This window comes from Theropithecus gelada, chromosome 9 (genome assembly GCF_003255815.1).
Source record: "Theropithecus gelada isolate Dixy chromosome 9, Tgel_1.0, whole genome shotgun sequence".
Lineage (NCBI taxonomy): Eukaryota > Metazoa > Chordata > Mammalia > Primates > Cercopithecidae > Theropithecus > Theropithecus gelada.
In genome coordinates this window covers 63,406,480-63,529,963 of record NC_037677.1, presented here as the reverse complement: position 1 = coordinate 63,529,963, position 123,484 = coordinate 63,406,480, and the positions used below count along the sequence as shown (strand labels likewise).

General features: G+C 52.1%; 2 protein-coding genes and 1 pseudogene across 2 annotated transcripts; 2 read left to right on the top strand and 1 right to left on the bottom strand.

The window, feature by feature from the left end:
* The first annotated feature begins 25,088 nt into the window (after positions 1-25,088).
* Positions 25,089-115,912, top strand: PALD1 (phosphatase domain containing, paladin 1). The gene is made up of 20 exons (XM_025396952.1): positions 25,089-25,402; positions 73,254-73,467; positions 76,059-76,161; positions 76,723-76,902; positions 78,114-78,278; positions 79,447-79,607; positions 79,835-79,910; positions 80,654-80,805; positions 81,159-81,258; positions 81,470-81,574; positions 84,677-84,772; positions 85,148-85,276; positions 85,745-85,861; positions 85,945-86,100; positions 86,391-86,573; positions 88,058-88,198; positions 88,434-88,505; positions 94,342-94,482; positions 111,866-112,021; positions 114,025-115,912. Exons 2-20 carry the CDS (start codon positions 73,283-73,285, stop codon positions 114,175-114,177), a joined length of 2,571 nt encoding a protein of 856 aa, XP_025252737.1. The 5' UTR covers positions 25,089-25,402; positions 73,254-73,282; the 3' UTR covers positions 114,178-115,912.
* Positions 32,121-61,179, bottom strand: LOC112631051 (annotated as a pseudogene).
* LOC112631587 lies at positions 114,619-115,912 on the top strand. Its single transcript, XM_025396953.1, has one exon. It carries the CDS (start codon positions 114,758-114,760, stop codon positions 115,304-115,306), a length of 549 nt encoding a protein of 182 aa, XP_025252738.1. The 5' UTR covers positions 114,619-114,757; the 3' UTR covers positions 115,307-115,912.
* Positions 115,913-123,484: the final 7,572 nt, after the last annotated feature.

Here is a 123,484-nt window from a genome sequence, read left to right as displayed (position 1 = left end):
AAAAAAAGTGAATGAGTAAACAAATTGTGGTATATCCATATATTGAAATACTATCTGACAATAAAACAGAATGCACTATTGATACACATGAAGGGGATGAATCTCAAAACAATGATACGACAATGATGTGGAGTGAAAGAAGCCCAACAAAAAGTAGTATGCACTGGATGATTCCATTTCTATAAAATTCTAGAAAATGCAGACTAATGTATAGTGACAGAAAGCAGATCAATGGGTTGCCTAGGGATGGGGAAGAGGGAGGGATAACAAAGGGCAGAAGGAAAGTTTGGGGAGTGATAAATATGTTCATTTTCTTTTTTTTTTGAGACAGAGTCTCACTCTGTCACCCAGGCTGGAGTGCAGTGGTGCAATCTCTGCTCAATGCAACCTCTACCTCTGGGGTTCAAGTGATTCTCGTGCCTTAGCCTCTGGAGTAGCTGAGGTCACAGGCGCGCGCCACCGTGACTGGGTAATTTTTGCATTTTTAGTAGAGACGGGGTTTCACCATGTTGGTCAGGCTGGTCTCAAACTCCTGACCTCAGGTGATCTGCCTGTCTTGGCCTCCCAAAGTGCTGGGATTATAGGCGTGAGCCACTGTGCCTGGCCTATTAATTTTCTTAATCGTGGTGATGGTTGTATATATATATGAAAGCTTATCAAAATGCATACTTTAAATATTTGCAGTTGTAGCCTGGTCAACATGGTGAAACCCCGTCTCTGCAAAAAATATAAAAATTAATCGGGTGTGGTGGTGCATACCTGTAGTCCCAGCAACTCCAGGGGCTGAGGCAGGAGGATCGCTTGAGCCTAGGAGGTAGAGGTTGCAGTGAGCTGAGATCATGTCACTGCACTCCAGCCTGGGTGACAGAGTGAGACCCTGCCTCAAAAAAAAAAAAAAAAAAAAGAAAAAGAAAAAGAAAATATTCACAGTTGTGTGTTGATTATACCTTACTAAAGCTGTAAAAATGAAATTCAATGTAATAAACTTTAGAACTATAAAACTTGGCTAGGGCCGGGCGCGGTGGCTCAAGCCTGTAATCCCAGCACTTTGGGAGGCCGAGACGGGCGGATCACGAGGTCAGGAGATCAAGACCATCCTGGCTAACACGGTGAAACCCCGTCTCTACTAAAAATACAAAAAACTAGCCGGGCGAGGTGGCGGGCGCTTGTAGTCCCAGCTACTCGGGAGGCTGAGGCAGGAGAATGGCGTAAACCCAGGAGGCGGAGCTTGCAGTGAGCTGAGATCTGGCCACTGCACTCCAGCCTGGGCGACAGAGCGAGACTCCGCCTCAAAAAAAAAAAAAAAAAAAAAAAAAAAAAAAAAAAAAAAACTTGGCTAGGCACAGTGGCTCATGCCTGTAATCCCAGCACTTTGGGAGGGTGAGGCAGGAGAATTGCTTGAGGCCAGGACTTCCAGACGAGCCTGGGCAACATGATGACACTGCATCTCCACAAAAACTACAAAAAGTAGCCAAGTGTGGAGGCAAGCACCTGTAATTTCAGCTACTCAGGAGGCTGAAGTGGGAGGATAACTTGGTCTCAAGAGATTAAGGCTACAATGAGTTGTGATTGCACTCCAGCCTGGGTGACAGAGTGAGACCCTGTCTCAAAAAAATTACAGATATCTCTATATGTATCTTATTTGAAACTCATAAAACTAATATGTGTAAAAAATTTAAATAAACTTTGATGTTCTTTGTAAGTTTGTAGCATTTATACTTCTGAAACAATATACTTAATAGAATATACTTCTATTAGAGCTTAAAAGTGCTCTAAAACTTTTAAGGATATCAGTCTTGTAGGTCTATTGCCTCGGGAGCCCTGGAGTGGGACCCAGGAATCCTTGCTCTTTCAAAGAGTCTTAGGTAAGATGGGAAACAGAACATAAACTCTTCTCTCTCTCTCTCTGTCTCTCTCTCCCTCTCTTTCGCTCTCTGGCTTTTCACAAACACATAAGATAGGTATTTCTAAAGATGAGTGATCTGAGGCTCAGAGAGGCTCGGTGACTTGCCCCAGGTCACACAGCTCATTAACAGCGGTGCTGGGATTGGAACCCAGGCAGTCTGACTCCAAAGTCCACACAGGCAGGGGTTGGGGGCACTTACATCATCTCAAACTCCCCCGTCCCTATTCCTTGTTGGCCACTGACCCCAGAGCTCTCAAGAGCCCCAGGCTGGTGCATCCCCCACTAACATCAAAGGGCCCCAGGCTTCAAAGGCAGGTGAGGAAGATGCACATACCCCATACCTGGCTGAGTATGCAGGGAAGCCTGGGAGAGCTAATATGATTAAGCAGAGACCCAGTGGGGCCGGAAGTAGCTTCCCTGAGTAGATCATTCGCTGGAGGTGACTTGCATACATTCTCACCCACTAACCACCCTCAGAGTCTTTCATTCTAGGTCTACTAACAAAACCTCTGGACACTTGGGAATCAGGACAGCAGTGGGGGCTGTGCCAAGTATGTGTCCATCCCATAGATGGACAAATTTGTTTGAAACCAGTTGCTACCAAATTTGTGCCAGGCATGGTGCTGAGTGCTTCGGACATGTCTCATTTTTATCCTGAAATTAGGTACAGGGTAACCATTAAATGTATGACTCCAAGGAGCTCCTTTGACGTTGCATTCTCTAGGTATAATTATTCCCATTTTACTGATGAGAAAACGAAGGCGTGGAATACCTGCCCAAGGTCAAGTTGGTACTAAGTGGCTAGAATTGGAGCCCAGGACTATTTTGATTCTAACCTCCATTCCCTGCCTTGGCTGTCAGGAGGGAACAAACAGCTAAGACTCCAGCATGTTCTCCTAGCCCTTTCCCTTCACTCTGGGTGTCAGGAGTGGCAGGGGTTAACTCTGTGTCTGTTTGCCCAAATTACCCCACATATCTTTAGGGAATGGGAAATAGACAATCTAAAGCTGAGATCACCTCCTCATGATTCGAGACGTTACAAAACCACAAGGCCTCCCCGACCTTCTTCCATTGCTCCCATGTTCATGCCACCATCCCCCAATCATTCTCCCACCAACCTGCACTGCAAGCACTCCCTGACAAAGGCTGCTGTTTCAGAGCCAGAAAGCGCTGGGGTTATGAGGAGTGAGGGAGGCTCCAAGCGCAGGGCCACTTCCCCCCAGCTCCTGTCTTGGCCACACCAGCCTCTTTCCCAGGGGAGCTTCCAGTCCAACCTTCCCAGCCTATTCTTGCCTACTCCTGCCCTCCTACCCTACCCCTCAGCTCTGTTTTTCTGTCCTCTCTGTCCCTGTCTGTCTTTCCTTCCCCACTGGAAGATCTAAGGTCACATACCCTTTCTCTGCCTGTACCTGCCTCAGGTCCTAAGCTGCCCCAGCAGGGATGGTGGGGTCAGCAACAAAAATTTGGAGGGACCCGCCCTGCTGGGAAAATCGTCCTTGCTGGGAAAGTGCAGCCAAGGAAACTCCCTGAGGGCAGAGGTGGGGGAGTGGGAGGGTTGTTTAAATTAGTACCAGTTAGGCTGGGGTATGGAGGGCAGGACACCTAGATCCTGCTCCCAGCTCAACCCAGACCAGCACATGACCTTGTTGAGCCTCCGTTTCCACATCTCGGATGATTCCTAGCCCTGTCTCCACACTCGACTGTCTTGTGCTTGGTGGAACTCTGAGGCCAGCGGGTGGAAGTGTCTCCTAACATTCAAGGCCTGCACAGCTTCTTCTCCCTCTCCTCTACCCACTCTGATGAAGTGCAGCCGATTCCCACACACACCACCCCCTGCTCTCCCTCCCCTGCCTGCTTAGTTCTTATTTATTGTGCTATTGTGCTTTTTTTGTTTTGTTTTGTTTTGAGATGAAGTTTCACTCTTGTTGCCCAGGCTGGAGGGCAATGACGCGGTCTCGGCCCACTGCAAACTCCACTTCCTGAGTTCAACCAATTCTCCTGCCTCAGCCTCCCAAGTGGCTGGGATTACAGGCACCTGCCACCACACCCAGCTAATTTTTGTATTTTTAGTAGAGACAGGGTTTCTCCATGTTGGCCAGGCTGGTCTCGAACTCCTGACCTCAGGTGATCCACCTGCCTCGACCTCCCAAACTGCTGGGATTACAGATGTGAGCCAGGGCACCCGGCCATACTGTGCCTTGTTTTTTTTTTTGGTTTGTTTGTTTGTTTGTTTTTGAGATGGAGTCTTCCTCTGCACCCAGCCTGGAGGTGCAATGGAGCAATCTCGGCTCACTGCAAGCTCTGCCTCCCAGGCTCACGCCATTCTCCTGCCTCAGCCTCCGGACCACAGGCACCCACACCACGCCCGGCTAATTTTTTGTATTGTTTTTAGTAGAGACGGGGTTTCACCCTGTTAGCCAGGATGGTCTCGATCTCCTGACCTTGTGATCCGCCCGCCTCGGCCTCCCAAAGTGCTGGGATTACAGGCATAAGCCACCGCACCCAGCCTTTTTTTTTTTTTTTTTTGAGATAGAGTTTCGCTCTGGTTGCTCAGGCTGGAGGACAATGGCATGATCTCGGCTCACTGCAACCTCTGCCTCCCAGGTTCAAGTGATTCTCCTGCCTCACCTAGTGGCTGGGATTACAGGCGCCCGCTACCAAGCCCGTCTAATTTTTGTATTTTTAGTAGAGATGGGGTTTCACCATGTTGGTCAGCAGGGTCTCGAACTCCTGATCTCAGGTGATCCACCCACCTTGGCCTCCCAAAGTGCTGGGGTTACAGGCATGAGCCACCGTGCCCGTCCTGTATTGTGCTTTTTAAACACAAAATGCATGCCTATTCGCTGTAGAAAAAGTGCAGACTATATAATGATATATACAGGAAGAGAAAAATCCCTTGTAACCCCGTGATCTAGATATAACCATGGTTAATCTTTTGGGGGTACATTCTTCCTGCCCCCTGCACTTAGGTATTGATGTGCACATGCATTTATGTGCACTTAGAAGAATCACACCATGTGAACTGTTCTGTAAACTACTTCTTTTATGAAACCTGAACATCTTTCCAGGCCATAAAGCATCCTCTCCACTACCATTTAAAAATAAACGTTGGCTGGGTGTGGTGGCTCATGACTGTAATCCCAGCCCTTTGGGAGGCTGAGGCAGGCAGATTGTTTGAGCCCGGGAGTTCGAGACCAGCCTGGCCAACATGGTGAAACCTAGTCTCTACTAAAAATACAATAATTAGCTGAGCGTGGTGGCCGACGTCTGTAATCCTAGCTACCAAGAAGACTGAGGCAGAAGAATCGCTTGAACCCGGGAGGCAGAGGTTGCAGTGAGCCCAGATCTCACCCCTGCTCTCCAGCCTGGGCTACAGAGGGAGACTCCGTCTCAAAAAAAAAAAAAAAAAAAAAAAAAAAAAAAAAAAAAAAAAAATCTTAATTCTTTAGGCCTCCTCCTCCAGGAAGCCAGCCTGGAGGATTTCTCTAGCCCAGTCAGCCTCTCTCAAGGTCCTTACACCAAGTTCCGTGTTATCCACCTTCTCTTGGACTGTGAGCTTTCAGGGGACAGAAGGCCCCTCCGGACCCTTTCACTCAGTGCCCGGTGTACGTAATAGGTGCTTAATAAATGAGGCTGGAAAGGGTACTTTTCTTGATTGCTGTCAGCAGGAGGAGGCCGAGGCAGAGGAAAAGAGCACTGGACTTGGAGTCGGCGTGCCTCCCTGTCTCTAGCTTCGCGTTCTTGTTTGCAGCGAGGAGGCATAGTGGTCTGTGCGACGCAGGGCCCAGCCCCGCTTGCCCCGCCCGCCCCGCCGCGCCTGGCCGGGCGCCTGGCACAGCCAAGGCGCCCAGCGGAAGCCCCAGCCATGGCAGAACCGACGGAGCCCGGTGAGGTGAGCGCGCCTGGCAGGCCCGCGGGGCTGGAGGCGGAGGCCCAGGCGCCCGCCCCCGTGGGAAAGCGCGCGGAGGGCGACCCGGGTGAGTCAGCCTGCTAGCAGACGGGCTGCGGAGCTAGAGGACCGAGGCCCGAGGCGGCGGTGAGTGTTCCCGCCGGGCGGGGAGCGTAGTCGCCGCCAAGGGGGACCCGCCCCTCTCCCTTGTTCCCCGCACTGCGGGTCCCGCCGCCGGGGCCGGTACACGAGCCTAGCGAGACAGAGACGCTCCGGCGCGAGCTCCCGCCCCGGCCCTGTGGTCGGGCGGGGTGGGGGTTACCCAGGGCTCTGCCCTCAGCAGGGTGTGTCCCCTCCCATCTGTCCCGTCCCCTCGCTGGGTTTCTGTCCTGTGGCCTCATTCTCTTGCTGCTGGTGGGAAGGGTGGGATGTGCCTGGTTGGTAAATTGTGGGGCGCCACCAAACGCGGGTAGCCCCCATTTGGTGCCAGGCTGGGCCTAGTGCGTGGGCAGGAGAGGCAGGATGGGCTCCGCACACCATCACCGCCTTACCATGGTGCTGCACTGCTAAACAAGGGGTTACTGCTGCTCCTGGGCTCAGGAAGAGAGCGGCTCCCCCACCTTTATCCCCCGCCATCCGCCCACCCACTGCTTCACCCTTCCCCCACCCCGCCCCACTCCAAGTCCCAAGGAGCCCAGTTTAAAAGAGCCACTGCCACCGTTTGTCCAGCGCTCACTGGGACGCTGCCTTGTTATAAACATTTTGCACAGTTACCTCAGTTAGCCCTCCCGCTGGCACTATACTGACGGCTGCCTTTTCAGATGAGGAACCGGGGCTCGGAGAGGTGAAGTCACTTGTTCAAGGTCACTGCAGTCAGAGGCGGAGTTACCCTGAGGCTAATTGAAGCCTAAGTTTCAGACCCTTGCAAGGCGGGGGCCTAATTTTTGCATTTCTATTTTTGTGTTCTTTTCCTTTAGAAGCCCCCTCCCCCAACAGTAGGAGGGTCAAGCCCCTTCAAAATGGATCTCTCTGGCCGTGCCTGGTCTGTCTGCTGTCCTCTGTGGCACTGTCCCGGATGGGTGGGGTTGGGGGATTGCTGGGGCTGGGCAGTGCCAACCTGGCAGGGAGGGAAGGACGTCCAGATTTGGTCAAGGGGCCCACATGCCCTCTGCATGAGTCTTGGCAGACTCCAAACAGCCTGCTGTGTGCGGAGCCAGCTTAGGCAGAGCCCTCCTTGTGACGTTGGGATCTTCTCTGGGACTCAGCTGTCCTCATCTGAGTTAGGGGTGGTTATTATGGGGTAACTGCAGACACGAGGTGAAAGTGGAAGGAACAGAGGCTGGAAAGCTCGAAGCCCTGCCTGTCCTGCGTTCCCCCTCCCACTCCCCCCCAGCCACCCCACAGGTGCCCGCCACTCTGCCCTGTGCCCTCGTCTTCACAGCCAGCCCTCTCCTCTACAGCTGCCGCATCTTCTCCACAGCCAAGTTGTCCGTGGTGCCGTCTCCCTACACTCCCCGCTTCACGGTCTCCCTTCACCCCGTTCCATTGTTTGCCTCCTGCCTCCACCCGCCATGGCGTCTGCCCTGGCTTGGGTTGTGTAAGAGAGATTCCGTGTTACCAAATTGGCTCCAGCCCTGCCTGGCCGCACAGCAGCCTTTGACACGGTTGAAATGCTCCCCACCTCTTAGCTTTTGTGCAGCTAAGCTTCCCTTCCGCCGTCTGGGCCCCTCCTCAGTTCTCTTTGTCTTCTGAGCCTCTTCCCCCTGCCCCAGGCCTCCCCTCCCCTGGGCCCGCCCTCCAACGCTGTGCTTGGACTTCTCCTCCCCCTGCCACTACCTGTCTCTCCTAGAGACCCTCACCCATCCTGGGGCTTAAAACCAATACCCATGGTGCCCGGCCTTTGTCTACCTCAGACCAGCCCTCACAGCTCTGGACCCCTGCACCCACCAGCCCACCCGTGCGTCTCCCGTGGGGTCCCTCATAGTCATCTCTGGCTCCACTCATCAAGACTGAACTCCTCTGTGCCTTCTCCAGCGTTCTCTCTGCAGCCAAGCCCCTGGTTGCTGATTCCTTCCTCCCCCAACACCACAACATCCAACCCCAAACCAGCCCTGTGGATCCCGCTTCCAAAATGGCTCTGTAGAATCCACCTGCTCCTCCCCATCTCCTCTGTCACCACCTGGTCCCAGCCACCATCATCTCTCTCCTGGACAACTGCAGGGGCATCTCTCTCCTGGACAATTCCCTGCAGTTGTCCAGGAGGGGCCTCCCTGCCTCCACCCTGGCCCTCCAGAATCCACTCCTCTCAGGAGCTACTGCGCTAGATGGGATGGCATCACTCCCCTCACTGACACCTTCAGTGCCTCCCATTGCTTGTAGGATAAAATACAAGCTCCAGGCCGGGCCAGGTGGCGCACGCCTGTAATCCCAGCACTTTGGGAGGCCAAGGTGGGCAGATCACCTGAGGTCGGAAGTTCAAGACGAGCCTGACCAACATGGAGAAACCCAGTCTCTACTATAAATACAAAATTAGCTGGGCATGGTGGTGCATGCCTGCTACTCGGGAGTAGTAATCCCAGGCTGAGGCAGGAGAATTGCTTGAACCCAGGAGGCAGAGGTTGCAGTGAGCTGAGATTGTGCCACTGCACTCCAGCCTGGGCAACAAGAGCGAAACTCCATCTCAAAAAAAAAGAAAAGAAAATGCAAGCTCCAGAACCCCGGCCGGCGGGCCTCAGCCCTCTGGGCTCATTGCTGTGCAGCTGCAACAGCCTTCTTTCTGCTTCTGGAGTGTGATGTGGGTGTTGCCATTGTAGGGCCTTTGCCCCTGCTGTCCCCTCTGGCTAGAATGCCCTTTCTCCCACTCTTTGCCTGGCACACATCTAATTAGCCTTCAAGTCTTAGCTTAAGGATGACCTCCTTGGAGAGGCCTTCCCCATGACCCCCTGTCACACTCCCTAAGAGCACCCCGAGTACTTACTGTCAGCTGGAATTATGCCTTTATTTCTAGGGCTATGGGTTAATGTCTGCCACCCTCGCCAGACTGCAAGCTCCACAGGGCTGTCTGGTTTACTGTCTGTGTTGCTCTGCCTCTCCCGTGCCTAGCATGGTGCCAGGCACACAGTGGGCACCCAGGAAACACCTATGAAGGAGAGGCGTGGAGACCCAGCTGCCAAGGTTGTCCTGCTGCCATCTGTCCAGCAGGTGGCCTCCCAAACCAGAGCTTCACCTCTGGAGATGGGTACCCAGGGCAGTACTCAGATTTTGGAACAGCTCCTATGCAAATCCTGGGGCCCCCCACTTGAGATCCACATGGCAGATATGTCTTCAGTCCCAGAGATCCCTTGGCACTTGCTTTTTTGAGATTTACGACTTGGCATTGTGATTTTTTCTGTTTTTTGTTTTTGTTTTTATTTTTGAGGCAGGGTCTTGCTCTGTCACCCAGGCTGGAGTGCAATGGCACAATCATGACTAATTGCAGCCTCAACCTCCCTAGCTCAAGCCGTCCTCCCACCTCAGCCTCCTGAGTAGCTGGGACTACAGGCATGTGCCATCATGCCCGGCATATTTTCGTATTATTTGTAGAGATGGAGTTTCACCATGTTGCCCAGGCTGGGCTCGAACTCCTGACCTTAAGCGATCTTCCCACCTCAGCCTCCCATACTGCTGGGACTACAGGTGTGAGCCCCACCCTCAGCTTGGCATCACGATTGTCTACCTGCATGTCCTGCAAGGGGACTAGGGGCAACTCAGGCCAGAGACCTGATCTAACCTGTGGAGAGACTGCTCCTGGAAGTTAACATTAAGGCTTTGGAGCCCCATGCCTGGGTTCTAATCTTGGCTCTGGGGCTTCCTCGTTGTGAGGCTTAGGCAAATTGCTTAACTAACCTATGCCTCCCCTGTAAAGTGGTAATACTACCTGCCTCATAGGATTGTTGTGAGACTTGAATGAGGAAATACATGAAGAGTACTTTTTCTGGTGCCTGGCATGTAATCAATGCTCAGTAAATGGGAGCTTTTATCACTGAACAATTCTTTACCCCTACTGGAAGCCCAGTCTCAGCTGGGGAGAGGCTGCCCACTGTTGCACTGGGCACAATTGCACATGCTTGTGCAGGGCATGCACACACATATGCAGGAACAACACACAACTCTCCCAGCTGTGGCGTGAGCTGGCCAAGGTGCCTCCCTTGCCAGAACAAGGGAGCCTGGCAGATGCCTTGTGCCCCCTGGCACTGTGCCTCCTGTGCCCAGTGCCATTGGCTTGGCAAGACAAGTTGCCATGGCAGCAGGTGATTGGGCCTGCAGGCGGGGACAGTGGCTGGCCTTGGCTGAGCTCTCGCTTTTTAGAAGGGGATGGCTTGCTGCCAAGGCACAGGCTTTCCTGTTACTTGGCTGCATCCATGGCCACACCCAGGAGCCCTTGTGGGCTCCCAGCCCTGGGAACTGGGAGACTGAGCCAGCCACTCACTCTGGGCATTCCCCCAGGCCTGGACACATGCCCCATTGTCCATCACTCACACTCCACTAGAAAGATCTGGCGTGGGTCTTTTTCCTCTACCCCATGGGGAACTCCTGGAGAGTTCAGGTTGCACCCAACACATTGGAGGTCTCTCTGGAATGTTTGTGGGGTGAATCAAAAAACAAAAAATGAACAGGTAGAGCAGGTAGAATTATGACTTTACTCTCTACTCACCACCTGGAGGAGAAGAGGTGGTGAGAGGAGTGTAAATTCTCCAGACATAATTCTACCTGCTCTAGACATTAATATCTAGTTAATAATATTAATTTAGTACCCACTGTGTGCCAGACATTGCTCTAGGTGAAGCCAAGATTTAAACCCAGATGGATACATTCCTGCTGTCATGGAGCTAATATCCTAGTGGAGGGAGACAGACAATAAACAAACAGGCAAACAAAACCAGGAAAACATCAGATAAGGACTACAGGTGCTGTCTGAGAATTACAATAGGGGGATGCAGTAGGGAGGAACTGAGTGGCCGCTTCAGATGTGGGGACAGGGGAGGTCTCTCCAAGGAGGCGACATTTAAGCAAACACCTAACTGGAAGAAAGGAAGATCTGGATGGGGAGCCTTCTAGGAAGACGTATGAACTAGTGCAAAGGCCCTGAGGACAGACCACACTTGACCGGTGTGGAAAGAAGTGAGATTGAACTTAGTAGGTGAAGGGGATGATGAAGATACACATACAGTAAAATGTACTAATCCTAAAGTTACAACTTGATGAGTTTTCACACATGCATTTGTCCGCATAACCCCTATCCAGATCAAGCTATAGCACCCCAGCAGTTTCCCTCAGGTCCCTCCCAGTCAGTGTCGCCACTCACCTATGGGCTGCTCTTCTGGCCTTGATGATTGTCATAGGCTAATTTTGCCTGTCCCTGGACTTCATATAAGTGATGAGATCTTATGCTGTGTTCTTGTTTGTATCTGGCTTTTTCCTTTTTTTTTTTTTTTCTTTTTTCTGAGACAGTGTTTCACTCTTGTTGCCTAGGCTGGAGTGCAGTGGCATGATCTCGGCTCACTGCAACCTCTACCTCCCGGGTTCAAGCAATTCTTCCACCTCAGCCCCCTCAGTAGCTGGGATTACAGGCATGTGCCACCACACCCAGCTAATTTTTTTGTATTTTTAGTTGAGATGGGGTTTTATCATGTTGGCCAGGCTGATCTTGAACTCCTGACCTCAGGTGATCCGTCCGCCTCGGCCTCCCAAAGTACTGGTATTACAGGCATGAGCCACTGTGCCTGGCCTGGCTTCTTTCATTCATCATTAGCTTTGTGATGTTCATCCATAATGTTGCTTTGTGATGTTCATCCATAATGTTGCTTTGTATCAGCAATTCACTCATTTCAGTTGCTGGGGTATTCCAGGCTAAAACTGTACCTCCTTTTTTTTTTTTTTTTTTTTTTTTAAGATGGGATTTTGCTCTGTCGCCCAGGCTGGAGTGCAGTGGTGCAGTCTCGGCTCATTACAGCCTCCACCTCCCAGATTCAAGCTATTCTCCTGCCTCAGCCTCCCAAGCAGCTGGGATTACAGGCACATACCACCATGCCTGGCTAATTTTTTGTACTTTTAGTGGAGGTGGGGTTTCACCATGTTGGCCAGGCTGGTCTCCAACTCCTGGCCTCAGGAGATCCACCCATCTTGGCCTTCCAAAGTGCTGGGATTACAGGAGTGAGCCACCATGCCCAGCCTCTACATACACTTTTAAGCAGCTTACATATGCTGGTGAAAGTTCCCCTGGTTCTCTTCCATTTTACAGGTGGGGAAACTGAGGCTCAGAGAAGGGAATAGACTTATCCCTGGTTACTCAGGCAGTTAGCGGCTGACACTGGTGCTGCTGACTCTGCAGAAGGCAGAGGCTCTGGGTTCCAGGGAGGGAGGAGGAGAGAATGAATATTTACTGAGCACCTACTATATATCAGGTCCTCCATAGGTATTATGTCATTTGCCGTCATCCTCAAAATAACCCCGCCAATTAGGCGTGATTATGTTAGTTTTACAGGTGAGGGGCCTGAGTCTAAGAAACATATTTACAGAGTGGAGTCAGGACTCAGGCGGGCCAGTCTGACTCCAAAGCCTGGCACCCTCCAAGACATCACGCTGCCACTCAGGGAGGGGTAAAGCCTCCATGTGCCAAGGCTGCACAGGCAGAATGCCGAACTCACAGGTGAATGAAGAGCTTGAGGGGGCTCATTGGATTAGGCTGGTCCCTCCTCAGGATGGAGGACAGCAGGGAGAAAGGTCCTGGTCTTCTGTTTTGAACCCCTGCCAGGGTCCCACAGACATTTACCCTCTGAGGCCCCAGTTTCATGGCTAACTTGCTGTTAACTTTGGGCCAGGTACTCCCTCTCTGGCTCCTTTTAGCTCTGCTCTTCTGAGTGGGGTTTGGACTGGGAGTCTCTTGCCCTTTACTGTTCTGATCCTGCCCCATGCCCCAGGGCTGTTACTAGGGAGGCTGGAGGGGAGAGGGGCTTTGAGACCTCCAGGGTCTCCACTTCCTCCACATGCTGGTCTTCCTGATTCAGAACTGGACCTCAGGCACCCTTGGGACTTTGTGGGGAGGTCTTTTGTTGGAGGAGGACAATTATTTTCTTGCATTTGGTGGGTTATCTTTAAAAAAAATTGTGGTAATATATATAACATAAAGTTTGCCATTTTAACCTTTTGTTTTTTCTTTTGCTTTCTGAGGCAGAGTCTCACTGTGTCGCTCAGGCTGGAGTGTAGTGGCACTATCTTGGCTCACTGCAACCTCTGTCTCCTGGGTTCAAGCGATTCTCCTTTCTCAGCCTCTGAGTACTTGAGATTATAGGCGCCCGCCACCATGCCTGGCTAATTTTTGTATTTTTAGTAGAGACGGGGTTTCACCATGTTGGCCAGGCTGGTCTCTAACTCCTGACCTGGTGATCTGCCCACTTCGGCTTCCCAAAGTGTCAGGATTACAGGTGTGAGCCACCGTGCCCGGCCATTTTAACGATTTTTAATTAAACATTACAGTGGCATTAAGTACATTCTTGTAACTGTGCAACCATCAGCACCATCCATCTCCAGAACCTTTACATCTTCTCAGGCTGGAACTCCTTACCCATTAAACAATCACCGAGGCTTTTAAAATAGTGGTTTTGGAGATGACAGATGCCCTCCTTGAGAAGCGTGGGGGAAGTTGTAAGAGAACGTGAGAGAATGTGGAACACTCTGAGGAGAAGGGGCAGGAATTTGAGGGGAGAAAGCAAGGGCCCCGGGGCAGGCAGACTTAGCAAGTCCACCTCCAGGATGCTGCCAGGGCTCCAAGAGTCCCCTGCATGGGCCTTTTCCTTCCTTCCACAGCCACCCCAGCCCACCATCCCGGACTCGCCCTCTCTCCCTGTAAGGAAACAGTGGGCATTTTAACGATTTCGCTTCCTCCTGCCAGCAGCAGCCCACTCCTGCATCCTCTTCAGAGACTTGAAGTTGGGGACAACTTCTGACGGGCGGGCCTAGTGGGTGCAGAAAGGGACTTGTCCACAGGTCTCTAAGTGTCAAACGTCAGGTAGGTGTGAAGTCAGAGCCAGGAGACCAGCTTCTGGGGGGTATGGGAGGTGTTGAGTGTTGAGAGAAAGCAGGGTTTCATTCTCTTTTTGACCCCCTTGGGAAAGAGGTCCCCTGGGGAGCTGGAGGTAGAATCACAATTAAGGCCTATTCTGGTCCTAGAGGTTCCCACCAGCCTTTGAAAGTCCTCGGATGTTTAGCTGGAGAAGCCTGGGGGTTGGGGTATGAGATGGTGTTTCTCAAATATTTGAGAGGCAGCCCCCTGGGAGGAGGTATCTATGCTCTGGTGGTCCCAGTGGCAGAGGTGGGGGGTGGGAGGCAAGGGGAAGTAAAAGACTAGCTGGAGAGTGAGGGGAGCCACTGAGAAGTGGATGTCGGGCTCACGTGTGGAGAAAGGTGAAGGACATCCTAACACCCGGCACACATCTCAGAAGCGGATGGCCTCTGAAGGAGTGAGATCTCTGTCACTGAGAGGATTCAAGTCAGGCAGCAGTTTAGTAGCCGAACACAAGAGCTCTGGAGTCAGAGAGGGCTGGGGGACATTGAGCAAGTTCCTCAATTGCTGTGTGCCTCAATTTCTTCATTTATAAAATGAGGATAGCAATGGAATTTGCTCTAGGGGTTTTGTGAGGAGTGAGATCATGATTCTGACACAGTAGCCAGCACTCAGAACACACCCAGGACGGGACAGGAGTGCATGGAGGGGATTCTTGGATGAGGTGGGCAGTTAGATTAACTCCTCACTATGAGCTCCTCGCCCTGATTTTCATGGAAGGAGTGCCCTGGGGCTCATTGTGACAATGTCCCTGAGTTATCGGAAGTTCGCCACCTGCCACCAAATGGGCAGTTTACCCGCTCCCCCCACCGCCCCCGCCGCCTCCCACTGATGGGGTCTGAGGACAGTACCTTGTGATAACGCACAAGGCAGGGGTTATTTATCCCATTTTACAGATGAGGAGACTGAGGCTGAGAGGCTCCTTGGCTTTCCCAGTGTAAACATGGGGAGGCAGGAATGAGACGAGGATTCTGGTTTCCAGAAGCCTGGTCAGGGGCCTTGACCTGTCGTGATGGCCCTTATGGAGCCTGGCCCCTGGGCTTCCCTCTGTCAGGGTAGTTGCCTCTCTTACTAGGAAGAAGGCAGGTGCAGTCCACCAAGCAAGGTTTTTTTTTTGAGATGTAGTTTCGCTCTTGTCGTCCAGGCTGGAGTACAATGGCGAGATCTCGGCTCACTGCAACCTCCACCTCCCGGATTCAAGTGATTCTCCTGCCTCAGTCAGCTTCCTGGGTATCTGAGATTACAGGCGCCCACGACCACACCCAGCTAATTTTTGTATTTTTAATAGAGACGAGGTTTCACCACATTGGCCAGGATGGGCTCGAACTCCTGACCTCAGGTGATCCATCCAGCTCGGCCTCCCAAAGTGCTGGGATTACAGGCTTGAGCCACCGCACCTGGTCACCAGGCAAAGTTTTTAAGGAAACTTTCTTTCCCTAGAACCCAAGTGTGGAGCCCCCATTCCCTGCCTTTGCCCCACAAGGAGCCCCTGCCCAGGACTTCTTATGGACGGGGTGTAGTGGGCAGAGCACAGCAGCCTCACCCTAGCCCATGAGGCAGGACTCTGTGTGTGTGTGTGTATGTGTATGTGTGTGTGTGTATTTTTTTTTGAGATAGAGTCTCACTCTGTCGCCCAGGCTGGAGTGCAGTGCTGTGATCTTGGCTCATTGCAACCTCTGCCTCCCAGGTTCAAGCGATTCTCCTGAGGCAGGACTCTTATTATGGCCTATATAGATGAAGAGACTGAGACTCGGGGCACACAGCTGGTAAGGGACAGAGCTGGGATTTAAATCGGGCAGCCTGGCTTTAAAACTTGCCTTTATCTACCCACAGTGGAGGGGGCACAGTACCATCTCTGAATCCATTACCTCTAGCCGCGGAAGGCACCTTGGATTTAGGGCTGCATGTGTTCCTTCTGAGCCTTGGCCAGCACACCCTTAAGAGGAGCTGGCATTGCTGCGCCCCCTGCCAGCTGGAGTTGGGAACATCTCACCCCAGGCTGGCAGGCGGCTAAGGGTCAGATTGGCCTATCAGCCAGAGGAAAACCTCGGAGTCCCTTGGAACATGGATTCTCAAATGTGAAACACTCTACCATGGCCTTAAACCCTCCTAGCGGGCTTTCCCAGGCTCAGCTCTGGAGATTCTGGCTGAGGAGGGCTGGGCGGAGCCTGGGAGTCTGTCGTGTAACCCCTCTGCCAGTGATTCAAATGCATACACAGGCAGGCTGGGGAACAACTGTTTACTCCGAACTGCCGAACTGCCGGACCATGAATGCCTGTCTCGGATTGTCTGGGGGTGTCTGGAGGGGCCTTCCAAGCCAGTGGAGCTCCCGCGTCTGCTAGTTGAAGTGAATGTGCATTGCATACATTATGCTTCTGAGTTTGCTGTAGAGGTGAGCGGGCCGATAAGCTGGGCTGGGTTCCCCTGGGCCACCCCTGCCTGCTGCTGGGTGCCTGCAAGATGCAAAGGGTGGGTGGACTGGCTGGTGTCTGTGCCTTCTAAGAAGCCTAGATCTCAGTCAGCACCACAAGGAAGGAGACTGAGTCAGGTTGTGACTCCTCATTGCTGGGAATAGTCAAGCAGAGGCAAGGGGGCTTAGTACAGGGCTGCTCCAGGTCTGGCAGGGTGCACTGACTTGCCTCTCAGACTGTTTCTTTTTTCTTTTTCTTTTCTTTTTTTTTTTTTTTGAGACAGAGTCTCGCTCTGTCGCCCAGGCTGGAGTGCAGTGGCGTAATCTTGACTCACTGCAACCTCTGGCCCCCAGGTTCAAGCGATTCTCCTGCCTCAGCCTCCCGAGTAGCTAGGACTACAGGTGCCTGCCGCCACACCTGGTTAATTTTTGTATTTTTAGTAGGAACATGGTTTCACCATGTTGGCCAGGCTGGTCTCAAACTGCTGACCTCACGTGATCTGCCCGCCTCGGCATCCCAAAGTACTGGGATTACAAGCATGAACCACCATGCCCGGCCCTGACTCTGTTTCTTTAAATTGCATTTGTTATGTCTGTTGTATTCTGATGGAGGGAGGAGTGAATGGTGTGATATTTGGGGGCTGCTTTAAAACACTCCAACAAGGAAATGGAAAACAGTAGATGAAGCAAGTGTGGCAAAATCTTGATAACTGTCATATCTGGACAATGGGTATATAGAATCGATTATACTACTCTCTACATTTGTACATATGTAAGAACGTTCCAAATTAAAATGACAAATGACTTAATTATTAGAATGTCAGAAATGCATGATGTAAAAAACTCAACTATACAGTAGGATAGTGGGACGTCAGTCTGCTCCCCTCTCCCAGGCCCCAGTCCCTTTTAGGACTAAGTCCTCTTTCCAGCCTCTTCTACAGCCTTCCAGAGGTTGACCGTGTGTATACAAGCCTATGAGTGTAAGTGTGGTTTATTATTTTATTTTATTTTTTGACACAGGATCTTACTCTGTCACCCAGGCTGGAGTGCAGTGGCGTGATCTCAGCTAACTGCAACTCTGCCTCCTGGGTTCAAGCGATTCTCCTGCCTCAGCCTCCCAAGTAGCTGGAACTACAGGCATGCACCACGACGCCCAGGGAATTTTTGTATTTTTAGTAGAGACGGGGTTTCTCCATGTTAGCCAGGCTGGTCTTGAACTCCTGACCTCAGGTTATCCATTGGCCTTGGCCTCCCAAAGTGCTGGGATTATAGGCATGACCACCTCGTCCAGCCTCAATAGTATTATACATTTATTACTCTTATCCCTGGATACTGGGTTTCCAAGTTCACTGCATATTTCTGTGTATGCACCTGGGTGGGTGTAACTGTTGGACAGGATTCTGTGGTTGGAATCCATGTGACTTATTCATCACCCTAGAGACAGATACCGAGGCTGCCTCCAGCACCCACTGTCATGGTCAACACCACTGTGGCCATCCTTGTCCATGTCCACCTCTGAACCTTGCCCCTTACTGTAGCAAGCATTTTTTCTCAGCTTACATACATCTGCCTTGGGTTTTAAAATAGCTGCATGGTGTTCCTCATTTTGGATGTTCCATAGTTTAGCTAATCACCTCTCTATTGACAGACTTTTCAATCTTCTCTTTCATCATCTCACTCAAACTATGAATAGCCTTGTTCAGTTGTCAGTTTGCACACATGCAAGCACATTTTTAGGCGGAAGTCCTAGGGATGGAATTGCTGAGGCAGAGGGCCTATGTCCTTGTCATTTGCATGGATACTGACAGAAAAGTGTGAGAATGTCTCTTTCCCACCCATCAGCAAAGCTGTCTTCTAGCACTCAGGTTCTTTGAGACTCAGAGTGGTGACCTGGCTGGGATAACACAGCCAGTGAGGGTTGGCACTGAGCCTGGCATGTAGGAAACTGAACCCTGGCCTTTCCAAGGCACCGCTTCAGCTTCTTCGTGCCCAAAACTTCACAGAGTCTGGGACCTTCCTAGCAAGTCTATGGGCTTCAGCCTTTGGAATGTGCCCGGTAAGCAACCCCTCCAAGTGTCCGCTAGCCTACAGCAGTGTCAGCCTTGGAGCTCGTCACGTGAAAGCCCCTGGGAGGTTGTGTCAGGCCCAGCCTCCGTAGATCCATGACCCTTTCCCCACCCCCACCTCCCCTGCAGCGTCTTCATAAATGGCTCTGTCGGAGTTAGACATCCCTGGGAGCCTGGAGTGGTGTTGCCTGGAGACAACTGGGCAACAGATCTGAGTTATTTATTTATTTATTTATTTATTGAGACGGAGTTTCGCTCTTGTCGCCTAGGCTGGAGTGCAATGACGCGATCTCGGCTCACTGCAACCTCCACCTCCCGGGTTCAAGTGATTCTCCTGCCTCAGCCTCCCCAGTAGCTGGGACTACAGGTGCCTGCCACCATGCCTGGCTAATTTTTGTATTTTTAGAAGAGATGGGATTTCACCACATTGGCCAGGCTGGTCTCAAACTCCTGACCTCAGGTGATCCGCCCGCTTCAGCCTCCCAAAGTTCTGGGATTACAGGCGCCAGCCACTGTGCCTGGCCAGATCTGAGTTATTTAAAGGAGGGAGAGGGTGGGAGGGAAGGGGTGACAGCCTGTTTATTCAGGGATGGATGGTCCCGCTGCTGCAGGGTTTGGCAGCCTCTCCCACCTCTCGTCTTTCCCAGTGTCCAGAGCCGGGGACTCTGTAGCGAGACCCAGTAGAAGGCCACTTGGAGCACCTTTCTGATGGCAGTAGGGGTTGGAGAGTCTCTGCATGCCCCAGGGGGCTCTGTACAAGTGCTGGCTCAGAGAGCGAGGAGGTGTGGGCAGAAGGACCAAGCCTTGGAGAGAAATCTTCTGATGTTGATAACCACAACTCCTATTATGAGCTTCCTCTCAGACAGCTATTCGGTAAGAATTTTAAATTTATTAGTTCATTTGATCTCAAAACTCATCAAGGTAGGTATGACTATCCCCATTTTATAGATGTGGAAACTGAGACTCAGAGACATTAAGTGACTTGCCTGAGGTCACACAGCTAAGTGGCAGAAACCAAATGAAAACTCACGTCTGTCTGATGCAGAAGCCAGAACAAACCTCCGTATGTTGCTAGAGATGGCAGGGCCCTTGAATGCACCACGTCTCCCCACCCCGAGCTGCCCTGGAAGGTCCTGCATCCTGTCCTGCTGTGTGCCACCAATCGTGCTTCTCCAGCACCCTGGTCCCACCCCGACCCTACAGGAAACACAGGGCTCTGAAATGATCCGAGACTTGTCTGCCTTTCCCACAGGTCTGTGAGCACCTCGAGGGCACGGCAGGGTTTTACTCATCTCTGTGTCCTGAGCCCAGGGTCAGGCACATAGTGGGTACTTAAAGAGCATTTCCACATGGAGCTTGGGTGTTTGAGCACTCTCCCTCAGACAGGGGCCAGCTGTCTATCTATGGGCCCTCACTCTCTCCCCGACAGCCCTGCAGGGGCCAGAAGAAATGATCCTTCTTTTTTTGTTGTGTACTTGTTTACTGTCCTCCCAGCCCACTAAAATGTCAGTTCCATGAAGGCAGGAACTTGTCTGCCTCATTCACCTCAGGGGATAGAACAGTCTTGGAATATAGAAGGGGCTCCATAAATGTTTGTTGACAGACTGACTAATTTTTTTTTTTTTAATTGAGACAGAGTCTTATTCTGTTGCCCCGGCTGGAGTGCAGTGGCATGATCTCAGCTCACTGCAACCTCTGCCTCCCAGTTTCAAGCAATTCTCGTGCCTCAGCCTGCCACGTAGCTGGGATTACAGGGGCGTGCCACTATGCCTGGCTAATTTTTTTGTATTTTTAGTAGAGATGGGGTTTCACCATGTTGGCCAGGCTGGTCTCGAACTCCTGACCTCAGGTGATCCACCCGCCTCAGCCTCCCAAAGTGCTGGGATTACAGGTGTGAGAAACAGTACCCTGCCTGACTGACTAAATAAATGATTGAAATATATTTGTGGAATGAATGAGCCAGGATTCCTCCCTCCTTTTCTCTCTTGATCTGATGGAGCATCTCCCTGTAGAACCTGAAGAACGTTCTGGAGCTAGAATCACCCTCCTGCCACATGTCCTGGGTGCTCTTCAGTCAGGCCTTTAAGTAGTCCCGTGGGGAGGGAGGGGAGCAAGATCTGGTGCCTGCTCTTAGGAATCTCATTGTTCTGTGCAGCATGTTCAAACTGCAGGTCATGGGCAAAATCAGTGTAGTGCCCTGCAGTCAGCAATAACAAAACGAAATAGAATAAGATAGATTAGAGGGCTGTGCGTGGTGGCTCACACCTGTAATCCCAACACTTTGGGCGGCCGAGGCAGGTGGATCACCTGAGGTCAGGAGTTCAAGACCAGCCTGGCCAACACGGTGAAACCCTGTCTCTACTAAAAATACAAAAATTAGCTGGCCATGGTGGCGGGAACCTGTAATTCTAGCTACTCCGGAGGCTGAGGCAGGAGAATTGCTTGAACCCAGGAGGTGGAGGCAGCAGTGAGCTGAGATTGTGCCACCGCCACCGCACTCCAGCCTGAGGCTCTGTCGAAGGGAGGGAGGGAGGGAGGGAGGGAGGGAAGGAAGGAAGCAGGATGCATCCAATGCAGTAAGGCTAAGCGTTTTTTGTGAATAACACACATTCACATATCTGTGTAGCCGGCCCCGGTGTAAAATGTATTTCTTACTTTGGGTCTTGGTAAAAAAAAGGTTTGAATCTTGTGTGTGAATTTGGGAGTTGGGGGATGTAATCCTTAGGCTTAGACCCAAAGAAGGGTATAACCAATTAAATGAATAATCCTGCCCATAGTATGATGCCGATAACCGAACATGTATCCTGTGCCAGGCGGGGGTGCTCGGGTCCCAGTGCCTGGCAGGGAAGGGAGGGGAAGGAGTCCTGAGTGGACAGAGATCCCATGGGCAGAAAGGGGAGGAGTCCAAGGCAAATTGCCTGGAGGAGGAACCTGAACTCAGGCTCCAAACACCCCTCTGCCCTGGCAGGTTCAGGGCTAGGTCATAGTTTGAGCTTGGGTGGCAACAGTAATGACAGGAACAGCTGTCATCAGTAAGTACTGGCTGAGTGCCAAGCACCTTTTATCCTCCAGACTTTCCCAGGAAGCAAGAACTGCTCTTCGCATCATTTTACAAATGAGGAGCCTTGGAGCAATGTGGTAACTTGTAGCATGGGGTCACATGGTGGTAAAGTTGCTGTGGCTAGATCCAAGCCCAGGTCTGCCCTGCTTAAAGCCCTTGTCTTTAGGATTGCACATAGAAGGGGGCCGAAAAAATGGGAGTGCTGGATGCTGGAGATGGGGCAGTGGGCCTGGAAGGGCAGATGGCAGACAGGGGATCTGTCTGTGTGGGGACTCAGGCATCAGGGATGAGTTTGCCTGAAGCTCAGAGACCACTGGGCTCAGGGGGAAATCGCAGGCCCCAAAACTCCCACCCTGGAGGGTGCACATGATTCCTGTTCTTGGCGGTAATGCAGTTACAAGGAGCAAGGCCAGGCCAGCCCGTGTTCTGATGTTGTCCACTCCTCAGGCCCAGTGTTCCCCAGCTGTGGCAGATGTCAGGGGAGTGGGGAGTAGAGAAGAGCAGCTAGGGCCTGTTTCCTGTCTTTGATCAGGATTCATCTTTGCTGGTTTGAATCCAGCTCCTCTGCTTTCCAGCGAGTCATTTGTGCCTGTCAGGAAATAATTTTTGGTTTAAGCGTTCTCTCGAGGGAATCTGGGGTTCCCACAGCTCATGTTTCTGCCCAGGGACTGAACTTGGGAGCTCTCTCCTGAGAGCACCAGCACCTTGCTTGGGCTGACGGGGCAGTGGACGGCCACAGGCGAGTCTGTCGGGGTGTGAGTAACAGGTTACTTACATTCTTTGCAGCAGCAGCTCGTCTGGTTTTGGACTGTGGCAGGTGCTTCGTGTGTGTGCTACATGTAAACACACACACACCCATGCTCACTCATAAAGCCACACTCACTCCCACTAGACACTTGCACAAACATGGATCCCTGCAAATATGAGTTCACACACGAACAACACAAGCATGATAACATGGTGTCTTGGGCGCTTGTGTGTGTGGGAGGTGGGTGCTGGCAGTGCTGGTGGAGTGCTGGGTGAGTGAGGGTCAGTCCCGACTTCTCTCCTTCCTGAGATCCTGGTCTGGGACCCATGAATCTTTTCTCAGGGGATTTTGGGCTTCTCCTCTGAGCTTCCAGATTTCTCAGGAATCTTCTGCTGCAGTTTGAGCTGCTCAAATTGGCTCAAGTGAGAGCTGGCTTGACTGATTCTTTCTTCCTGCCTGGGGCTGGGGAGACAGCAGAGTACCTTCTCTTGGGTGTACCCAGGGCTGCTCTGTGGCCTTCAACATTCAGTCGTTGTTCCCCTCCCAGGCCCAGGGCGGGGCAGATCTGACTGCGAATCTTTCTTGGGGTTGCAGGAACTCTCCTAGCCCCATGGCCAGCAGATGGCCAGGGCTGCAGGACTTGCTATTCTGAGTAGGAACTTGGCAGGCCCTCTGGAGGGGCTGGTGGTGGGCTGGTGAGGCTGGGCACTGTGGTTTGGATGCAGTCTGTGGCCTGACCCCGAGGAACCTCCAAGCCCTCAGCCCCCTACCTACCAGCTGAACCCTGAGGCTGTTAGAGCCAGAAGGGTTGTGACTGCAGGCTTTCCTGAGAACATCTTTGTCCTGGGCTTTTCTGCTTGGTTCAACAGGAACACCTACTGTGTGTGTGGTGAGTACAAATGAACGTATGAAGACGTGCCAGGCACTGTGCTGTGGACCAAAAGACAGGTCAGGCACAGGTAGGACATAGCTTTTGTTCTCTGGGAGCTAGAGAGGCACACAGTCATGGATCCCAGCATCTGCCAGGCAGGGGGTGAGGTGAGGGGAAGCAAAGTGTGTATATTTGTATGTGTGTATGTGCATATGTGTATGTGCTATGTTTGTGTATGTGTGTATATGTGCATGCATACCTATATGCCTGTTTATATATGTATATATGTGCGTTGGCATACATATATGTGCATGTATGTGTATACATGTGTGCATATGCATGCACATGTATGTAAATGTGTATTTTGCATCTGCTCACACACATGCCTGCCCCTGCCTTAGTTCTGACCTAGAGGAGGGCATTATCCTGGAATGCATCCTCAGGATGGCAGGCTTCAGCTGGGGAGTCTGGCAGGGGGCAGGATGGGATACGGGGCTGTGGCAAGAAGAAGAAGGAAGGAAACTGTGGCCCAGGATGGAGTCCTACAGTGTGCCACACATGATGCCTGGACATTACTTGCCCAGCTCACTGGCTTCTCAAACACCTCTTTGAAGGAGGATGAAGCCATCTTATGGATGCAGAAGTTGGGAATCTGAGAACTTACATCACTTTTCTCAGACCACACAGCCAGTAAATTGTGAGCCACTTTGAGCCTAGCTCTGCTGAACTCTGAAGGTCAGGTCTGTTTCCCAAGGCCACTATGGGATTTTCTCTGCTGCTGTCGTTTTTCACACACCTTGGGTGGCGCAGGAGGAGGTATGGAGCTGCGGGCAAGTTTCCCTGGGCCTGTTTCCTCATTTATTAAAATAGGGATCAGAAAAGTATTAACCTTACATCGCGAAGCACTTAAGAGCTAGGTGCTGGGGACATGGTGAGACCACCACAATGAGTCATTTCTCTTGTCTTCAGTTATTCTTAGGGGTCATGGGGAATGTGTTCCCCTCTCCCAGCCCAGCACTCTCCAGCCTGACAGAGGTGGTGCCTACACTGCCTTCATTCTGGGGCAACCCCAGCTCGCCCAAATCCCGCTCCGTCCCGAATAGGGGTGAGGCACGTGGTAACAGGTGAGAAAGAAGGATTTCCCGAGTGTGGAGTGGCGAGAGGGAGGAAGTGACTCACCAACCACAACAAAGCCCATCTATCCGCGAGGAAGCACCAGCCAGCGAGGAGTGAACGCACGCACGTGGGTGCATTCGCCCACGTGCTCGCGGGGGCGTGTGGGGCCGTCGGGGCTGGCTGCCACCTAGCGCTAGTCCGCGCGGGTGGGGTGAGGAGTGATGGGGTCAGGCCTATGGTGCGGGTCACTGCCTGAAACCGCATGATGGGGTGGGGGCAGAGGGACCCCTCTCCATCCAAAACTCTGCTCTGCCGTTCCCCTTTCGCCTCTGGGGGCCGAGGGGCGCGTTTTCTTAGGACCCCGGGGCGTGGGAGGAGCCCCTGCTTGGGAGGACGGACAGTCTGCTGTTTAGGGGCTCCCCTTCGACACGTGGGAGGCAAAAGTCCAGGGCGCACTATCTTCTAGCTCCCGTCGCACAGCACAGCGAGGCCAGCCTGGAGCCCACGTGCCGGGCTCGGTCCCGCCGAGGCTCGGCCTGCCTGTAAAGCAGAAAGGGGCGAGGGAAGCCAGGCCAGCGGGTCTCGCGGGTAGCCGGCGTCCGGGAAGGGGTTTGGCGCCCAGAGCGCTGCTGCCTCTCGCAGCCAGGAGGCTGGATGTAGGGTTTGGGTGTCTTCCAGAAGGAGCCGCACTAGTGACGAGGGAAGAGGAACTGGCTTCCCGGGCAGTCTCCACCGCCCCAAACTTTTCCTCCTCGCGGAGGGAGGAAGCGCGGCCGGGGAAGGTGGGGCCCGCGTTCCGCCCGCCCGGGGGTCGCGGCTGGGGTGAGTGTGTCTTTAAATCCGAGCCCCCCGCCCCTCGCGGTGGGGCCGGGGCTCGCGGTCCGGGGGCGGGGGCGGACGCGGTGATTGGCGGCCTGGCCGGATCCGCCCCTCGGCGCTGGGGACGCGGGGCGCGGGGCGCGGGGCAGCAGCTCGGCGCGCAAGGGCCGGGGCGCTCAGCTACCGTTGCCGGTGAGTGCGGGCTCCCTCTCGCGTGGCCTCTCCGGGTCCGCCTGGCCTGCCCACCTCCGGAGCCGCCTCTGCCCCCGCATGGGCTGGGGAAGTTGGGAGGAGCGAGCCGGAGCCAGAGCCCGCGCCGGGCGCGCCCCGCCGCTGCCTGACTGGGCGCCCGCAGTCCGGGCGCAGCCCGCCTGCCGTAGGAGCTCGGATGCCCCCCGGAGCTGCGGGCTGGCAGGTACAGACGTGTCCCGGCCTGGGGCTGGCGAGGGGCGGGCAAATCCAGAATCCCCCGGCACCCCCCATTCCGAGGCTGCTCCAGACACCAACTCCCCATCCTCTGGGGAGGTGAGGTCCTGGGCCTTCACCCAACACCAGCTCAGTATTGATCGCTGGGAGGCAAGAGGGACTCACAGGGAGCAATTGCTGTGTGGTTCTGTGTGTTGGACCTTGGGCTACCCCCTCTCCCGAATTCCCTGGGTTTGGCGTAGGCATGGGCTGGCGACAGTTCCACTTTTCATTGCCAGACCTGGGAGCACGGCCAGGAGCTAGGGTTCCCCGCGAAGTTTGGGGGAGATTGGGGAGAGGGAAGCCGATTCATGACCGAGATGGGGTGCTGGGACTCATCGCTAGGGGGCGTGAGGCCCGCAGATCCAGGATGAGTCCAGAAGTCTCAGCGGGCACACGCTTTGATTCTTGGCCCAGTCTGGCCGTCTTCCTCTGTAGGCCTGGGTCTCCGAGAGAGTACATTTTTCAGTTTCAGAGGGTTTTCCTGAAGGGGCAGTGACCTGTCAGAGAGAGAGTGGCCTATGGGAGACCGGCAGCACCGGGCTCCTGAAGGTGGCCGGAATGGTTGGAGCTCTTTCATGTCTCTTGGGTTGTCAGAGGTGGGAGTAAAGCTTAATGGCCTCGGGAATATTCTGGGCATCGCTGCTCTCCCAGCCAGAGGCCCAGGCACCAGCTCCTTAGCTTCTGGGTAGAACAACCTGAACCCAGTGGCTGAGCACCTCTTAAATGCCAGGCAGGGCACTGGGCCATGCCCCTGGAGTGTGCGGGTGGGGGAGATTTGGAGGATTCTGTCCTCAGGAGGCTCAGCCTCTGGGGGGAAGACAGGACATAAACACACAAAGTTCACTGATACAGGGTTTCGATACCAGTCCTGGACTGGTGATAGTGGAAAGCCAAGAGGCTACACACCATTAATTGCTTCATGAGTAATACAGGTTGCGAGACTGCCAGGGCAGCAGAGATCCAGTTCCATGCAAGCAAGCAAATGTGCTGAAATGTTCCAGCTCCATGCCCACCCTTATTACCCTTCTCCAAGGGCAGGGAGCAGCAGGGGCGCTGAGGAGGTTCTCTTGCACCCATCCCCACCCACTCCCAGGTTTGTTTGTTTCCTGCTGGTGGATTTCTGAAGTAACCCATTTGGTTTCTTGGCTTGGACTGAGCATGGGACTCTCCTAGTTGCCCTGTGGCTCCTGGGGTTTGGGGTCTAGAGCCAGCCTTGTAGGAGGTTCAGAGGCAAACAGGAGGAAGTCCTCACTTCCTTTCTGAAGAGCTTCCATCTCTGGGGGTTGGGGGTAGGTTGGGAGGCTGGCAGGCACTGGGTCAGTTTCCTGTGAGTGCAGACAGACCCCAGGTGGTGCATGCACCCCCCCACTTCCCTGGCCAGTGTTGTGAGTGGGCACAGTAGGGCCCAGGTGACTTGAGGTGGGTGGTTCCTGGCACAGCTCTGACCTCACTTCTGTGAGGCTCTGCTGTATCTGGGGCCCTGCCCCATCCCTCACTGTCCCTGGCAGGTTTCTGTTTTTCTGGGACACTTTGTGGAGGTGGCAGTGTGCTCATGCTCGTGGCCTTGGGTGCAGTTCTGGGAGTGGGAGTTGCTGAGCTCACCCGAAACTCTTGGCTGGCACTGTGAGAACTTGTGTGAACACACTTGCCTGCCTCAAAACAGGTGGTGCACAGACGTGGGTTACCCAGGCACCTGTGGGGGATACCCATGGGGGCAGAGACGTGAGTGCACATGTGTGCTCAGGTTTACAGCTGCGTGGGCAGAGACATAGAGGAACTGGATGCATATGTACATGAGGACAGACACAGGAGGATGATGGGGGTGAGCAAACTACCCGGGGACACAGACATGTGCGGGGACAGACATACATGAACGCATCAGCGTGGGCCACGTATGGGCTGCAGACATGTACATAGAAATACACCATCGCTGGGATCTGAATCTCCCCACGTGGGAGGCAGACATGTAAGTGGACAGACGTATAGGTAGACCCACCAGAGCACAGACGGGGATGGGAACCGACATTCCCAGACAAGACTTGGAGCCACAGGGAAGCCGCTCAAGTACCTGGGCAGAATGGAGTTGGCTGTGAGCTCCTGGGGGGCACAGACACATATGCTTGCCAGAGCCAGCTGACAGCAGAGGCCCGGAACCAGACACAGGTGGGTTCTGAGAGGTGGGCCGAGGCGCGCGTTACCTGGGTATCACCCTTTCCCTGCGTGACACAGTGCCCGGGAGTGGTCCTGTTTGGGGTGGTGATGGTACCGGTGCTCTGTGGTGGAGTTTATTTCTAGACTCTCACTTTGGGGTTTGAGGACCCCCAAAAGCTCAGTCTCCTGTGTTTTCCTCTGAGAGTCATTTGGCCTCTCCACCTCTGCATTACAAGGCTGGGCTGTGCCTTAAACGCCAGCAGGTGCTCTTTGAATTTTGATTCTCATCTTTTCTGGGTCTCCAGAGGCTTCCTGAAGTGAGGCTGTGTGGCCTGGGTGGAGTGCTCCAGCTATTCTTTGCCTACCAGAATAGAGGAGGAACTGCCTGGGGATTCTCCTGAACGCAAGCCTGCGGGTCTTTGACAGGGATGGGAGATTCCCCCAGGGGAGAGAGAGAGCACATGCGGCTGCATCTGTGATGAGAGCCACTGCCCTCTGGGGCGGGCTCCTTCTCCGCTAAGCCCCGGGCTTGCACAGGGAAGGGGTCCACCACCTTGCTATGCTCAGGTCTACCTCTGCCCAACCTGGCACCTGAGAGCCAGCCCAGATTCTAGATATGGTTTGATACTAATGCACCATGTAACCTCCAGCAAGTCAATTAATGTCTTGGTTTCCTCATCTTTAGAGTGGGGCCACTAACCTCTACCTCCTTGTGGGTTCAGTGGGAGAAAATCAGTGCAAAGCATGTGGCCCAGTGCACGGCATGGAGTGAGTGCTCAGTTGATGTCGGGGTGGGGGCCTTTGATTATGAGCCGTCCCCTGTGGCCAGGACTCTGCAGGGCTTCCTCGGCAGCTGGGTGCATGGCCCTGGGCCTCTGGGTGAGTCCTGGAGCAGGCTGGGTGGGCCAGGCATCTCTCATGTGAAAGCTGGAGGGGTTTGTCCTCAGTCTGTGCCCACTAGTCCCTCCTTAGCCCTGTGGGACCTCCATACACGGGGTCAGGAAATGGCAGGCTGGGCAGGCGTATGGAAGCTTGGGCCTGCTGCCTGCTGGGCCTCTGGGAGGGGAGCCAGTGGTTTGCTAAGAATAGTCCTGAATCATGGCTCTTGCCTCCCAGAGGGCAGCCCAGCCATGTGCCACCCCTGTCTCGGGCCAAGGCACTTGCAGATGGGCTTTTTATGTTTCCTGTAACTGGTGCTCAGCACAGGATTCTGCCTGGGAGCAGCAAGCTTAGTCTGGGAGGAGACTCTGTTTGCCCTTCCGAGGCTTTTGACTGGGACCTGGGGAAAGAGAAGGTCTGGAAGCACTGGCTTTTATAATCCCTGAGTTCCTCTTCCACTTAGGGCTTCTCCTGACACATCTGCCTTGACCATCTTCCTACCTGCAAATAGACCTGTTGTGATTAAGAACACCGGCTCGGAAAGAAACCACCCCGGTCTGAATTTCTGCTCCCTCCCTCATTAGCCGTGTGGCCCAGGGCAAGAAACTTAACCTCTCTGTGCCTCAAGTCCCTTGTGTCCCAGGGTTAAGGATAACAACTCCCTTATGAGAATGTCACAAGGATGAAAGGAGGTAATCTCAGAGAGCCCCCAAGGCACTGGCTCCTAGGAAGTACTCCATAAACATTAGGTGCTTCTGTTGTTACCATGATATTAGTCTCTCAGCAGAGGCTAGGGTACTCAGCACAGGACCAGATGGTGGGAAGGGACCAGAGTGGCATCTTGATGTGGGTTCCTGAGCTTTTTGGCCCTGGGTTCAGTATGAGGTGCAGGGGCTTCAAAGGTAGATTAAACTCAGTCCCCACCAGGAGGTGAGCGAGGTACATGCAGACGCCATGTCTGGTTCTGTAACGGGGTCTGTGCTAGTTATAGTTTGAGCCGGAGGGAGGGAATGGCTGGCATGGGGTGTCTGTGATACTTCACGTGGGCTTTGAGGGGTGGCCAGGAGTTTGCAAAGGGGGAGGGCAAGGCTTCTGCAGCAGAAAGAGCAGCGTGGCAGAGGTGTGACAGCCTTGGGAAGCGTTTTGTATATTTCCCATAACTGGCATGTGGGCTGGCTTTGGCCACAGGGTGCGCCTGCTTGGACTGAAGCTGAGCACTGATGAGAGAGGCAGGTGGGGTGTCTAGCTCATCTGCACACCCGTGGAAGGCAGTAGGGAACATCTTTGAGAACTGGGTGTGTCACTGCCAATGCTTTGGGCTCCTAGGGAGTTGGGGCTTTCAGAAATTCCATGAGGAGGGAGGATGTGGTGCTGCGAGGGCTGTGGGTACCCTGGGAAATGGCCAACAGGCTGGGTGTGGCCCATGGGTGGGGAGAGGGGTGGGTGCCCTGAGATGACCTGGGACCCTGCCAGCTTCTGCGTCCTGCTGAGCCCCAGGCCCTTCCTCTCTGCGGGCTGTGCCGGCCTCTGTCTGGCCTTCCCAGAGTGGAGGCCTGGGACGCTGGGACATTTTTTGAAGATTCTATTTAGAAAGCATAGAGGGGACTTCTCCTCCCCTTTTCCTTTTCCTGGAATGGAGAATCTCCTGAAGGAGTTAACCCCTTTCCTGCTGGTCACAGAGTGGCCCGTGGATGTGTCCCTCACTTTTTTTAGGATCACTATTTTATCGTTGCCCTTTCTGTTATGCGGGATGTGTACATCAGGTGCTGAAAGGTACAACACATTCTGCAACTGAGCGCCACCTTCCGAGACTGAACCGGCAAAGAAAGTACACTGAACATCAGCATCTGGCAATATATTTTTTATTTGTTTGTTTGTTTTTTTGAGATGGAGTCTTATTCTGTTGCTCAGGCTGGTGTGCAATGGCACGTTCCCAGCTCACTGCAACCTCTGTGTCCCAGGTTCAAGTAATTCTCGTGCCTCAGCCTCCTGAGTAGCTGAAATTACAGGTGCCCACTACCACGCCCAGCTAATTTTTGTATTTTTTTTTTTTTTTGAGACAGAGTCTCGCTCTATCGCCCAGGCTGGAGTGCAGTGGTGTGATCTCAGCTCACTGCAAGCTCCGCCTCCCGGGTTCACACCATTCTCCTGCCTCAGCCTCCCGAGTAGCTGGGACTACAGGCACCTGCCACCACACCCGGCTAATTTTTTGTATTTTTAGTAGAGACAGGGTTTCACCGTGGTAGTCAGGATGGTCTCGATCTCCTGACCTTGTGATCTGCCCGCCTTGGCCTCCCAAAGTGCTGGCATTACAGGCGTGAGCCACTGTGTCTGGCCTGTAATTTTTGTATTTTTAATGGAGATGGGGTTTCACCACATTGGCCAGGCTGGTCTCAAACTCCTGACCTCAGGTGATCTGCCCATCGTGACCTCCCAAAGTGTTGGGATTACAGGCGTGAGCCACCATGCTCGGCCCCAATATTTTTCTACAAAAAGACTAAAATGGATTTAAATTGATTAGCACTGTTAAATCACATCTAATATTTGATACTACATGATTTAATATAGCTGAATGATGCAATGATGGAAAATGTGTTTACATCAAAGAATACAACCAAAATGAAGATAGCAAAGAAAACCCATATACTTTTTTTAAACAGGAAAATACTTTTGAAGTATACATGTAACCGCCCATTCTTTTCTTTTCTTTTCTTTTCTTTTCTTTTCTTTTCTTTTCTTTTCTTTTCTTTTCTTTTCTTTCTTTCTTTCTTTCTTTCTTTCTGTCTGTCTTTCTTTCTGTCTTTCTTTCTGTCTTTCTTTCTGTCTTTCTTTCTGTCTTTCTTTCTGTCTTTCTTTCTTTCTTAGATGGAGTCTCACTCTGTCACCCAGGCTGGAGTGTAGTGGCGCGATCTTGGCTCACTGTAAGCTCTGCCTCCCGGGTTCAAGAGATTCTCCTGCCTCAGCCTCCCAAGTAGCTGGGACTACAGGTGCGTGCCACCACACCTGGCTAATTTTTGTGTTTTTAGTATAGACAGGGTTTTGCCATTTTGACCAGGTTGGTCTCCAACTCCTGACCTCAGGTGATCTGCCTGCCTTGGACTCCCAAAGTGCTGGGATTACAGGCATGAGCCACTGTGCCTGGCCGAAACTGCCCATTGTTTTAAAGAAAATTTACTGCAAGCAAAGTTATCAACCTTTAGAAAATACACACATGGCATTGCTAAGCATCCCCCATTCCAATATGCATACTTGGAAAATACAAAGTTAAATTGTAAACAATAGATGAGCTTCATATTTGTAAGAATATGGAAAGAAATCCCATTTTTAGCAGTGTCGTATAAAGAACTGTCTTTTCATGTGAAATTCATGAATTATCCTTCTGTTGGGATCGTACTTCACAAACCACCATGTTTTTGAGATGAGATTACAGTGCGAGATAGAACATCTTAGCAATGTTATCTTATTGTTAAAGTTAAATTTTTTAAAACTATTTTTCAGAACACCTCCCTTAAGTATGTAGGATTCATTTTTAAAATTCTTCCTAGAAAAAATATACAAAGGAGAGGTATGTTTATTCCCTGTTATACTTCTGGAAGGCACTTCCATGGTGGAGAAAGGGCTTCTTTCTCTTCTGTTCACTGATTGTTTTTGTCCTTGGTGTGTGTTAAGTTGTAAGATTTCAGGTTAGTTGTCTGAGCAAACTTTCTTTTTTTGTTTTTGGGACAGAGTTTTGTGCTTGTTGCCCATGCTGGAGTGCAATGGTGTGATCTCAGCTTACTGCAACCTCTACCTCCTGGGTTCAAACGATTCTCCTGCCTCAGCCTCCCAAGCAGCTGGGACTACAGGTGTGTGCCACCACACCCGGCTAATTTTTGTATTTTTAGTAGAGACAGGGTTTCCATGTTGGCCACGCTGATCTTGAACTCCTGACCTCAAGTGATCCACTTGCCTCGGCCTCCCAAAGTGCTGGGATTAAAGGCGTGAGCCACCATGCCCAGCCACAAACTTCTTATTACAACCACGGAAGGGGCACACATGGGTCCTGTCTCTGGTATGGATTCACACACATGTGCGCAAATTGAAGTCCAATAAAAAGTGTTTCCCGCAGACCCACCGTGTGCCATGAAAGAGCTTCTCTCCAGCACGGACTGGTTGGTGTCGTTCTGGTTTTGAGCTCTCAACAAGAGCTTTGCCATGTTCTTCACAGATGAGGACTCTGGGACTGTGGCTGTGCAGATGTTTTCTCATGGCAGAGTTATCCAAGAACATCTTTGTGCTCCCTTTATGAGGGCAAGCTGTTGTTCTTGGAGCATCATTTTATTTAATTTTTCTTGGCTTCATTCTAGCGAGTTATGCCCATTGTTTAGGATTTGAGAGGTTACTGCCAGGTATTCCTCCAGGAGGAAGTTTCAGGAGGCAGATTATCTTCATTGGTCAGTCGTTCAATCATTGTTGACATATCAAGGTCAATATCTTTTTTTTTTTTTTTTTTTTCCTCGTTGGACCACATGGTGACCAAGAACTTGCCCTCCAGGTTCTTGATCTGCACCTGCTTCTGCTCCCGCTTCTTGTTGCCTAGGTTGGCGCCATCACCACCCACCGCATTTCCGCTTTGACGTCTGCCCTGTAGTGACTGAGCCCTTCATCCTGGGACCATTGAGGTTGGTGCCAACCCCTGCACTTCCCAGGGACAGCCCTCTCTTAGGGCCCCGGGACCCTGGTTGGCAGGGCCTAGAAGGCTTCATCAGCCAGTCAGGCACTGTGGCTCACACCTGTAATCCCAGCACTTTGGGAAGCCAGGGCAGGTGGATCACTCAAGGTCAGGAGTTCGAGACCAGCCTGGCCAACATGGCGAAACCCCATCTCTACTAATAATACAAAAATTAGCCAGGTGTAGTGGTGGGTACCTGTAGTCCCAGCTACTAGGGAGGCTGAGACTGGAGAATAGCTTGAACCTAGGAGGCGGAGGTTGCAGTGAGCTGAGGTCGTGCCACTGCACCCCGGTCTGGGCAATAGAGTGAGATTCTGTCTCTCAAAAAAAAAAAAAAAAAAAAACCCAAAAAACTCATCAGCCTGATCCGAGTGGTGGTTTAGCTTTGCCTTTACCATCATCTTCAGGCGTGCTCCCTCCTTTCCTCCCGAAGCAGCCCTATCTGCTGGAGCACAAGGACTTCTGGAGTTTCCTGCAGGTGTTACCCTGCTGGCTCACCCCAAGGCCTGGTGGGAAGCTGATTTCTGAATGCCTCAGAGAGAAGGGCCCGCCATAGAGACGAGCCCCAGAGTTGCAGAGCCCTTTGGGGAGGTGTGGAGTAGTCTCTGCTCCAGGGGGCTCTGAACTGGGCCCTAAGGCATCAGGTAAATAAGCCCTGGGCTGGCATTTGACTGTCCCTCTGAGCCTAGTTTTCTCACCTGCATAATGGGTGTGAAAATTTTCCCCTGCCTATCTTTAATTGTTTTTTGTTTTTTTTTTTGGAGACGGAGTCTCACTCTGTTGCCCAGGCTGGAGTGCAGTGGCGTGATCGCCGCTCACTGCAAGCTCTGTCTCCTTGGTTCACGCCATTCACCTGCCTCAGCCTCCCGAGTAGCTGGGACTATAGACGCCCGCCACTACACCTGGCCAATTTTTTGTATTTTTAGTAGCGATGGGGTTTCACCATGTTAACCAGGATGGTCTCAATCTCCCGACCTCGTGATCCTCCCGACTTGGCCTCCCAAAGTGCTGGGATTACAAGCATGAGCCACTGAGCCCGGCCTAATTTTTTGTTTTAACTGAGGTGAAATCCATTTAAGTAAAATAAACCATTTTAAAGCCCACAATTCAGAGGCATTTAATATAGTCACAATGTTGTACAACCACCGCTTCTATCACATTCTAAAACATTTTATCACCCCGAAGGAAAACCCTGTACCTATTAAGCCGTTACTCACCATTCCCTTCTCTACCACCGTACTTTTTTTTTCTTTTTTTTAAAAAAAAAACAGTTTTGTTGAGATATGTACACCATAAAATTTACCTGCGTGAAGTGTGTACTTTGGTGAGTATTGGTAAAAGTCATGGGCATGCAGCCACATCCTAGACAAGTCTGGCAACATTTTCCATCACCTAGAAGGGCCCTGTGTTCCCTTGTAGCCGGTCACCACTCCCACCTTGGGCCCAGGCCCACTCATCTACTTTCTGTCACTATGATTTTGTTTTTTCTGGATTTTTCACATACATGGACTCATATAACAGGTAGCTTTTAGTGACTGGCCTCTTTACTCAACATGATGTTTTCTGAGATTCATCTCTGTTATTGGATGATTTAATCAGTTCCATTTCTTTTTTATTGGTGAGTAGTATTCCAATGTGTGAGATATGTTAAAAATAGTGTAAAATTTCTCTTTGTTTTTTTCTTAGAAGGGCCTCATTCCTATTGCCCAGGCTGCAGTGAAGTGGCGCAGTGTTACCTCACTGCAGCCTTAACTTCCTGGCCTCAAATGATCTTCCCACCTCAGCCTTCTGAGTAGCTGGGACTACAGCTGTGCACCACCATGCCCGGCTAATTTTCGTATTTTTAGTAGACACGGGGTTTTGCCCTGTTGCCCAGACTGGTCTTGAACTCCTGGACTCAAGTGATCTGCCTGCCTTGGCCTCCCAAAGTGCTGGGATTACAAGCGTGAGCCACCATGCCTGGCCTAAAATAATCTTCACAAAAGATTCAAGTAGTAGCTTCATAGAAAGTAAAATGTCAAAGTCCCCTTTCCCCTCCTTCCCCTCTCTCTGGTCCCCGGAAGTGACACTATCAGCAGTGTGCCGAGTGTCCTTTGGTCTTTTTTCTGTACCTCTACATGAATTTGTGTGGTTTTTGATTTTTGGGGTGAGCCCAAACTCAGTCTCTGGCTGTAGGGCCTGCTTTCATCTGGCCATGTATCATGCAGAGGGACCCCAGCACTGCCATGGGAGTTCTGAGCACATGCCCTGAGCTGGAGCCCGGTGAGGCTTTGGGAGAGATGGGAAGAAGCCTTCCTGGAGGTGGTTAATGTAGAGCAGGTCCTGGAGAAGGGTGGCATTGGATCAAACAGCATCAGTGTCCAAAACAGCCTCTCTGGTGACCCGTCCTGGTGGTCTGGGTGGATGTGTCCTCCTGCTGCTTCACCACTGACCCCAACTTGGCTGCCACCGGTGGGGGCTTCTTCCCGTCTCTCTGAAGTGTCACTGGAAGGAATAGGTCCAGGACAGGGCAGTTTGTTGGGTTGTCAGAGGAGGGACCCTTGGGAAATTGCCCCTTGCCAAAGTCTCTTCAGGCAGCTTGTAGGGGCCTCCCAGTAGCCATCTTGCCTGGCCTGCATGGGTGGAGGATGGGATGCCTGTGGCCTCTGAGGAAGGGGCTGCCTGGGCTCAGATTTTCACCCTCCTGGCTCCACCCCCATCCCAGCCAGTGAGACCCCAGCCAGTGGGGTCCCAGGGGCTCCAAGTCTTATGTCATGCTACTTTCCTTTATGCTGCCGTCGATGTGTAAATGAACCCCATCCCCTGCATCCTAAAGTTGGTTGTTTTCATTGTTTTTAAGTCTTTCCTAACTTAACAGTTCAAAGTAGTGCCTTAATTGTAAGACCTGGGTTCCAGGAGATAGGAATCCTGTGTGGTGGTTCCAGGGCAGCCACCTGCTCACCCAGGATGGGGTTGTCTTGTGACCTGGGGTCCCATCCTGGGCTCAGGAGTCCTGTAGGGGGAGGGGGAGGACCTGGCAGGGAGCTCTGCATGGGTGGGTTTGTGGATGTCTCCTTTTTCCAGCTCAGTGCTGCTCCAATGTGGGTAATACATGGACTCCCAATTCACAGCCCTATTGAGATCTAATTCACATGCTGTACAATTCACCCATTTAGTAGGCTTTTTTTTTTTTTTTGAGACGGAGTCTCGCTCTGTGGCCCAGGCTGGAGTGCAGTGGCACGTTCTGGGCTCACTGCAAGCTCCACCTCCTGGGTTCACGCCATTCTCCTGCCTCAGCCTCCCCAGCAGCTGGGACTACAGGTGCCCGCCACCTCGCCCGGCTAATTTTTTGTATTTTTTAGTAGAGACGGGGTTTCACCATGTTAGACAGCATCGTCTGGATCTCCTGACCTCGTGATCCACCCGCCTCGGCCTCCCAAAGTGTTGGGATTACAGGCGTGAGCCACCGCGCCCAACCATTTAGTAGCTTTTAATACATTCAAAGAGTTGTCGTCTCACCACAGTTTAATTTTACGACATTTTCATCAACCTCAGAAGATACCCCGAACCCATTAGTAGTCACTCCCTACCCCCAGCCCACTAGCATGCTCTCTATTGCTATAGATTTGCCGATTCTAGACATTTCATATAAATGAAGTCATACAACATATGGGTTTTTTGTAGACTCCCTCCCTCTCTCTCTCTCTTTTTTTTTGAGACAGAGTCTCGCTCTGTTGCCCAGTCTGGAGTATAGTGGTGGGATCTCAGCTCATGGCAACCTCTGCCTCCCAGCTTCAAGTGATTCTCCTGCCTCAGCCTCCTGAGTAGCTGGGATCACAGGTACTTGCCACCATGCCCAGCTAATTTTTGTGTTTTTAGTAGAGATGGGGTTTCACCATGTTGGCCAGGCTGGTCTTGAACTGCTGACCTCAGGTGATCCATCTGCCTCGGCCTCCCATAATGGTGGGATTACAGGCATGAGCTACTGCGCCCGGCCCTCTCTCTCTCTCTCTTTTTAAAGGTCTCACTCTGTTGCTCAGGCTGGGGTGCAGTGGTACAGTCATGGCTCACTGCAGCCTCAACCTTCTGGGCTCAGGTGATCCTTCCTTCTCAGTCTCCTATCTAGGACCACAGGCGTGTGTTTAAAATTTTTTTTTTAATAGAAACGAGGTCTTGTGTTGCCCAGGACTTGAACTCCTGAGCTCAAAACTGCCTTTTGAACAACAACAACAAACCCCTCACTTGCTGATTGACATTATTCTTACTGTACTATAACTGAAATGTGTATAAGACCAGGCATAAACACCTTAGACTTAAAGTTTTTACAAAACTATTTTAAAAACCAGGAAATAGTAGTAAAACCAGAAAGCCAACTCATTTCCAGCGAACAATGTGACTTTAATTGGAAGGATGTTAACTGCACCTACACTGCCAACCTTGGGTTGATGGAGAGAACTGTGCCCTTGGACCTCTCCTGTGTCTCCTGCCTCTGTTTCTTGGGCCTGCTGTACAGGAAAGTACTAATAATGTTGGGCTGATGGGATGGTTTGGGGTAATCAGACCTCACATTTAAGCCTAGACTGCACGTGAGCAATCCCTGAATGTCTGTTTTAATAGGGCATCGCCTGATACCTGGAAAGCTGGCTTGTTTGATTGAAGATAAGCATGGAATAGTGGCATTATTGAAATCTGCTTGTAGTGGCTCTTAAACCCAGTTCTTGTAGGAACCAGGAATTTGGCACAGAGATAGGCTTTGCTCAGTTCATGTAGATGCTCTCAACATGCACATGGTCCTGACTGCTAAGAAGCTGGGCCTTTGAATGGGTACTTCCAGGCTGCCATGGGCTATGGGATGGCTCTGTTCTTCCTCCCCACCCCCTTTTTTTCCTATTGGAATCACAACCTTTCTTTGTGCTGCATGAGATGATACCATTTGGCCTTCATGGAGAAGGAACTGGATTGTAAACACAGGAGCAAACTTGAGGCTCAAATTGTAGGGCACTGCTTGCTTATGAGATGATTATTCAGAGGACCAGGGGATGCTCTCATTACTTTTTGAAATTAACATTAAAAATAATCCTTTTGCCGGGCGCGGTGGCTCAAGCCTGTAATCCCAGCACTTTGGGAGGCCGAGACGGGCGGATCACGAGGTCAGGAGATTGAGACCATCCTGGTTAACATGGTGAAACCCCGTCTCTACTAAAAAATACAAAAAACTAGCCGGGCGAGGTGGCGGACGCCTGTAGTCCCAGCTACTCGGGAGGCTGAGGCAGGAGAATGGCCTAAACCCAGGAGGCGGAGCTTGCAGTGAGCTGAGATCTGGCCACTGCACTCCAGCCTGGGTGACAGAGTGAGACTCCATCTCAAAAAAAAAAAATAAAAAAAAAAATAATAATAATAATCCTTTTAAAGTGTACAATTCAGTGGCATTTAGTACATTTGCAATGTTGTGCAACCATCACCGCAAACATTTCCAGTTCCAAAACATGTTCATCACCCCAAAAGGAAAACTCCATCTATCCATTAAGTAATCCCTCCCAGTTTCCCCTCCCCCAGCCTTTGGCAACCATGGATCTGCATTCTGTCTCTGGATTTACCTATTTTGGATAGTTTGTGTAAGGGGAATCATGTCATATGTGACCTTCTGTGTCTGGCTTTTTTCACTTAGCACAGTGTTCAGGGCTCATGTGTGTTGTAGCAAGTATCAGTCGTCCATTCCCTTTTATGGCTGAATAACTTTCCATTGTATGGATAGGCCACACTTTGTTTATTCATTTATTGTTCGATGGACATTTGGGTTGTTTCCACCTTTCAGCTATTGTGAATAGCTGTTTGGCTGCTATGAATGTTCATGTACAAGCATTTGTTTGGATACTTGTTTTTGATTCTCTTGGGTATATACTCAGCAGTAGAATTGCTTGGTCATATGGTAAGTCTTTAACTTTTTGAGTTTGATGTTCTGGAATTAGACAGTGGCGATGGTTGTACAACTTTGTGAATATACTAAAAAATATTAAGTCATATACAGACGGTCTCTGACTTACGATGGTTCCACTTATGCTTTTTCAACTTAACGATGGATATACCTGGATATAACTCCGTGGTAAGTCAAGGACCTCCTTACATCCTGCGATTTGTATCACTCTACCATTGTAAAGTTGAAAAAGTATAAGTGGAACCATCGTAAGTCAAGGACTGTCTGCTGTGTTACCAGAATTAAATATGTGTTTGACTTTTTTTTTTTTTTTTTTTGAGACAGAGTATTGCTCTGTCACCCAGGCTGGAGTGCAGTGGCGCGATCTTGGCTCACTGCAACCTCTGCCTCCTGGGTTCAAACGATTCTCCTGCCTCAGCTTCCTGAGTAGCTGGGATTACAGGTACCCACCACCGCGCCTGGCTAATTTTTGTGTATTTAGTAGAGATGGGGTTTCACCATGTTGGCCAGGCTGGTGTAGAACTCCTGACCTCAGGTGATCCACCCGCCTCAGCCTCCCAAACTGCTGGGATTATGGGCATGAGCCCCCGCACCCGGCCTTGACTTATGTATAATTTATGATGGGTTTGTCAGAATGAAACCCCATGGTTACATCAAGGAGCATCTGTACTTTAAAGCGTGAATTTTATGGTATGTGAATTATATCTCAATTTAAAAATTTCACAGATCCCCAAGCAGGCATTCATGGAGTCTGGATTGAGTCGTATTCTCAGTTTTGGCAACCCAGGGTCCTGCATCACCTCTTGGGAATCCTGGGGTCTCCCTTGGTGGGCGAGGACACTGCGTCTCACTCCATAGTCCCATTTTTGGGGGTAGTCGGTGTGAGCTGTAGGAAGCAAATGGGCTCACTGGCTGCCTGCCCCCCTACCTTGGCTCATTCTGGCCCTTTCCAGCTGCTGCTGCTGCTTCCTTGTTTTGAGTCAGGGCCTTGCTCTGTTGCCCAGGTTGGAGTGCAGTGGCATGATTGCAGTTCACTGCAACCTTGAGCTCCTGGGCTCAAGTGATCCTCCCACCTCAGCCTCTCAAAATGTTGGAATTACAGGCATGAATTACCACTTGTAGCCCGTTTCTGGCGCCAAAACAAGAGGTGCTTACTGTAGAACTGTTTCCTTAGTTTCCCCTCCCGTGAAGTGGGTCTGTGAGCAGCCCAGCCATGGCCACAGCCTGGGCTCTGCAGACAGTGATGTCTGTTGCGGGTTAGACATGCCACGCTGACTTCCTCTCCGGATCCCCTTTTCCTCTGTGTTTTGTGTTGCTTTCCACAATGGCCTGTGTGAGCCTCAGGACCAGTTCCTCTTTTGCGATGCTGCTTCCTTCTAAGATTGCCGCTGAGGGTGGCGGTGGCCCCCTTCCCTTGTCTGTCTGTTCAGTCCTCACTGCACACTCACTTCCCCCCAGTCTGGCCTGTCTCAGTTGGCAGCAACCCCATGCTTCTAGGTGTCCAGGCTAAACACTGCAAAACTGTCCGTGGTTTCTCTCTTTCTCTTACACTTCAGAAAAGATGTGCCAGGAGGTTCACTGGCCTCACCTTCAGCATGGATGCAGGATGAGCCATGTCTTCACCTGTCCTCCGCCGCTGGCCCCACCTCCAGCATCATCTGCACTGTTGCAGTGCCACCTGATGTTTCTGCTGGTTTCTGCCCTTGTCCCCAACCAACTCTTCTAACACAGCAGCTAGCAGACCTTGTCAGAACTTAAAACTCAGGTCAGAGCACTTCTGTGTTCCAACCTCCCTAGGGGCTCCCTGTATCCTTACAGTGAAAACCAGTGTCCTTACTGTGGCTTCCAGGACGCCACCATCCAATACCCAGCCTCATGCTCACCTTGTCGCAGCCCCTCTGGCTGGCTCATGACTCTTTCAGTACCCTAGGATCACCCCACCACAGGACATTTGCATAGGCTAGCCCTGTCACCTGGGGTGCTTTTTCTCCAGAGAGGCACAGGGCTGCCACACCACTTCCTTCAGGTCTTTACTCTCATGTGAGGCCTCCCCTGCATACCTTGTCTAAACTTTCACTTCTTGCCTGCATCTCCTTGTGTACTATTTTACTAATTTATATAGTTTATTTCTGTGTCTCTTGCTAGGGTGCATGAGGCAGGGATTTTTGCTCTGTATTTCTGGCTCTTAGAACAGTGCCTCACACATAGGTGGTGTCCCAGAAATGTTTGTAGGATGGCTACAGGAAGAGAGAATGCATGAGCCCATTTTACAGATGAGAAAATGATCCTCAGAAAGGTGGAGTGGAACCTGGTCTCTTGACTCCCTGCCCAGGGCTCTCTGGCTGAACCACAGTTGCCACCTCTTCTTCCCCATATCCCTGACTCCAGAACAGCCATGTGAACCTTGTGGGTTTGAGTGTTCAGAGCTCCCTTAGAAGTTCCGCTTGTCAGCGGGGTAATTATGGAACTGGCAGCTACCTCCGGGCATTTGCATGGAAAGGATGGTAAGAGCCTGCTCCTGTGGACAGGGGCTTGCTCTGTGTGAGGCACTGGGCTTGGCAGGTTACAGGGATTTCTCAGTTAAGCCTCACAGCATCCTGTGGAAGGGGACTGGTCATGTCTCCCATTCTGCAGACAATGAAATAGGGAGCTTTTTTGTGGGCAGAAATGAAAAAGATCGGTAACATGTTGAACTAGGCAGGATGTGGGGAAGCTGGCTTTCTTAAGCATGAAGCAGCGTTGGTTGCTGTATAAAATGCAGCAACCTTTTGGAAAAGTAATTTGGCAGTATCTCTGAAAGTTGTTTAAGGGCACATCTTTATCTCAGCCTCCCGAATTCTGGTAACCTGTCCTAAAGAAGTAAACTATCAGGATGCAAGGCTGTGTGCACAAGGATTTCGCAGCAGTAAACCGGAGACTTGCTGTCTCCTTTCAGTTCTGTGTTTTTCCCACCGCAGGGCATCTGCACGGGCCGTTCCCTCTGCTGCTGGGCATGCTTCTTCACATGGCCGGGGCCTTCCTGTCTTCATACGTCGGCATAGGCCTTCCATGACTGTCTTATCTAGAATATGTCCTTTCCCTATCTTCCCCATCTTCTAGCTCAGCCTCAGCCCCTGGTAGCCCACATCACAATATATACAGTGTATCATAATCGTGTCCCCAGGTGGACTCCCTCCCTCCCTGCCTCCCTCTCTTTCTCTTGTTGGAAGATCTGTTCCATGAGGGTCCGGGTCTGTGCCTGTCTGGTTGACAGGGTCAGTACTTCGCAGCTGTTTGTTGAATGAGTGGTGATGCAATGAAATGGCTTGCCACCATTAAGCAGACAGGGTTGGAATTACCTGTATAGGCTGGGAGGGGTGTTTGTATTAAAACACTGGTTTTAATACAATGGTGTTGGAATTACCTGTATTGGCTGGGAGGGGTGTTTGTGTTGTCCTGTTAAGGACAAAAGCTTGTTGCACAAGGAAGCTTAAGAGGTGGGCTTGGATGGGGATGGGAAGGGCATAAGCATTTTCTGTATAGACCTTTGACTTGTGACAGTAAGTACAAGTTACTTTTGTAATAAAAAATCTCGTAGGCTGGGTGTGGTGGCTCATACCTGTAATCCCAGCACTGTGGGAGGCTGAGGCAGGAAGATCACTGATGCCCAGGAGTTTGAGTGGAGCCTGGGCAGCACAGTGAGATCCTTGTCTCTACAAAAATAAAAAAAATTAGACAGCTGTGGTAGTGTGTACCTATAGTTCCCCAGATACTTGGGAGGTTGAGGTGGGAGGATTGCTTGAGTCTGGGAGGTCGAGGCTGCAGTGAGTCATGATCGCACCACTGCATTCCAGCCTGGGCAACAGAGGGAGACTCTCTCTCAAACAACAACAACAAAAACAACAGCAACAACAGCAACAACACCTGGTTAACCAACAACAAAATAAAAAAAAAAGGGAGAAAAAGTATCCCATTAGGGAGTATCAGGACTTGAACTCTGGTCTTTCGGACTCCCAGCCCATGTTCTTACCCATAACCCAACCCTTGCCATATTTCCACACACAACCTCTTAGTGTAGCCTCACTGCAGTCCTCAGGGGAAAGCAGAGTATGAGTTATTAGCTATTTCTATTTTATTTTGTCAATTGATATCTAATTTCCAGATAGTGAATCAAGGCATAGCTTCATGAGTTGCTGTGGTTATATCACTTGTGTCTCCCTACCCAGATCAAGGTGTAGATTTCCAGTGCCCCAGAGGTTCCCTGGTGCCCCTTCCCAGTCCTTTCCCCCACCCCCTCCCACCCCTGCAGGTGGTCACTCTCCTGACCGCCTTCCCGAGGATCAGTCCTGCCTATTCTTGAACTTTGTATAAGTGGACTAATATGGTATGAGCTGCTTTTATCTGGTATCTTTCATTCCACATCAGCCCCGAGGGAGTCACCTGTGTCGCTGCAGGTATCAGTGGTTTGTTCCTTTCCTTGCTGAGTAGGGTTCCTTGGTAGGGACAATTTGCTGATTCTTGTTCTTATTGTTGGGCCTTTGCCATGTTTCCATTTTTGGTGCTTATGGATAAAGCTACTGTGAACATTTTTGTGTCTCTTGATGAACATGAACACCCGCTTCTCTAGGACGTAGAGCCAGGTGAACTGCTGGGTGCTGGGGTAGAATCCTCCTTTCACCAAGAGGGAGATGGAGGAGGTTCCAGAGGGTCTGAGAGAGGAAGAGCCTTGCCCAGGGTCACATGGTAACTCGATTAGCTTGTCTAACCCTCTTCCTCCCTTCACCTTCCAGTCTTACCAACCTCCCACCCCCAGCTGCAGCCTCGTGGGAGAGTGGTCAGGCTGGAGTTGGGGGTGAGGAGCTTCTGGAGGGCCATGTTTCCAAGTCTCGTTTCACTGGGTGTACCCACGAAGCAGCAGTCTTCTCTGCCTTCCTCGCCCGCCTCCTTCCCCATCCCTGGCTCCAGTGAGAGTGGCTAGACTGCAGTTTGCCCTGTGTGGTGGTTGGTGCTGGGAGAGATGAGGAGGGCTTGCTGTTTGTTGGATGTTGGTGCTATGGGCTGGCCAGGCACAGACCCCAATCAGCACATAGGGGCTGTACTGGCATTTTGAGCCTGGGATGGCGCACATTCATGAATGAAGATCTGAGCAGGGCCCCGCACACACCTTCCATTCACGCGTGCTCCTGGCGGGTGCAGGTGTGCACAGATGCCTCGCTCAGACCCAGCCCGTCTGGGGCCAGTGCACGCCTAGCCACGAGGCCGCCAACTCCCTGACCCGAGGTAGCGTTTGGGTCTTTCCTCAGCGCCTGTTGCACAGCTCTCCTGACTGTGCCAATTCTCTGGGTGGTGATGCCTTTAGCTCTTTCCATATCTGCTCCATCTCTCCATCCTGAGCTGTGCAGGGGTGGAGACGGAAATGAACAGAGGCATTAAAAACTTTTTTTTTTTTTTTGAGACAAAGTCTTGCTCTGTCACCCAGGCTGGAGTGCAGTAGTAGCACGATCTCAGCCCACTGTAACCTCCGCCTCCTGGGTTCAAGCGATTCTCTTGCCTCAGCCTCCTGAGTAGCTGGGACTATAGGCGTGTGCCACCGTGCCTGGCTGATTTTTTTTTGTGTGTGTATTTTTAGTAGAAACAGGGTTTCACCGTGTTACCCAGGATGGTCTTAATCTCCTGACCTCATGATCTGTCCGCCTCAGCCTCCCAGAGTGCTGGGATTACAAGCGTGAGCCATGTGCCTGGCCTATTAAAAACATTTTTTAATGAGGCCTTAATTTTCTTTTACCATGGTAAAATATACATAACATAAAATTTACCATTTTGGCCGTTTAAAATTGTATAATTTAATGTCATTAAGAACATTCACATTGTTGTGCACCCATCACCACCATCCAGCCCCAGAGCTTTTCCTTCTTTCCAAACTGAAACTCTGTACCATTAAACACTAACTCCCCATTCCCTGTCCTCCAGGCCCTGGCACCCACAGTTCTGCTTCCTGTCTCTGAATGTGACCAAGGTATCTCATATTAGTGGAATCGTACAATATTTCTTCTTTTGTGTCTGGCTTATTTAAACATGTAACATAATGTCCTCAAGGTTCATCCATATTATAGCATGTGTCAGAATTCATTTCTTTTAAAAAATGTTAACATTTATTTTTCTTTAGAGATGGGGTTTTGCTCTATCACCAAAGCCAGAGCAAGCACAGTGGCATGGTCCTAGCTCACTGCAACCTCAAGTTCCTGGGCTCAAGCAATCCTCCTATTTCAGCCTCCTGAGTAGCTGGGACCACAGGAGCGTGCTGCCATACCTGGCTAATCTTTAAAATTATTTTTTATAGAGATGAGATCTTGTGTTGCCCAGGCTGGTATCAAACTCCTGGCTTCAAGCAGTCATCTTGCCTTAGCTTCCCAAAGTGTTGAGATAACAAGCATGAGCCACTCTGCCTGTCCTGTTTTGTTTTTTTTGAGGCTGTAGTTGTTCTTTTGAGCATATTTGAAAGGTATTGCACAGACCAGGCGCGGTGGCTCACTCCTGTAATCCCAGCACTTTGGGAGGCCGAGGTGGTAGATCACCTGAGGTCAGGAGTTTGAGGCCAGCCTGGCTAACATGGTAAAACCCTGTTTCTACTAAAAATACAAAAAATTAGCCAGGCGTGGTAGTGCATGCCTGTAATCCCAGCTACTTGGGAGGCTGAGGCTGGAGAATTGCTTGAGCCTAGGAGGCAGAGGTTACAGTGAGCCGAGATTGCCCCATTGTACTCCAGATTGGGCAACAAGAGCAAAACTTTGTCTCAAAAAAAAAAGGAGAAAAAAAGGTATCATACGTCTTTGGGATTGAGTGAGGGGATCAGCTTGATGGTGACAGTGGCAATAAATAGCGTTTATTATGTTTACCAGGTGCTAGCACTTTCCTTACATTGTCTCATGTAATCCTTACCACATCCTTATGAAGTAGGTATTAACATTATCCTTATTTTACAGATAAGGGAACTAGGCTCAGAGAAGTTCAGTAACTTAGCCAAGGGCACACAGCAAGTTGTGGGCCAGCTAGGTTTGAATGCCAGTTCTACCTGGATCTATAGCCAGTGCTGTGTGTTCCTGACCCCAGCTCTGGCTCTGGCCCTTCCTTCAATACCAGGCTTAGAGTTATTTCTTCAAATCCTTCTTGTCACCTCTCTGGCCTGAGTGTGGAGCTGATTGGTGCCATGATATGGGCCCCTCCTCCCAGCTCCAGGTCCCCTTCCTGCGCCCCAGTTTCTTCTGAAAGCCTCTTTATGCAGCCTCTGGGCCAGGCGGGAGTGTCTGCAGGGAGGTGGGCCTCAGAGCTTGTAGTGTGAGGCTGGCAGGGGAGGCCTGGCCTGGGGCGGCCACATGGCAGGATGTCCCTCTTGGCAGGACTTTCCGTGCAAAAAACAGCTACCAGGACTTCAGGATGGAAGGGACAGATAAACAGGAAGAGGGAGAAACTTAAAAATATTTTTCTTCCTCTCCTGTGGCCTGGCATTTTCTCCCTGCCCCTCCCTCTGCCACTGGAGGTTTGAGGTGGTAGAGCACTGCCCGAAGCTGCCCGGGGGCCTGGAGAGCCACAGCTGGCAGGTGCAGGTTTCAGTCTTGTGGGTTTTGTTTTGCCTGATGGGCTGGTGTGAGCCTAGGCATTGGGGGCCAGATGGCCTGAGTTGGAATCTTTGCTCCACTGTTTCTTTGCCGTGGGTTCTAGGCCAAGTCACTCAACCTCCTGGTGCATCAGAATGGCCACAATCTGTAGCCGCAGGGCTATTTGGAGAAATGATATGGTAGTGACTCTTTGTCACGCCCCAGCTGTGGCACTCAGGTGGATCTGTACAGAGGATTTATCAGTTAGTCCTCATGGCCTCAGAGGTGGGCATGGGCTTGGGCTTCACTGACAGATGTTGAAGCATAGAGAGGTGGAGCTTCAGTCGGGGGCGTCAGGCTGCTCATGGTGGAGCTGAGGCTCGAGCCCAGGCAGTCTGCACTCAACACCCTGCTTGCTCGTTGGTCTGGCATGTGGTACAGACCTTGGCATATGGTACTGTTGGTACTGTGAACTTCTTTCTTAGTTTGATTGGGGTTGGTGGGGTGGTGGGGTGAGCTTTGCGCCCCAGATGTTGCAGAGCAATACCCACCCCCTTGTTCAGGTGCCTCCACATGTTGCCTCCTCCCTGCAGCCCCACTAGGTGGACACAGGCCGTGGTTGTGCTTCTATCCCATTGCCACAGCTGGGCAGCACATCACACCCCGCAGAGCAACACCTACGATCCTGGCACGGTCCCCAGGGACTGGGGTTCGGCCTACCCTACCTCATCCTATATTCTGGCCTCACAAGCTCCTTAATTCTTCCCACAATACTGTGCAGGAAGCACCTCTGTCTCCATGCTGCTCCCTCTGCGCAGAGTGCGCTTCCTTCCCCTTCCTGTCTGTCAAATGTGGCTCATCCTTTAGGGCCCAGCTCAGCTGCATCCTCTTTCAGGAAGCCTTCCCCAAGTTCCCGACCATCAGTTAACATCTTCCACTGTGTGGCTCAGTATGATGGGACAGGTGCTGGAGTCCCTGCGCTTCTGTCAGCCTCTCCGAGCCTCAGTTTCCTTATCTGTGAATTGGGGATTGTAGGGGTGGGGGAGAGGAGAAAACTTGAACTCTTTTGCTCTGGTCCATGTGGAGTTGGCTGGAGCTGGTGCAATATGGCCCTCTTAGGGTTAAGTTCCTCCCATGCCAGGGGTGGAAGTGAAGAGGACAATGTGTGAAATGAAGTCACTTCCCTGCCGGGGGTCTGCCGTGTGCCTGGCCTTCCGCAGTAAATCCTGCTTCCTCCTTGGTCTCTGTATGCCCACCCATTCCTGGCTCCCATGACCCCACAGGCCACCAGCAGGTGGGGGCTCCTGATGGAATGTCTTTCATCCGGCGAGGTCACTTCCTGTCTGGATAAGCCGTCCCACTATTCCTGCCACTGAGGGAGGCTACATGAGGTCAAGTGCAATGCCCAGCCTGCTCCTTTTACTCCTGGATATGCTGAGGCCCAGGGAGGGGAGAGGATTTCCTGGGGTCAGGCCTCCGGACCACACTCCAATTGTGGGGAGGACCTTGTGGGCCAGGGTGCCTCCTGTGGTTGTTTCTGGGGAAAACCAGGCCTCACAGGCCCGCTGCATGAGGTGAGGAAGTTTCTCGGCCTCCGTGGGCCTCCTTGGAACCTGGGGGAGCCTGGGTGTAAGAGCTACCCTGAGAACTAACCTGGTCTGGCCAGGACATCGTGGCCTTATTTAACCTTCACTGCCCTGCAGGAGAGCAAGGCTTAGAGAGGCCAAGCCATGGGCCTCTGGTGAGGGACAGTGCTGGGGTCTGCGAAGCTCCTTCTGACCCCACTGGCCAGTTTTCCCACGGGAAGGTGTTGAGCGTTCCAGCACTGGCACCTTGGGAGCGTCCTCCCCCCGTGGGGTCAGGGTGTCTTGGGCTGTAAAGTTGATGCAGAACCATGGTTGCTGGTGTCAGTGGCCACTGTGTAGTTTTTTTTTCTTTTTTTTGGTCTTTCTTTTTTCTCTAAATAGTGTATTTTTACTGTAGGGAAATGAGAGAAAATAAAGATATCCAGGAAGTTGAGAAAAATCATCTGAGATCCCATTTTCCAGAGATAACCACGGTTCATCATTGATGTTTTGAGATTCATCCTTCCAGACATTTTTCCTCTGTGGGTGTGTGTGTGTGTGTGTGTGTGTGTGTGTGCATGCATATCTATGTTCATGCACATTTGTATACAAGAGGCCTCCCCCTTTTTAATGGAACAAAACTCTAAAATACTGTGGTGTCTTTTTTTTTTTAAACTAGACGTATAGTAGATATTTTTCTACACCAGTAAATAAGCTGCTACTTCATTCGAAGTTTAACATCCATAAAAGAGCCAAGGACAGTGGCTCATGCCTGTAATCCCAATGCCCTGGGAGACTGAGGCAGGAGGATTAGTTAAGGCCAGGAATTCGAGACCAACCTGGGCAACATAGTGAGACAAGACCCCCATCTCTACAAAAAACACAGACTTCTGTATCCCAGCACCACACCCTCTTCCTGCTTTCAACAGGACTTCTTGCCTGACTTTCAACATCATAGACTAGTTTTGCCTGTTTCTGAGTTTTAGATAAATGGAATCATGTAGTATTTGCTTATGTTGGCTTTTTTCGCTCCATGTCCTCTTAAGGATGTTCATCTGCTGCTCCATCCATTTTCATGACCTTAATGATGTCCATGATACATTCAACTTCAAGCACTGTTGGTGTGAAAGACATTTCTAATCTTTCACTAATGTGAACAAAACGGTACTGGATACCTTTGTGGCCCTGTCTTTCCCTGTTTCCTTTGGATACATTGATAGAAGGATTGCAGGGTCAAAGGGTCTGCAGGACAGTTTTGTTGATATTAGTGAAAAACTAGAAATATCTTTCACATTCACAGTGGTTGAAGTCGAATATATCATGGACGTCATTGTGTAGTCATGAAAATGGATGGAGTGGTGGATGAATATCCCTAACAGGATATGGGGTGAAAGAAGCCAACATAAGCAAATACTACCTGGTTCCATTAATCTAAAAAGGCCATTTTAAAGATATTTTAGAATTATTACCGGTTTACATCCTGCCAGGTGCTCAGGAGAGAGCCCGTCCCCAGTGCCCATGCCCACATGGGTGTTTCCACCCTGGTTCACTTCCAATGTGATGATGGACACTGCATAATTCTCATTGTTTCTGGGTCTGGTCTTTTCTCTCCCCTCCCCTCTCCTCCCCTCTCCTTCCCTCCTCTCCCCTCCCCTCGCCTCTCCTCTCCTCTCCTCCCCTCCACTCTCCTCTTTTCTTTCAGAGTTTTGCTCTTGTTGCCCAGGCTGGAGTGCAGTGGCATGATCTCGGCTCACTGCAACCTTCACATCCTGGGTTCAGATTCTCCTGCCTCAGCCTCCTGAGTAGCTGGGATTGCAGGCGTGCACCACCATGCCCAGCTAATTTTGTATTTTTAGTAGAGACAGGGTTTCTCCATGTTGGTCAGGCTGGTCTCAAACTCCTGACCTCAGGTGATCTGCCTGCCATGGCCTCCCAAAGTGCTGGGATTACAGGAGTCAGCCACCGCGCCCGGCCAATTTCTAGGTTTTCTATTACAAGTTAGGTTGGACATTGTGTCTCATGTTCATTGACCATTTGTATTTCTTCTCTTTCTATTTTGCTTGTTATGTTTGGTCTGCTTTACTTTGAAGATGTACTTGTTTTCCCATTTGTTTGAAAAATAATCCGTATGTTGAATGACAGATAATAGGCTGGGCACAGTGGCTTATGCCTGTAATCCCAGCACTTAGGGAGGCCAAGGTGGGTGGATCACCTTAGGTCAGGAGTTCGAGAACAGCCTGGCCAACATGGCGAAACCCTGTCTCTACTAAAAATAAAAAAATTAGCCAGGCATGGTGGCGTATGCCTGTAGTCCCAGCTACTCAGCAGGCTGAGACATGAATCGCTTGAACCTGGGAGGTGGAGGCTGTGGTGAACCTGTATCACCCCATTGCATTCCAGCCTGAGTGACAGAGCGAGACTCTGTCTCAGAAGAAAAAAAGAGAATGAGAAATAATAAAAATACGTTGAAAATATTTTTATCCAGTTTGTCATTTGCCTTATAACTTCGTGTTTTGTTTTTTTCTGATTGGTCAAAAGCTGATTATTTTTTATGCAGTCTGATCTGTCCATCTTTAACTTTTATGTGTTCTGCCTCCAGAATTTTGTGTAGAAATTCTTTTCTGCCCCAAGATTATACAAATATTTACTTACGTTCTCTTCTTTCATGTCTGTGGCTTCCCTTGTATCACGTCTTCTTTTATCCTTCTGCACTTCCTTTGGGAGAGTAATGTAAGATGAGGGGCAGCTATAAAGAGCATGCCTGGGAAGCCGGGCTGCCTGACTTTGAGCCGTGCTCAGCCACCTGCGCACCCTTGGGGCAAGTTAACCCGGGCTGTCTGGGCCTCAGTGTCTGCACCTGCAAAAATGGGAGTAAGGTAAGGGTTATGAAGGTGAAATCAAACTGTTTGTAAATGTATTCTCAGGGCTCCTTTACACTTAAAAATTGACGACTCTAAGAGCTTCTGTGTGGCTTATATATATATATATCAATAGCTACCACACTGGAAATTGAAACAGTATATTTAAAACACATATTTCGGCTGGACACGGTGGCTCATGCCTGTAATCCCAGCACTTTGGGAGGCCGAGGTGGGCGGATCACCCGAGGTCAGGAGTTCAAGATCAGCCTGGCCAACATGGTGAAACCCTGTCTCTATGAAAAATACAAAAATTAGGCATGGTAGCACATGCCTGTGATCTCAGCTACTCGGGAGGCTGAGGCAGGAGAATTGCTTGAACCTGGGAGGTGGAGGTTGCAGTGAGCCGAGATCGCACCACTGCACTCCGGCCTGGGTGACAGATCAAGACTCCGTCTCAGAAAACTAACAAACAAAAACACATATTTATAAATTCATTTATAACAAACCTATTATATGGCAACATAAATAAAATCTATTATTTTTCCTGGAAAATATATGTTCCAAAACAAAAAATTGAATGGGAAGAGCGGCATTACCTTACAGATTTGCAAGCCTCTTTCGTGTCTGGCTTAACAGAAGACAGCTGGATTCTCACATCTGCCTCCGCACTCAATCTGTTGTGATACATTGTTTTGACTGAAGTATGGTGAAGAAAATCGGCTTCACCACAGATACGTATTGTGAAAAGGGAGGAATATTTTATTAGCTTCTAGATATTTTCCTTTGATCCTACATAAAAATTTGACAGGTGGTTGATTCTTAAAGCTAGTTGAAATGTGGAGTCTGAAAGCACATTAATGAACATTTTGTACCTCGTCACGTTAAGATCCTCTGGACTGTGTTGCAGTGTGAATGGCTCTGTTACGGGATTTTGTAATATCAGGCATCTGTCTTTGGGGAAATATTGGCCCTGTGTGTTACACAGATCTTCCAAATGTGGATACATTTCCTGTCAACATTTTTAAAAAGTCACATCTGTTACTATCAACACACCTATTATCAGAAAAATCTTTCTGTTTTCAGCAGCATTTGAACTCACAGTGGGTGACACACGCTTTCCAAATTATAATTGTCCCTTGAAAGCTCCCAGCTCCAGCTTTATTATTGGCAACAAATTCAGTCAGTTGTTTTCTTTGAAGGGACAGGTTCACTTTACTCATTTTTGTGAAAATATCTGCCATGGTCGGGCGCGGTGGCTCACACCTACAAATCCCAGCACTTTGGGAGGCCGAGGCAGGCGGATCACCTGAGGTCGGGAGTTCGAGACTAGCCTGACCAACATGGAGAAACCCCATCTCTACTAAAAAAAAATACAAAATTAGCCGGGTGTGGTGGCGCATGCCTGTAATTTCAACTACTCGAGAGACTGAGGCAGGAGAATCGCTTCAACCTGGGAGGCGGAGGTTGTGGTGAGCTGAGATCGCGCCACTGTACTCCAGCCTGGGCAACAAGAGAGAAACTGTCTCAAAAAAAAGGAAAAGAAAAGAAAAAAAAAGTCTGCCAAATACTCATATCTGAAAACCCACTGTTTGTCTTTTGGTCATTCTGTCAAGTAAAAATGGTGTTCCCGGCCAGGTGTAGTGGCTCATGTCTGTAGGCCCAGCATTTTGGAAGGCTGAGGCTGGCGGATCACTTTAGCCCAGGAGTTGGAGACCATCCTGGACAACATGGCCAAACCCTATATCTACCCAAAATACAAAAGTTAGCCGGGCATGATGGCACACACCTGTAGTCCCAGCTATTTGGGAGGCTGAAGTGGTGGGAGGATGGCTTGAGCCCAGGTTGAGGATGTGGTGAACCGTGATTGTGCCACTGCACTCCAGCCTGGGTGACAAAGTAAGACCCCCATCTCAAAAATAAAATAAAATAAAATAAAAATAATGTTCTTTGGACCAGAGGCTGGGTCAGCTCCAACTGTGACGAACTCTGTGTGATTTCTAGACCCCTGTCATTCTTGGGCCTTACATGCACTTCCCATTTTATCACACAGAATGTCAAGTGGGCATATACCCAAAGGCTAAGATTCAGTGAAACTAATCATGTTTACTGCCTCATCATGGACCCTTATGTGACATTGGTGAATTTTGTCACTGCGAGTGCATGTCTCTGGGAACACAGTGAGACCGGCCCATTTTGGGGCTGCTGCCTTGTTTCTCCTGAGCCTCTAGCAGTTTCACCCCCCATGGCTTTTGAGCCACCAAATGTCATTCCAGTGAAAGGCAGTGATGCGTTAGTGCTGCCATGAGAATCCTGTTGACCCCTGAACCCCTGGAAGGAAGGCGCTGGGCCCTGGAGTCTGTGGAGCCTGCTTTCAGAACTGTAGGATTAGATGACAGATGCGCTGCTGAGCCCAGTGCCTGGTACGCTCTTGGAGTTCAGCACATGTTACCTGCTGCCATTATTGTCCTTTCCCCCAACGAACCTGAAAGACACAGCCTGGGGGAGTGGAGGTGGAAGCCATCGGGTTAAGAATTCGGTGTTTGTGATTTCAAATCCTGCTCAAGGTGGTAACACGTTTGGTCCTCAGGAGTGAGTGAGGGGCCCAGGGGACTCGATAGGTGCCCCATTTTTCTTGCCCCTCTGAGTGGCGGGGAGGGCACGACTCATCGAGAGACCCAGGGGTCTCAGCCAGGCAACTCCCTCATGGGTGGGATCTGCCTCTCAGAGAGGAGCCCCTTAGAGTCACTCTGTCTTCCTTCTGACCTGAAAGGGCTTCCCTGACCTCTGACCTCCATGTGTCCTCCTCCTTAGCCTTCTCACCTGGGGGTGGGGGCTGTCAGAGGTCAGCGCCTTCCGCCCAGCGTTTTCTTTTAGGCAGTCAACACATGGTGGCCACTTATGGGCTGTATGTTGTATTCTGGGACCTGGGCTAAAACCCCATCTGTGCTGTCTGGTTTATTTTCACAACACAGACACCTGCAAAGTTGATCCTTTAAAAAAATTATCTTTTTATTAAAAAAACTTTTTTACGCCAGGCATGGTGGCTCATGCCTGTAATCCCAGCACTTTGGAAGGTCAAGGTGGATGGATCACCTGAGGTCAGGAGTTCAAGACCAGCCTGGCCAACATGGTGAAACTCCATCTCTACTAAAAAAAAAAAAAAAAAAAAAAAATTAGCTGGACATCGTGGCGGGTGCCTGTAATCCCAGCTACTTGGAGGCTGAGGCAGGAGAATCGCTTGAACCCAGGAGGTGGAGGTTGCAGTGAGCCGAGATTGCACCATTGCACTCCAGCCTGGGCGACAAGAGTGAAACTCTGTCTCAAAAAAAAAAGAAAAAATTTTTTTTAGAGACAGGATCTTACTCTTGTCGCCCAGGCAGGAGTGCAATGGTGTGATCACAACTCACTGTAGCCTTGACCTGGGCTCAAGTGATCCTCCCACCTTAGCCTCCCAAGTAGCTGGGACCGAAGGTGTGCGCCACCACACCTGGCTAATTTTTGTACTTTTAGTAGAGATGGGGTTTCGCCATGGTACCCAGGCTGGTCTTGAACTCTTGGCCTCAAGCTATCTGCCAGCCTTGGCCTCCCAAAGTGCTGGGACCACAGGTGCATACCACCACGCTGGCTAATTGTTACATTTGTATATTTGTGTGTGTGTGTGTGTGTGGTGTATGTATGTGTTAGTAGAGATGAGGTCTCACCATCTTGCCCAGGCTAGCTTTTTATTGTTTTTTAAAAATTTTCCCAGTTTTGTTTATCTAGGTGGCTCCTTTGTACCAAGCACAGGCCAGGCCCAGAGGATGCCATTGAAGGCCAGCCCCAGCTCCTGCCTGGTGGGCTCCCAGGGAGACCCCTGTGGTGGGAAGGCATGGAGGGGAGGGTAAGAAAGCCTCCTGAGGCAGGGAGTGGGCTGGACAAGAAGGCTGAGCCAGTCAGGAAGATGTGGAATGAGTGAGTTAGGGGCTGGTGTGTGGCCCTCAAACTTCCACTGCTCCACAGAAGAAACAGCAGCATCTGTTCTGTCGCTGCAGGAAAACTGGCTGGACCAGACCATTTGAGAGACGGCCCAGCCTTGTTGTTTATGGAACATGTCAAGGATCTTCAAAGGCAACATTTCTGCCGTAAACACACTGCAGAACACCCCGCTCCCACGCCCTGGTCCAGTAAGATGCTCCTCGGCTTTCATATTATTTTTGTTATTGATGTTGATTATTTGCCAAGGCCTATTGATGGTGCCCATTCTGGGGACTGTGAGGAGATGTACTGGCTGGAGTTTAGGGCATGGGAGTTGGGGAGCAGCAGGTTGGAGAAGGGCTGGGCCAGCCCAGTGTGCTCCTGGACTGCCACGTGCTGTGTCCTGAGTCCAACTGATATGCTTAAAGTGGAATCTGCCTCCTTGGGATCAGGGTCGTCCCTGGCCTGGCTGGACGTGCCCAGTGATGTGCATGAGCGGGGGGTGCCATAGAGAGTGAGGAGCAGGAGACCCCTGTCCCAACACCACCACCCACTGTTCTTGTGACTGTGGGCAGGTCTCCGGCCACCCGTGGACTGTTTCCTCCTTTGTAAAATGAAAGGGTCAGACTTGGGTCTCAAAAGTACTTCTGGCTCTCAACTCTAAGACACACATGGGTGCCCAAGGTGAGTTTCGACTCTGTACGGCGTGTGTGTGTGTGTGTGTGTGTGTGTGTGCAGGCCTCTGGTAGCTGTGGGACCAGGCCCAGGGCAGGTGAGGGGCTGGTCTGAGCTGCTGCCCTTGGTACAGACCTGGACATTTCATGTGCCCTGCACCCACAGTAGGGGAACCCTGCAGCAGGGCAGCTTCCTCTGGGTTTGTTCTCTGAGGCAGATGTTTCCTCCAGCTGGCCACCCGGCCCCCTGCCATCCCCCAGAGTCGGGCCCTATTTTTAGCTCCATTGTTACTTACTCTGGGCATCTGGCTGCCAGGGGCATGTGAGAGGCCATGGCTCTGGAAGGGGTACTCTCCCCCTGGGTCTCATGTGTTCTTTGCCTTCTGCCGGTCCCTGCTCTAAGCTTCCCAGTGTCCTTTGGGAAAGCTGGGGTGGCTTCTGCAGAGGAATGAGGGAGTGGTAGGTGGAGTGCAGGAAGAGCCAGCTGAGGAAACGGAGGCTGGGCTCTGTCTTGTCTTGTGGAGAACTCTCTGGCCTGTTTTTTTCACCTGCTTCATGGGCCACTTGCCCTGTGCTTCTCCCTTCCTCATAAGGTTGTCCTGAAGTTCCAGTGAGATAGCCAGTGCGAAATGCACTTGATAAAGTGATATTTGGAATCTACAACTATTATAGTGTGAACGCTGTTAGTGGGGCTCATGTTCCACAGAGGGAACATGAGACCTGGAGTGGGGAGGTGAGGCATGTACTTAGGAAACACCAGGCCACTGGGGTCAGGGCCAGGCTGGTTGGAGCACGGGCTGAGTGCTGCTCGGCTTGCAGCAGGAGGCCCATTCATTTCCACTGGATGTTGATGGATGTACTGAAGGGGGTGAGGGTGGGCTGGCATGCCTGGTTGTGGGACCCACAAGGGTGAGGGCAAGGAAGGGCCTTATGTCCTGGGAGGGCCTTGAGGGCCTTGAGCAGCTCTGTGGGGCAGCTCTGGAACTTCTTCTCTCTAGGAGGGCACAGGGTGGGTCTCAGGGCAGGAAGTGCTGCAGCTTCTTCTGAGTGTGCAGCCAGTACACCAGCGCTGCTCCTGGCTGTTTGACACACAGGGATTTCAGGAAACATTGATTTTGCACAAAGAATTCAGCCGCTGAAATGTTTGAAAACCACCCGTCTATCTCGTCCAGATGGAAATAAGCGTGGGCTGTGCTGAACTCTTGGCAAGTCAGGGCTGGAGGAAAACTTCTAGTCGGGCTTTTTTTTTCCGTTCAACACTCAGGGCAGCTGGGATCTGGATTTGCCTAAAATATTGGGGATGTGTGGGGCAAATTCATGGTGTTGAGATAAGAGTGGGTAAGGGGGTACTTGAGTACTGGGCAAAGGAGTTTAGACTGGAGGCCACAGGGGTGGGTGGGATGGAGACAGATGCCCAGAATCCAGGTCATGGTTCTCCCCAGCTCCTTGAAATGATTCTTTAAGTCCCTGCGAGATTGCTGGAGGTTGGAAGTAGGGCTGAAGCGTGCTTTCCCACTGGCACTCTGGGCCTACTCCCTGGTGGCAGCCAGGAGAGTGACAGCAGGGCAGAGCCCTGGGTGAGGTCTCAGGTCCCTCTGAGTTCCTGCTGACCTTGAAATGTCCAAGTGCCCGACTTCCTGGAACTGAGCACATGAGCATTCCAGATACTCTTAACCCTATTCTCCCTGGGCCCCCGCCCCAAAGGCATTTGCCCCCAACACCTGGCTGCATGGAACCTGGAGATGGACAGGAGCTCAGGCTCTTTCAGGAGAAGAAGGCATTGCCTTTCCCTGAGTTGACCAGCTCCTTCCTAATTGTTACACACTGCTCCCTCTGCTCCTTCCTGAAAGAACCAACAGGGCAGCGTCCCTCCCATCCAGATAACACCTTCTTGCTTCCCAGGGACATCCTTGGCTCAGAAGGCTCCCTAGAGGGCAAAAGAGAGACTCTGCCCTCCAGATGGAGAGAGGCTTATGGTCTTTCTCTGCCACTTTGAAGCAGTAGAGGCCACGTCTCTATCTATAGAGTGGAACAAACATTTAGCAGCTTGGGACTTTCGAAATCGCCGCTGACTGAGGGAAAGCTGCTTCACCATGCTGTCTCGCAGTTAGTTGATGGTGTCCTAACAGTACACATTTCATGTGTGCATATCCTCCGCTATCTTGCAGGCCCTGGTGGGCAGGGATTATGTCTTCTGTGTTCTGTACACTGTGCACTTGGATCCTGTGCTCTCAGGATCTTGGAGTCACTCTGCCCAAACATGGAGCTGCCAGCCCACAGTGTAGCCTGGCTTTCACCGGTGGGGAAACTTGACATTCTCCTGCAAGAGGAGAAAGAAAGAAATTCTCTCCTGTTCCCATGTGGCCTGTGATCACTGAGGGCCAAACCTAAAAATAACAGAGTGCATTAATCAGGATTAGATTTGGCTGCAAGTAATAGGAAAAGCCAGATAACAGTGGTTTATACAAGTTGGAAGTTTATTTCTTCGTCCTGTCTAAGCCCAGAGTTTTGCAGACCAGGTCTGGTATAGTAGCTCTACCCTAGTTTCCTTGGGGAACTTGATGTCCACTGCACCGTTCCCAGGTCGTGGCTTCGAGGGCTCATGGTTCAAGATGGCTGTGAAACTTTAGTTATCACATCTGTGTCCAGGCAGCAGGATCGAGACAGGGAGGAAAGAGGTCTTGTAAGGAAGGATTCCAGAACTTGGCATCTTATACTGACCCTTATGTCCCTGTCTTAGTCCATTTTCTGCTGCTATCACAGAATGCCATGGACTGGGTAATTTATAATGAACAGAAATTTATTTGACTTACAATTCTAGAGGCTGGGAAGTCTAAGAGCACAGCACTGATATCTGCTTGGCATCTGGCACGGGACTTCTTGCTGTGTCCTCTTATGGCAGAAGGCAGAAGGGCAGATGAGCATGTGAAACAGATAAAACTCACTCCCCAAATCCCTCTTTTAAAAGGCATTGAGCGCTCGGCATGGTGGCTCATGTCTGTAATCCCAGCACTGTGGGAGGCCGAGACAGATGGATCATGAGGTTAGGAGTTCGAGACCAGCCTAGTGAAACCCCATCTCGACTAAAAATACAAAAATTAGCCGGGTGTGGTGGCAGGTGCCTGTAGTCCCAGCTACTCAGGAGACTGAGGCAGGAGAATGGCGTGAACCCTTGAGGCGGAGCTTGCGGTGAGCCGAGATCATGCCACTGCACTCCAGCCTGGGCAACAGAGCGAGACTCCCTCTCAAAAAAAGGCATGGAATCCACCATAAGGACAGAGCCCTCAAGGCCTAATCACACCTCTTAAAGGCTGCTTAATAGCCCCAGGTCGCTGCTAGGGAGGTGGGGAATGCAGTCTTGGCTCTGGGCAGCTGTGTTCTCCACCGACTGTCCCTGCTTCTGGGGGATGAAGGCATTGTGAGCTTTTTGATTAAATCTAGGCCATTCCCAGGCTGAAAAGCTGGACCAGAGCTTCAGGGCTTGAGTCTCTCACAGAGAGATTTCCCAATGGGGATATCAGTCCTGCCTTGGGACCAGAAAACCCATGCTGTAGGCCAAGAAGCGGGAAGCAGGGGCCGAGCCCGAGGGAGAAAAGCTTTAGAGGTGTTAGCAGACAGCTCAGTGGCAGCGGTTAGAATTAGGGAGGCAGTGACCTCTTCTTAGTGTGGTCAGAGCGTGCCAAGAAAGTGTGGTCTGTGTCTGGGCTGCTGAGGCCTGAGGGCAAGGGCCAAGCTCATTCATAGGACAGTGGCCAAGAGGCCAGGGATGGAAAGGCTTGGGAAAAGCGAGGAAGCCCTGCAGGTTCTGGGACACAAGTGAACACAGTACAGCAGTGGAAGGCCCACCCCAGGACAGGGTTAGACTGGGAGCACAGTCCCCTTCTAGCCCACAGGAGGCCAGGGCAGGGCCCAAGTGCAGTGTGGAGGCCCAGCCTGGTAGACTGCCAGGATCCCTACCTGAGTCCAGCCCCCGCTCACCTCCTCCAGTGGCACCTTGTTGTTGTACATTTTTTAATTCACCAAGAGAAGCCAGAGATCTAGAGTCTGTGTGTGTGTGTGTGTGTGTGTGTGTGTGTTTAGTAGAGACAGGGTTTCACCATGTTAGCCAGGATGGTCTCAATCTCCTGACCTCGTGATCCACCCGCCTCGGCCTCCAAAAGTATTGGGATTACAGGCGTGAGCCACCGCACCCGGCCGAGATCTAGATTTTTATTTGAAATTCATTGATTTCAAAGTACAGGTGGCTAATTAGAGTGGGAAATACGAAACTATGAGGATCATACAGATTGCTCCTGAGAGCGACCCCTTTTGGCCTGTGGGCCACAAGCTGTCTCCCTCCAGTTAGCGTGCGTCCTCTGGGTCCTCGGGCAGAACCAGGAGGAATCCATGGAGCACTTCTCATAAGACCCCTTAACACTTCTCAGTTTTATTTTTGAAATTTTTTAACCCCCATTTTTTTATTTGGAAAAATTTTAAACCTACAGACAAATTGAAAGAGTTCGCCGGACGCGGTGGCTTATGCCTCACCACTTTGGGAGGCTGAGGTGGGTGCATCATTTGAGGTTAGGAGTTCGAGACCAGTCTGGCCAACATGGTGAAACCCCAGCTCTGCAAAAAATAAAAAAATAAAAAAATTAGCCAGGAGTGGTGGCACTTGCCTGTAGTCCCGGCCACTCGGGAGGCTGAGTCATTAATTGCTTGAACCTGGGAGGCGGAGGTTGCAGTGAGCCGAGATCGTGTCACTGCTCTCCAGCCTGGTGACAGAGTGAGACTCCGTCTCAAAAAATAAAAAATAGGAAGAGTGCAGTAAGTAAACTGTCTCCTGTCTGCCAACACCAGGTAAGATTTGTTCCATTTACTTCTCTCTCTAAATCATATGAATGTCAGACATCAAGAGGCCTTACCCCCGAACGCTTCAGCCTGTATTTCCTAAGAACAAGGGCATTCTCCTTTTAGGCACAATCCGAGGACGTTAACTTATTTATCCAGCATATACTCCATCCTCAGATTTTCCCAGTTGTCCTCAGAATGCTTATTATAGCCTTTCCCAGCTCCCCAATCTGAGATCCCATAGACAGAACAGCAGAGCAGACCCACTTAGAGGAAGGCAACTGGGGGTGCTGGAAAAGGTCCTGAATTCCAGGAACCTGCAGACCGTGATGGCTGGCCTGCACCTGGTGACCGGGGACTGCTGCTGGCTGTGGGGCAGGCTTTGTCATCCTGAGAGCCCGCCTGCCATGTGAGCTGAGAGGGAAGCTTGCCCCTGCTCTCTGAGGGCAGGCAGGGACTTGCCCATCCCTCCACAGCTTCTCCCAGCTCAGTGGGCCGACCTGATTTGCATCCCCACACTCTGCTGGCCCTGGGTACTGGCCTCCATGTGCCACAGTGCCTCTGCGGGCCGTCTGGTCATTCTGTCCACCTTTGCCCACTTCCTGCTCCATGCCCACCTTGACTTGTCATCTCAGTGTGTGACAGCCATGAGGCCTCCTTCCTGCCAGGACTCAGCGCTGGCTTCAAAGGCTCCCCAGGGACTGCAGGCTGAAGCCTGGAACTCAGGACTGCGCCCCTGCAGTGGTAGCCCCGCCTGCAGAGCAAAGGGCTGCGTTTCCACACGTCCTCTAATTTCTGTTTTTAACTTTTAAACTTTTTTTTTCTAGTTTAGAAAAATATAAAAACACTTGAGAAAGAGATAATTTAGCAGGTGAAGGGTTCCTGTGATCCCAGCCCCCAGACAGCTTTATTTTAGCTTTTATTGGACTCTTCCTAGTTTTAAAGAGAAAGAGGCTGAGGGGCAGAGGCCATGAAGGACGGGTCTGTGGGACCCCCAAGAGATGAAGGAGTCGGGGCCAAGAGCCTCTGCCTCCATGAAGCCTGTCACCTGGGAGGTTCAGGTCTTTGACTTAGCTCAGCTGTCGCCTATTCTGTAAAATGGGGATCCTAATTCTCAGCTCCCTTGAGCGTTGTAGCAAAGACACAAAAATCCTACCAGGCTGTATGAGTGGAATTATTATCAGGGGAACATGTGCTGCAGTGGGCAGAGTGCATCTGGCAGAGGGCCAGGGTTAAGGACACGGGGCTGGAGGAGCATGGGGTGCTTTGGGGTGGGCGGGGTGAGGGTTCTCTGGGTGAAGAGTTGTGACCTTTGTCCAACTTGGAAACTTATACAAATAACTTCACTTAAAAAGAAAATGTTCCTGACCGGGCGCGGTGGCTCACGCTTGTAATCCTAGCACTCTGGGAGGCCGAGGCTGGTGGATCACGAGGTCAGGAGGTCGAGACCATCCTGGCTAACACGGTGAAACCCCATCTCTACTAAAAATACAAAAAAAAAAATTAGCCGGGCATGGTGGCAGGCGCCTGTAGTCCCAGCTACTCAGGAGGCTGAGGCAGGAGAATGGCTTGAACCCAGGAGGTAGAGCTTGCAGTGAACCGAGATCGTGCCACTGCACTCCAGCCTGGGTGACAGAGAGGAACTCTGTCTCAAAAAAAAAAAAAAAAAAAGTTCCTAGGGTAGTCATGTTCATTGTAAGATATTTAGAAGTGATGGATGAGCAAAACAGAAGAAAATTAATACCACCCTACAGCTCACTACTCAGGAATAACTTCCATTGCTGTTGAAGTAGATGGCCCCGTCTTTGGTGCCTACTTGTTGAGAACCAGCCTTGGCCCATCATCAGTAACCAGAGAGGGTGGAGAGGTAAAGTAATGACGAGACTCTGCCCTGCCCTCTTGGATCAGATTCGAAAGGGAAGGAGATAGGCCAGTCAGGTACTAGTGGCCCAAACCTGGTGGGGGCAGAGGGTTGGAGAGAACTGGGCTGACTCGGGCTGTGCACCTGTTCTTCCAGGGGTGGAGGACTTGCCCCAGGGCCCAGAGCAGAGCTGGGGCCTCCTGGTTCTTGAGGAAGGCCAGGAGCAGATGGAAATCTCCCCTGAATGGCTTCCCGGACAAAGCAGAATGAGGAGAGTGATGTGATGATCGTGGTTGTTAAGGGAGGGTGGCTGCTGTGGCCCAGCCCAGTCCAACTCTGCCCTGCTGGCTGCCTAGGTTGAGAGCCAGGGACTGCTGGCCATTCATAGATGGCACCTGGGCGAGGCCCCTAGTTCTAGTCTTGGTCCTGAAGGTTTACGTTGGTGGCAGCTGGCGGTTGCTGGGAGTTCATTGCAGGGTCAGCCGTGGTGTAGGGGGATGAGATGAGGGCAGCTGCGGAGTTGGAGTCCTTGCTGTGCTGTGCGTCGAGCCATCCAGGTGTTGCTCTGCACACATTCACTGATTTCATCTTCATATGGTCCAGCAGGGGAGGTACCAGTGGTCCCCGATTTACAGTTGGGGAGACAGTTTAGGGAAATTAAGTCATGAACCCAAGATAATGTGACTAATGCATGATAGAAGTGGGGTTCAGCTGGTGTCCTGCCCAGAGCCCGTGATTCACAGAGCCTAAGCCCTATGTCCCCAGCCAGGGGTCAGGATGTGAAGAGTTGCCACTCCTGCAAGCCCTCACTTTTCTTTTTGTTCAATGGGAATGAAAACACCAACTTTCTGGGGCTTTTGCATGCCTTTAACAGATATTTATTAAACTCTTACCTGCAACAGGCACTGGGCTCAGTCCTGAGTACCCTGAGCTGAGCAAGAGGTGTCCTCAGGGTCACAGAGGACTTAAGACTCAGAGCAGTGCCACCCAGTAGAAATCTCACAGGAGCCATGTGTAGCACTTTATTTTTATTTTTTTGAGACAGAGTCTTGTTCTGTTGCCCAGGCTGGAGTGTCGTGGTGCAATCTCAGCTCATTGCAACCTCTGCCTTCTGGGTTCAAGCGATCCTCCTGCCTCAGCCTCCCGAGTAGGTGGGACTATAGGCATGCGCCACTATGCCTGGCTAATTTTTGTATTTTTACAAAAAGGCACAGTTTTTTCATGTTGATCAGGCTGGTCTTGAGTTCCTGCCCTCAAGTGATCCACTCACCTCAGCCTCTTACAGGTGTGAGCTAGCACGCCTAGCCTTGTGTGGCACTTCAAATAGCTGCCCTCAAATACAGACGAATGAGTGAACTTTGTTGTAATAACATATATTATTTAACGCAGTATATCAAAAGATTATCATTTTGACATGTAATCAGCATAAACTTTGTTTTGGTTCTTGGTTTTTTACTTTTTGAGACAGAGTCTCACTCTTGCCCAGGCTGGAGTGCAGTAGTGTGATCACGGCTCACTGCAGCCTTGACCTCTTTGGCTCAAACGATCCTCCTGTCTCAGTCTTCTGAGTTGCTGGTACTACAGGAATGCACCACCACACCTGGCCCATTTTTTTTTCTTTCTATTTTTGTTAGAGACAGTGTTTCTCTGTTGCCCAAGCTGGTCTCGAATTCCTGGGCTCAAGCAATCCTCCTGACTCGATCTCTCAATGTGCTATTATAAACACGAGCCACTGTGCCTGGCCCTAATATACATTGTTAATGAGATATTTTACTGTTTTTTTTTTTTTTTTTTCTGTAGCTAGTCTTCAGAATCCGGTATGTATGTTCCACTTGCAGCATGTCCTAGTGTGGACCAGCCACATTTCCAGGCCTCAGTGATCACTCACAAGGCACAGCCCACCCAGCTTCAGAGGCCAATGGGCCAGTGTCCCCCAAACGCCTAGTATCACCTTACCTTTATTGGCCAGGCCCTTTTCTGAGGTCTTTACCCACAAGATATTATTTAACCTTTGCAACTACCCCATGAGGGAGGTGCTACTGTTGTTCCCATTTCACAGAAGTGGCAGCAGAGGCCCAGAGAGGTTATGGAGCCGAGGTTGCACAGCCGATGAATTACGGAGCTGAGTGGGAAGGTGTCATGAGAGGAGAACATTGTGGGACAAAGGGACGGGGGCACGTCATGTTTTTAATAGATTTATTGAGGTAGAGTTCATACAATGAAATTCTCCCTTTTTAAGTGTTGTTTTTGTTTTTTTTTTTTTTGGAGACAGAATCTTGCTCTGTTACCCAGACTGGAGTACATTGGTGCAATCTCAGCTCACTGCAACCTCCATCTCCTGGGTTCAAGCGATCGTCCTGCCTCAGCCTCTTGAGTAGCTGGGACTACAGGCATGTGCCACTACACCTGGCAAATTTTTGTATATTTAGTGGAGATGGGGTTTTACCATGTTGACCAGGCTGGTCTCGAACTCCTGACCACAGGTGATCTGCTTGCCTTGGCTTTCCAAAGTGCTGGGGTGACAGGCGTGAGCCACCACACCCGGCCTAAGTGTTCAGTTTGATCAGCATTGGCAAATGTACGCTGTTGTGTGGCCACCACATTCATTATCCCCAGCAGTTCCATCCCCCAAAACGTACCCTTGTGCAGTTGAGTCCCTCCTCCACCGACCTGCTCTCTGCTCCTGCAGTTTTCATGGGGTTATACAGTGTAAGTGTCTGGGGCTTGGCTTGTTTCTCTTGGTGACAGTTTTGAGATTCACGCATATTGTTATGTCTATTTGTAGTTTGCTCCTTTTTGTTGTGTGTTTTTTTTTTTTTTTTTGAGACGGAGTTTCACTCTTGTTGCCCAGGCTGAAGTGCAATGGCGCAATTTGGGCTCACCGCAACCTCTGCCTCCTGGGTTCAAGCAATTCTCCTGCCTCAGCCTCCCGAGTAACTGGGATTACAGGCATGCATCACCACGCCTGGCTAATTTTGTATTTTTAGTAGAGACAGGGTTTCTCCATGTTGGTCGGGCTGCTCTCGAACTTCCAACCTCAGGTGATCTGCCCACCTCGGCCTCCAAAGTGCTGGGATTACAGGCGAGAGCCACTACACCCAGCCACTGTGTGGTATTTTATGGTGTGGATCTACCACATTGTGTTCGTCTGTTCATCAGTTGATGGACATTGAGTTGGGCTCAATGTTTGCTGTTACGAATATGCTGCTGTGCACAAGTCTTCTTCTGCACATATTTGTATTTCTCCTAGATAGGTACCTAAGAGTTGAATTGCTGGGTCATATGAGAAGGGTATGTCTCCATTTGTAAGAAACTACAAAACTGTCTTCCAGAGTGGCTGTACGCTCTCACTGCTCACCAGCAGTGTATGTGCGTTCCAGTTACTCATATCCTCCCCAGAGGTTGGTATCGTCAGTCTTTTAAATTTGTCATTCTAATGCATAACCCTGATGACAAATGATCCTGAACATCTTTTTAATGTGCTTATTTGGCATCTGTATGTATATTCAGATCTTTTGCACATCTTCACATTTTTAAAAAACTGACTTGATATTGAGTTGTTAAGAGTTGGCACCTCTTTTTTGGGTCGGGATTAAATGAGATAATATACATCAAACACGTTGCAGTCAGAGATTCACCCATTGGCCCTCCTGGTGTCCCCCTCTCTGCATTCAGGGTCTCTGGCTGTCTCAGGCAGCTGTTCAAACCCCATCTCACCCCCAGTGAGTTCCCCACCCCTGCCCCCTGGCAGGCATGTGAGTCACATGCTCTCAACCAACACACAGTGACTGACTAGCGTAATTCCGTACTGGCACATCTCTGTGTGTTCACAACACAGTCTTCCCCTTTGCCTCAGGCCAGAGGCAGTGCAGCCCAGCCAGGGAGCCTTGGGTCTGGAGAAAGGAGCCCTGAGTCCCAATTCTGTCCTTGTGGCCACTTGCCATGTGAATGGGGGCATATCACTCTCTTGTGCCTCAGTTGCCTCATCTGAGGAAAGAGAGCATTTTACTATTTTTTTTATTTTTTATTTTTTGTAAATGAGATGGGGTCTTGCTATGTTGCCCAGGCTGGTCTTGAACTCCTGGGCTCAAGCAGTCTGCCCACCTCAGCCTCCCAAAGTGCTGGGATTACAGGTGTGAGCCACTGCGCCTGGCCCCTAATATTTTAGTGTGTTCAGGCTGCTATGCCAAAACACCATGAACTGGGTAGCTTAAAAACAACGGAATTTATGTTTCGTGGTTCTAGAGGCTGAGAAGTGCAGGACTAAGGCATTGATTCAGTATCTGATGAGGGCCCACTTTTTCATTGATCTTGCCTTCTTGCCGTATCCCTCAGAAGGTGTGACAAGGCAGCTCTCTGGGGTCCCTATTATAAGGGCACTGATCCCATTCCTGAGGGTTCTGCCCTCAGGAACTAATTACGCCTCCCCACCTAAAGCCCCCACCTCCTAATACCATGACCTTGGGGACTAGGATTTCTTTTTTGTGTGTGAAACAGAGTCTGGCTCTGTCGCCCAGGCTGGAGTGCAGTGACGTGATCTCAGCTCACTGCAACCTCTGCCTCCCAGATTCAAGCAATTCTCCTGCCTCAGCCTCCCGAGTAGCTGGGATTACAGGTGTGTGCCACCACGTCAGGCTAATTTTTGTATTTTTAGTAGAGACGGGATTTCGCCATGTTGGCCAGGCTGCTCTCGAACTTCTGACCTCAGGTGATCTGCCCGCCTCAGCCTCCCAAAGTGCTGGGATTATAGGTGTGAGCCACTGTGCCCAGCCTGGGGTTAGGATTTTAACATATGAATTTCTAAGGGCAAAACATTCAGACCACAGCAGCTAGATGACCTTCAGGGATGTGGCCAGCTCTGAATCTGCTTTTTGGGGGATACAGGGCAGGGGCTGTTGAGTGGTTAGGCCTCAGCAGCGATAGGGTCCTGCAGTGACAGCTGTTTGTGGAGATTGCTGTGGTCTCAGCATCTCTAAGGTGGGTCTTGGGATCGTGCCAGAGGGTCTGGGATTCCGGCGGGCAGGGAGGGCAGGAAAAAGGGACGGGGCTGGCGTGGTGGCTGGGGTCAATGTCAGATAGCCACCTTTCTGCTACAGTCTGAGAAGCCAGACTGTACTTTGGAAAAGCTACCAGTCATCTTTTTCAAGCCCACTGGGCTTGACATGCTGGGAGGTTGTGGCTGCTGCACCCTGGCAAGGACAAAGAAAGTAGGGGTTTGTGAGCTTTGGATTCGAGGTGGGGAAACCAAGATTGGAATGGTGGTGGTTCATTTCCACCAGAACCGTACACAAAGCAATGGACTTCTACTCCCAAGATATTTAGGAATCGGCTCTTAAACCTCTAGCCTATTGTCCCTACACTAGGACCCAGAATGGGCATCTCTAGCTTCCCCTGGGCTTGAATACTGCCATTGACAAGAGGCTTACCACTCTGGCTTGTTGGGCGAGTACATTGGAGCATCAGGCAGCTAGTGGGTGAGTTGGAGCTAATGTTCCACCTTCTGAAGCTTGAGTCCTCTTAAGGAAATGAGGTAACCTCTCTGCCAGGGACTCCATAGGTCAGTTTTGTTTCCTTTCTTTTCTTTTCTTCTTTCTTTTTCTTTTCTTTTCTTTTTTTTTTTTTTTTTTTGCGGTGGAATTTTGCTCTTGTCGCCCGGGCTGGAGTGCAATGGTGCGATCTTGGCTCACTGCAACCTCTGCCTTCTGGGTTCAAGCGACTCTCCTGCCTCAGCCTTCCAAGTAGCTGGGAATACAGGCGCCTGCTGGCACACCCGGCTAATTTTTGTATTTTTAGTAGAGATAGGGTTTTGCCATGTTGGCCAGGCTGGTCTCAAATTCCTGACCTTAGATGATCCGCCCGCCCCAGCCTCCCAAAGTGCTGGGATTACAGGCGTGAGCCACCGCGCCCAGCCAGTCAGTTTCTTTTCTGACTGCCATGAGAGGCAGGAGAATGGCATGTCTGTGTGCCAGACCTTCTCAAATGCCATTGGAGCTGCAGCCTGGATGATTCTGTGGCTTTTTAGCTGGATACTGAGGGCTTCCATGGGTGAGATGGGTCCTGGAGTCCCTGACCGTCTGTTGGAAGCTGTGTATCTCTCTGGGAGGCCTCGTCAGGGTGTTCCCACAGAGAATGGAGTGAATGGGGTTGGGGGTCATTCAGATCCAGAGGGAAGGGGACAGTATGAGCTGCTTTTGCTGGAAGGGTGAGGTCTAAAGAGGCAGGGAGGAAGCTGAGGGGCAGTTATCAACTGCTGCCCCTTCCCAAAGACCAGCTGTCCTCATCTGAAAATGGACACAATGAGGCCTCATCCTAATAGGGTTCTGGGGATCCGTATGACAAAAAGCATCCAGCAAGGTGCCTGGCACTTCATGAGGGCTTTGGGATGTTAATAACAGAAGCAGAGAAGGTGGAAGAGGGCCTGTGTTCGCAGTGGGGAATGTTATTCCCTTCAAGCAAGATTTCCTCTTTTTTCTTTTTTTTGAGATGGAGTCTTTCTGTCGCCCAGGCTGAAGTGCAGGGGTGCCATCTTGGCTCACTGCAATCTCCGCCTCCTGGGTTCAAGCGATTCTCCTGCCTCAGCCCCCCGAGTAGCTGGGATTCCAGGAGCCCGCCACCATGTCCGGCTAATTTTATTTTTAGTAGAGACGGGGTTTCGCCATGTTGGCCAGGCTGGTCTCAAACTCAAGTGATCTGCCCGCCTCGGCCTCCCAAAGTGCCGGGATTACAGGCACGAACCAAGCCTGGCTGGTTTCCTCTTTCTTTTTTTTTTTGTGCCAAGGACCCCCAAGCAGAAGCCCATGGACTCCTTCTCAGAATGCTTTTAAATACATAAAATATGCGGGGTTACAAAGGAAATATGTTTCATTGAGAGAACTATCAAAATATTTAAACACATTGTGTTTAAAAAGTAAACAGTAAACAAATGGTAATATTTGTCTTTAGGTATTATTGCACTAATAAGATAACCCATTAGGCAAATTAAGGTTACATTTTTCTTTTGAAGGACTCATCAGTGACAAGGCTGCAGTGGCTCAGCTTCAGTGGGGCTGTTAAACTGGGGAGTGTCTTTGAGGGAAAGGCCCGCGCCCCGCATGGTGGACACCCAGGCCATTGTGATATTTTTGTTTCGAGGTTTCCCAAGTATTGCAAATCCCACTTCGCAAATGTAATTGCAGCTTCTTTGTAGCTAGTTTTATAAGGCACAGTCAGGCTTCTGTCTAGGATCGCTAGGATTCTCCAAGCTTGTTGAGTTAACCTGAATCGTGAGGACCCATAGTGGGAATGGGGAGTGGTTTAAGAGTACCAGGTACAGAGTTACTCGAAGCTGGCCAGGTGCATCAGCCCAGTGTCTGTGGGCAGGGGACCAGGGGCTCACGTGGTCCCTGGTGGGTCTGATAATGACTGTTGTTTAGAAGAGTGGTATCATAAGCGACATCTCCAGATCCCACTGCGATGTGATGTGAAAATGGCTGTGAGCTCCAGGGGCACTGCCTCATACTCCACTGTCCCTGCAGGGGCAACCCTCACTTATGACAAAAGGAGAGTTAGAAGACAGGAAATAAAGGCATAAACCATTCACCAACCATGCAGGGACATCTCATCCCAACCCACTTCGCCCTGTCTTTCCCTAGCAGAGGTTTGAGCACTAGGCACCCCACCTCACCCCTACCTTTGCTGACCCCTGTCCCTGGCAGGCGACAGCAGTGCTGTGACCACTAGGACCACTGATCTGAGGCGCCAGATCCCCCTGAAGCTGAAGGGGCTTTCAGACCATCCCACCCTTCACTATCATTTTACAGTGGCTGTGGACACTGAGGCCCAGAGAGGGGAAGGAAGTGGCCCAAGGCCCCTCAGTGTGTGGCCAGCAGGAGGAAGGCCCCACGCTGGCGAGGTTCTTTCTGGCAGAGTTGAGAGAGATTTCAGGGTGAGAGCTACAGTGTGACAAGCCTGGGGTTGCCCCCCCCAGATATTTTGGAGGTGGGCTCTATTTTCAAAGGACATTGCCCTCCTCCCACCCCTAGCTGCCTGTTCTACCCCTGCGGCCCGCAGCTGTGAACATTTGTGTCATCTCTGGGCCACCCTTACAGGGCACCAGCTGCAGCCTGTCATTGCCTCTGGAGCCCATGAGAGGTGATGGTGGCTGGAACTGGAGCCGGGGGCAGGCAGGGGAGGAGAGGCGGAGGTGTCAGGCCGATCCCAGCCCTGTGGGGACGGGCCCTGATGCCCGGCCTTGGCCTGAAGCTGTGGCCAGCTGTTGCCTTCTGCAGACACTTCTGTGTCCTGCCCATCCTCTCCCCCGGGAGAGCTGCCCTGAGCCCTTGTTCTCCAGGCTGTTCCCACATGTCTTTCTGGCCCAGGCTGCTGGGAGGGGTCTGGGAAAGTTTGATGAGGACTGTTGGGGCCTGCCAGGGCTGGTGAGGTGGACAGAAGGTTCCGCTCTGCTGTTGGCCAGTGAGGGGCCACTGTGGAGCTCCTTCCCCTCTCTGATCTGCCTGTTTTTCTGTTTGGAAACATAGAGGCTCATTCCCTCCACCCTTGCCAAAAAGAGAGAGAAGGGGAGGGAGAAATTAGGGTGTGGAGCACCATGGAGATGGGGCTCTTATAAACACAAGGTGCGTATGTTAACGAAGCCATCACGAGGCTCCTGGGAGTTTTCAAGGGTGACAGGCGTGGGTGGGGGTGGAGGGATCTTTCCAGACTGGAGAGGGACGGGTGCCTGTTTGAGAAGGTTCTGGGAGGGCCGATGAGTCTGGAGTTGTTCCCTCCGAGAGTCCCTGAATGGGAGGTGGCTCTAGGGTAGGAGTCTGAGTGCATGGTGCAGAGGAGGCCTGGCGTCCCCACCTGGGGACTAGAGCTCTGGTTCAGGACCTGGGGAAGAAAGGACAGTGAGCTCAGCCTTCAGACTGACCTGACCCCAGCTTCATGCTGGCCCCATGACCCTACCTTCCACTTCTTGAGGTGATGCTGCTGCTTATGGGAGGCCCGGGGGGAGTGTGGATGGTTGGGAGCAGACAGTCCCTATTGATGTGGAGCAGCTTGTGCCTGATGAGGGTAGCTGGGGAGGTTGCTGTGCTCTAGGGATGCTTATTGTCCTCGTGTTTCTGCAGAGTCAAGGGGTGGCGGGCTGGCAGGGCAGCTTGCCCTGATCCCCAATCCTGGACCATCAGTACTATGTAGGGCCAGTGGCCACTGAGCTCCCAGAAAGTTCCCTGAGCCTCTGTCCCGCCTCTCTGTCGCCCTCTGTCCCTGTGGAATTCCCAGCCCCCTCCCTCCTCTGCAGCTCTGGCTCTTGGACTCCTGAGCCACTACTCCCCCATCCCTTGACCAGCCCTTAAAAGATGTCCTAGCCATCTTTCCTAGCCATTCCTTTATTCTTTAAATAGGTTTTAACCATATTACCCAATATTTGGAGGAGAAAAATTAGAAAATACAGATAAGCAAAAAGGAGAAAATAAAAATCGTCCATAATCTCATCACTTGCAGATAACTCGTGCTAGCATCCCGGTGTCTGTCCCTCGGACTCATCCTGACGCCCTTTCATGAGTTAAGGTGGGGCTGTGCCCACACTTGCTATGCAACCTGCTGTGTCCTAGATGTCTTTCCGTGTCAGCCAATATGATTATTTTAATGGCTGTTTAACATTCTACCCTATAGATGTCTCATTATTTATTCAGCAAATCCTCTGCTGCGGGCTGCAGGTTGTTTCCAGTGTTGTGTGATTATAAACAACACCCCAGTCAACAAAACATCCTGGTACCCACTTTGTGCACACATCCTCAAGTATTTCCTTAGGAAGGAGACTTGCAGGAGGATTGCCGAATCCCCGAGGGTCCCCGGCGTTCTTCAAGTGGGGTGGGAGCTGTGCCTGTTGAGGATATTGATGTTGATTCAGATTTTTTTATTTTTGTTTTTATTTTTTTTTGAGATAGGGTCTCACTCTGTCACTTAGGCTGGAGTGAAGTGGCTGGATCTCTGTTCACTGCAACCTTTACTTCCTGGGTTCAAGTGATTCTCGTGCCTCAGCCTCCTGAGTAGCTGGGATTATAGGTGTGTGCCACCATGCCTGGCTAATTTTGTATTTTTTTTTAAAATTAGAGATGGGGTTTCACCATGTTGGCCAGCCTGGTCCCAAACTCCTGGCCTCAAGTGATCTGCCTGCCTCGGCCTCCCAAAGTGCTGGGATTATAGGCATGAGCCATCACTCCCGGCCACCAATTCAGATATTGATGTTGATGTTGAGTTTGGGGCCTGGTATTTTCTTTGAACACTTGATCTGCTGAGAGCTCACCTAATCTGGACTTCCCTGGCCTTATTTTATGACATTCGTGGCTGTATGTCCTCCTGTATCCATTCCCATCCAAAGCCTTCAAATCCAATTCTGACTTCCCTCTTTGCATCTATCTGCCCCTGGTTCTCCTCTCTTGGTGACATTTCCTGCTTCTCCTAGCCTGGAAGGTCTGGCCTTTGTCTATACCACCTGAAACAGTCACTTTGAACTCTAGGCCCTGGCCTGCTGTGGATGATTCACCTCTTTCTGTCTCATTTTCACCAGAGGAGTGCAAACTAAAGGGGCTGGGGACTGCATCTTTATGTGTCTCTACGTCCATGACTCCCCCAAAGCATCGGTAAAGGGCCGGGCATGGAGCAGGCACTCTGTGAGCATGTGATCTTCTGGGCCCCAGGGTGTAGGTGGCAAGCCTCCCTCTGTCTCCAGCTGCAGAGTGAACTGCCTCCCTCTGTATGATGGAGGGCGAGAGGTGGCTCAGGTCTCCTGCTGTGGCTTTTCCCGTCCCCTCCTTCACTGCATACCCTCTTATTCCACAGGTCTGGGGTCCTGAGGCTGCCAGCAGACTATGGGTACAACGGCCAGCACAGCCCAGCAGACTGTCTCGGCAGGCACCCCCTTTGAGGGCCTCCAGGGCAGCGGCACGATGGACGGTCGGCACTCCCTCAGTGTCCACTCCTTCCAGACCACTAGCTTGCATAACAGCAAGGCCAAGTCCATCATCCCCAACAAGGTGGCCCCTGTCGTGATCACGTGAGTGGCAGGGGGAGTGTGCCCATGTCCCTGGGAGACATGGTGGGCAGGGGGACTTACCTGGGAGTACAGTGGCATACAGCACTTAACATGTGCAGGCTGGATTCAGGTTCACAGATGATGACACTGAGGCCCAGGGAGATGAAGCAGTTCATCGGGAGTCACACTGCATGCACCTGGCAGAACTGGGTCTCTGTTATGGGTCTCTGAGCCCATGCTACTCACCACATCCACAGTGTGAGGGAATGCGGAGGAGGAGGCGTGGCTGGGGGAACCCCCTTTGAAAATAATTTTTGGCTTAACATTTTCAAAAGAAGTTTATGTAATTGATGGATGAAATTGAGATTTCTTTTTCACCGACAATAATCACAGCTCAAAACTGAGGCTAACACCAGGCTGTTGAAGGGCCTTGGGCTGAAGGAGCTGGAAGCTGCTAGTCGGCTATCCTAATGATGCCCATCAGGGCTTGTTCTGGCAGCGTGTTCTGGTGTTCTGAGATCTGGACATACTGCGTGCGTCCAGAGGAAGAAGGTCATGAGGTGGGCCCTGAAACCCTGTCTGCCCTGTGGGGCTTGGAGGAAGGGGTGGGTGCTGGACAGCTGTGCTGGGGAGGACAGGAAGATGAAGGGGACATTGGATCCATCTCCTGGTGCGTTGGGAAGCCTCGTACTTTCCACACCTCTGCCCACTGTGCTTCCCTCCTCTGGGTCTTCCAGGAAGCAGGAAGCAGGAAGCAGGAGATGACTAGCTAGGAATTAAATGTGTTCCGCACATCAAAGTTTGGCAGAGACTTAGCAGATGGGCCCTTCTGTGTAAGGAAACCTGAGGGTGGGAATGATAAACCCTGCCTGCCAGCTCTGGGGCCTGCCAGGAAAACTGTCATCATAATCAATTCTTGGCCTTCTGATAAGGAGAGGAAAAGGAATGTCATATAAAAGAGACTTGATATGTAGTCTCTGTACTGACAGATGACAAAGGTGGTTTGGGGCCTGAAGGTAGCATGGAGACTCGTGCCCAAGGCCTGGCTCTGCCCTTGCAAAGTCCCTTTCCCTCTCTGGGCTTCAGTTTCCTTATTAACATAAGCAGAGATGACATTCAGAATATTTAACCAAGCGGTGTGTCTCAGAACAGTTGCTGACCAGCCGTAAAAATCCTGTACACGGCGCTGTGCTTAGGGCCTGGAGCCAGCCATGAATGCAGCCCTTTTTGGGGGTGTAGAATGTTTGAAGTGGAAGGGACCTCTAGAGATCATCCAATAGAGGGGTCAGCAAACTACATCCTGCAGGCCCAGTGTGGCCCGTTTTTTTCAAATGAAGTTTTATTGGAATGTTGACATTTCCTTTCACTTACACAGTATTTGTGGATGCTTAGGACCTCAATGGCAGAATTGAGTAGTTGCAACAGGCACTGTATGGCCCACAAATCTTCAAGTATTTACTGTGTGGCCCTTTCCAGAAAAGGAATGGCAACCCCTGATCTAATGCATTTTAGCTCAGATGTGAAAACTGGGTTTCAGGGAGGTAGAGAGACTTGCTCCCCACGGGTCACGTGGTACAGGGAGGCAGAGCTGGAGTGGGAACCCAGGCCTCTTCTAGTGCTCCTCTGCCCCACCCATTCCACCTCCTGCCTTTCCAAAAGGCACTTCTTTTGTCAAGAGGACCTAACATCAGATCATGAACTCTGGGAGGCCCTGTCATATTCATTGTTATCATCAGCAAGGGAGCTGTTGTGTCTTGAGGGCACAGTAAATCTTGCTTGAGTGGTTGGGACTTTTGCCTGGTTTAGCATCTGCAGAAATCTTGATTTTTATCTGTGGGTTTTGTTTGAAATAGCCCTGTGTGGAGGTAGAACTACAATTATATTAATAAAAGCTTTCTGTGCCCGCAGGCACTGGGCTAAGCACTTACAATCATTAGCACATTTAATTCTCAGGACAGTCTTGGGAGTAGGAATTCCTGGAAACTGAGCTCCTTGTCCAAAGCTATAGAGTTACCAAGTGGTGGGTGGAGTTGGGCTTCACGCCCCAATCCTGCATTCTAAACCACCTCGCTGTGTGTGGAGTTAGCAGTGTAGGGATTGTCCCTCCGACACAATCTGATGGAGGGACCATCCAGTTATGTTGTCTTCTTCCGGGTACAGGCTAGGCCGCTGTCAAAGTAACCCAGATAGGATGCCTTCCTCAACATGTGGCTTTCTCTTATGATCTAAGATGTTCTACCTCTGCCATCACTTCTGGAATTTAGCCAGGAAGAAGGGGAGAAGACAAAATAGAAGGCACCTCTTCTTTTTGGGAATGGCTTGGAATTTGCACACTTTTCCTCACATCTCATTGGCCAGAACTCAATCATGTGACCACAATGAGTTGCAAGGGAGGCTGGGAAATGTAGTCTTCAGTTGGGTGGCTCAGTCCCCAGTCACAGCCCTGGGGCTCTCTTGTTGAGGAAGAAGGGAAGAGTGGATGTTGAGGGACAGTAGGCAGTCTCTGCCACAAATCGTAGCCACAGAGGTTTCCCTGCCGTGGGCTCTGTGAGGGTGGAGCTGGCCTTGACCATGGAGGTTCCTTGACTTAGTTTCCATTCTGCCCCCCACAGGTACAACTGCAAGGAGGAGTTCCAGATCCATGACGAGCTGCTCAAGGCTCATTACACGCTGGGCCGGCTCTCGGACGCCACCCCTGAGCACTACCTGGTGCAGGTGAGCTCAGGCGTTACCATGCCAGCCCACCCGCCACCTCCCACCCCTATCTCTCATGAGTTCCCTCCCTCACCTCCCTCTGGCTCTCCCCCACTTTCCCCATCTCTCTGCCCATCTTCAGAACTGGCAGGGCCCTAGGATGGAGCTAACACTGTGGTCCTCTGGTTGATTCCTGGTTTCCCAGCTCTGCCTTCTTACAAAAGCCCCTTTCAGGGGACCTCCTACCCTAGAGCCAGCTTTGCCCCTGGAGAGCGTCTCCCTGCTCTTTCCTCCAGGCCTGGCTCAGACGTCACCTCCCACATGAAGGAAGCCCTCTCTGATGTCCCCTCTGGAGGAGTTGTCTTTCCTTTTCCTGCACTTTATGACACCCTTCCCCAGATCACAGAGAGTTATATATTGTGCCTATGTTTTCCATGAACTGCAGGCAACTTGAGGGCAGGATCATGTTCTTCTTGCCCCTATTTCCCCCCTCCCTGTCCCCTGGAGCCCAGAACAGAGCTCCATCTGCAGAAAATACCCCTGAGCCATCTGAGTGACCTTCCTGTGGCTCTCCCCTGCCAGGGTCGCTACTTTCTGGTGCGAGATGTCACTGAGAAGATGGACATGCTGGGCACCGTGGGAAGCTGTGGGGCCCCCAACTTCCGGCAGGTGCAGGGTGGACTCGCTGTGTTCGGCATGGGACAGCCCAGCCTCTCAGGGTTCAGGCGGGTCCTCCAGAAACTCCAGAAGGACGGACATAGGGTAAGCATGTCACTTCCCAGGCAGAAGCCAGGCCCCACCTCAGAGGGGCAGCTTTAGAGGCGCTGGAGGGGCCTGCTGCATGCTGGGGAGGTAGGGTGGTGGCCTGGACCAGGCCCTGCCTGCCAGGACGGTCACTGCGGTTGGTCTGGTTGGGAAATTCTGGTAGATATTGATTGCATGTCCTGAGTGGATGGCGGGGCACAAGGTCAGAAGCTTTCATAGACCCTACTTGGGAGTTTCGGGGAAAGTAGGGGGCATGACCGGGTGACCGGAGGAGCCAGCTCATAATTTGACAGCTTGCTGAATGGTGATCACCGCTAACACTTACGTCCTGACCTTAGTCCTGTGATGGAGTGGCAGTTTGTCTCCCATTTTGCAGAGGAGGAAACAGGCCCAGAGAGGCTCAGTGACTTGCTCCAGGTCACACAGCTCATGAGTGGTACCCCAAGACTCAAACCCGGGCAGCTGAACTCCCAAGTGCCTGCTTTCAAGGACTGTTCTTACCTGCCGGATGTCAAGGCAGGGTTTTGCGTGTCCCTAGGACACAGGCTGAGGCTCTGCTGCGATTGTAGGTTTCTTGGGTGCAGCTGCATCTGAATTGACCCTGGGGTTAAGGTGGAAAGGCTTTGAGTGAGACAGAATGGGTTGGGGGTGTGGGCTGTGCACAGGTCCCATCTTCCTATCTTGATGATAAGTTCCTCAAGGGGACCGTCTGCCCACACATTTACCTCTGCCTGTATGGTGCTCAGTGAATGAATGATTGCATGGTCATGGGGCATTCTTTTCTTCAGCTGATATTCATCAAGCACCTGATTTATCCAGGACATCATGCTAGGAATTATGGGTACATGTAAATGACCAGGACATGATTTTGCTTACGAGGAACTTGTGGTCCATCAAGGGGGAAAAGATGCACTCATTGATAATACAAAGCAGGAATTAATGCCAGGAGATTCAGATGAAGGACTCTTGGCCCTGACAGGAGGGAGGGGTCACTGCTGACCGGGAGGGTCATGATGAGGTGGCATTTGGACTGAGCTTTGCCTCTTGGGTAGAATTCAGGTTGCAGGGATGGCGTGGGGTGCAGGGCCCTTAAAGAGGAAGGAACAGCTTGGGCAGAGGCCCTGTGGTGGGGCAGTGGTGTGGGTGTCTGTGCGGTTGTCTGTGCGGGATCATGGTGATGGCTTCCTTCCCCGTCGGGCTCCTGGCAGGAGTGTGTCATCTTCTGTTTGCGGGAGGAACCTGTGCTGTTCCTGCGTGCAGATGAGGACTTCGTGTCCTACACACCTCGAGACAAGCAGAACCTTCATGAGAATCTCCAGGGCCTTGGACCTGGGGTCCGGGTAGAGAGCCTGGAGCTGGCCATCCGGAAAGAGGTGAGGACCAGTGCAGTGTGTGGGAGACCCCAGCCCACAGCCCAGCTTTGCAGATGCTCTTTCTGGGGCCAGGCCACCTGCTCTTACTGGCCCATGTTCCCCCACTGTTGTGCCCTGCTTGGGTGAGTGGCTGGCTGCAAGGCTGGCTTACAGGCAGCCAGAGGAAGGACTTCCTATTCTAGCTCTCTGCCTCTGCCCCTTTCCCACCCTGCTTTTCTCATTGATGCTCAACGTCTTTATTTAGAAAGGGTTCTGGTGGGCCGGGTGCATTGGCTCATGCCTGTAATTCCAGCACTTTGGGAGGCCAAGAAGGGCAGATCACCTGAGGTCAGGAGTTCAAGACCAGCCTGACCAACATGGTGAAACCCCGTCTCTACTAAAAATACAAAAAATTAGCTGGGCGTGGTGGCACATGCCTGTAATCCCAACTACTCGGGAGGCTGAGGCAGGAGAATTGCTTGAACCCGGTAGGTGGAGGTTGCAGTGAGCTCTGAGATCACACTACTACACTCCAACCTGGGCTGTAGAGTGAAACTATCTGAAAAAAAAAAGGGGTGGGGGTTCTGGGCGAGTGAAAAGAGCACTAGACCAGAAGGACCAAGGCTGCAGTTCAACTCTTTGAGAGCCCCGAGGCTCTGAGTCAATTCCCTCGGTGGGTCTGTGGGCCTGTTTCAAGATCCTCTGTCCTCCTGGTTTTCCATAATTGTGGAGGCCTCTGAGACAGCTGACACACTGCGAAGATGTGTAAATAGAGTGTGGGGTCCCGGTGCCCCCAGAAATTTCATGGCAGGAACCAAGGCTGTGCCGGCACCCAGCTCTCTCCCTCTCCCATCCCCTCCAGGCCTCCTGTGTGCTCTGCTCCCCTCAGCTCCAGCTCTCAGCTGACCACACCTCCCCCATCCTGGCACTGGTGGCCTTGTGAATTCCTGCACCCACTGGGCAGAGCCCTCCTGCCTGGCCACTGTGTGGGCACCCCGATTCCTTCAGAACTCCCAGGAAGGGCATAGAGAGCACCTCTGGCCATGTAGTTCCCTCGGGGTGGGGGGCGCGAGCAGAAGCCTGCCTGTGGCCTCTGCATGGCCTGGTCACTCCAGAGCTCTCAGCCAGGACACTCAGGGAGGGACCTGAAGTTCAGGCATGGCTCTCTGACCCCCACACCTCCCTCTAGATCCACGACTTTGCCCAGCTGAGTGAGAACACATACCATGTATACCACAACATCGAGGACCTGCAGGGGGAGCCCCACGCTGTGGCCATCCGTGGTGAGGACGACGTGCATGTGACAGAGGAGGTGTACAAGCGACCCCTCTTCCTGCAGCCCACCTACAGGTACCACGGAGCCGCCCTCAGCCCTGGCCCCACGTGCCGGCCATGGGTGCTGCAGGTCCTGCTCCCCAGCTGCAGCCTCAGTTTCACCATCTGCAGGTTGGGCCGAGTGCCCCCCACCCATGTCTCCCACGGTGGGGCCCGTTTCCAAACAGTGCCTGGGAATAGGGAGTGAGGGGGATTCCCAGAGTGGGTGCCTGCCCCATGGGCCGCTCTCCCTCACCTGGCAGGTACCACCGCCTGCCTCTGCCCGAGCAAGGGAGTCCCCTGGAGGCCCAGTTGGACGCCTTTGTCAGTGTTCTCCGGGTAAGTGGGGCGGGCACGGGGGAGGAGTCTTGAGAGTCGTCCCCACGGAGGTGCCCTCGTTCTGTGTTGTGTGTGTGAGCACATCAGGGTGGACGTATGGTGGTGTCTGTCTCCGTGTATATGTCTGTGTGTGTCAGCGCCTTGGTGTGTGTCTCTGGGGAGTGTGTGTACATGTCTAAGTGTCTGTATCTGTGTGTTCCTGTCTGTGTGTGTCTGTGTGTGTGTACCTGTGTATAGGTGTGTGCTTGTGTAGTCTCTTATGACAGAGCCCATCACTGACCACTGGCCTAGCTGCTGGCCGTGGCTGGGCTGCCAACTTGCTGTGTGGCCCCAGACTAATCGCCTCACCACTCTAGATCTCAGTTCCTCATTTCTTTGGAGCTAACAACTCTTGCCCTATAGACTCTTCAACTGACATTTCCTGAGTCCTGGCAGAGTTTCTGTCCAGCCCCCTTCAGGACGTTATCTTATTCCACTGGCATCTCACAGGAGGTGTTAATACTGGCCTGATGCCCTCGGAGTTGCTCTCACTTCCAGTTCTTTGAGCTCCTCCAAGGCCTGGGGAGGGAGCAGGCGGAGCTGATGAGGCTGTGGCTTTGGCAGATGAGGCCGGGACACCTACTGGAGCCCACTTTGTTGCAGATGGTGGGGCAGGGTGGGCTGATGGCATGCTTTCCGCTGCTCAGGCCTCAGCCCAGGACTTCCTGGCCTCACTGGGGCCTGATCCTCATGGTCTTTCTTAGGAGACCCCCAGCCTGCTGCAGCTCTGCGATGCCCACGGGCCTCCCCCAGCCCTCGTCTTCAGCTGCCAGATGGGCGTGGGCAGGACCAACCTGGGCATGGTGCTGGGCACCCTCATCCTGCTTCACCGCAGTGGGATCACCTCCCAGCCAGAGTGAGTGGCCCAGGGCCCAGCGTCCTGAAGGGCTGTGGGGCTGAGGAGGGGACAGGCTGCCCCACAATGTGGGGACATGTCTAGGAGCCCAGAGCCAGAGCTGGACATTTGGCATCTGGGGTTCATTTCCTGGTTTGCCGTAAGACTTGCTGGGAGAGCTGGAGAAAGTCACCTGACCTTTCTGGGCCTCAGTTTCCCTAGTTGGGGAACTGTCCCCTGCTTCCCACAACGTGATTCAGAAGGAACTTGTAGTCTGGTGTCCCCCAGCGGCCATATGAGCGGAGACAGCAGGCAGGTGGCTGTGTGAGACCTTTGGAAGAGCCCTGCTAATGTACTGACCCCTGCCTCGACAGGGCTGCCCCCACACAGGCCAAGCCCCTGCCCATGGAGCAGTTCCAGCTGATCCAGAGCTTTCTCCGCATGGTGTCCCAGGGAAGGAGGATGGTGGAGGAGGTGAGCTAGGGACGGCAAGGGGCTGGGGCAGAGGTGGTGGAGGGGACGGTCACTCCTCTCACTGGTCGGGGCTCTCTTCCTCCCTGATACCCTCCCCCACCTCTCTGCCAATCTTTTTCTTTCCCTCTCTTTTCTCTTTTCTCCTGCCATTCTGCCTTGACCCTGCTCCCCACCGCCCCCCCCCTTTCCTTGCCCTGGTCCCTGGCACCAGGTGGACAGAGCCATCACTGCCTGTGCCGAGCTGCATGACCTGAAAGAAGTGGTCTTGGAAAACCGGAAGAAGTTAGAAGGTATCCGACTGGAGAGCCCAGCCCAGGTGAGGCATGGAAGGATGTGCGAGCACCCTGCTTCCCTGTGAGCCCCGCGGCCTGATTTCATTAGGCATGTTGACTGGCTTCTTTCAGACTGACTTTTTCTGGCTGCTGCATCTCCCATGAGAAGAGCAGTTTTCAGAGGAAGGGGAGATAGGGCGGCTGGGCCCGCAGGAAGGACAAGGAAGAGGGGAAGTTTACTTTCCCTGACCAGGTCCCTTCAGCTGCAGAATAAACAGGACGGAGGAAGGGGCTGCTGGCCAGGGCTGCAGGGGCCCCTGGACTCAGATACTCCCCAGGCCACTCATGGCCTCCCACTAGTAAAACTCCTGGTGTTTCTTTGGGAAGACTGGGGTTTGGTCCAGCTGGCTGCTTCTGAAAGACTTATGGCTCTAGGATGTCTCAGCAGACCCTGTACCCATGCCCTAGCGAAAGGAGGTGGGCTTGATAGTGTTTGTATCATACATCGCATGGAAAGAATCTAAAAGCCACAGAGGTGGCTGCTGCTGCTGCTTTCTTGTTTCTTCTTCTCTTCCTCCTCCTCCTTCTTCCTCCTCTTCCTCCTCCTCCCCCTCCTCCTCTTTCCCCTTCTCCCCCCTCCTCTTCCTCCTTCCTTCTCCCCCCTCTTCCTTCTCCCTCCTCCTTCCTCCTCCTCTTCCTCCTTCCTCCTCCTCTTCCTCCTTCCTCCTCCTCTTCCTCCTTCCTCCTCCTTCTCTTCCTTCCTCCTTCCTTTTCTTCCTTCCTCCTTCCTTCTCCTTCTTCCTCTTTCTCCTTCTCCCTCTTTCTCCTCCTTTTCCTCCTCCTCCTCCTTCTTCTCCTCTTCCTCCTCCCTCCCTCTTCGTTGCCTTTTCTACCTCCTCCTCCTTACCCTTACTTCTCCTTTTTTTTCTCCCCCTCCTCCTTCTTCTCTTCTCCCTCCTCCCTCTCTCCTCCCTCCCTTCTTCTCCTCCTCCTTCTTCTCCTTTCTTCTTCTTTTTTTCTCCTCCTCCTTCAATAGGGTCTGCTTTCTCCTTCAATAGGGTCTCACTCTGTCGCCCAGGCTGGAGCACAGTGGTGCAGTCATAGCTCACTGCAACCTCAAACTCCTAGGCTCAAGGGATTCCTCTACCTCAACCTTCTGAGTACCTGGTACTACAGGTGCATGTCACCACACCTTACTTTTTTAGAGATGGGGTCTTGCTATGTTGCCCAGGCTGGTCTTCAACTCCTGGCCTCAAGCAATCCTCCCGCCTTGGCCTCCCAAAACACTGGATCTTTTTCTTTTTAAAAATATTTTTTAAAGGCCAAGGACAGTGGCTCACACCTGTAATCCCAGCACTTTGGGAGGCTGAGGCAGATGGATCACTTGAAGTCAGGAGTTCGAGACCAGACTGGCCAACATGGTGAAATACTGTCTCCACAAAAAATACAGAAATTAGCTGGGTGTGGTGGCACCCATAGTACCAACTACCTGGGAGCTGGTGTTTGCCCAGTAGTACTAGCTATCACGGAGGCTGAGGCAGGAGGATCCCGTGAGCCCAGGAGATCAAGGTGCAGTGGGCTATGATCGCGCCACTGCACTCTAGGCTGAGCAACAGAGCAAGACCCTGTCTCAAAAAACAAAACAAAACAAAAAAACCCAAACCAAAAAAAAATCCCATACAGTACTTAGAGCCTGCCAGAGTCCCTGCAATGTCACCCCTGCTGTGATTTACTAAACAGTCCCCCTCTTCTTGGACAATTGAGTAGCTCCAGTTCCCCATCAGTGTAAATACTTCTTTGTTGAGCAGCTTCATGAAAATGAAGGCTGTTGTGTATTTAGGATTCTTTCTCCCCTTAGTCTAGATTAGGCATCAGCAAACTACGGCTCTTAGACCAAATCCAGCCTGCCGCCTGCCTCTGTAAATGTGTTACTGGAACACAGTCTTGCTGTTCTCTTCTGTACTGGCCCACGACTGCTCTTATGCTAGGATGGCAGAGTTCAGTGGCTGCAGCAGGGACCCTGAAGCCTGAAAGTCTAGAGTATTTACCGTCTGGCCCTTTGTGGAAAAAGTTTGCCGACCCCTGGTGGAGATTCCCAAAGATGGGATTAAATTTCACCAAAGGGCGTGGCCCTTCTTAGGGCCTCTCTGAATCTCACTTGCCTTCCAAAGGGTATTTATTGACCCAGCAGGAGAACCTGGAGATCCGAGGGCCCTTGGGGTTCTCTCAGACAACCCACCATGCGGAGGAAGCTGGGCCGGAGTCAGGAGACGGGGAATCTAGCTCTGTTTGCTGTCAGCTGTGTGACTTTCAGGAAGTCACCTCATTTCTCTGAATCTCCGGTTCCCTCTGTAAATTAGGAGTAATTAGGATGGCTCCCCGGAGCACTGCTGTGAGGGTCTTTGTATTTCTTGTGGAGAGACCCCAGTTCTTCTTTTTTTTTTTTTTCATTTTTTTTTTTTTTGAGACAGGGTCTCGCTTTGTCATCTGGGCTGGAGTGCAACGGTGAGATCATAGCTCACTGGTGACTCACCCTCCCAGGTTCAAACGATTCTCCCACCTCAGCCTCATGAGTGCCTGGTACTACAGGCATGTGCCACCATGCCTGGCTGATTTTTGTATTTATTATAGAGATGGGGTTTTGCCATGTTGCCCAGCTTGTTTTGAACTCCTGGGCTGAAGCGATCTGGCTGCCTCAGCCTCCCAAAGTGCTGGGACTACAGGTGTGAGCCCCTCCAGGTTCCAGTTCTTAAGGGAGGGCCTCTGGCTCGGGGAAGGGTGTTCACACACTTGTCTTCCTCAACACAGAGGGTGCACAACCCTGACCTGTTGGGGGTCGCTGGAGCTAAGTGAGGGAGCCCCTGCTTGTCTCGGGGCTGGGAGCCTGCTTGGGGAGACCAACCCTGCACCCAGAACCACAGTGCCTGGTGTGGTCACCCACATATCTCCCCGGACCGCAGATAACCACAGCAACTGGGATAGGGTGAGACACTTAGAAGAACTTCCAGCCTGGCAGAACTGTGTCATGAAAGGAGGGGAAGACTGTCTTCTGGAGAGTTCCAAGGCTTAACTCCTGCCCTTGCAGGGATGGGGACAGGGACAAGATGGGGACAGGCCCTTCCTTAACACCCTGTCCTCCCTCTCAGGGAAGCGGCAGCCGACACAGCATCTGGCAGAGGGCGCTGCGGAGCCTGGAGCGGTACTTCTACCTGATCCTGTTTAACTACTACCTTCATGAGCAGGTGGGGCCCGGGAGGAGCAGACCCATGTCCCCTCCTCCTTGGCCTCTTCCAGCCTCCCCACTGCAGTGACTGACTTGCTGTGGAGGGAGACCCCCCGCAAGGAACCGGGGAGGGAAGGGAAACCAGGAGAGACCCAGATTCAGGAGTACTCCCTGAGCAGCTGGGCACAGGGAGGCCCCACCTCTCTCCCCTGGGCCCTCGTTTCTGTCCTTAGCCAGGACACCAGATGTCCAGGTCTTCTCTCAGCCACTCCCTTGTCCCTGCCCCGGACCATGTTGGCTATCTCCTGGGGCTTCCCCTGCCATGGTGTGGGCAGGGAGATTTCAGGATGGCCCTGTGCCCCTGAATTCCTCGTCTCTCTGCCTCGGGCTGCAGTACCCGCTGGCCTTTGCCCTCAGTTTCAGCCGCTGGCTGTGTGCCCACCCTGAGCTGTACCGCCTGCCCGTGACGCTGAGCTCAGCAGGCCCTGTGGCTCCGAGGGACCTCATTGCCGAGGGCTCCCTGGTGAGTGTGACTGGCAGTCGGGGAAGTGGGCATGGCTGTGTACTGGCCCTGGCCCCTGAACACTGGATTCCTGTGGGGTTGGGGTAAGCATTGTACTCGCGGGTGAACAAGAGAGGTTGTGGGTGTTGGGATCCTCTTGTGAGCAGAATGGGGTCATGCTTAGGCCCCAGCAAGTATTTGCAGCTTTGGCCGCTGTTCTGGTACCTTCTCCTCAGTCTCAAACCCAAGAGCTCTGGGCAGGGTTCTAGGATCTTTGCCTCCAGCTTCTTGTCTTTGAGCCTCAGCTTCCTGGTCTGGAGAGTGAGCACCATTGCTTATCTTGCCAGGGCTGGGGGGAAGCTCCAAGTGCTTTGTAAACTGTGAAGCTCGGGTTCCACCCCACCCGCTACCTGCCTTGGGCCAGGTCCTGACCCTTCCTGCGGCTGCAGTCGGCTGCTGTGGGTCCCAGGCTCAGTGCTCTCCCCACAGCGGGAGGACGATCTGGTCTCCCCGGACGCACTCAGCACTGTCAGAGAGATGGATGTGGCCAACTTCCGGCGGGTGCCCCGCATGCCCATCTACGGCACAGCCCAGCCCAGCGCCAAGGTGACCTCTCCTAGGGGCCTGGGTCCCCCAGTGGGGTTGAGGAGGGAGGGCTGAGGGCTCACTGCCGGCCCTCCCGTGCCCAGGCCCTGGGGAGCATCCTGGCCTACCTGACAGATGCCAGGAGGAGGCTGCGGAAGGTCGTCTGGGTGAGCCTGAGGGAGGAGGCCGTGTTGGAGTGTGACGGGCACACCCACAGCCTGCGGCGGCCTGGGCCCCCTGTGACTCCTGACCAGCTGGAGGTGAGGCCCCCTGCCCTCTAGGCACCCCTTCCTCCGAGGCTTCTGGGGAGTGGCCTGGGAGGGTCTTCAGAAGGCCCCACGCTCCTGTATACAGATGGAGAATCTGAGGCCCCGGGAGGAGCAGTGTCAGGGAGTGGCCAACTCAGGATTCCCACTAAAGTGCTCTGGTAACCTGCCTGGCTTTGGGGGTGTGACCCCTGAGGCTTGGAAGGTCAGGGATGGGACTGGAAGCCAGGGCCAGCCTACAGCCTGCCCCAGTGGCCTGTGTGCTCCCTCCTGCCCTTCCCCAGACCCTGGAGGCCCAGCTGAAGGCCCATCTAAGTGAGCCTCCCCCGGGCAAGGAGGGTCCCCTGACCCACAGGTTCCAGACCTGGCTCACCACGCAGGAGGTCTTCAGCCAGCACCGCAGGACCTGCCCCGGCCTCACCTACCACCGCATCCCCATGCCGGACTTCGGTGCTCCCCGAGAGGAGGTGAGGGTGATGCTCAGGCTGAGGCCTCTGGGGAAGGACGGGAGGCCTCCCTGCCTCCCCTCTGGCCTGGGCTCTGGGAGAATGAAACGGCCCCGGCTTCCCTATGGGGCCCAGGGATGGTCTCCTGGGGTTTTTCCGATTTGGCCCAAGTGGTTTATTCACATCCCTTCCAAGCTTTGTGTGTGTGTGTACCTGTGTTTATTATGTGTTGTAGGGGGTGTGTGTGTGTATTGTGTTACGTGTGTGTGTGATAGGTGTGTGTTAGCGGGGTGTGTATTCTGTTACATGTGTGCATATGTGTTATAAGGTGTGTGTACATGTGTTTATTATGTGTTGTAGGGTGTGTGTGTATTGTGTTTCGTGTGTGTGTGTGATAGGTGTGTGTGTGTTAGCGGGGTGTGTATTCTGTTACGTGTGTGTATGTGTTATAAGGTGTGTGTACATGTGTTATGTGTTGTAGGTTGTATGTGTGTGTATTGTGTTATGGGTGTATGTGTTATAGGTGTGTGTGTTATCAGGGTGTGTGTGTATTCTGTTACAGGTGTGTGCGTGTATTTGTTATAAGGGGTGTGTGTGTGTGTGTTGAGGGTGAGCATGTCCATGGTGTGCGTGGTGTGTGTGTCTCAGTTGGGGACTGTGTATGGAGTGTGTGGGTGGCGTGTGGAGTGTGGCTGTGTGTGTGCATGTGTTTTTATGGAGTTTGTGATGTTTCCCTTGTCTGTGTTGGGGGCTGTGTGTGGAAAACCATCTTTAGGAGAGTGGTGTGGTGTGTGTGGTAGGGTTTGTGGAGGGATCGTTAGGAATGCTTGTGTGTGGCATCTGTAGGTCTGTGACTGTGGGTGTCTCTATAGTGTGTTTACGGGACGTGGATCCCTGTGTGGCGTTGTGTGTCTGGCGTGTGTTGTGGTGCGTGTGTTGTAGGTGGGTCGCTGTGTGCTGTGTGTTTCTGGCAATGGGGTCCGTTTCCTGCCTGAGCCCCTTCTGGCGCATCTCTCCGCGGCTCTCACTGCCTGCAGTCTGCTGCCCCCTAGTGGCCGTGTGCTGCCAGGCTTCTCTGAGGTCAGGCCTCCATCCTCATCGTGGGACCAGGGTTGGGTCCAGCTCAGGTGGGTGGCAGGGCCAGTGATCCATGTGCAGCCCAGGGGCGCAGTACACAGGGGTGGCATACAGGTGCATGTCCTGCGTGGTGGAGGGCGGGCACCTTGAGCCCCAGGTGCGTACTGTGTTGGCTCGCACGTCCTGTTCGGGTGCTTGGTGTGAGGGTGGTTACAGCTGCACAGGTGCAGCTGTTGACACGCACATAGTCTCATGCACTCCGGTGAGTTTTGTTTGTGTGTGCAAGCTTGGGGGCCTGAGAGTTTCTGGCCTGAGGACAGTGGCTGGGACTGCCATGTGGATGGGGCTGCCATGTGGACGGGGGGCCCCGTTGGGGTCTGCGCATCCAGCAGGCACCCGCTGACCCAGACCTTGCTCTCCCCACCCAGGACTTTGACCAGCTGCTGGAGACCCTATGGGCCTCCCTCTCCAAGGACCCAGGCACTGGCTTCGTGTTCAGCTGCCTCAGCGGCCAGGGCCGTACCACGACTGCGATGGTGGTGGCTGTCCTGGCCTTCTGGCACATCCAGGTATGTGTGGCCTCTCCAGGGAGATTAGAGATATGCCCAGAAGGGAGTGGACACTCAGGTCCCAGGCACACAGGTCCTGCAGACACAGGTCCTGCAGGAGGGTGTGAGGGGCACAGATAGCCTGGTGTGGTCCCAGAGCCCCTTCCATCAGTCTTGGGCAGCCCCCCAGTCCTCCCCAGCAAGGGGCTCCTGGCGTTGGGAGGGGGCTTCTGTCTCAGCAGCTGTCCTCCCTCAGGGCTTCCCCGACGTGGGTGAGGAGGAGCTCGTGAGTGTGCCTGATGCCAAGTTCACTAAGGGTGAATTTCAGGTGAGCATGCCCTGCGGGGTCCCTGGAGCACCTTGGAATGGGAGGAGGAGGAGGAGGACTCCTGCTCACAGGTCTAGGGGTCCTCAAAGCACGTCCCAATGCTGTCACCTCTGCCACCTCATCATATCAGTGCTTCCCTGTTCCCATTTTATAGATGAGCCCAGCAAGGCATGGGACAGCTTGGCTCTGGGGCCCTGGCAGATGGCTGGCCATGGAGATGTGGGCTGGACCCCTCCCTGCCTGGCCTTGCTGCTGGGCTGCTGTGTGCCTTGGGGAGGTCACTGGCCACCGTCTTGTCTGGGTAATGTTGATAACAACCTCTCAGCACCTTCAACCCAGCTGTGGTTGATGACCTTGTGTGGGTCACCAGCCTGCTCTGCTCTGCCTGTTCCCCTATTTCAGATTAGGGCACTGGATGGCCAGCCACAAACATTACAGATTTAGTCATCCATGTATTTTGCACCTGCCACATGCCACAGGCCATCTTCTCAGGCATTCCAAGAGTCATGGCAACGTCTCTCAGAGTTGACCCATGGCTGACCTGCAGTTGGCAACACAGTTGGCTCTTGTGTCACTGGCTACCTTCGCTACTTGCCCCTCCCCTGCCCTCGCCACAGTCCTGAGGCCCTGACTGCTGTGCAGCACCTCACACTTCCCAAGCTCTTGCAGCCTCTGGGCCTTTGCATATGCTGTGCCTTCTCCCTTCCTTCTTCTGGCTGATTCTCTGATTCTTTCCTTTTTCCTTTTCTTTTTGTGGTAAAATATGCATAACATAAAATGTACCATGTCAACCATTTTTAAATGTACAGTTCAGTGGCCTTAAGTACATTCACGTTGTTGTGCAACCATTGCCACAACCCATCTAACTCTTTCATCTTGCAAAACAGAACTCTGCCCTCCTATTCAGTAATAATTCCCCATCCTCCCTCCCAGCAGCCCCTGTTCTACTTTCTGTCTCAATGGATGTAACTACTCTAGGAATCTTCTATGAGTGGAATCGTACAGTATTTGTGTTTTATGACTAGTTCATTTCACTGAGCGTGATGTTCTCAAGGTTTACCCACATTGTAGCATGTGTCAGAATTTCTTTCCTTTTAGAGGCTGAATAATATCCCATTGTATGGATAGACCACATTTTGTTTCTCCATTCCTCCATCAAAGGACACTATTTGCTTCCACCTTTTGGCTGTCATGAATGATACTGCTATGAAGTGCATTGTACACGTAGCTGAGTCCCTGCTTTCCATTCTTTTGGACATATACCCAGGAATGGAATTACTGGGTGCTATGGTAATTCTCTTTACTTTTTTGAGGAACCACCATGCTGTTTGCCGCAGGATATGCACCATTTTACATTCCCTCCAGCAACGTACAAAGGTGCCAATATTTCCACATCCTCGCCAACACTCGATTTCTGTTTTTTCTTTTCTTTCTCTTCCCTTCTTTGTTTCTTTCTTGAGATGGGATTTCACCATGTTGGCCAGGCTGGTCTTGAACTCCTGACCTCAGATGATCCACCTGCCTCAGCCTCCCAAAGTGCTGGGATTACAGGCGTGAGCCACCCTGCCCAGCCAATTTTTTTTTTTTTTCTGATAGTAGCCATCCTGCTGGGTATGAAGTGGTATCTTGTGGCTTTGATTTGCATTTCTCTAATGATTAGTGATGTTCAATATCTTCTTATGTGTTTATTGGCCACTCATACATCTTTGGAGAAATGTCTGTTCAAGTCCTTTGCCCATTTTTGAATTGGATTGTTGTTGAGTTTTGGTTCTTTGTATATTCTGGAAACTAATCTCTTATAAGAGAGGTGATGTGTAAATATGTTCTCTATTATGTGGGCTGACTTTTTACTCATTCATAGTGTCATCTGATGCACAAAAGTTCTTAATTTTGATGAAGTCCAGTTTGTCTGTTTTTTCTTTTGTTGCCTATGCCCTTGGTGCTGTATCCAAGAAATCACTGCCAACTCCAATGTCATGAAGCTTCTCCCCTGTGTTTTATCCTAAGACTTTTATAGTTTTAACTCTTAGGTTAAAATCCTAAGTTTTAGGATTTTTTTTTTTTTGGGGGGATTCATTTTGAGTTAGTTTTTGTATATGGTGTGAGGTAAGGGTTGTCTAAGTTTATTCGTTTGCATGTGGATATCTGGTTTTTCCAGCACCATTAGTTTAAGAGTCTGTCTTTCCCCACTGAAAAGTCTTGGCACCCTTGTTGAAAGCCACTTGACCATATATATGAGGGTTTATTTTCCAGCTGAATTTAGTCTTCGCATTGGTCCTTCGAATGTGATGGTCAGGCCTCTGCTTCCTTACACCAGGCCCTGTGCTGGGAGCTGTGTGTACTCCCCCTGTCTCCTTTCCCAGCCCCCAGGAGGTAGGTGCTTTTACTGCTCCCAGTTTGTAGATGAGAAAATGAGGCCTGGGGAGACAAGTTTATTACCCTAGGGCCACATCAGAGAGGTGGGGCTGGGGTATAAGCCAGGCTGTGAACCTCAGAGCCTGTGTTCCAAAGTTACATCATGTGACCTGAAGACACCCCTGTATACCCCATCCTCACCCACCCCCAGATAATCTAGACCAGCTTCCTTTGCAATTAGTTCAGCATTTGCTGAGCCAACAGTCTGTTGGGGAGAAGGGAATATTCAATAGAGCATGAAGAGGCCCAGAGCAGACACTGGTTTTAAGGGCCAAGAGTGCAGCTGAGGGAGCCTGAGAGGGCTTCATAGAGGAGGCAGCATTTGAGTGCCTTTGGGGAAGATTAGTGAGTATGCTTGGTGAGGAGAGGAGTGTGTAGAAAGATCAAGTGTGCAAAGGAGGGATTCTGGAAAGGACAGGAACGATGTAAGGCTGTGATTTGTCAGAAGGGAAGCAGGCAGGACTGAGGGGTGGGGGCCCGGATTGTGAAGGCCCTGGAGGGTTGCACTATGTGTTTGACCTTGACTGTGAGGCCAGCAGGGAGGCAGAGGAGGTTGTGATCAGACTCTCAGTCTGGGGGTCCCAGCAGGCAGTTGTGTGGTTTGGGGAGTGGAGGGAGAGGCAGGAGCTGAGTGAGGAGGGGCTGCAGGGTGAGCAGGAGCAGCCCAGTCCTCATTGGTAGGTCTTGTGGGCTCCTGGATGTGGGGTGAGGACGGCACCTAGGATGACCTCGAGTTTCTGGCTTTGCGGTCGTGACAGCTGTCGAGATGTGGAATTCAGAGGAGGAACAGCTGCAGCAGAGGCCAGGAGTTGGGTTCCCTGTGAAAAGCTGCAGTCCTATCTGAGGTGGCCCCCAGGGGACACAGTTCCCTGCACCTTCCTGGGGACCTGCCTAGAATCTGGGATTGGAGGTGTGGACTGGGCAGCTCCCTCCTGCTCCCCTGGGCACAGCCTTAGCCAGATCTGCCACTAGTTCCTTCCAGACTATTCTTTTTTCTCCTCCCACTTGGCTGCAACTTCATGCCTGCTGGGGTGCCCAGCCCCAGGCCAGGACTCTGAGAAACACACGAGTTGGGGAAAGACCTTTCCCTGTTCTTAAGTGGCAGCCAGAGAGAGAAGAGGGCGAGTTAGGTGTTCATTCATTCACTGGGCAGCTGTTGCTGGGGCATCGGGCAGGTGCCAGGTGCCACTCCAGGTGCTGGCAGAAAGCCCCTCACTTAGTGGGGAGCAGGCATGAAAGCAGAAGCAGATGAGCAGGTGGCTGTCGACCATGGGACAGGGCTCTGCGGGGACCTTGCAGAGTGGTGGGGGTGGGTGGTGGGAGGGGTTATGGGTGAGGCTGGAGAAATAGGCTGGGACCGGGTGGTGCAGGGGGCCTTGTGGGCCCCAGTTTCTGTGCTGAGTGCAAGGGAGCCATGAAGAGATCAAAGCCTGGGAATTATACAAACATGGGTTCACATCTATACTTTTGTAAGACCTCTCTGGCCACCAGGGAGAGGGAGGGCCGGGAGGAGGTGGAGACGCTGGTCAGAGGGGTACTGATGTGGAGGCAAAAGGGGATGGAGGTCTGGATCAGGTGCCAGCTGTAGAGAGGTGCAGTGTAGACAGATTTGGAGGGGAACTCAGCACAGGGTGGCTGAGAGGGCCTGGGGGGGAAAAGCCATAGAGTGACCTAAACAGGCTTCAGTTTTCCCTTGCAATAAAGGGCAGATTATATCATTTTTCTTTTTCTTTTTCTTATTACTCAGAGATGGGGTCTCACTATGTTGGCCAGATCGGTCTTGAACTTCTGGCCTCAAGCGATCTCCCCACCTCGGCCTCCCAAAGTGCTGGGATTACAGGCATGAGCCACTGCACCTGGCCTGGGTAGGGGATAATATCAGATGAGTAGTGTCCAACTCTGAGCATCTGCGCAGTACCTGGGGCTCCTGGAGGTTAGGAGGAGGGTGGGGAGGCTTCTCACACCCCCTCCTCACCCCTCCACCCCTGGTATGTGACAGCTATCTGTTTTATAGATCAAAGTTCTGCATGAGGCCTCGTTTGAAGCAGGATTTCTACTGCTTAAAAAATAAGCACCTCGACCAGGCGTGGTGGCTCACGCCTGTAATTCTAGCACTTTGGGAGGCTTAGGTGGGCGGATCACTTGAGGCCAAGAGTTCAAGACCAGCCTGGCCAACATTACGAAACCCTATCTCTACTAAAAATACAAAAATTAGCTGGGTGCAGTGGCAGGCACCTGTAATCGCAGCTACTCGGGAGGCTGAGGCGGGAGAATTGGTTGAACCCAGGAGGCAGAGGTTGCAGTGAGCCAAGATCTTGCCATTGCACTCCAGACTGGGTGACAGGGCGAGACTCCATCCCAAACAAAACAAAACAAAACAAAAATAAGCACCTTAGGTCAACTTAACATTCCATGGGTGCATTGGGGTGGTTTTTGTATCGTGTAATACAGAGCATACAAAATGGCAATTTGGAGTCACAGTCGTGCATTTAATATGTCTTGAACATCTTAAATCACTTCTGTTCCCATGTTTTTTTGTAGAATTATTTCCTAACGAAAACCACTTCTTGATTGTGGCTCTCCTGTGAGAAGTGGGTGCACGCTGTGATGTCTTTGGCTGTGGCAGTCCTGTTTTCCTAGTAACTCTGTTGATGTGCTCTGACACTGAAAATCTGTGTGGTGTGCAAGATACTAAGTTGTGGATTGGTGGGGCTTTTATGCCACAGCTTATCAGAACTTGAAGATACTGGTACTTAATACTCTCTTAAGGAACAATTTACCTCCAAATTTTAGGCTGGAAAATTAATGGAATAACTTCCCAGCACTTTGGGAGGCTGGGGGCGTGGATTGCTTTAGCCCAGAGTTTGAGATTAGCCTGGGCAACGTGGCAAAACCCCGTTTCTACTAAAAGTACAAAACATCAGCCACGTGTGGTGGCATGGGCCTGTAGTCCCAGCTACTCGGGGGGCTGGGGTGGGAGGATCACCTGAGTCCAGGAAGTTGAGGTTTCAGTAAGCCCTGATTACGCCACTGCACTCCTGCCTGGATGACAGAGTGAGACTCTTGTCTCCATAAAACAACAACAAAAAATGTCAATGGGATAACTAAAAAGGAATCATAATCCATACCTTTTTTAGATTTTCGGTACAAATGGCAATGTCTGTGTACTGATCCTCAACACAACCAATAAATCCCAATTGTGGAGGAAAAAGAAAAGCACCTGGGTAGCCTGGCCCCTGAGATGTCCAGGATCCCTCGTCCTCCCTCTGACTGAGAACTGAGGAGCAGGGCTCTGTGGTCAGCACCTGGGCCTTAGGCCTGGTGTGGCCTTTTGGTGAGGGTGCAAGCCTGGTGCTGGGGCTGTGGGTTCTCACCTGTCCCCACCAGCTTTCTGTCTGCTCACCCCGTTCTCTGGCCCCAGGTAGTAATGAAGGTGGTGCAGCTGCTGCCCGATGGGCACCGTGTGAAGAAGGAGGTGGACGCGGCGCTGGACACTGTCAGTGAGACCATGACGCCCATGCACTACCACCTGCGGGAGATCATCATCTGCACCTACCGCCAGGTGAGCCCTCGCCCCACCCCAGCCACCCTTCCAGGTGTGCACGGCCCAGGGAGTGGCTGATGTGGCTTTGGGGTTGCTAGGGGCCCCTCCTTGGCTCCTGGTCACTTTTCCACCTTCTGGAAGTGGAAGAGATCCATGAAATGGACACATCCCCAGCCCCAACCCACTCATACCAGATTCTGGAGTGGTGGGGGGGATGCGTGCAGGGGCCACGTTCAAAGCATTCAACAACTGCTGCGGCCCTGGGACCAATCAAGGATGTGGCCAATCAGAGTGAACACCCAGGAGCCCTGTGGTGCCAGGCATTAACCCTCTAGTTTCTGAGTCCTGGCAGGGGGACCAGAGGTCCCGGACAGGAGTCAGGTCGTGGTGGGTGGGGACCCTCGGGGTCTTGGAGTGGCTGTTTCACAGCTAGCACGGAGGCCGTCATCTTGGGATGTGGGTATGTGCTGCCCTGGGGCTGGGGCTGGCTCCCAGATGGGGTGTTTTTGGTCTGCTCAGTAAAAATTGTTTTTAAATAACTTACCACATTATAAAAATAAAGTTTTGGCCAGGCACGGTGTCTCATGCCTGTAATCCTAGCACTTTAGGAGGCCGAGGCGGGCAGATCACCTGAGGTCAGGAGTTGAAGACCAGACTGGCCAATGTGGTGAAACTCCATCTCTACTAAAATACAAAAATTAGCCGGGCGTGGTGGTGGGCACCTGTAGTCCCAGCTACTCGGGAGGGTGAGACAGGAGAATCGCTTGAACCCAGGAGGCGGAGGTTGCAGTGAGCGAAGATCGTGCCATTGCACTCCAGCCTGGGCAATAGTGAGACTCCTCAAAAAAAAAAAAAAGTTTCATAATAGTCCAGATTTCATGTAATAATCTGGATTTTCAGCCTATCTGGAAAGAATGTGCCCTTAAGCCTGCCTGAGTCCCCAGTACTCCCTGCTCTGTCACACTCAGCCCTACTGGCCCAGTCCCATGACCACAGGCTAATGTGGGCTCTGGAGTTTTCTTCCTGGGTCTCTGTGTGGAGTGCTCACTTCTGTTCCTCTCTGGCCCAGTGAATCTGATTGCCTTCTGGGACAGAGGCAGGTGCTGAGTGGGAGGGGCAGTGGTGCGAGCCGGCGGGTAGGGGGTGAGGACTCCATGGTGCTGAGAGGGGGCTGTATGTGCCAGTCATGTGTTCCCCACTGCTGGCCAGCAATTCTTAGAAACAGCTCTTGCCTGTGGCCCCTGCAGAGGGGGCCTGCCCCAAGCCAGCCCTATGCTCGGCTGCAGCTGTGCACACATTGGGGCAATGACTGATTGGGCCCAGCTTTTGCTCAGGGTCATGGATCAGGCCCTGATTGGGGCAAAGGGTGGATGCCTAGCTGGAAGGCAGGGTAAGGCATCTGGGGTCAACCTGGGTCCAAGATCAGAGGTCAATTGGGAGGGGAGTTTGGAGAGATTAAGAGGCTGCCAGGCCAGGGGAAGAGTGACTCACACCTATAATCCCAGCACTTTGGGAGACGTAGGCAGGAGGATCACTTGAGGCCAGGAGTTTGAGACTTGCCTGGGCAACATAGCAAGACCTTGTCTCTACAAAAAAAAGAAAAAAAATTAGCTGGGCATGTTGGCCTACGGTCCCAGCTACTTGGGAGGCTGAGGTGGGAGGACTTCTTGAGCCTGAGGAGTCGAGGCTGCAGTGAGCTGTTGTCACTCCACTGCACTCCAGCTTGGGTGATGGAGAGAGACTGTCTCAAAAAACAAAAACAAAAACAAAAAGCTGTTAAATGTGGGGAGAGGAAGGTGGTTAAGGAGTTTCAGAAGATGGACTTTGGTGAATTTAGGAAGAACTATTTTCTTCAGGGCCATAGTTACACTGGATCCTGAGTCTCCTTTTGAGTTACCTTTGGGTCCCTCTCACAACGCTCTTGTGGCAGCAATGAGCTAAGAAGCTGAGCTCCTCCCACTTTCAGAGGATGCTGAGAGGGTTGAGAATCGAAGCTTCCAGTTCAGTCTCCAGCTGGAGGCCCAATAGTTGAAAAAGGATGCCTGCTTCAGAGCATCTTAGACCCTCCATCCCATGGTGGCCAGGGTCTGTTAGCCCCTACCTCCCTGACTTCTGAAGCTGATAGGCCTCCCTTCCTGTCATCTCCGCAGCCCTGGAAGTCCATTGTGAGGCACCCAGAGGGTGGAGCAGGGAGCATGACAGGGCCTGAGCCCTGGGGAGAGAGGAGGGTTCCCCCAGAGCTGGCCTGGAGCAGTGTCCTCAGAGAGCCTGGGAAGGTGTGTCAGGTGGGAGGGGCTGCATGGCAAAGGCCAGGGGGCCGAAAGGTGCAAAACGAGTTTAGAGGCAGCAAAGGTGGTTTGGTGCACGCATCTGATGACATAGAAGTTGTTGGAGATGAGTTGGTGTGGGTGAGTTGGCGCTGCTCCTTGGACATTGGAGAGGGAAAGGTGGTTGGGGCTGTGAGAGGTGATTGCTTTACTCTGTTGGCATTGGAGAAGGAAGGTGGGTGGGGTGTTAGAGGTGGTCACTCTGGCTGCCTTCTGAATGTGAAGTGTTTTTTAGTGAGGAGAGAGGAAGCAGAGCCAGCTGAGGATTCTTACCGCTCCCACCAGGTCACCCACCCCCTTTCCAAAGGCCAGGTTGGTTGTGACCTCTGCAGTGGGAGGACGGGGATCCCTGAGCCCCAGGGCCCCTTGGAGGGCCCAGAGGCAAGATGTAGAGTCATTCCAGAATATGGCCACCAGGTGGCGCCAGTGACCTACCTGGCCAAATTCTTCGAGGCACTGAAGAGCCGAGGGACTGAGACACCCTCTGGTTCAGGGGCTTGCACCCCGCATGTCCAAGAGATCTCAGAGCTTTAAACCATGCTGTGGCAGAGCTCCACTCCTAGAGAGTCTGATTTAGTTGGTGGGGGTGTCTTGGCCAGGGCACGGAGCTTGTTTTTGAAGTCTCCCAGGTGATTCCAGTGCACAGCCAAGGCTGAGAGCCACATATTCTAAGCAGCGGCCCCCAGCTTTAGTGGACTTCAGAATCACCTGGTGGGCTTGTTAAAATGCAGACTGCTGGGCCCCACTCTGGAGCTTCTGATTCTGGAGGTCTGGAGGTCTAACACGCTCCCAGATGATACTGATGCTGGAAGGGACCACACTGGGGGACCTGCCATCCCCCCACAATCTCCGTTACAGCAGCTCTATTGACATACAATTCACGATGTATATAATTCACGTGCCATGCAATTCACTTATTTATGGTGCATGAGTCCGTGGTTTTTAGTACATTCACAGAGTTGTGCATCCAGCACCACATCAAGTTTAGAACATTTTTCATCACCCTGAAAAGAAACCTCACACCCACTAGCAGTCGCTTCCCCTCCCCCACCCTCTGGCAGCCACTGATCTTTCTGCCGCTATGGATTTGCATGGTCTGGCCATTTCATATAAATGGAATCATACACTCTGTGGTCCTTTGTGTCTGGCTTCTTTCACTTAGCATAATGTTTGAAGGTTTATCTGTGTTGTAGCATGTATTCTTCGTTTTCATGGCTGAATAATATTCTGTTGTATAGACATATCCCATTATGTCTGTCTATTCATCAGCTGATAGGCATTTGGCTTGTTGTAGAACTTTTTGGCTATTATGAATAATGTTGCTGTGAGGATTCATGTACAAGTTTTTGTGTGAACGTATGTTTTCATTTCTCTTGATTATATACCTAGGAGTGGAATTGCTGGATCATATGGTCATTCTGTGTTAAACCTTTTCAGGTTAACCACCATGAATTGGTGACTGACTGGGGATAAGAGGCAACGGTCTTCACTCCCAGCCCATGTTCCTCCCCAGACCATGTTGTCCTTGACCCAAGGATCTCATCCATGTTGCCCCAGTGGGCTGCTGGGAGGTTGTGGAGGCTCAAGAAAGGCAGCGGCCCCGACCACCCCTTCCCTCTAATGGTGACTTCTGGAAATTGGCAGTCAGGTCTCCCCTGCAGTATCAGCTGTCCTTCTGGTTTCAAACCCAGAAGTCCCCAGGTGGCCTCCAGCAGGGTCTGTGCTTCTCTGCTCAGAGCAGGCCGGGTGCTGTGTGTGCAGGGGTGCCATCAGCCTGGTCAGATCCCCCACAGTCTCTGGATGTAAATGAACCTGAGCTCAGGCTTGGGCAGGGCTTTATCCCCTCCACCGGCTTAATTTGCCTGGGAATGTTCTAGGTTCGGTCCACATTTGGCCCATCTGAAGTTTTCCAAAGTCCCGAGAGTCCACTTGGGATCCTGAAATTCAACAGCATGTGTCTACTTGGCTTCCTGCCCCTCACTCCCCAGAGCCCCCAAATGGTGAATTTCTTTTTCCTGGCCCCCTGCCAGCTTCAGCAGTCAGCTTATACATTAATAATAAGCAGTTAAGAACACAGCTCCTGTGTTATGGCATTTGTGCTTCTTCAGCAATAAAGCTATTCCAGGGCCCTCAGTTGGGAACAGTGGAAGAATTTGGAGGTCAATATCCTTTTGTGGATCAGAGAGGAGGGCTCAGAATGTGCATGAATCTTCATTTGCACCCTGAGGTTGCACAGCAGGAATAAGGACAGTAAGTACCAAAAGCTTAGATGGCCCAGGGAGAACAAAGAGTCTCCCAGAATCCTGATAGCGATGATTTTACTTTTGCCCTTTTCTTTCTGGGCTTCGTGCACTTGCCTGCAGCCTGTCTGGAAGCTGTGATTGTGGCAGGCCCACGGGACGTCTCTGGCCGCTCACCTAGGCTGTGTTTGTGCATTTCAGCATGTGCCCAGCCAGCATGTAACGCCTCAGCGCTGGGCCCTGTGCGGACACTGGGCGGGGGCCAGTGATGAAAGGTGCGCAGAGCTGACGTTCTAGTAGGGCAGAGAAAGGCAAAATTAAGCAACAGCTCTGGCTCCTGGGCGTTTTGTTGTGTTTGCCGAGGAGCCCTTACATCATCACATTCTGTGTTCACATACCACGCAGTGAGTGGAAGTGCCGTTTCCCATGCTGTTCCTGTGTATAGCATGTGTGGCCGGCCCTTCACGTTCTTTCCTGTCATCTTCTAGGATGGGGCTGATGTGGACCTCGTAGCGCATGTGGCTCTTCCGTTGTGTGGATTATTTCTGTAAGGCTGATACTTAGAAGTAGAATTATTGAATGAGTCAAAACGTAGGAACTTATATTTTTAAGTATTTTGGAATGTTTCAAACAGAAAATTTCAAAGCAGAGAGTATAATTTCCTCAGCCCTCGTGTGCCCACCTCCCAGCTGCAGTAAGTACCCATCTCAGCCAGTCTTATTTCATCTCAAGCCCTCTGAGCTCTGCACTGAATTATTTTAAAGCACATCCCAGTCCTCACGCTACTTCTTCTGTGCATATTTCAGTGCGTACCTCTAAAGAAGGGGGATCTTTTAAAGAAGGTAATCACACCACCATTATTGCCTCTTAAACAATGGACAGTCGCTACTTACCAGCAAATATCTGGTCAATGTTTAGATGTTTCCACTAATCTCACAGGCCTTCTGCAGCTGGATCAGGATCCAAACAAGATCCACATGTTGCATTTGATTGACGTGGCCCTAAGTCTCTTTTAATCTCAACAGTTCTCCTTTCCCCCTCTGAAATATATTTGTGAGGTGAACTGGTTGTCTTCCTGGGCTTCCTGGAGGTAATTTTGCTAGTTGCACCCCTAGGTTTAAGTTGGCCTGTGCTTCCTGGAAATGGTTCGCGGCCAAGGCTTCACGAGATTCCGGCTCACTGTGGCCAGAATGGTTACTGGGGGTGCCATATGCTGCTGTTGGGGCTGGAAGGTCCTGTCGTCTCTCCTGTTATGACTGGCTTCTGGGCATCGCCAACTTGCAGAATGGTGATCTGCTGGCTCTCTCATTCCATCTACGTTAATTAACTGCAATACTTCCAGAATGAGAGACTTCCCCTCAGGTGTGGTGGGGACAGACAGGCAGGTTCCATGCTTGCTGTTTCCTTTGATTTCCCTGTCTCCAGTGGATGGGTTGGTTTGGGAGATGCTTGTCTAAAAATGAGGCAAAGATGTTGGCTTCAGCAAGACCTAATGTTCCTCCAGATTTGGATGTGGTTGGAGTCTGTGAGGAGGGTCTGGGTGACTGGAGTGAGAGCCGGCAGGGAGAGGGATGGGGTAGAGGCTCATGCGGAGGGACAGGGAGTCACTAGAGACCCAGTGCCGGCCACACATGTCCTGATATCTCCTTGACCAACTTGGAACTAGTCCGAGAGGTGCCCATGCTGGGCTGATAGACATTTTCACGACCACAGTCCTCACTTTGCCTGTGTGTGATAAAGGGCGTACTAATGTTGGTTCCGGTTTTACATTTGAGGAGGGAGGCACTGAGCTTGCCCAAGAATATGCTGCTGGCAGATTTAGGAGGGGGGCAAGACCCAGCCCCTGACTCCCAGATTGGGCCTCTCCGCCATGCCATATGGCCTCCCAAGTGGGAGGAGGCACCATTTCATCTCTCCCTGCCCACCTTGAGCCCTGCTGCAGGGAAACAGAACTGGAAGCCATGGTCCTTGCCCTTGAGGAAGCCGCAGACTGAGCAGGAGAAGGACGAGGAAAAGAACACATCCCAGACACAGGTTGTGGGTGCAGCTGGGAGGGGGTGGAGCTGAGCCTAGGCACATATTTTCCACTGGGACAGACCTTCCCTGAGGGAACAGCCTCGACCCTTCTCTCTGCCTATGCCTGTCTCAAGCAGCCCGACTTCAGGGGCTGCAGCCTATGGCAATGCCCCTCTGTTCTCCAGTGTGTGCAAGATTGAGTCAAGGCTCGGATGCCCCGTGCATGTGAAGGGACCAGATGCTTGGGGCATTTTAAAAACTGCCTCAAGGCCATGCACTCTGGCTCATGCCTGTAATCCCAGCACTTCGGGAGGCCAAGGTGGGAGGGTCACCTGAGGTCAGGAGTTCAAGACCGGTCTGGCCAACATGGTGAAACCCTGTCTCTACAAAAATACAAAAATTAGCTGAACGTGGTGGCACACCTGTAATCCCAGCTACTTGGGAGGCTGCGGCAGGAGAATCACTCGAACCCTGGAGGCAGAGGTTGCAGTGAGCTGAGATCATGCTGCTGCACTCTAGCCTGGGTCACAGAGTGAGACTCCATCTCAAAACAAACAAATAAACAAACAAACTGCCTCAAAAGGGAAAAAGAAAGAAAGAAAATCCATTGAACTAAGCCACTTCCGGCGCTTTGGATGGAAGTGAGAATGCCGGGCCCTGGCTGAGGAGAATCCAACATGGCCGCCAGCCCAGGGCGGTGACACCCTCGGCTCACCTCGTTGTTTCCTTTTGGGCTTGGAAAGGGAAAATATTTATGACAAAAACCAAAGTCAGAGCGCCTGGGGGAGGCCCTGCTAGAATCATTAATGCCAGCGGCACTTTTCCTGGGCTTTGGCTGGTGACGTTAATTCTTAGTGTTTGGTGTTTAAAACAGCCTGTGTCTCCTGTTTTCCCTTGGGAAGAGTTTGAAGAACAGCTGAGGTGAAGGGAGCCACACAGGGAGAAGGCAACGTCGTCTGGTCTCAAAGCGAGATTTATTGTATAAAGACTGTAGTGCTTTAACTTTGAGCAGTGCTTTTTGAGCGTCCCCTCCCCTCCCCTCCTCTCCCCTCCTCTTGTCTCCCCTCCCCTCGCCTCCCCTCCCCTTTCTTTGAGACGGAGTCTTGCTGTGTTGTCCAGACAAGTGCAGTGGTGCAACGTTGGCTCACTGCAATCTGTGCCTCCCAGGTTCAAGTGATTTTCCTGCCTCAGTCTCCCAAGTAGCTAGGATTACAGGCACCTGCCACCACCACTCCCAGCTAATTTTTGTCTTTTTACTAGAGATGGGGTTTTGCCATGTTGCCCAGGCTGGTCTCAAACTCCTGGACTCAAGTGATCCACCCACCTCGGCCTCCCACAGTGCTGGGATTACAGGTGTGAGCCACTGCACCTGGTTGCTATTTGAGTTTTCTAAGAACTCACCTTTTGTCTTTTGTGGTCCTCAGACAGATGGTGAGACCAGGACAAATTTTATTAGACGCATTTGACTGAGAAGAAACTGAGGCCTAATGAAGTTTTGTGATTGGTTGGAGGCTGGACCAGAACCTGGCTCCCAACTCCTCGACTTGCTGTGGCAGCCACAACCCGGGGGCAATCTTGCGATGGCAGAGAAGGGAAGGGTTGGAAGGGAAGCTGCCAGCCACTACTGTGTGACTGCCTGGGTTGGTGCAGAGTTGTCTCTGCGACCAAAGGAGCTGCCAGGAGGTCAGAGAGACCAGCTCTGTGTCCCAAGGGCTGAAGTCATTTCTTAAGAAAAATAAAAGGCCAGAGAGCTCTGGCTCTGAGCCCCAGGCAGGGTCTCTCTCAGCCTCTTGAAAACCCTGGCTGTTGGCTGGGCGCGGTGGCTCCCACCTCTAATCTCAGCACTTTGGGAGGCCGAGGCGGGCAGCTCACGAGGTCAGGAGATCGAGACCATCCTGGCTAACACGGTGAAACCCCGTCTCTACTAAAAATACAAAAAAAAAAAAAAATTAGCCGGGCATGGTGGCGGGCGCCTGTAGTCCCAGCTACTCGGGAGGCTGAGGCAGGAGAATGGCATGAACCCGGGAGGTGGAGCTTGCAGTGAACCGAGATGGCGCCACTGCACTCCAGCCTGGGCAACAGAGCGAGACTCCGTCTCAAAAAAAAAACCACCCTGGCTCCCTGGCTGCCAAAGTTGTTCCCCAGAGACGCGGTTCCAGTAGGTAATGTGTCTCGGGAGGAGGGCCGGAGCAACTTGGGCAGCCCTGCAGTGCTATGAGCTGTCACATAAAATAGGACCCAAGCAAAGGCTGCTTCCTGGGCTCTTTCACACCCAGCCTAGAACGGCTTCCAGAACGGAGTGTGTGTGTGAGTGTGCATGTGAGTACACATGTGCTCTCGTGTGTGTATGCATGTGTGTAGGACACATGTTCTCAGTAGCCGAGACCCCTCGCTCTCTCTTTGAGACAGGGTCTTGCTCTGTTGCCCAGGCTGGAGTGCAGTGGTGCAATCATAGCTCACTGTAGCCTCAACCTCCTGGGTTCAGGTGATTCTCCTGCCTCAGCCTCCTGAGTAGGCGGCACTACAGAGATGCACCACCACACCTGGCTAATTTTTAAATTTTTTTGTAGAGACAGGGTCTTTGCTGTGGTGCCCACGCTGGCCTCAAACTGCTGGGCTCAAGTCATCCTCTTGCCTCAGCCTCCCAAAGTGCTGGGATTAAAGGTGTGAGCCACCATACCTGGCTGCTGAGACCACTCATCTCTCTTCCTTCCCATTGTAGGGCAAGCTGATATTTCCATTCTGCAGGAGGACTTTCCTGTTTTATTCAACAACAGACATCCATCGAGCAGCTGTGGTTTCTAAGTGTGCACCACTGGGCTTAGAATTGTTGGTGGGCTTGGGAGGGGTTTAATCTCAACTCCAGCCTCACCGCCTCCCTCACCCCCTGGGTAATCCCCAGAGACCCTGTCTCAGTGCCTGCCTCTCCCATTGTCCCGATTGTGGTTGTTACCAGAGATCCCTGTTTCTGCTGCAAGGTCCACCTCTGAAATCCTGACTCCAGCACCCTGCCTGGCACAAGTAGGGGCTCCACAAATGTCTTTCTAGTGAGTGGATGGAGGGAAGGTTGAGTAAATCATTGCATAAATAAATAGGAAAGCCTGACTGCACCTTCATTATTTAACCCTTTTGGTTCTTTGTCCACATTGTTGGTCTTCCAGGACAGGGCATTCTTCTGCAGCAAGCTAAAGAGCCCTGGGTCAGGGGTTGGAAGCCCTGGCTCTGCCAGTAACTCCCTGTGGAACCTTGGGCAAGTCACTTTGGCCTGCCTGGACCCCTGTTTTTCCATCTGTCACCTGGAATTGTTACCCTTGTTCTGCGTGCTTTGAGGGATGGTGGTGAAGACCAGTCTGGGGCCCACGGGAGGTGGGATGGGGTGTGTGGGGTGTGCAGGGTGGCTGGGCTGCCAGGCAGGCTCCGTGGGCTACATGCGGGCACAGTGGGCCTCTTGAGGAACGAGACTGTGTCCTCTCAGCGTTAAATCTCTGTGCCTGGCCTAGAGGTGCTGCTGAACAGCGTCTGTTGAACTCATGGCATGCAGAGTGGCCCACGGCACCAGGTCAAGTCCCTTCACACTTTGAAATTACTTAACAAAATATGATGTCACCTTTGGAAAATGGGTTACCCGTATGGATTGAGGGCGATTTTCTCCCTTCCAGAGGTTAGGTACTTCCTGTGCTGGGGTCCCACCGCTGGGCTGGCCTGAGGATGCAGTTTGCAGGGACTCGGTGGAGACCCACCACACGCAGTGGCTGCTGCTGCACTTGGGAAGAGGGTGGGCTCCCGGCCCTGGAACCTGCCCTTCAGCCACTGGCCGTCTTTGGGGACTGTCACTTGCCTCCCCAGCCTGGGCCCCACCTCAGCTGGAGGCAGAGGTCACCAGGCCAGGTTTCTTTCTTTTGAGTCGGTGAGCGAGGGGATAGCAAGGAGGCTTCAGGCTTCAGTAATGGCAGGGGTGGCAGGGTGGGGAGGGTTGCTCTCTGGCTGGCTTGATGAAGACCCTGAGCCTGGCCTTGTTGGCTCTTCCTCTTTTTTTTTTTTTTTCTTTTCTTTTTTTTTTTTTTTTTAGAGACAGACTCTCGCTCTGTCACCCAGGCTGGAGTGCAGTGGTGCAGTCATGGCTCACTGACTGTAACCTTGACCTCTTGGGCTCAAGCCATCCTCCCTCCTGAGCTCCCAGGCCTGAGTGGCTGGGGCTACAGGTGCGTGCCACCACACCTGCCTCTTTTTTGTTGTTCTTTTGGTAGAGATGGTCTCCTTCTGTTGCCTGGGTTGTTGGCTCTTCTTATTTCTCCTCTGGGGCTGTCTTCTCCTGAGCCTCAGCTGCGTCCAGGTCTTCAAGTGTGTGGCCTCCCCGGTGGACCCGAGGCCTGGGTTCCTGCTTGGGCTCTATTGCCTACTCTTCATGTGACCCTGGCAGGTCATTTCACTTCTTTGACCTCAGCCTCCCTTTCTGAAAGGCAAAGGGGTTGGCATAGGCAACCGAGGTGTCCTGTGAAGCTGGGATGAATGAAAATGCAAGATGCACATGATCGTCATTCATTGATTTGACAAACAGTTATTACACACCTACCAACTGCACTGCGCTAGGTGCTGGAGATGCCACACAAACAAAGGGCAAAAGCCCCCGCCCTCATGTAGTCTGTACTCTAGTGAGGGAGACCTGTGGCAGGCAGCACACACATCAGGGCTGTGGTCTGTTGGACAGCAGGGTGTCCGTTGGGAGAAGCGGAGCCTCTAAGTGTCACAGGTTGTAACTATCTGAGGCTGGTATTACATGGTTTTTTGTTTAGCAAAGGTTTAGCAAAGAAGAATTTGCTAAAATTCTTCTTACTAAAGAAGGTAAAGGGCTGGTTGCGGTGTTTAAAAAAAAAAAAGTAAAGGCACATTTTTAGAGAAAGTATGTAAAAGGTAAAGAAAGGCAGATTTTTAGAGAAAGTATGGAAACACGTTGCAAGGGTGCAGTGGGCAAGTTAGCAAGAGAGAAGCTGGTTGCAAGGAGACAGAGGTTGGCGGGGAATTTTTTGTTTGTTTGTTTTTTTGAGACAGAATCTTCCTCTGTCGCCCAGGCTGGAGTGCAGTGGCGCAATCTCCGCTCACTGCAAGCTCCGCCTCCTGGGTTCACGCCATTCTCCTGCCTCAGTCTCCCAAGTAGCTGGGACTACAGGCGTCCGCCACCATGCCCGGCTAATTTTTTGTATTTTTAGTAGAGATGGGGTTTCACCGTGTTAGCCAGGATGGTCTCGATCTCCTGACCTCATGATCCACCCGCCTCGGCCTCGCAGAGTGCTGGGATTACAGGTGTGAGCCACCGCACCTGGCCAGGCTGGGGATTTTTTAGGACAGCGCTTGTGCTGTTTGCTGAAGAGAGCTTTGTGCAGTACTGATAATGCCAAAGTTGCAGTGAGCTAAGTTGCATTTTTCTATCAGCCGAGGGTCTGGTGATAGCTGGACACTGGAAGATTGTGTCATTTGCGTAGGAGGGCCGTGTCCTGGACCATGAAGAAAGGCAGACTTGGAGCTTATCTGCTTTCTCTGTTTGCTTTTTCCTGGTCCTGCCAGCCTGACTCCTTTCCCTAATTAGGACTCCACAGTTAGGAGGTGCCGACGGGGCGGTATGAGAGCTTGCAGTTTTAAATAAGTAGGGTGGTTAGGCAGGGACTCCATGGGAAGGTGGCGTTGAACAGACCTGAAGGAGGAGCCATGCTGGCGTCTGGGGGAAGAACAGTCCAGACAGAAGGTGTGGCTTGTGTGCGGTCCCCGAGGTGGGAGCTGCCTGTGTGTTTGAGGGGCAGAGCGAGGGAACGGGAGGGCAGGAGAGGAGGTCAGAGGTTATGGGGACAGGAGGCAGACTGTAGGGCCTTTTCTGGGATTGCTGGGACTTTGGCTTCTACTCTGAGTGCAAAGGAAGAAATTGCAGGGTTTTGGGCAGAGCCACCCACTTACTGTTTGTAGAGTCACTTAGGTGCTATGTTGTAAATAGACAGCAGGGGGCAGGAGAGGTGGCAGAGAACCAGCCAGGAGCTGTCGCTGAGCAGAGGGTATCTGGGACCAGGGTGGTGAGAGGTGGTCAGCCTCTGGAGGTGTTTTGAAGTGGAGCCAGTGGGGTTTACTGATTGGCCGTGGGGTTGAGAAGGGTGAAGTGAAGGAGGAGTCCCGGGTTCTGGCCTGTGTACCTGGGAGGGTGGAGTTGCCACGGAGATGGGCAGGCTTATGGGCGCAGCAGATTTGGGGTGCACTCAGGAGGTTCACTGGGACATGCTTTGTGGGTTTGGGCTGCCTGACCCTTATCCATGTGGAGCACTTGAGCCGCTGACATGTCCCAGTCTGCAATCCTCAGAGTCTGTCTAGGATCTGGATTCAAGATGATACTAGAAGCCATGAGCCAGCAAAAGAGGGGCCTGGGGAGGAGTGCTCAGTGAGCGCCTGCTGCATACCAGGTTCTGTGCAGACCCCCAGTGCGGTGGGGAGAAGGGGGAGGGGTAAACCTGGTTATGGGCTGGTGCCCGCCCCTGGGTTTATGGGTGTTTTGAGACAGCCCCTGCCTTGATGAAGCAATTAGAATCTGTCAAGGTGGAATTTAGCGCAACTTTTAATTGAAAGGTTCGGCCTGAGGGCAGAGGAGACTGAGAAGGGCAGGGCTGTTGGGCTAAAAGGCTTGGAGCAGGCGGCTTCACTTTGGGAGAGTGGGGGGCTTATCATAGGCCTGGAGGAAACCCTGCCAGGCAGGAGGAACAGTGTGGGTGAAGGTACAGAGACAAGAGTGAGCAGGGAGTGGTGGGCTTGACTGTGGCCAAGCAGGAGAGGGTGGTAGGAAGAGCTGGGTCTTGGGGTTCATCTCCCAGCTCAGAACTCTGAGTTTGGGCAGGATGCCTACTGTTTGAAGGGTTAATTAAGCATGTGCTAAAACAAACAAACAAAAAACAACCTTGCTGAGCCTCATCTGCAAAATAGGATGGTCTCGCCTCCTTCACAGGGTTGCTAGGAGAATGTGTTAGGGTCTAATCCTCAGGTCAGGATGTGACGTGCTTGACCCGCAGGTGGCACTCAGTAGACCCCAACGCTCGTGCTCTGCTTGTGTGGTAGCCTGGGGAGGCTCCCCAGCCCTGCCTCAGTGGGCCTCTCCCTGGTGGCTCGGCAAATAGCAGAGCTTCATGAGAGCCCCCGCTGGCAACGCTGGGCTACCTCGATGCCAGGTGGGCTGGATGTTTGAGAGGCCCGAAGTACCCAGTGGCCCAGCCAGCTTTCCTGGCCCTCTTCTATTTTAGGGCTCAGTCCAATGGGTGAGGAAGCCTCGTCCGGCTCCACCACAGCTAATGACAGCCTGGCCTGCCAGGCCGTTTATAAACAACTCCACTATTTTTATCGACAGGAGGTGGCTGACCCATCCTCCTCCCCAGGCAGTGGTGCTAACATGGGACGGTGTTAAGGAAACCAGGGCCTTGACAGGAAGATGGGAGTGTGTCTCAAATCACAGACCTGTGATCCAGCAAGACGTGCCCTCGAAACCTTCTGGGGGCGGGGGTCAGGCGTCACCTGTACACAATGGTCTGAATTCGGAGATAATTCTGCCTTTGCCAGTAGAGCTCAGAAGGAGCCACTCCACCTCTCACCCCAGAGAATCTTCCTCAGACCTAATCCTTACCCGTGTCTCTTGCAACAGGCATCCCCATGGCTGTGGGAGAGGATGGTGCTGGTGTGGTCATGTCCATGGCACAGAGCCAGAGCTGAGGGCGTTTCACGCCCATAGCACATTGCCTCTGAGCTCTTTAATTGAAAGTAGTTTAGAATGGCTCTTGCCCAGTGGAACTGTGGATGATTTCCTTTCCTTCCTTCTAAGAAAATGTTTTGAAGTAGGCTCTAGGCTTTGGGATGGAGCTTGGGGAAGGATAGAAGCAGCCTAAGGGGTGGGGTGGAGAGCAGCCAGTTGCATTGTGGTGCAGACTGTCCATCCTTGCAGATAGGCAGGGTCGCATTGTATTGGCTGCAGTTTATATTTAGGTAAAATCTTTTTTGTTGTTCACTCCTCAGTCTCTAAACAAATCCTACCCCCAGTGGCCCCAATCCCTTCTGCGGCAGCCACAGGCCATTCCCATCCTCAGATCCCCAGAAGCCCTCACTGGCCTCTGTCTGCAGGGCCAGGCCTTGGCTTGGCCTCCATACCCACTCCAGGCCTGGCCTTTCACCTTCACCCCTCTTTTACCGCCATGAGCTCTTCCCCCTCTGCCCACCCTGGGAGGGGGTACTCTGGGGACTCATCTCATTCTTGGGCCCCCTTTCTGCCTTTCATGCTCTCCCCCTCTCAAGACACCGTTCCACCTCCTCTGTAGACCTCACCCACCCTGGATGTCCCCTCCTCCTTGAGCCCCGCTCTCCCCTTTCTGTCATCCTGGAATGCAGCTGTTCTGGCTGCTTTGAAATGATTTCCATCCCCTCCGGGCACAGAGGGCAGGGCCTGTGAGTAGTTCATCTTTGCATCTCCAGTTTGTGGCTGGGTGATAGGCACGGTGTAGCGGCCCCTCCCTGCTGGATGGATGAGTGGATTAGTGAGCTTTCTGTGGTGCACAGGTGCCTTCTTATCCCTCACTTTGCTGAGAAATCCTACCTCCACAAACCTGGGGCCTGTGACTTTAAATGGCAGAACCAGGACCTGAACCCAGCTTATGGGACTCACGTCTCCCAGGGAGTCACAGTGCTGGCTCTAGTCCCCTCGCCCCTCTTGGGCACAGCCCACTGTCCACCTTTCACCCCTGCCCCCATCTCCAGGGCCCCAGAGCTCCTTCTGGGTGGATGGGTGGGCAGGCTTTGCAAGTTACCGTCCACTCTGCGACCCTGGAGGCAAAGACAGCAGAGGCCGTGGAGGTAGAAGTGGGAGGTTGGGGACCACAGGCCCTGCTCAGGCTACTCCAGCTCTGATTCTTGGGACTGTGGGCCATGCCACGTCTGAGGCCGCAGAGCCCACCCCAGGGCTGAGGAGGAGATGCATGTAGGCTGACGTCGTGTTCCTGTGCGGAAGGGCTTCCAGCTGCAGCCCAGCTGTGAGGCGAAGAGCCCTTTCCGGCTCCCAGAGGCTGGGTCTTTCTGTGTCCTCGCACAGCTGTTCCTGGTGCCCGAGGGATGACCCCTGTGCCACGTCCTTTTCCTGGAGCAGGGAGAGCTGCTGTGGGTCTGGGGGGTGGGTGTGAGACGAGGTGTGGCCTTCACTCTCCAAACTCCGCTTCCATAGCATGCAGGGGAGGGTGCTGGGTGGGTGACATGTCTGTGAGGGGTGGAAGGAGCAGGGTGGGCAGGGTGCCCTGTAGGAGAGCCCGGCTGTGCATGTCCTAGGTCTTATCCCTGGCCTGTGGCCTGTCCCCTGACCCCCCACATTGTGGAGAACCTAGAAAGGACTCTCTTTTAAGTTCCCTTCCTCCTGAGCACAAATCTCCCATACGTCTTCTGTTAATGGGTCACTCATACTCTCAAGCCTTCGATGGCTCCCCAGTACTGAAGCCATAGTGTGCAACCCTGGCTATAGAAAGTCACCCAGAGGGCTTTTGACAACCCCGATGCCCAGGCCACACCTTGCTGAGATTCTCATTGGATTGTTCTAGGTGGGGCCCAGACATCTGCATTTTAAAGTTGCGCATGTTTCTCATGGACAGCAAGGTTGTGAACCGCTGACCTGGGGATAAACTTTCTAGGTGACACAGGTGGCTTCCGTAATAGATCCAGCCCAGCAGAATGGCAGAACCACCTCTTATCCCTCCTCATTCTCCCTCCAGCCAGGCCAGCCCCTCTCAGCCCCCATACTCCAGGCACCAGCCTCACCTCTGTGTTTCCCCCATCTGGTCCACATTCTGTCTGTGCAAATCCACCAGGCCTCCACGGCCCAGCGGCACTCCCACACTCTCTGGGAAACCTCTCTAATTGACTTTGCTGTCCCTCTCGCCCCAGCACGTGGCCTGGTGGCATTTCCCATGAAGATGCTTAGGCTTGCTTGCTTAAAAGATCGATGCCCCACAGTCTCCCCTGCACTCACACCTCCTCTCCCAAACCCTCTCCTCAGCCGCTTCATCTCTTGCTGCTCCTTGGCCAGGTAGCCTTTCTTGTTACCTGTCCCCAGCCTTGGAGAGGGTGAGGGCTGTACGTGTACCCCTTTCACTTTTGGAAGTCACTTAGGGACCTTTGGGCCCAGAGGCTAAGATGGGGTTTCTCCCTTTCAAGGCTGGAGGATGAACTCACCCACCCAGTAGGCCCAGTGCAGGAGCGGGTCAGTCGGTGGGAGGAGGTTAATGTGCATCCACACGGCAGAGCCCCAAGAACGCAGCCTTAATGACCCCTGCCATCGGCGCCTCCCAGGCCACTGGTCAGAGCACTCATACCCTCCCTGCGGGAGGCCTGGGGCTGCAGAGAGAGGAGTGAAGCCTTTCCTCTGGTCCTTGGAGGATTGGGAGTTGGCAGGAAGTGGCAGTAAGGGTCCTCCTACCCTGGACATGGATCCTGCCATGTGGGAGGGCCTCAGCGCACCTCAGGCACTGTGGAGGGTATCTGCAATGAGCTCTCCTGCTGTCCCCGTTCACCCCTTAGAGCAGGACAGTGCTTGTGATTCCATGATGAGGAGAGGGAGGCCAGGAGGCCGGCCATGCCTCTCAGGTGGGAAGTGGGCTCCTGACCCGCAGCCCTGGCTTGCTCGTCCTGTAAGTCAGGTGGAGGCAGTGCCCTTGGCTCTGAGGTTGGATCAACCTGCCCTGGCGCTCAGGGCAGTGGGGTGGTATGTTTGTGTATTGGGGGGCACACTGACCCCCCACACTGACCGCACCCTGTCCTGTCCTCCAGGCAAAGGCAGCTAAAGAGGCGCAGGAAATGCGGAGGCTGCAGCTGCGGAGCCTGCAGTACCTGGAACGCTATGTCTGCCTGATTCTCTTCAATGCGTACCTCCACCTGGAGAAGGCCGGCTCCTGGCAGAGGCCCTTCAGCACCTGGATGCAGGAGGTGAGGGGAGGCTGAGGCCGAGAGGGCCTCTTTAGCTGCTTCCTGCAGATGGAGCTGGGTCACAGCCGCGCCGTGCCCGTGACAGGCGGGAAGAGCCTCCATCCCCCTTTCCGCAGGAGGCTTCTGTTTGGCCAAGAGTTTGTCTGATCTGACTTTGGGTCCCGAGCAGTTTGTCTGCGCCTGGCAGGCAGTTGATGAGTTTGATGAATGAACAGATGAATGAGGAGGAGGGAGGGACAGAGTGGTGGGGGACAGAGCAGGGCAGCCTTTGGGACTGGGACCCTGTAGCACACATCAGCACAGCCACCCTTGCGTGGATGGCGGCTCTGGGCACTTCATGCCCACAATTGTGGTCAGCCCTCACCTGTGCTCTGCGAGGTGGCCCTGCCCCTTTCTCCCTCCAGCCATGGCCTTGTACCAGTGAGCCAACTCCTCCACAGCTGCTGGCCTTAGCACTAACATGGAGGGGATGTGATCCTGTGGGTGCCAGCCCCGAAGGCTGCCATGGGGACGCGGGGAGACACACAGTGCCGTCTGCTGGAGCCTGTACTAGGCGGGTCTAGCACGGTGTGATTGTTGCTCTCCCATTTTACAGAGACGGAGACTGAGCATAGAGAGGGTGGGTGACTTGTTCAAGGTTGGTATTAGGGCTGACTGATTGGCTCCAGAGCCCACCATATCCTGACCTAAGACACCACCCTCGCTGTCCAGCCTCCTGGATCCTCTCTGTTTGGCCTCCTGGCTCGTCTTCCACTTGGCTGTTTTAGAGGCAGAGCTGCCACCTTGGCACCTCTAGGTCAGAAGAGAGGCCTCCTTCCCTCCTTGGCAAAGCGGCCTGTAATTACTCCTCTGCCAGGAAGCTGGCCCCTCCAGACCTCACCAGCAGATCCTGGCAGTTCTCATCTGGACTAGAGCCTGGAATTAGCTCCTGGGAAGTGGGTGGGTGGAGAGCAGGGGCTGGTGACCCGGCCAGAATGGGCACAGGAAGGGTACGGGGACTGAGGCAGGTGTGAGGTGGACTCAGGGCTGTGAAGGAGTGGAGGCAGAGTGGCAGGCTTTGAGGGTGGGCCTCAGGTCGTCAGGTGGAGAAGCATTTGAAATGCCCCCGGTGCATGTGATGTGTGTTGAGTCAGGAGACCTGATGTGGTCACACCAAGGCCATGTCGGGGCCACCCTCTTGAGCAGGCCTGGGCTCAGCTTCCTCTGTGAGCCCCTGGGGAGGGGTGGAGGTGGAAGGGGATGAGGACACTTCCTGCTTGGTTCTGCTTGGAGAGCGGAAGCTGGGGGAATCTGGGGCCGAGAGGAAGCTTGATCCCCTCCCCAGCTGAATCCCCTACTGGGGGAGGTCAAGGAAGGAGGGCTGCCAGTCCAGGCTGAAGTGTGGGTTCCATCCTCAGGGGACCTCAGCCCCTCTCTCCTGCAGATGAGTGGAGGGTGGCAGTGAGGGCGGCCCCAGGGCCAGAGCGGGACGGACCCATTCCTTTGTTCTAAGTGGAGGCTGCACCCTCCCCACCCCCAGGACGGTGGAGAAAGAAGGGGACTGGTTGTGGATGGTTTGAGTCTGGCGCCAGGGTCTGGGCTGCTGGGCGACAGGCCTGAGCGTCCAGGGGGGCCAACTGGGGCAGAGGCCATAGCCTTACCTGCCCCTGCATCCATGTTCCTCCTCCAGCCCTCTGCAGGCCCGCTCCTGGGCATCCATGCGGGAGCATTGAGCCGCACAGGGCCCAGCGTGTGCCCGGCCTCCCTTGCTGCTCTCTGCATGGAGCACTCACTGTCTGCCCAGTACTTCTGTACGTGTAGAGTCCTCCTCGAGACAGTCCTGTGAGGTAGAGCCTTTTCCTTCCTATGAGGAAACTGAGGCCCAGAGAAGTTAACAGAAATCAAGGTGCAAACTTGTTCAGGTCACCAGGTTCACGGGCCACAGACTCATCCTCAGAACTGAGTGGCCTGAGTGGCATCCTCCCTCCCCTGAAACACTGCCCCTGCCTCTGCTCTCTTCCCAGGTGGCATCGAAGGCTGGCATCTACGAGATCCTCAACGAGCTGGGATTCCCCGAGCTGGAGAGCGGGGAGGACCAGCCCTTCTCCAGGCTGCGCTACCGGTGGCAGGCGCAGAGCTGCAGCCTCGAGCCCTCCACCCCCGAGGACTTGCTGTAGGGGGACCTACTCCCTGTCCCCCACCCGTAGGGCCCCACGCGGGCCTGGGGTGTCTGAGGTGCTCTTGGCTGGGAGTGGCCCTGAGGGGTGCTGGTCTTGAGGAAATGATTCCCCTGCTTCCTAGAGAGACTGGGCGGAGTTGGGAGCCTTTTTAGAAAGAACTTTTTATAGGACAGGGAGACAGCACAGCCATCCCTTGCAAACCACCAAGGTGTGTGGCTGACCTCCAGGGAGCAGCACTCACTGGAGTGCTCACAAGGTGCACACTCTGCTGTGTGCACCTGCAAACAGGCTGGCGTTTGGCCTCCAAGGAGCTCACTCCCCCAGTTGCCAGACAGTGTGGATCTCTTTGTCCTCCTCTCCCTGCTCTCAGATTGGCCTGGCAGCCCCTGGCACAGAGCAGACCCAGCCACTGGTGGCTCCCCACTTCCTTACTCCTGCTGCTCTGCCATTGCCGCTCCCCTTCTTGCTGCCCAAGCACTGCCCTCGGGCGTCTCGCAGCCTGAGGTGGGTGGAGGGGACAGTGTTCTGGATAGACCTATTATGTGAAAGGCAGCTTCACCCAGTTTTCTGGACTCTCATGCTCGCATCTCCAACCTGGGAGACTGCAGGAAGGACACCTACCTGGCCTGGTGGGGCTGGCAGGATGGTGGAGGTTTCTCAAGGAGCTGGAGACCTTGGGGAGCCCCTCTCGGGGAGGAAAGAGCTTCCAGGATGCGGACGCAGCACAGTGGAAGAGGCCTGCTCCACTTGCCTGGGAACCTGGGCAGGAGGCACAGAGGAAGCCACGGCCTGGAGCTGCAGGTCCCCCGGCACCTCTCCCTGTCCCAGCAGCCCAGGATGGCCTGGTGCCCCCACCTGCTGCAGCAGGAGCCCCAAGGAGTGCTGGCCAAGGGCGGTTGCTGGGGTGGTCCTCATGGACAGTGAGGTGTGCAGGGGTGCACTGAGGGTGGTGGGAGGGGATCACCTGGGTTCCAGGTTGTCCTTGCTGAGCATCTTTGAGCCTGCCTCCTGGTGGAAGCAGAAAAGGCCAGACCCTGCTGAGTTAGAGGCTGCTGGGATCCACTCTGTCCACACAGTGGGAGGGCTGCTGGGAGCAGGTGGTAGAGAAGTGCCATGTTTGAGTTGAGTCTTGCAGCTCTTCCAGCTGGGGACTGGTGCTTGCTGAAACCCAGGAGCTGAACAGTGAGGAGGCTGTCCACCTTGCTTGGCTCTCTGGGACCAGGAAAGCCTGTCTTTGGTTAGGATCGTGTACTTCTGCAGGAAAAAAAGAAAAAAAAAAAAAAGGATGTGCCATTGGTCATGATGTTTGAAAAGAGGAGGAGGCCGAAGTTGTTCCCGTTTACCCAGTATTGGAAAATATTTGACCCCCTTGGCTGAATTCTTTTGCAGAACTACTGTATGTCTGTTCACTACCTTTTCAGGTTTATTGTTTTTATTTTTGCATGAATTGAAAGTTTTAATTTCTTTGCAGACAAGGTCTAGATGCGGAGTCAGAGATGGGACTGAATGGGGAGGGATCATTTGTATTCTCATGGTTGGCTCTGACTTTCAGCTGAACTGGGACCACTGGCTGATCACATCACCTCTCTGCCTCAGTTTCCCCATATCTGTAAAATGGGAGAATAATACTTGCCTACCTACCTCACAGGGGTGTTGTGAGGATTCATTTGTGATTTTTTTTTTTTTTTTGTACAGAGCTTTTAAGCTTTAAAAACAGCTAAATGTGAGTGCACCTGGCTGCTAATGCGTCTCTAGTGTCAGACGTTCTGGAACTGGTACAACAGGCTGGGGTCCCTGCCCCTTCAGAGTAAGGGTGTGTGGGCAGAGTGGGTCAAGAGCACTTGCTCTTGGCACTTCCAGCTCTAGAGCGGTCGGGTTTTTGCAGACACGCGTTCCCAGTTATGCCTCACCCTCTTAAACTGGATGTCAGACTGAGCTCCTCCTTGAAGAAAGCAAAGGAACCGGTGAATTCTCGCTAATGTATGAAGGACTACTGCATCTAGGGAAACGGTATAGAGCAAAGTGGAATTGGGGGCCTGTGAAGAAACGTGGATCTCAGCCTCCACTTTCTCCCCTAGCCCGTGTGGACCCCATTGGACCCCTTCGGGCCCCTGGTTGATTGAACACACCTCACCCCTGGTTGAATGCTGGCATTTAAAGAGTCAGTGGGGAGGGTGGGGTAGAGAGAGCACTGACTCCAGGCCTTTCCCCCAGCGCTTGCAGGGTTAGGGGAAAAGGTTGTAGTTCTGAGGTCAGCTGGGGGGGCAGAACGGAACCGAGAGCCCCCACCACCCCTAGGGTTGGTGCTCTCCTCGGACTAGGAGAGAAGGCCCCGGGGATTCATCCCCAGCCCAGCAAGGTATGGAAGTTGTCTTCTCTGGGTCCTAGAATGCTCTGTGTGGCTTCCAGACACCAGTGTAGAGCTGTGTACACCGGAGTGGGGGAGGGTGGGAGTGGGGTGGCTCTGCAGTTCTCTCCCTGGGATGTGGGGAGGGGCTGGGTGGAGACACACAGGAGTGAGTGGGTGTGCCTGTGTGTGTCCCGAAGTTGCCCTGGGCCTGCTGTAGCCTGTGGGAGGGCGCTTAGCAATGACATGAGTGGCACTGACCCACATTTCAGTGGCTCCTGCTGGTCAGCATCGTCTCAGCCCTCTTGTTAAATGAGTGAACCCAGCCCAGCAAAGGAGCAATCAGCAGAGTTAGGGAGCCTGCCGAATGGGAGACGGCATTTGCAAACCATCCATCTGATAAGGGGTTAATATCCCAAATCCAAAGGAAACCCAAACAATACAATAGTAAAAAAGTAACTCAAAAGGACACACATAAATGACCCACAGGCATGTGAAAGAAATGTTCAGTATCACTAATCACCAGGGAAAGGCCATTGGAAACCACCTCACACCTGTTAGGATGGCTGTAGGAAAAGATGGAAGAGAAGTGTTGGCGAGGATGTGGAGACAGGTAACCCTCACACCCTGTTGGTGGCATTGTCGGTTAGTACACACGTTCTGGAAGACACTGGGGGGGTTCCTCAGAAAACCAAAAATAGGACTATGTATGATCCAGCCATCCCACTCCTGGGTACACATGCAAAGGAAATGGAATCTGTGTCAGAGAGGTGTCTGCACCCCATGTTCACTGCAGCGCTATTCACAGTAGCGAGACATTCGACCAGTGTGTCCATCAGTGGATGAATGGATAAAGAAAATGTGGTCTGTATACAATGGGACACTATTCTGCCTTTAAAAAGGAAATCCTGGCCAGGCGCAATGGCTCGCGCCTTTAATAATCCCAGCACTTCTGGAGGCCGAGGTGAGTGGATCACTTGAGGTCAGGAGTTCGAGAGCAACCTGCTCAATATGGTGAAACCCCGTCTCCACTTAAAATACAAAAATTAGCCAGATGTGGTGAGCGCCTGTAATCCCAGCTACTCAGGAGGCTGAGGCAGGAGAATCGCTTGAACCCGGGAGGTGGAGGTTGCAGTGAGCTGAGATCGCGCCATTGCACTCCAGCCTGGGCCATGGAGCAAAACTCAGTCTCAAAAAAAGAAAGAAATCCTGTCATTTGTGACAACACGAGTGAACCTGGGGAACACTACCCTAAGTGAAATAAGCCAGGCACAAAAAGACAAATATCACATGATCCCATATGTGGAGCCTAAAAAAATCCAACTCAGAGTAAAATGGTGGTTACCAGAGGCTGGAGTGGAATGGGGTGGGGTTGGGGAGATGTTGGTCCAAGATCACAACATTTCAGTTAAGAGTAAGATCAAGGGATCTATTGTATATCATGTTTCCTACAGTTGATAACAGTGTTGTATATTTGAAATTTGCTGAGAGTAGATTTTAAGTGTTCTCGTAACTTGGTAGCTATGTGTCACCAAATGATAAGTGTGAGGTAAGGCGCATGTTAAATATCCTGACTTAGCCACTTCACAATGTATATATATCACAAGACATCCTTTTATACACCATAAACATACACAACTTTTACTTATCAGCTCATTTTAAGAAAGTACCATTTAGTCTGATATTTTCTCTGTGTTAATCTAAACTAGCGATTTTTTTCTTTTTTTTTTCTTTTTTTCTTTTTTTTAAAGACGAAGTCTTTTTCTGTCGCCCAGGCTGGAGTCCAGTGGCGCAATCTCGGCCCACTGCAACCTTCATCTCCTGGGTTCAAGCGATTCTCCTGCCTCAGCCTCCCAAGTAGCTGGGATTTTAGGCACCCACCACCACGCCCAGCTAATTTTTGTATTTTTAATAGAGACAAGGTTTCGCCATGTTGGCCAGACTGGTCTCAAACTCCTGAACTCAGGTGATCCACCTGCCTTGGCCTCCCAAAGTGCTGGGATTACAGGCATCAGCCACTGTGCCCGGCCACTAGTGATGTTTTGTTACATCCTTTGTTATGTCTCTTTCTTAAATACCAGTACATATTGCTGAATTATATAATAAAAAATGAATTAATACACATCTAACCTTTAGGACAGTGCCTGACAGTGCTTGTGAGTATACAATCAGTTTTAGCTGACTTTGCCCAGTCTCTCTCTCCAAGCCCTGTGAGTGCTCAGAAGGAGTCCCCCATTGACCTACACATGTGGTCACTGTCATGTGGCATCCTCACTGCTTCCAGGGTTTCAGACAACCCTGACCCCACCCCCACCCCCATTTCAGGTGCCCATGCTGGGCGGTGTCAGGTGGGACGAGACCTTGGGTCTGTGCCTACTTTCAACCAAGGATTTGCGCAGGTCCCTGGTTGAGCCTCCACCCTGTCTTCCCTGCTGCCCTGGTGGAGACCCGGTACCCCAGCTAGCAGCCTTGATATGCCTGGCTCCCACTCCCTTAAGACATGTTCTTTTCTGGAAGCCCCTCAATCTTCTGGGGGTCCTGTCACACCAGTTTGCCCAGACTAGGCGGGCATCAGCTGGGTCCACCTGGGACACACACCCCTGAGCGTGGTGTTGAGTGCCCTTAGTGTTCTGTGTATAAGGGGACTTGTGCAAGGGGGAGGTCTGTGCATATGGGCTGTGGGCAGTGATGCAGCAGATCACTGCAAAATTGGGCATCTACACAAAGTAGGCACCATGCCAGGCACCATGGAGATGTGGACAGGGACAGCCTGCCTTCCAGGAGCTGGTGGCATTGCAGGGACGAGAGAATGAACAAATCATTTTCGCCAGGTGTGAGAGCTAGGGCAGGGCAGGGTTTGAACAGTGGCAGTGTGATAGGCCAGAACCAGCCAGGACCCCACTTCCCTCTCTTCCGGAGTTTCTAGAACAAGGAACCAGCAATGCGGTGGACCGAGGGGGAGCCGGGGGCCTTTGGTGTTGGGTGGGACCACCACACCCCGAAACCATATAGCACTGAAGGTCTGAGCTCTTCACAATCTCTGCACCTTCCCTCCCATCCTTTAGCCAGTCTTCAGATCTGGCCAGACCCTGAGAAGGGCCCATCCACAAAAGGCCTTTGGTTTCTCTACTTGTCACAAGAACTGGTTTTGGATGAACAGGAAGAATGAAGCTGCCCACTGGCCATCGCCTGCCTGGTCCTTTCCTGTGGTGTTCAGTAAAGAAACCTCAAACTGTATCTGCAGAATTGGCACACATGTATTGTAACTGGTTTTCTCTTACAAAAAGCTGTTCATCCTTTATTCACCCAAGTACAGTGTAACCATCCACTAGTTGTGAAAATTCAGCCAGTATCTTTATCTCCCTCCCTGTTCTCACTCCTACTCCCTGAGCTCTGGTTTTAAAAGGTATCATTGTGACCCATGCAGCCCCATGGGTGTTTGGGCCTTTCTCCTCTCTGTGCTGTCCCAGGCTGTGTGGCATCCCCGCCTGCTTCTCTGGCCACCTAATACTATGTGCTACACACACCCCTTCCTGCTCAGCCAGCAAGCATGGTTTCAGCATCCATCCCCACAGTGAAGTAGTTCAAAAGAGCTTGGGTAAATCACACTGCCTCTCTGAGACACAATGTCCTCAACTGTAAGTGGGATTAAAGTGCTTATTTTGGGCCAGATGTGGTGGCTCATGCCTGTAATCCCAGCACTTTGGGAGGCCGAGGTCGGTGAATCACCTAAGGTCAAGAGTTCAAGGCCAGCCTGGACAACATGGTGAAACCCTATCTCTACTAAAACTACAAAAATTAGCTGGGCATGGTGTTGGGTTCCTGTAATCCCTGCTACTCAGGAGGTTGAGGCAGGAGAATCACTTGAACCTGGGAGGCAGAGGTTGCAGTGAGTGAAGATCATGCCACTGCACTCCAGCCTGGGAGACAGAGTGAGACTCCATCTCAAAAAAAAAGAAAGAAAGAAGAAAGAGAGAGAGAAAGAAAGAAAAGAAAGAAAAAGAAAGGAAAGAAAAAGAGAAAGAAAGAAAATGCTTATTTTGTAGGGTAAGTGGAAGGATCAGAGTTTATGGCTGTGAAGTTCCTATTGCTGAGCCTTACACAGAGCAGGTGCTCACTGCAGAAATTATCTTGTTCTGTAGGGTATGTTATTAGGAGTCCTGGAGCAGAAGAGTCCATCTGAGGAGTATCTGAGTTAGTGGTATGGAAGTGACATTACTCATGACTGATGGCAGGGGTCAGGGGCAGAGGGCACCACTGGCTCTCAGAATGCAGCACCTCAGCTCAGCTGTCCTCTGGCATTGGAGGAGCCAGTAAGAGGGATGAAGGCATTTCTTAGTATTTCTTGGGGGAAGCCATGCAGAATTATCCAATGATGAGAGCAGAGGTGGGGTTGGTGGGCCAGGGAGAGTCATTGGGAAGGTTAACTTGGTGGTTTCCCAGAGGAAGCCAACAGCAGGAGAACGCTTGGCACATCGGGCCTGGGAGAGTGTAGCCGGCATTTCCATAAATGTGTTGCAGTTGGGTTAGGGCAGACGACCTGGCTTCCAGAAAACCTGCCTCCTTTGCATTGCCCAGGACAGCAGGTTTGGGACAGGAAGCTCCAGAGTGACTTTAATTCTAGAGCTTGCTGAGGACCTTGGCCAGTCACTGCCTTCTCTGGATGGTGTCCCTTCCTTTGCAATAGCAGACTGATCCTTGCCCCTCTTGCCTCTAGACAGCCTAAGGGAAAAGGAGAAAAAGCACTTCTCCCTTTCCACCTTGGCCTAAAGGAGGGCAGGGCAGATGCCAGGGTCTGTCGGGCACTGACTGTGTGCTGAGGCCTGCGCTAAGTTCTTTACACACAACATTGAAAATGGGCTGATTCCATCAGGTCTACCTACCCTGCTTGCTTTGGCTTGCTTCTTTTTTTTTTTTTTTTTTTTTTTTTGAGACGGAGTCTTGCTCTGTCGCCCGGGCTGGAGTGCAGTGGCCGGATCTCAGCTCACTGCAAGCTCCGCCTCCCGGGTTTACGCCATTCTCCTGCCTCAGCCTCCTGAGTAGCTGGGACTACAGGCGCCTGCCACCTCGCCCGGCTAGTTTTTTGTATTTTTTAGTAGAGACGGGGTTTCACCGTGTTAGCCAGGATGGTCTCGATCTCCTGACCTCGTGATCCGCCCGTCTCGGCCTCCCAAAGTGCTGGGATTACAGGCTTGAGCCACCGCGCCCGGCCGGCTTGCTTCTTTTATTCTCCCACTCCCAAGCTTTTTCTATGAAGTTGAAGGCCGTGGTAGCTGAAGGCCTCGCCGCTGAACACTGGAACTTAATCGTCACTGGCTACTTTATAGATAACATTCCTAGGTCACCTGGTAATGTTCACTTCAGTTGTTTTTTAGGAACTTGGCCAGCGCCTGTCCAGTTCAAACTAGCTGAGACCCCGATCCTTCACCCGAGACTGCCCAAGTGCCCAAGGGGTGGCCTTTTGATGTCAGAGGGCTGAGAACTCCATCCTCAGATCATGCAAATGCTGCCATTTTTGTTCATGCACCCTATGAAGTGCCTTGAAGCCTGACTACCCTTGCTCAGGAGGAACCTGTGACTTCATTTTTTCCCAATGCCAATCACCTTTCCCCATGATTTAGAACATCCCACTTCCCCTACCTGTAAATATCCATAACCTTTATCCTCAGGGGTCGGGTGGGGGTGGTTTTCAGAGCTGTTCTCTCACCTCCTCATGTATTGCTCTTGCAAATAAATCTTTCTCTTTTGCAAAACCCATGTCATCATGATTTATTCACTGCGCGGAGGCAGAATGCACCTGGACCTGGCCAATCTTACTTACAATTTTTGTATTTTTAGTAGAGGCAGTTTTCACCATGTTGGCCAGGCTGGTCTCGAACTCCTGACCTCAAATGATCCATCCAGCTCCAGCTCAGCCTCCTAAAGTGCTGAGATTACAGGCATATGCCACTGCGCCCAGCCCATTTGATGAGTTTTTGCAAATGCATACACCTGTGTAATTCAAACCTCTAGCAAGATATATAGACTTGCACTGGGGTTTTTAATGTTAAAACTTATAACAATACTTCAAATAACGTCTTCAAACACAAATCTTTGTGCAGGTAATAATTAGACCCCTTTGGGTGACATGTTACAGAAAATAGCCCCAGCTAGCTTAAGCAAAGAGGGAGAGTGTAAAAAATATGACTGCCGGGCGTGGTGGCTCACACCTGTAATCCCAGCACTTTGAGAGGCTGAGGTGGGTGGAATCACGAGGTCAGGAGTTCAAGACCAACCTGGCCAAGATGGTGAAACCCTGTCTCTACTAAAAACATAAAAATTAGTGCCAGGCACCTGTAATCCCAGCTACTCGGGACACTGAGGCAGGAGAATCGCTTGAACCTGGGCAGTAGAGGTTGCAGTGAGCTGAGATTGCACCACTGCACTCCAACCTGGGTGAAAGAGAGAGACTCTTATCTCAAAAAAATATATATATAGATAGATATATGTGTAAATATATATATGTAAATATATATATGTGTAAATATATATATGTAAATATATATATGAAACCATTAGAGGGCCCTGGCAGGAATGCAGCAGGGACTGGGACTAGGAGGCTGCCCAGGGAGCCCTGGAAGCTCCCTCTGTGTCCTCCATAGGGGTGCACCACTCACTTCTCCCCTCAGGACAACCTGCTGCTGCTGCAGAGAGAACAGTTGGACCACCTTCCAGCAATTGCACCTCTGGATGCAACACAGTGTTCATGCCAAGGCCCTGGTCCCCCATCTAGCACACTCCACCCACAGGTTGCTAACTGAGCAGGGCAGGGATATAGAGCTGGCTGTGTCTGCCCCTCCATCCTGCAGCCTGGCTGGGAGCCTCCCCTTTGGTCTGACCAAGAGTTGCCCAGAGCTACTCTGCAGTGTCAGGCTTGTTGTGTCTACTGAGGAAGGATGAGGTTCATACACATTTGGA

Bases quoted from the DNA above. Each gene is read 5' to 3' on its own strand.
- PALD1 (XM_025396952.1), top strand. From the start codon at position 73,283: ATGGGTACAACGGCCAGCACAGCCCAGCAGACTGTCTCGGCAGGCACC. The intron at 76,903-78,113 runs GTAAGCATGTCA...GGCTCCTGGCAG, and splicing joins TCCAGAAGGACGGACATAGG to GAGTGTGTCATCTTCTGTTT. The intron at 112,022-114,024 runs GTGAGGGGAGGC...CTCTCTTCCCAG, and splicing joins TCAGCACCTGGATGCAGGAG to GTGGCATCGAAGGCTGGCAT.
- LOC112631587 (XM_025396953.1), top strand. From the start codon at position 114,758: ATGCTCGCATCTCCAACCTGGGAGACTGCAGGAAGGACACCTACCTGG.